Genomic DNA, 144,179 nt, shown 5'->3' with positions numbered 1-144,179 from the left:
AAAAAGTAAATTAATTTATTTTATTGACAAAATATTTTAGTTTGTCGTGTATATTATTTTCATTCGATCATATAACATTTTAAGCTGTCATATGGTCAAGTTACAACGAGTTACAAAAAAAAAAAAACAGTTAGATGCTGTCTTTCTCTCAACTAAACATCAACATATACATACTAGAACCTGAACATTATATAATAGGAACCTACAGTAGTGTTTCATTCAGTTCAGCTCCTCCAACTGACTCATATTCTTCACAACAGCTATAATCTAATGAGACTGGCTTGTTAAATTTTTCTAACTTGATCTTGCTGTTCTCTGTTAGCATCTAGATTTTGATTTTGATAATATAAGATGTAATGCGGCTATCCTGTTGTTCATAATTGCAAAGACTTTTTTTTTTCTTCTTCTTCATTTTCTTCCTATTTTATGGCTAAGTTCATGCACTGGATTTTGTTTACAGCAAAGGAAAAGTAATACTGTCATGTCTTGGCTAACAATCATATGGTGATTTTTGAGAGGCTAACAAGTGAGAGAGAGATGTGCCAATGACCAAATTTAATTTGCAACCAGAGAACGAAAGCTAATGAAAATACTGAACACAATTCTGTGTTTTGCAAAAGTTAAAATCCAGAAGAAGTTTGCAGAAGCTTTAGCAAAATCCTCCAAACTCAGATTAAAAAAAAAAAAAAAAAAAAACAGTGTAACTTTTTAATGGTCCAGGATAAAAGTCTCCACAATGACATTTCTCTTATGAAACTGCCCTGGATGAACAGTCTTCGAAAATGTTATTTTAAAAGTCTTTATATAGAAACTTTATATACAAAATTCTGATGAAATCTGTGATTGAGACGGAAATAAACCCTTTCCCCATCATTTCCTTTCCTTTATTCGTTCTCTCTACCCTTCCCAAAAAATGAAACTCTATGACCTATATGAACCAATCCAGACAGAGGAAAAGCTTTTCCAGCCCCTGGGATTCACACTCTCCCCTCTTGTTTTATCCATAACCAGTAGGTTAATTTAATTACTTTTTGATAGAGAGCAGTCAATTTCACAGTCAGGCACCTAGCAGAGCCTAAAAATTGTGGCCCCATAGGTATGATATATGAGGCAATAACCTATAATGTAATGAAGTCACCTTCAGAGCAGGACCTCTGTCAGTGAAGTAATAATGAATTATAACAAGCATAATAGTATTTGGGTTTGACATGGCAGGCGCTGGATAAAATGAAATAAAAAAGAGTGAGTTACACTCTCTGGAAACCGAAAGTTCACCAGCAAATCCATCAGGTTGGCACTTTCATCGTGGATTGCACAGAAAGACATATGCTAGGGCAATGGATCAGTCGTGATCCTCTGGGTGGTGTTTTTTTGAATGTATAGAACCATTAGCATAATAAGTTTAAGGTTTTTTTTGCGTTATTTCTCCTCACCCAAGTGCTGAGCATGGGGCAAATGGCCCCAAGAGGTCTATAGTGAATTTACAGGTCCTTTTATATAAGCAGTAGTGTGAGGGCAAATTGTCGAAATATGCAAAAATCTTTCATTTAGCAAGATATTTTTTAAGTAACAGTTGAATAAATGTGCTAAATTAATAACTTCAGCAAAGGCTGAACCATTGCTTGTTTATTGCCATTTCATAATGTCTATGTGTAATATAAAATCATGTTCATATATATCTTTTACTTTTTTTATCTCATCTTTCATGGCATGTATTAGTAGTAGTAGTTGTAGTCATAATAGTGTATATTTTAGAGCTATAATTTTAGTATAGCTGTATTTTAGACCTACTTTATCCTACTATTGATTCATAGATTTACTTTTGTGTTACAGTTTGTTGAAGCCTGTGATATTAAGATTAAACTATACAATACACTCAACGCTCTTGTGAGACAAAAGAAACCTTTTATGCGGGTGATATTAGAGGAAAATTTATTTTATATTCATTGGCATGCTGGTAGACAAATTACCCCCACCCATCACTAATGAGTCTCAACAAACATATGTTGAATATTTCTGATGTGTCCAGGCTTCTCTGTCTCTCACTACTTTTCTATCTCTCATGATTGTGCCATATATTCATGTCACATTCTATTCCACCTTGATCTGCTCTTGGCCTGAGCATCACTATCCAATCATTTGTGTGTGAATTATGAATGGTGGTAGGGCCTTTGTATGTTCTGACCGCACTGCTGTGCAAGGAAGCAATTCTCAAATGTGCTGTAAACAGTGAACATTTTTTAACATTATCATATGCTTTTTTTCTCAGTTTACAACATGACAGTCACTGCAAGCAATAAAACTAGTGATTTGTCTTGGTAAAACTGGTTAAACAAATAGCACAAACATCAGTTTTCTAATCTTCAGAGCACTCAAAAGGAAATAGCAAGCAGAATCTAAATGGGTGTTTTTTTTTGTTTGTTTTTTTTTTTTTTTTTTTTTTTTTTTTTTCTGCCATTATACATCTGCCGACTAACCTAATAATGATTCTGCAAATATTTGCGTCGGGTAATGTCTCTCACTTTTCAGCTAACAAATAATGCAATGTATTTACATGTTTTGAAGGCAATTAGTCTGCAGAACTAGAGAGACCTTCATTCAAAACCAGCACAGCAGTAATTACTGTGCTCCGACTACGAATCAAGAAACACTTTTCCTTGTAAAATTAAAAACGAAATGGAAAGCATATTTGTGCGATGGTCATATAACAAATAGAAGAGAGTGTTATTTTGAGCTGAGAGCGCATCAGATGAAGGACCAGTGGCTGCTTGAGTTCATAATGAGTCTCTCAGCTGTCTGAGTCAACCTGAATGTGGCTTTGTTGGGTTCACAGAGACCTATTACAATGTCATCTCAATCTCATCTATGTGGAAGGCAGGTCAGGACATCCGTGTAGCTAGTTAAAGAAAATTTTGTGCCAGTGAGTGGAACGTACAATGTTTTTTATTCAAGATTTTTATTTTCAGATACGATAAATAAGCTTTGAACTGTTGTTAAAAATAATTGGCCTGTTGATGACACCCAGAATCACATACTCACTTTGAGTTACATTAAAGTCAATGAAAAAGAATGTCTTTTAAAAATCTACTTCAAAATCATTTTATTTTGATGGTCCCCTTTAGACATTCTGTTAAGTAACTTGCAACTAAATTCAGCTACCAGTCATTAGAGTATTAGTAGACTGTCCACATAATATCTCCTAAAACATTATTTTGATGGTCTCCCAAAAGATCTTATACTGACTATAAGTAACTTTGCAAGTACAGTACGTCACCTTATTCTACTATCCCTAACACTAACTCTAACCTAACACTCTACTACTCTGCTAATACTCTAATGATAGCTGTGAAGTTACTTATAGTCAACAGATGTCTAAAGGGGACCATCAGAATAAAGTGTAACGCCAAAAAAATTTTTTTGGAAATGTAACCTTTGCGTTAATGTGGATTTCATAGATTTTTTTTAGGGATATAGTGCTACTAAAAGGTATAACCATCATTTAAAATGTTTCAAAATGTTTTACTTTACACCACAAATAAATCTGATTCTAAAATTAATCAATTTATTGCAATCATTATTTAAAAAATGTAAAAAAAAAAAAATATATATATATATATATATATATATATATATATAAAATATCATTATAAATGAATATTGTAAAGTTTTCTTGGGCTGGTAATTTAGATGTTCGAAAATGTGAACTAATCTTGTCATGTTATAAAAAGGGCAAACAATTAAAAAAAAAATGATTATGAGTTACAAGAATCCTCTCGTATAAATAATTTCCTGTTCTATGACTATGACTTAATATTGGTTACATCACGCTGACTTTGATTTGTTGGGTAAAAGTACACATAAATTAATTTTAATTCAGAATTTTAAAAAATGTCATCATAAAAATTACAGAGTGATGCAGGAATGTGTCCTACAATTTGGAAGTGATTTATTTTTCACTTATGGTTTCATTGTCCCAAATGTTTTTTTGTTTTTTGTTTTTTTAATGGGTTTTGGTTAAATTCAAGAAATTATCCAAAAGTCTCTTTTGGAAAAACCCTATTAGATTATTATTGAGGGAAGATTTAATAACTTCCCTAATTAGGGAAGAGAGGATTAATGTTAATTTCATTTTAAAAGGAAATGCGCCCAGCGATCTACATAAATGCATCTATGTTCGCACAAATCATTCGTGATGCAGCTTCACCATTCACAGCGGAAGTGAGTATAAGGGCTTTTATGCATCTTTGCAAATCACCTTTCTTAAAGGGGCCATTGGATGCAAAGTTCACTTTTACATGTTGTTTGAACAAAAATGTGTGTTGGCAGTGTGTGTACACAACCACTCGATAATGATAAAATTCCACCCATTGGTTTTTATTTAATCTGTAAAAATAATTTCCCCTTTTTCAAATCAAGCCATTCTCAGCATCTTGTCTGTTTGACAACACACACACAGAGCCCGCTCCCACGATAGTCGATTGACATGGCCGTCTTACCATATTCCTGCCTTGAATGAGCAGTAACAGTCCGATCACCATTGTTTTGATTCTGGAACAGGGACATAGACAAGAACGGCTCCTAAGCGATTGAGGTGTTCTGTTGTTGGATGTAATAATGAACATGGTGGTTGTCATTTACTCCGGACAGCTGAGCCGCTGAAGATGAGGTGGATTACTTTGTTTGTGAAGGGAATGTGCCTCCCGATCTAAACAAATCTGTCTATGTTCACACAAATCATTTGTCATCCAGCTTTACTTACAGCAGAAGTGAGTATAAGGTTTTTTTTTATGAATCTTTGAAATCTGCATTCCTAATAACGTGCTAGTTAGCAAGTTTTTTGGCTAAATGCGGCTAAAAGCGGCTAAAATAAACAAGCTCACTCCACAGAGAGAGGAGGAGGTGGGGTGAGCAGAGCTCATTAACATTTAAAGCAACATTGACCAGAACAGGATGATTTTTGCAGAGCTGATTTTGGCAAGGTAGTTTTTTTTTTTTTTTTTTTTTTACACTACTATTGAGAAATTTTAACCGAAGCATGTTATAGACTTTTCATTAAGACCCTAAAGAATCATATCAACTTTTGGAAAATGGGCATCCAATGACCCCTTTAATAATGTGCTAGTTAGCAAGTTTCATGGCTAAACACAGCTAAAGTAAACAGACCGACTCATCACCCCACTATAGAGAGGGGAGGGGTGAGCAGAGCTCATTAGCATTTAAAGGAATATGCAATAGAATGGCTCACTCAGAACAGGACTGATTTTGACAAGGTATTTTTTACTCTACCACTGAGAAATTTCAACCAAAGTATGTTATAGACTTCTCATTAAGACCCTATAGAATCATATCAGTTTGTGAAAAATGGGCATCCAATGACCCCTTTAAAAGCTGTTTTTGCCTTGACAAAGTAAACTTTTAACATAACAAGTCTAAAAATATTTATGATGCATATAGGTGATTTACCAACATATAAAACCATGCAAATCATTAGCTAAATATAAGCTAGCTATTTTTTCCCAAAATGCCAGCTACGGGGCAAAGTGAGCCAAATGTTGTTGGGTAAGTTGAGTCAACACTTTAACTTACCCCACCATAAAGCACTAAAATGAAGTTAAATCTCTGAAGTATAAACTGGTATTTTAATGTGATATATGTGAGCCTGGACCACAAAACCAGTGGTAAGGGTCATTTTTTGAAAATGAGATTTATACATCATCTGAAAGCTGAGTAAATAAGCTTTCCACTGATGTATGGTTTTTTAGGATAGGACAATATTTGAGATACAATGATTTGAAAATTTCTGGAATCTGAGGGTGTAACAACATCAAAATATAGAAAATCGCCTTTAAATTTGTCCAAATGAAGTTCTTAGCAATGCATATTACTAATCAAAAATTACATTTTGATATATGTACAGTAGGAAATTTACAAAATATCTTAATGGAACATGATCTATAATTCATATCCTAATTATTTTTGCCATAAAAGAAAAATCAGTCATTTCAACCCATATAGTGTATTTTTGGCTACTGCTAAAATGTACCAGTGCTACTTAAGACTGGTTTTGTGGTCGAGGGTCACATGTATGCATATTATTTGTAGTTTATTTAATAGGGACAATGTACAAGTGCGACAAATCCTTCTCTGAGAACCAGAAAATGCTTTTCACCACATTATATTTATTCCTTCATTCTAATTCAGTTTTTATTTTATTTTACTCAACAAACTCTCTGTTTAGTCTGTTTTTGGAAAGGTGTTCAACATATTGTTTCAGAAATACAAAAAATTAAAGATTGCAAATGAAACTTAATTTGATTGGTTTTATTTGTTAAAGTTAGCTTTATAAAAAGAACTATCATTATTTGTAAAATACATTTATTTTATTTTATTTTATTTTATGTTATGTTATTTTATGTTATTTTAAAGAGGCAAATTTCAGATGGGTTTGAATCAGATTCAGTCAGTTTAAACCAAGACGGTGCATCTTACCCACTGACTCAGGTCAGCTTACCCCTAACCTGGGGCAAACTGAGCCAAAGGAACACTTTTTTATAACAAGCCATATTTTGAGAAACCTTTGTCCCAGATACATTTAGATAATTTAAAATGATAAGAAATATCCTGAAATTACATTTTATTTCATTATTTTCATTGTACTTTTGCCTCATTTTCCCTTATCTTGAGGACCACATAAGAAAAAAAATGGCTCATCTTACCCTCCCCTACCTGCGTACATTTTATTTTAACTTCACATAGACTTAAATGATTTGTCACAAGTCATTGTCTCTTACATACAGTATATTTTGCAAATATTTTCATGTTGGTAAATATATACAGGAGAGATCTAGTGCGTTCTATCTATATTGAGTATAAATTTGCACCCTCAAGTAAATCCCTGTGAGGGACCTATCCCACCCTCCAACTGAACTGAACAACATCATTAAACTCCTGGGATCTGCTATCTCACTCGCCTCTGCGGTTCCTGTGGGCTTAAACCAATTAGCACGTCCTCTTTATCTCAAATGACCAATAAATCAGTTGGCTGGTGGGCTGTGATTTGGCCGCACACCCAAATCTATAGTGCATGTACGAAGGACGCAGACGCTCATGATTAATACCAATCGAGCAGCCTTGATAATGGCACAGGATATATGAATAGGATACGTATGCATATATTCCATTTATAAGATCCCATGGTTCATAAATCACCTGTAATCTGTGGAAATTTGTGGCCAGGATGCACATTATACAGCGCCATTCAATAGTATTGATGTTTTTGTGATTGTATTGTCTACATGCCATATGAAATCTGGTTGTTTTTCATCAGCACAAAAGCTTGTAATTCACAATACTATTATATGTTTGAGTGGCATGCAAACTTCAAGGGGTATTAACGAAAGCCCGTGCATCTTTAATTTTACAACTCAATTAAATGAAACGAGAACTGCGGCGGTGTATGTGATTAACTTTTTAATCTGGCCACAAACTATGAGATGCATTTTTGGAGAGCAAATTAAAGTGACAAGCATTTGCCCCAAGTAATTTCTGTTGATAATCTACAAAGTGTGTGCAACACAATTAGGCGGTTTAACAGTGGTTCATTTTTTCTCATAAAAGGGAGATAAATGAAGCTTTGATGACTGAAAATCATCCTGAATGGGCTATTTCCAGCTGCAAAGATGTGAACTGCATGGATACAGCAAATTTTGAGAAGATATCTATTCATACACCAAAGATAGAATTATTTTTTACGTCACTGTCCAGGTGTCAGGTCTCTAAAATGTAATAAACTGTTCCTTTCAAGAGAAGAGAGGGGATCTGGGCACTTCTCAGAATTGCTGTCATTTAAGAAACTTCTTAAAAACTAACTATATGAAGTAAAGGTTTCATAGCCTCTCAGATCTTTTCTCTTTTCAGTCTGCCACACAGGGCCAGCTTTGCCACACAGGGTCAAACACTTTTACAAGCAGCTGGAGGGAAGGACGTTACTGAGTGGCACTTTTCTTGAGGAGAGATTGTGTAATCGCTCAGATGTTTCCTCTTCATTCATGCCGAACAATAAGGCATCAGCTGCCACTCTACAAAGAGAGACACTTTAATTTTATTGACATGATTTTGAGTATGACAGCTGACCTCTTGATATCGAATCAAGTGGGCAGGGTTTTGCTGCTTCAATTTAAAGCAACAAAGTTGCTTTCATTTTTCAAAGTTGGAAATTTCGACCAAAAAAAAACTACAAGACTGTGTATGTGTTACGGTTGCTGGTGCTGGATGGAAGACAGGATACAACGTACGAAACAAATCTTATTTTAATTACTTTCAAGAGGAACAGGCAGGAACACAGAGCGATATCCACACACACAGAAACTCAATTCAACAATAAAGACCGACAAGGAACTCATGACAAAGACAGATTTATAAAGGCAAACTAATAATGACAGACAGGTGAACCAGATAACGTTAACAAGGACTAAACCAAAGTAGACAGATCGACGGGGGGAGACAATGGGAGAGACCAAGAATACAAACAGACAGAACTGTGACATTACGCCCCCCTCCGAATAGGCGCGTCCTCACGCCGTAGAAAACAAAAAACAAAACAGACAAGAGGGGCGAAAAAACAGCAGAAAGACAGAGTCCATGTGGGAGGAGGCTTCGGCGGAGGACGGAACCCCGGGAGGGGGACAAAAAAGAGAAATAAGGGCAAAAAACAAAGTCCAAGGCGGTGACGATGGTGGGAGGAGCCAGGGAGGAAACAGGAGGGACCCAGAGCAGGAGGAACCTAGCAGGACCCAGAACGCAGCCATGATGACCCACGGTGGAGCCGATGGAGGGAGGAGCCATGGTGGAAGAAGGGCTGACGACTCCATGGGGCCGACCGACGGAGGCGGAGCCGCTGGCGGAGGAGCCCGAGGCGGAGATGGAGAGCCGAAGATCCAGGACGACACCGAGGATCCGGAGGGCCAAGGCGGAGCCCTAGGCTCTGGCGACCAAGGCGTAGGCGGAGATCCGGAGGTCCGCGGTGGAGCCGGAGCGACAGAGGATGGAGGCTGTGCCGGAGGGAGGGAGGAGTCCTTAGGAGCCGGTGGGACGGAGTGACGAGGCGCAGCCGGAGGAACAGAGTCCTGAGGTGACGGAGGGACGACGACCGACCAGGGCGGAGCCGGAAAGACGAGGGAGCCCGGTGGAGCTGGTGGACCGATGGGCGACGATGGAGACGAGGGCGCTGAGAGCCGTGGTGGAGCCACAGGGTCGGAGGGCCGAGGCGGAGTTCTGGACTCTGAAGCTGGAGGCGGAGATGAGGGATCCTCCAGCCCTGACACCGATGGAAGCTGGCAGACCCGCGGCAAGCCCACTGCACAGGTGGTGGGCTGAGGGTGAGCAGAGGGGCTGTCAGGGGACAGCGGTGAGCAGACAGACGTTGACATAGGCAGAAGAGGGAGGGTGGGTGGGGATTCCATACAGGCATGCATAACGTGACAGGTAGATATTTCTGTAAAGAAGTCTATTAAATCCCCAGAGTCATTTTCTAAAACTTCCATAGAAAAATCAATTAAGTCCCCAGAGTTTTCTTCCAGCTCACCCCCAGCGGTGGTGCAGTGGGCAGGGCTCTCCATAGCCCTCTCTTGCTCCACGCAGCACTCCACTGTCACGAATGTAGTGGCCGGCTCTCGCACCTGGTCAGATGTGTCAGGCCCATCTGCGGTGGGCTCGGGCTCAAACTCCGCTTGTCGGGGTGATGGTTGGCTGGGTTCTGGGTCTGGAGTGGGGATGACGTCCTCCTCGATGATGTCGATGGTCCACGACGATCCACAGGACGCCAGCACCCACTCGATGTACTCCGGCAGGCTCTCTTGAGGACCCTCCCCAGATAGCAGCACCTTGGTGGTGGTGTTAAGTCCAATGTAGTAGAACTTGCATAGGCTGCTATCCGGAAAGTGGGAGTGTTCTGCCAGGAAGATGTAATCACGGGTGTGATCCTCAAGAGAGCGTTCCCCCTGCTTCAGGAGGATGAGGAGAACGGTAGGATCCATAAATATAAACAAAAAACAAAAACACTGAGGGAAAAACAGAAAAATAAACGCAGGGGAAGATGCCAGGAAAAACTGTTTAGGTCGGTCTTTCTGTTACGGTTGCTGGCGCTGGATGGAAGACAGGATACAACGTACGAAACAAATCTTATTTTAATTACTTTCAAGAGGAACAGGCAGGAACACAGAGCAATATCCACACACACAGAAACTCAATTCAACAATAAAGACCGACAAGGAACTCATGACAAAGACAGATTTATAAAGGCAAACTAATAATGACAGACAGGTAAACCAGATAACGTTAACAAGGACTAAACCAAAGTAGACAGATCGACGGGGGTAGACAATGGGAGAAACCAAGAATACAAACAGACAGAACTGTGACAGTATGTTACAGCGTTAATGGGGGAAAGGACTACAACCCCTTAAGGCATTGTGAATGACAATCAAATTTAAAATGATCTAGAACTATTAATGTAAAGATGTTGATTATAGCAACATTATATTTTACATTTATTGCAAAATATGCATATCTAATAAAAAAATTAAGTAGTTCACATTATTTGTAGTGCTACATGGGAGTTGCTTATTTCTCTGCTGAAGATTTCTATGCAGAATTCATGGGTAATATAGTTTTTCACCAGGAACGGTGCTGTTAAACATGATTATATAAAAATAAGTTGAAATAATGCAGATTGACAGCGTTAACATAATGTAAGGCAAACAGGTCAATTTAGCTTTCTCTCTACTTCGGCTTGCTCCCTTTCTGTGCACTACAGTGAGTACACTAACTCGTGTAACCCCAGTGCTGAGACACACTCACTCACTCATTATGACCAATTTAGATTGTCCAGTTCACCTACTGCATGTCTTTTGGATTGTAGGGGAAACCAGATCACCTGGAGGAAACCCATGCAGACACAGGGAGAACATGCAAACTCCACACAGAAAGGCATCTTGGCTCAGCCGAGACTCAAACCAGGGATCTTCTTGCTGTAAGGCAACAGTGCCACCCACTGAGACACCGTGCTGTGCAAACAATGCAATTTAGTTCAAAGGGAATTAATTATGATTTTATAGAGATTTTGACGAAAAGAGTAATCCAGGGACAGGCGTGGGTCAAACAGCGAACGCAATCCAAAGGGAAACGGGTAATCCACAGACAGGCAGTAGACCAGACAAAATCCCAAATGACAAGACAAAGGGATAATCCAAGACAGGCACAGGTGTTCAAGGCAGGCAGAGAACAGACAAGATAAGGTAAATCGGGCAAGGATCAAGACACGGGTATAACAAGACTAGACTAGACTTTAAAAACAAGGACTGGGATCTCACTCCGTAATGTAGCTATCACTGATGTAGTGATAAGAGCTAACAATACTTGCCCTGAACAGTGGTTAGAGCCTCGTATTTAAAGTGTGTGTGATTGGCTGCAGGTAAGTGCATAATCAGTGCAATGGAACATGGGAAATGTAGTCCAGAAGATCCACAGCAGAGCAGAAGACCACCAGAGCAGGACAGAAGACCACCACGGTGGAGCATATAGTGCAGAAGACCACCTGGCCGGAGCAGACGGAGCGGAAAACCACCAGGCCGGAGCAGAAGATCAACACGGCCGAGCAGACGGAGCAGAAAACCAACACAACAGAGCAGATGGAGCAAAAGATCACCACGGCGGAGCATATAGAGCAGAAGACCACCACGATGGAGCAGAAGACCACCATAACAGAGCAGACAAGATGGACAATCACAAAAGTGAAGACGACCACGGATTAGGAGATTAGGAGATTAGGCAGACAGACAGTTCACAATCAGCCTCCATGGCTGGTTCAGAACAGGACGAAAGTTCATAAGTGGCTTCTGTAGCTGGTTCGGGACCAGGCAAGAGTTCACAAGCAGCCTCCATGGCTGGGACAGGACAGGCAGAGAGTTCACAGATGGTCTCCTTGACCGTAACAGGACAGACAGAGAGTTCATAAGTGTGGCCGTGACCAGAGCTGAAGTGAATGGCACCGCCTCAGGAGGTTCTGCAGCATACGCCGCCACCTCTGGAGAATCTAAAGCGGGCACCGCTGCCTCTGGAGTTTCTGCAGCCTCAGCCACCACCTCTGGAGGATCTGGAGAGGGCACTGCTACCTCTCGAGGTTCTGTAGCCTTAGCCACCACCTCTGGAGATTCTTCCGTGGGCGTCAATGGCTCTGGACTTTAACGGTTGATTAATGCCCTCGCCTATAATGCTTATAGTCCTCGAGCGATCATGGCCCTGTCCAACGGCTAATAACAGTCTTGCAATGTCCATACCTGGCCAGTATCCTGTAAAAAAGCTGCTGGATCCTTGTGTGACCAAGTACTCTATTACAGAGTGACTGAGGTGAGAGACGTGCGGATCCAAATGCAATGCTTTATTATAAGAAATGATCAAAGCAGGCTTGGGCTGACACCAGCAAACAGATATAAACAGGGCAAGACGAAAGAGTAATCCAGGGACAGGCGTGGGTTAAACAACGGCAAACGTGTATGTATGTAAAGGCAGTCTCTGTGCCATTCTGTGAATGTAAAGATGTGTTCTGTGATGAACAAAAGGTCAAAAGGCCTAGAAGGAGTCTGGTCTTTGACCTTAGTGGGGAGAAACCCGATGAAGTCCTTTCCCTTATGGTTTTACTCATGATTGATCTCCTTCCTGAGTTGGGATTAAGTGTTAATAATAAGTGTTATTTTGTATTAATGTTGCAAGCTGTTCAAAGCTGTGAAAGAGTTGGTTGGTTAGGCTTGCTTCAAGCTGGCTGGTGCTAGGATCTGAATTATGATCATCCATGTTGTCTTGGGCCTCTTTGTGGAAATCGGCTCTTCATGTTTCAACAATGTTCTGATCAAATCTTAAATTGTCTGATTCTCTCTGATATGCTATTCAAGCATATACTGTACCATAGATAATTGTGTTAATATGTTAATTAATTGTAGGTTACAAGCAGATTGTTGTTATATCTTGTTACTTATTAACAGCATACATAAAGAATGTACATCCATTTTACTTTTCCATTGGTGACAATTATGTGCACAAAATAATACTCATCAATAGATGCATAAAATTAGCAAAATGAATGTCTAACAAGCAAGTTAAGACCATTGTATATCAGAGATTAAGTTGATTTAATCATGTTCATCTAACTTTATAATTTAGAAATGATTGTAGTCACATTACATCTCTTTTTCCCTACAAACAAGAACAAGAATTTCCTTCTAACTGTCTTATGCAATTACCCATGACTTCATAGGGTGAAAAATATCATTTTTTAATTGTAGTGTTTTCTCTGGGAAAACAAGTTGAGCATGATGTTGCATATAATAACAACAGTCAAAAACATCTTATGAAATGTTAATGATACTCTTGCAGGAACACTTATCAGGAGGTTAATGAATAATTATTACATGCTTTACATCCACACTCTCATCAAAAATAATTAAATAAACAATACATACATGCATAAAAAAATCCCTTATGAGTTGCATCTAGGTGAATCCTGGTTTACCACTGAAATTATGCTGATTTTGGAATACTGAGAAAAATGTTATTTCATGATTTATCTAAATGCAGCTTTTCATTTATTAAATCAAATACAAATAAGGTAATCCACCAAAAAAATAGAAACATAAAAAAAAAAAAAAAAAAAAAAAAAAAAAAACTTGTGGCATTAAAAAACACAGGTGTCAAATTCAGTTTCTGGAGGGCCACTGTCCTGCATAGCTCCAACACCTGAACCAGCTAATCAAGGGATGCATCTCAATTAGCCCCTTAGTTCAGTAGTCAGAGCATCGATCAGTGAGTCTACCATTTTAAGGGCTGTTTCAATTGCAAAATCCTTTCAGTGCACTGAAACGTTCGGTCCATGTAAAGTCCCACAGTGTGTTGTGAAGTCCAGGGTGCATCAGTGCTCACTGTACTTCCATACCAGAAATTACGTCACATTTTTGAAGCGCTAAAAAAAAAAAAAAAACCTATGAAGCAATGAGCCAAGGGCCAGTAAATACCCTTACATGCGATGGAACATATGGAATTATATGTCAGCACTAACACATTGCTAGACAGATATTGAACTGTTGTGTTTTTACAGATGATGTGGGTGAATGGCTTTGTCAATTAAATAAAATTTAGGGTATAAATTAGAGACGTCTCTTGGCACATCCTTGGTTGATCATCCCCCTGGTTCTTCCTGCCCTCACAAATGCTCCACCCTGGCTCATCCCTTCGTCGGCTCTGCTCCATAATCCAAGTCAATTTTTATTTCACAACCTGACCCTCCATCCTTCCCCTTGTCCTCCACTATTCCTTGTCTTTGTTCCAGCTATCATAAAGGCAGAAAGAAAAGTTTGAGGCAAACACTGAAGAGGTGCAGATAGTTTGAGAAAACATGTAGCATTGCAAAAATGTTACGTCATTCTTTTGGTTTTCAGACCCACATTTATTCACAATCTTAGTGTCTTCCAGTACTGAAGCTAATGCTTAAAAATTGGAATCTTGATACATGAATATGACACTGTGTAAGCATGTTGTGCTTTTAATATTTAAATAACTGTATCTTTAGCCCTTTAGGCCAACTACATATTTCAGGTTTTCCCAAAGTGTTTCCACTGAGTGTTTGTTGTAATTGGTTTAGACCACTTCAAAACATTCATTTTGTTTTAATTCCAATTTTAATGCCATTAATTGATTTTAATTTAAACTGTTGGGTCATTGTTAAATTGCATAGCCCCACACTTCAGCTCAAAAACGCAGCATGTTTAACATTCAGTGACAGTGCAGCATTTGCTGTGTTCTAGATTTCACAAGTCAAAAAGAAATGCTTAAATGTCACTTTTTGTCACCAGAGACTTTCAAGGAATGAGTAGAAACACAACGAGACAGCAGAATGTAGCATGACTCCTTGCCTAGAACCAAGAGTGTTTTCTGCTCCAGCACAACCGTTGTCTGCTATTGTCATTATGAATAATGTTGCATTGATCTCAGTGCGCTCTTGAAGTATGCTCCACACATTAATGAAATTCGCAGCTCCACTTATGACAGGATCTAGTACAAACAGCTTGGAGATGAAAGTCGCAGTATCACTCAAAGCAAATTCTCTTTGGTTTTCAACATGCGTCTACATTTAAAACATCAGCAACAGAGAGAATGGTCATGGAGAAGTATGCAGAAGCATGCAATATCTGCTATCACTTTACAAATTCGTGATAAATAATTTGCAGGATCGCACAAAAATTAGCATTGCATTCATAAATAAATAAATAACAAATAATTCACTTTGAGACCTCACAACAGTGTGATGGAGATTCTTCAACTTTTACATCCCAGGGGTTGATTTTAAAACTAACAACTTTTCAACTTTTTTAAAATTTTTGTCTTGTACCTTTCTGGGCCTGTGAACTTTTCAGTTGCATTGCTATCTATGCAGGGCTAGAAAGCTCTCGGATTTCATCAAAATATCTTTTTGTGTTCCAGAGATGAACAAAGGTCTTACTGGTTTTGGAACGACATGAGGGTGAGTAATTAGTGACAGAATGTTCATTTTTGGGTTCAGCTAACCCTTTCAGAAATATCTATATCAGGGTTGCACATTCCAACACTGCTGCAACTTACCCGTATTTAATCATCAAGTACTTCAGAAGATCTTCATTAGCTGGTTCAGGTGTATTTGATCAGGGCTTCTTTCTCGCTCTCTCTTTTTTTTTATCTTGAGGCCCCCTAGTGGATCCTGGCCCCCTGGTTCAGAGCCGGTGTGTTAAAATGTAATTTACAGTATGTGATTTCCATCACAGCATGTTACAACACACAGTCCATGATTTGATATGTGATTGCAAACTGTGGTTGGAATTTTCAATACGCTTGGGGGTGATTCATGTCCACAGACCCAAACATGCCCATAACTGAACACCCATTTCATGTAAAACCAGGCATCAACATATACAACAACTTATTCCGGAATTACAAAACATATTTTCTTCCAAAATGAAATAGGAAGTGACTTGATATTGTTCGATTGCTGGGATTGTGAAAAGTAGACATTACATACCATAATAGAGCCAAATGGTTGGAGAGGATGGGTAAAGAAGTAAGAAATATTCATGGCATCATCTAAAAAGGAAAGTCAAAGGTGGAACAAGTTACATTTTTAATCATGAGGACTGCTTAATTTTGCACAAACTACACTTTTGGAATCATTTACAGTACAAAAGAGTCGTGCATTACTTATTCACAAAAAGCCCAGTAATTAACATTAAGTAAAAAAAAAAGGTTCATTCTGATTTCATGTTGGCTTTCATGTGGGCTACAGTAGACTTTGGGCCTACCCAAAATGCTAAACCTTCCTATGCCCGTGTAACTTGAGTGTATTCTCACCTGCCACCAAGGGAGGGCTTTCACACCAGCAGCTGTAATATGACATGCTGGAGAGAAGCTCTCCACTACCATCCTTCCCAGGGGGACTGTCTCATTTGCTTGAGACTGCTGCCACTAAGGTTCTCTGATAATAAAGGACAATGTCACAGCCCACATAGCTCCACTCCCCCCCTCACTTTACACTCCTTCTTTGCAACTGGACCCGCCACTCAAATTAATCAGCCTGAAACAGCATCATCCCCGGCAACTCTGTCACTGTGCGAGTCGACAGAGACGTTCCAGACGCTTCTCTGCTGCCCGTCCGGCCCGACTCATCATTAGTCCCAGCAGCCGCAGCTGCGGCCGAGAGCTCCACCTGCCAATTAGGGGCACCTGTCCAAACACCGCTGCCAGTCACTCACCGCTCACCGTGCGAACACACCCCCACAGTTCACATTGAGCCGGGGCACTTTGACATTCTCTGCTTATTTAGTCTGAGATTTTTCAGAGGATGACAAAGTAATGGCTGAATAAATAAATGACTGGAAAGTGACAGATAAAACATTTTGCCTATTTATGAGTAATTTGCATTAAGAGGTTTTAAACACCTTACAGAAAGGTCATTAAATATCATGTAGCTCAATGTCATATGCTTACAGCGTGGCCCCATCTGTGAAGCTTGTTCTGTGCCAATAGGTGTGTCATTTAGATGACACTGAGTGTTTTCAATAATGCTTTTATTTTTTTAACCTTTAATTAAAAAAGAGGAGGAAGGAACGGAATACCTGTAACCGCTTTACATGATCAGAATATAAATAAGGTTACTAGTACAATAACCAATACAAAATAGGATTATTGATAGAAACAGTTGATTTTAGAATAGTGATACAACATGTTGTTTAATATATGATGAAAAAAAGTAAAGGACATTTTAATCAAATTAAAAATAACAACAACAACAACAAAAAACATATCATAACAGTAGGTTACTTGAGATTTACTTTTTTGTGTGATGTCTTGATAATACATGAGTGCAGTGTGTCGTGGCACAACAAAACTAGGGAATACTAATTCAGTATTAACTTTTTCACTATTAATTGATCCTGCTGCTTATAGATACTAAGGTAGATGTTTTGTAATGGTTATGCTTAGGTATGGGGTAGAGTTAAGAGACCTAGAATATGGTCATGCAGAATAAGCCATTAATATGTGCTTTATAAGCATTAATTAACAGCCAATATGCTAATATGTATGCTAATAAGCAACTAGTTATTGTACATTTTAACTGTAGCCCCTAGCTACAGCATCTGCTAACATTACCTTGCTAAACGGCTTCTCTGAAAGCATGATTAAAACAATGCTACACATACCTTTGTTTGTTTTTTTCGCAACACAGGTGTGGGCAGTATAGTAATCACACTTGCAACCAGTTAAAATGGAGAAAAGTTAGAAGAGAGTGATGTTCTCTTGTTGGGGTGGGAAATAATTGTGACGAAATGGAAATGTGTATCTCTGTTACCTGTCTTGCATAATCAAAAACAATAAACACATTGTTCAAAAAAAAAATGGAGAAAAGTTGACTTAACTCTACCTTTGTGTTGTGTGTCACACTGAGCTTGGAGAAAAGAAAGAAGTGTAAAGAGTTGTCTGTGGATTTGAGAGATAAAATTGTGGAAAAACATGGACAATCTCAAGGCTACAAGCCCATCTTCAGAGATTTTAATGTGCAATATCATGAAGAGGTTTACAGCCCATGGCACTATAGCTAAACTGCCTGGAAGTGGACAGAAGACCAAAATTAATGAAAACTTACAACAAAGGATTGTTTGAATGGTAGATAAAGAACCCTGATTAACTTCCAAACAAATTCAAGCTGATCTGCAGACACAGGGTACAACAGTGTCAGCTCGCACTATCCGTCGCCATCTTAATGAAAAGAGACACTATGGTAGGAGACCCAGGAAGACACCACTGCTGACACAAAGGAATAAAAAAAGCAAGACTGGAGTTTGCCAAAACTTATGTGACAAAACCACAGTCCTTCTGGGAGAACGTACTGTGGACAGATGAGACAAAAGTAGAGCTTTTTGGTAAAGGACATCATGGCACTGTTTACAGAAAAAGAAATGAGGCCTGCAAAGAAAATTACACAGTCCCTACAGTCAAACATGGTGGAGGTTCAAAGATGTTTCGGGGTTGCTTTGCTGATTCTAGATGCCTTGACTATGTGAACGGTATCATGAAATCTGATGATTACCAAAGAATTTTGGGGCGCAATGTAGTGGCCAGTGTCAGAAAGCTGCGTCTCCACCAGAGGTCATGGGTCTTCCAGCAGGACAATGACTTGAAACACACTTCAAAAAGCACTCAAACAAAACGCTGGTTACAAACAAAACGCTGGAGGGTTCTGAAATGGCCAGCAATGAGTCCAGATCTGAATCCCATATAACACCTATGGAGAGATCTCAAAACAGTTGGGAGAAGGCATCCTTCAAATCTGAATGACCTGGAGCAGTTTGCAAAAGAAGAGTGGTGTAAGAAACTCATTCATGGTTACAGGAAGTGACTGATTTTAGTTATTGTTTCCAAAGGGGCTGCTACCAAATATTAAGTTAAGGGTGCCAATAATTTTGTGCGATGCATTTTTTGGGTTTTTTGTGGAATTGTATCAGATTTGTCTTTTTTTTTTTTTTTTTTTGTTCTCTGATTTATTAGTATTGTTCCAATGCAAACAAAAAATAAATAAACACGCAAGTACCAAAACATTTGCAACTGCAACAATTTCCTGAGAGAAGGGTTGCATTTTCTGACAGAATTGCAAGGGTGCCGATATTTTTGGCCATGATTGTATGTATACACGATGCCAAACAGTTATGCAGGTTCAAACTCAGGACATGGTGAAATATCCGAAATAAAATTACATTATAGACAACTGAGCTGTCTATTCTTGAACCATGGTACCTTCGCTTGACACCCTTTTTCTATTTTTGAGATATTGCAAAGTTACTCCATCCACTTTCCCCCCATTCATTACAATATATATAAAACACACTGATATTTAAATATGTTTGTGTGTGTGTCTCCATATTCTTCTAAATATTTTCTTTTATGCCGAAGACAGAAACTAATGCAGGTTTGGAACAACTTGAGGGTGAGTAAATGATAAAAGAATTTTCATTTTGGGGTAAACTATCCCTTTAACAGAAAAAGTAACTGATGAAATGTGCATGTTATGGTATGTTATGTTGCTCTAATGTTATGATGTAAATTTATTAAATAACACAGAACTTTACTCATTACTTTAAAAAGTTATCTCATTACATAATGTTACATGTTACTCTTGTATATAACAAAAAACTAAATAAATAAGGTAACACTTCATTTTTATGGCGCCCTTGTTATAGGTCAAATGTACTTACTATTATAAAAACAAGGTAACACTTTATTTTAAGGTGTCCATAATACAGAGTAATTACCTAATTAAGTACTTAGTAGTAGCCTTCGTACTTAAAAATGTACTTTAAGTTATGGAAGAGCCTGTAATTACAGTTTGTAATTATGTAGATGTAATAGGCAGCCACTGTTACACATATGTAACAGGTCTGTTACACAGCTACTTGTACACTTAAGTACAATCTTGATACACTTTATTTTAAGTAGCTTATGCCTGTGTAATATTCTGTAATTTTAATGTATTTACAAAGGTATTACAAGTATTTAAGCTGTGTTCTGGTGGGTTAAATCAAACTAATGTGCAGCTGGATAAGGTGTACAGTATAGATACACATGAAGTACACTTAAGTACAATCTTGATACACTATTTTAAAGAGCTTATGTCTGTGTACTCACAATTTTAATTACATTGTATAAAGTGTGCAACACATATGTAACAGTTGTGGCGGGACGAGCAAACGACAGACACAGTGGGCGTGACGTCAGGCCTCAGAGAGGCTTTTATTAAACGTAAAATAACCAAAAGTGTCCAAAATAAACAGGGGATCTGGTGTCCTCGTCGTGCTGGGGGCTCTGTGAAGGAGGGGCAGTGTTCGGATAGGAAGGGAAGGGTCCAGTTAAGGGGCGGAGTCTGGCGGCCGCACAAGCTCCCCTCCGAGGTCTGCATCTTCATCTAACTGCTTCGTCCACCTTGGCCCACGGCACTTCCTGGGGATTAAACGGCTGCTGACTCCTCACACAGTCTTTTGGTTACATATGTAGCTGTGTAACAGACTCAGTCTGTTACATATGTGTAACAGTGCCTGACTATTACATCTACATAATTACAAACTGTAACTACAGGCTGTTCCATAACTTAGTTACATGGTAAGTACATTTTATTTCATGTAAGTACAACGGCTACTACTAAGTACTTAATTAGGCAATTGCTCTGTAGTATGACACCTTAAAATAAAGTTTTACCAAAAACAATTATGCATAATTACATGCAAGTAACCTTAAAGGTCCCATATTGTCAAAACTGAAATTTCTTGGCTTTTTTCATGATAACTGAGGTCTATGGGCTATGTAACTACCATATAAGTTTCAAAACAGTCAATCCACAGTAAAATGCACACAGCCTGCATAAAGCAGCTGTGCCTTTTCACAAGTCACTGTGACTTCCGTAAAAATGTGACGTCCGAACTACTCAATCCCACCCTCCTTTTGAAAAATACACAGATAATGTGTCCCATGATTTGTTCCGGAATTGTTTAATTTGGTTCACTCACACAGTGATTTTCTGGAATCTGTGCATACTTTACACACAACTCGTAATGATCCCATAAAGATATGTGATGGGTAATTGCACTAAACTGAAACTAAACTGGCGAACAATCTGCGCTTCAGTGCGGTGAGGAACTCCCTGATCGCTGCTTCATTCCAGTTTGCACATATTTTTTCGTCGTGAAGAGTTGCACAAAAACGAGCATAATCACTACATTACAGTCTTTATGGCATTGGTTCTGGCTTTTGTTCATACAGCGCTCGTTCCGGGACTGACCCCAGCAATGTTACTAGATTCCCAATCCGGGATCGTTCCCGGAATCAATCCCAAGACGTGTTTGCATTCACACAGAAGGCATTCTGGCAACTTTCAGGCAATTTTCCGGAATCAATGTGCAGTGTGAAAGGGGCTTTACTAAAGCAATAGTTACGTAGTCCCCCCTTTGAGAGTTCTAATAACTCTCACATTATTCAAATTTAAACCTCCATAAATCCATTCTATAGCCTATGTTTGTTAACATTAAGCCCCATCTTCCATTCATGTAACTTGAAATAGTTACAGGCACATATATCTTATTCCGTGTCTTGTCCTAGATTTAATTAGGTGTAATAGTTCTTTTCAGAACCATAACTGTTGACACACATGACATGGATGGTAACATGTCGTACAAGCTACATGTTGACACAGAAAACCATGTAGCATAAGAGTGGAAGTCCTGACGTCCATGGCGACTGAATAGCTGTGTAGTCTGTAGTTTTCTGTAGTCCATTTCTCACGTAGATTCACTCAGATGACTCTTTATCCTTATGAATCTTGTTCATGGATGTCTGAGGTGATGCTTTACTCCAGGATGCTGCTTTTGAAGACATCATGGCATGTACACATACCTGCAACACAAGAAAACAGAGAAACAGCAGACCAGCAGTATTCATGCATAGACATTTTTAGACTTCTGTTGATCGTATAGTGGTTTTAAATCTAGTGATCGTATAGTGGTTCCCTTTCGATACTACACTCGTACTGCGTCGTTAGACGCTATGGGAAAAAGTCCTTTTTCTCCTTGACTGAAGCCTTTTTCATAAACGCAGTGCAACTGCACGGCCATTGGATCGTGCAGAGAAACGAAACGAGCCAATGACTCGGCAGCGGTGCTGCACGAGCCTATGGCGAAGATGCCCGCCGAAGCCCGCCAGAAGGGGCGGGGTCAATGGCTATATAAGCGGCCGCTTCGCCATAGGGAATCAGATTTCTTCTCCTTCAGCGACGATTCTTCGCTTACGAGAACGAAGCCTACTCGCCGTGACAAGCACCTGCAAGCGGAGTGATTCTGCAGCTGACTCGCCGCCCGCTGACGCCGGCTGCAACGCATCCTCCCCTGCCGCCATCCGGCGATTTTCTCGCGCTAAAAGAGCAAATAGGCGTTGTTTCAAATGCCGCGCCGTTTTTGTCGTGCATGCAAGGCCCCCTTGCATGCTGCCGACAATCACGGTGAGTGCGTCTCCTGCTTGGGGCTTCCCCATGCGGAGGCAGCACTCAAAGAGACGGATTGTCCCCATTGCGGGGATATGAGTCTCTCCTCTCTGCGCTCACGGATAGCGTTCTTTTCAGAACGCGACTCCGCCCCTCGCGCCCTCCCGTTTCCTTCTTCACAGGAGCCTGTGAAGAAGAAACAGCGGGGTAGAGGATCTCAGCGCTCGGAGTTAGGTGAGCTCACGTCGGCTCAGCCCCCGCGTGCCTCGCCTTCTCCACAAAGAGAGGGTTCCCCTGTGCTCTTCACCCGCCCGGATCTGTGTCCCTCTGCGGCTGCGAGCGACATGGTCTCCTTCGGCGGGAGTGAAGATGACATGCTGGACAGCTTCGGATGCTGAGGAGCTGTCGGGCTCGATCAATGACCCCGCCCCCCCTGCCATCCGCCGACACCAGCGATCCCAGGTCCAAAACTGGCATGGACGCCGAGCTCTTCCGCGTTCTGACCAGAGCTGTGGACGAGCTGGGATTGGAGTGGTCTCCTCCGGAGGAGCCCCCACGCAGCCTCCTCGACGAGTGGTTCCTGCCGGGGGCGCCGTCAGGCCCCTCGCCAGCGGGCCTCTCCGTTCCTCCCTGAGGTCCACGAGGAACTCACCAGATCCTGGCGCGCCCCCTACTCAGCGCGCCTGCGTGCCTCGTCTTCCTCCGCCCTCACGTCTGTCGACGGCGCCGAAGACAAGGGTTACGAGAAGCTGCCTCCCCTGGATGAGTCAGTGGCCGCCCACCTTTGCCCGCCCACTGCCATCGGATGGAAAACCAAGGCTTCCCACCCGTCTAAGCCGTGTAGGACGACTTCGGCTCTCGCCGGACGCGCCTACACGTCGGCCGGACAAGCTGCTTCAGCTCTGCACTCGATGGCAATTCTCCAGGTGTTCCAGGCCAAGCTTCTCGCCCAATCAGACAAGTCTGCCTTGGACCCTGCCACTTTGACAGAGTTGCGAAGCGCCACGGACCTGGCTCTGCGTGCTACAAAAGCCACAGCCCAGGCGATTGGCAGATCCATGGCCAGCTTGGTCGTGCTCGAGCGCCACCTTTGGCTCACGTTAACGGAGATCAAGGATGCGGATAAGGTTCCCTTTCTGGATGCCCCGATCTCCCCCACAGGTCTGTTTGGGCCGTCCGTGGAGGGATTCGCTGAGCGTTTCTCTGCGGCACAAAAGTCGTCCCAGGCTATGCGACACTTTCTGCCAAAACGCTCGAGTTCCACAGCTGCTTCCGGGCGCCCCAAGTCTGCACCGCCCCAGCAGCCGGTGAAACCCGCGTCTACGACCCCTTCTGCCGCTGCTGCCGCAGCCCAGCCAGCCAAGGCCGAGCCAAGACTGCGCTCTCGCTCTGCTAGACGTTACCCCTTCCCCAAGCGTCAGGGACCGCGTCCTAAGCTGGCGTTGGATCCGGCGCCTCCGTCGTCGTCCCAATCCAGGCGAAAGGAAGAGGAGGGGGCAAAGTCTCGCGCTGGCCGGACCACCCCCCAAGAGGCCTCTGCTGAACCTCCAAGCACCTCGCTCAATGCCGGGTGCCGAGGGCGGTGTGTTTTGTGTAAAAGCTGTTGTGAATACTGGGTCCATGTGTCTTGCGCCCATACAAACAGTCGCTGTGACAGCAAACAAAATAAAACACAAACATCCTCAAAAAGAGAGCAAATTTCCTCTTCCAATCATAAAGGGTGTCTCGTGCCATTGCGATGGCCAACCGCCCGAACCAATTATACCCTTGGCCACTCGGGCAGAGGCCTGGCAGGCCATCCCCGGAGTGTCAGACTGGGTATTGGGGATAGTAAAAAGAGGCTACTCACTCCAGTTCGCTCGAAGGCCCCCGCGTTTCAGCGGCGTGGTCCCCACCGTGGTGATGAGCAGGGACGCTCACGTCCTGCGCTCAGAGGTGATGATATTGCTGGAAAAGGGCGCCATAGAAGTGGTCCATCCAGCCCAGAGCGACTCGGGGTTTTACAGCCGCTACTTCCTCGTCCCCAAGAAGGATGGGACTCTTCGACCCATTCTCGATTTAAGACGCTTGAATCAGGCCCTCATGAGACGGCCGTTCAAGATGTTAACTCTGAAGCAGATCCTCTCGCACGTTCGCTCAGGGGACTGGTTTCTCTCGCTGGATCTGAAAGACGCATACTTTCACATCCAGATAGCCCCCATCACAGGCGATTCTTGAGATTCGCCTTCGAGGGAGTGGCTTATCAATACACGGTCCTGCCCTTCGGCTTGTCCCTGGCTCCCCGCACGTTTACGAAGTGCATGGACGCGGCTCTCGCCCCCCTGAGACAGAGGGGAATCCGCATCCTCAACTACCTCGACGACTGGCTCGTTCTGGCCCAGTCGGAGGAAGAACTGTTGTCTCACAGGACCCTTCTCCTCAGCCACTTAGAGTGCCTAGGACTCAAGGTCAATTTGCCCAAGAGTATGTTGCACCCCAGCCGGAAAATATCGTTTCTGGGAGCAATTTTCGATTCAACTCAGCTGAGGGCTATGGTTGTGCCAGAGCGAGCTCTGTTAATACAACAATTAGCGGGTTCGTTCAGGGCCGGAGCCCGCTTCCCCCTCAAGCGGTTTCAGAGAATGCTAGGTCTTATGGCCTCGGCATCCCCAGTGCTGGAATTGGGCTTACTACGTATGCGACCCCTTCAGCGTTGGTTGAAACCACGAGTTCCGCCTCATGCATGGCGTCACGGCCGTCTGCATGTCAATGTGGACCGAGCTTGTGTGAAAGCCCTGGCCCCCTGGAAGGACCTGCAATGGTACAAAAGGGGCGTGCCCTTGGGTTTGGTCTGCAGAAGGAAGGTAGTCACAACGGATGCCTCCAACAGGGGTTGGGGGGCGTTGTGCGATGGCAGCCCAGCCTTCGGCCTATGGTCAAAGGCAGAGGAGGGATTTCACATCAACTGCTTGGAAATGCTGGCAGTATGTCACGCCCTCTGCGCCTTCCTGCCAGATCTGAAGGGACACCACGTACTGGTCCGCTCGGACAGCATGACTGTGGTGTCTTACATAAATCGCCAGGGGGGTCTCTCCTCCAGACTCCTCCTCACTCTGGTGAAGGATCTTCTGGAATGGGCTCAGTGCAACCTGGCTTCATTGAGAGCGGTTCACGTGCCGGGCAAACTGAACCAGGGCGCGGATATGCTATCACGAAGCAATGTCCCCTCGGGAGAGTGGATGCTTCACCCGCAGACGGTTCAGAAAATTTGGGAGGTCTTTGGCAAGGCAGAGGTCGACCTCTTCGCCTCAAAAGACAACTCTCATTGCCCAATATATTTTTCGAAAGAGAGAGATGCGTTGGCCCACGATTGGCCCAACCTCCTCCTGTATGCTTTTTTCCCCGACGTCTTTGATTCCTCAAATACTCAAACGAGTCAGGGAACAACGTCACAAGCTCCTCCTGGTGGCCCCGCTTTGGAGGACTCAGCCATGGTTCCCGGAGCTATGTCAGCTGCTTTGCGCAGCCCCTTGGCCGATCCCCTTGAGACGAGACCTTCTCTCTCAGGCGAACGGGGCCATTTGGCATCCCCAGCCCAATCTATGGGCCTTACACCTGTGGTGTTTGAACGGGAACCTGAGAACCTCTCGGAAGGAGTTTTGAACACAATCTCTCAAGCTAGAGCTCCGTCTACTAGGCGCCTCTACGCTTTTAAGTGGTCCGTTTTTTCCACCTGGTGTTCCACCCGTGGAAAAAATCCGGTTTCTTGTGACATATCTGTGATACTGTCTTTTCTCCAAGAGCTGTTGGATAAGGGTCATTCCCCTTCCACACTCAAGGTCTATGTGGCTGCTATAGTGGCCTCTCATGCCCCAATAGCAGGCCAGTCGATTGGCAGGAACAACTTGGTTATTCGTTTTCTGAAGGGGTCTAGAAGGATGAATCCTTCCCGCCCCCACACTATCCCTACTTGGGACCTATCCACGGTTCTGAGGGCGCTAAAGAGTTCCCCCTTCGAACCGTTGTCGGATGCAGACCTTAAGACCCTGACACTTAAGTCCGCCTTGCTGCTAGCCTTAGTGTCAGTCAAACGTATAGGAGATCTGCAAGCGCTCTCTATAAGCCCCTCCTGCCTTGAGTTTGGACCAGGCGACTCTAAGGTCATCCTGAAACCAAGGCATGGTTACGTGCCTAAGGTGCCCTCCACCCCGTTTAGGGCAAAAGTGGTAACGCTCTCTGCTCTTCCCTCTTCGGAAGGTGATCAAGAGTTGAGTCTGCTCTGTCCTGTTAGGGCATTGAGAATGTATGTCGAGCGATCCGCCCCCTTTAGGAAATCGGATCAGCTCTTTGTATGCTTTGGTGGCCGCAATAAGGGACAACCGGTCACAAAGCAGAGACTTTCTAGATGGATAGTTGATGCTATCTCCCTAGCCTATTCCTCCTTGGGTCTAGAATGCCCCGTCGGAGTGCGTGCCCACTCAACAAGAGGTGTGGCCTCTTCCTGGGCGTGGTCTAGTGGTGTATCCATGGCAGAAATCTGTGCGGCGGCCGGCTGGGCCTCGCCGTCCACATTTACTAGGTTCTACAGCCTAGACATCCCCGCCCTACAGGCGGGAATCCTTTCTGCATGAGTAATCACAGGAGAGCGATTCTCGACCAGACCTTGTTCTACTCGTCACTAGGGCCGTTGGGTCTAAGTACGGGTTCGGTCGTTCTCTCCATGGCATGGCGTTTATGGACCGGTTCCCATAGCGTCTAACGACGCAGTACGAGTGTAGTATCGAAAGGGAACGTACTCGGTTACTATCGTAACCTCGGTTACCTGAGATACGGGAACGAGTACTGCGTTACGGGCCATACCATGTCGCTGCACGACATAATCGTCGCTTCAGTCGAAGTAACCTGATTCCCTATGGCGAAGCGGCCGCTTATATAGCCATTGACCCCGCCCCTTCTGGCGGGCTTCGGCGGGCATCTTCGCCATAGGCTCGTGCAGCACCGCTGCCGAGTCATTGGCTCGTTTCGTTTCTCTGCACGATCCAATGGCCGTGCAGTTGCACTGCGTTTATGAAAAAGGCTTCAGTCAAGGAGAAAAAGGACTTTTTCCCATAGCGTCTAACGACGCAGTACTCGTTCCCGTATCTCAGGGAACCGAGGTTACGATAGTAACCGAGTACGTTTTGTTGACCTAGTCTTAAGTCATTTGACACCTATGGACCAGTGAGATGGGGACAAACTGATCAGGGGAAAAACCTATGAGGAAATCTTCACCACAGGGTTGGCCCCCGAGGCCTGTTGCACTTCAGTTCTTCCCTGGGCTCCTCACTGGTCTGTGTGTGTCCTAGTCTGTCCCTGTAGTTGGTGTGCGAACTTAACTGTGCAATCACTCCATCCTCTAATGAAACATCAGTCATAGCAAACATCATAACCCATAGAGGATAGGTGAGTGACTGGAGTGTGCTGTAGTATTGTTTTTGGCTGTGAGTGTACTTAACCAGAGTCCCCCATTGGGAGGAAGTCAGCTTCCTTTTGTTCTGTTTACAAAGAATCTTTTCATCTTTGTTGTAGATTACTGGGGTAATTAAGAACTCACAATCCGGGATCGTTCCCGGAATCAATCCCAAGACGTGTTTGCATTCACACAGAAGGCATTCTGGCAACTTTCAGGCAATTTTCCGGAATCAATGTGCAGTGTGAAAGGGGCTTTACTAAAGCAATAGTTACGTAGTCCCCCCTTTGAGAGTTCTAATAACTCTCACATTATTCAAATTTAAACCTCCATAAATCCATTCTATAGCCTATGTTTGTTAACATTAAGCCCCATCTTCCATTCATGTAACTTGAAATAGTTACAGGCACATATATCTTATTCCGTGTCTTGTCCTAGATTTAATTAGGTGTAATAGTTCTTTTCAGAACCATAACTGTTGACACACATGACATGGATGATAACATGTCGTACAAGCTACATGTTGACACAGAAAACCATGTAGCATAAGAGTGGAAGTCCTGACGTCCATGGCGACTGAATAGCTGTGTAGTCTGTAGTTTTCTGTAGTCCATTTCTCACGTAGATTCACTCAGATGACTCTTTATCCTTATGAATCTTGTTCATGGATGTCTGAGGTGATGCTTTACTCCAGGATGCTGCTTTTGAAGACATCATGGCATGTACACATACCTGCAACACAAGAAAACAGAGAAACAGCAGACCAGCAGTATTCATGCATAGACATTTTTAGACTTCTGTTGATCGTATAGTGGTTTTAAATCTAGTGATCATATAGTGTTTTTTTTGACCTAGTCTTAAGTCATTTGACACCTATGGACCAGTGAGATGGGGACAAACTGATCAGGGGAAAAACCTATGAGGAAATCTTCACCACAGGGTTGGCCCCCGAGGCCTGTTGCACTTCAGTTCTTCCCTGGGCTCCTCACTGGTCTGTGTGTGTCCTAGTCTGTCCCTGTAGTTGGTGTGCGAACTTAACTGTGCAATCACTCCATCCTCTAATGAAACATCAGTCATAGCAAACATCATAACCCATAGAGGATAGGTGAGTGACTGGAGTGTGCTGTAGTATTGTTTTTGGCTGTGAGTGTACTTAACCAGAGTCCCCCATTGGGAGGAAGTCAACTTCCTTTTGTTCTGTTTACAAAGAATCTTTTCATCTTTGTTGTAGATTACTGGGGTAATTAAGAACTCACAGCCTTAACAGTTAGCAGTCTGCTTCAGAGTTGCAAGGAGACTGAGTAGGAGCTGATTTACACTGTTCATTTCTCTTACATACTTTTTGTTTTTCCTACACTCTTTCATCCAGTGTCCAAGTTTACCACATGACAACAGCCCTCCCTCTTAGGACATTTACATTTCTGTTGGTTCTGAAAGGATGCTGCTGCAATCTTTACTCTTGCTTTAACATCAGAGTCTCTTTCCCAAGTGGCTAAGTAGTCTAGGTTACTTCTGAGAGTTTTGTTAGACCAAGTTAGATCTAGGAATGGCAGTGCTTTTCTGTACTCGGCTACAAGGCCATCTGACCAGATGTGGACTAGGAGTCCCTTGTCATCTAGCACACTTTCAGAATCATCAACTATTCCACTGTAAGTTACAGCTGTCTGGCAGAACCTTTCACTGTATTCATTCACAGTTTCTTCTTTCCTTTGCACACAGTTAGTGATTCTGGACCAGTCTATTTTGGGTCCCATGATATTCTTTAGAATTTTCAAAACAACTTCTCTCAAATCTGCTTTACTGGCATGTCGTAGCTCAGAAGTAACAGCAGACTCAAAACTGTTGAATTCAGATTCAGTTAGAATTTGTGACATCAGCTGTGTGACTTCTGCCAACGACATGTCATAGAGACGCATTTTGCTAATCAATGCTCTTCTAAATTCAGAAAAATTTGTGCGTACTGAGGGTATATTCTGGGACAATCTCTCTATATCTTTAGGTCCCAACATTTTTGCAATTGCTTGAACCTGGACAACAGAAGAGTTGGGAGGAACACTTTCAGTTCCCTCAATTCCCTAAGATCTTCTCCTAGCACCACATACCTTCACTGAATCTACAGGCACATCAGTTACTGACTGGATGGCTACATCTGTTTCAAAGAAAGCTTGTAAGTCAGGATAAATGTTATCAGGCTGACTAACTTCCATATCATTTTTTTCTGAAGCTTTGTTGCGGTTCAATTTTTTGTCAAAGCGGATATTCTGTCCCGGAGCTCTTTGCTCTGTTCCTCTAGCTCTGAGTTACGCTGAGACTGTTGTGTAGCTAGCGCTAAACCAAATTCTCTGTGGCAGCAGATAATGCCTTTCACTTTGTTCTTACGAATACATGCTCCAAGTACTTTCTTACACTCATCTACAGACCAAGTCTTGTCTGGATGGATCTCATATTTCTTAGTTAATTCTTGTCTAACCTTTTCAGTTATTATTAGGTTCATTTGCACTCCTAACAGTGATTTGAATTCGCTATCTGACCACAAAGGAGTTGCGAGACCACCTTTTTCAGTTGTGGGGATCAGCCTAGCGTTCTTTCTAACCATTTTGTGAGTTTCTTTGTTACCACACAATCACAACACTAAAACTTCTCTGATCAACAGAGGGTACGCTTGTTAACACAGATCAACTATTGTTAACCTTTCCTGAATTAACAGAAGACAACACAAACTACTAGCCCGTACGCTAATCTTCTCTCCCTGAAGAGAGGATAAACAATTCTTCTCTGCCGAAACAAAGGATAACAGATATTAGCACGTAATGCTAATCTTCCCTGCCCTGAAACAGAGGATAAACAATTTTAGCACGTAATGCTAAACTTCCCTGCTTTGAAACAGAGGATAAACAATTTTAGCACGTAATGCTAAACTTCCCTGCCTGAAACAGAGGATCACTAGTCGGTTAACCAAACCCTGCAGCTGTTTGTTAACACTTCTCTGGCGGCGCAGAGGCTAACCACATGTACTGGCTTCTAATGGTTCTTTTGGATAGAGTGGCACTCACCAACCCTTGGTACAGAAAGATTCAGTCAGGAAGGAAGTCAGATCTTTGTTGAGCTTGAAGTTTCAATCTGGATTCAGGTGAGGAGCTCTATCCGGGTCACGGCACCAAAACTGTTGTGAATTTTTTCTTAGAGACCAGGAGACGTTTTGGATAATCTTGAAGCAGAAGTTTCTCTTTATTCAGATGCTCGCTGCTTGGCACTGCAGTCATCAAAAAGTCGTCTTCTAACTAAGGCAGTGATACATTGTAGTTTATATACATTTAGGGGGCAGTGCTTAGATCTGGAGACAAAGCACCTGGGTGACAACCCCAAACAAACATGCAAATGAAGTATTCAGGTATAGCAGCCTGCACCATTTACACCAGTCCTAATCCAATCGTCATAACTACTCGAAGACTGGGCAGAGGTACCAAGAGCCATTACAAACAAAAGGTGAACATCTCAGTAATCTGGCTCATTTGACTTACAATAAGAGAACAGGAACTGGCAGGAACCTCTTGCTACAAACTTTGCTTGAGAGAATCATTTGTCTGATGTCATTATATTTACCTTAAATGCTAAATACAATGTACTGCTCCTTAGGTTTTCACGTGATGCTATGTCAGAACATAGGATCAGCATATTTTAAACAGTTTCTTAAATTTGTAATCCTTCAGTATCTTACTGCATTCGATGTTTGAAAAAAAATAAATAAATAAATAATTACCATTCTGAAACATCCTGTTGAGTATCACCAAGCCACGGCAGGCTACAGCATACATGACCTTAGTTACCTGTGGTTGGCCTGGCCGTGCGTCACTCAAAAATCAACAGGCCAATCAGAAGAGAGGCTCATGAATATTAATTGAATGGGCCAAAATCGACCTGTTTTTGACAGAGCTCCTAAGAGAGGAGCTGTAAATATATATTGAGATGGTTTTTGGCACTTATACTGCAAATATATTCTTAAGGACATCAACAGCTAAAATAAACCTCCAGAAAGGTGTACAATATGTGACCTTTAAGCCAAACCCTAATCTTAACCCTAACCATATAGTAAGTACATGTAGTTAATTAATATTACTCAGTACTTAAATGTATAATTACACTGTAACAAGGACACCTTAAAATAAACTGTAACCATAAATAAATAAAGACTAAAACTATTCATAAAACAATTTATCAACAACAACGACAAAATCATGTGGTGTGCTGTTTTTATTTTCTTTAATATTTCTTTAAATATGATAAATGATAAAATTATTTCTGTCTGCCAGTGCCAGGACCAACTATTGTAAACACGTTTGGTAGGTTCAAACTCAGGACACTGTGTTTATCATCCTAATCTACAGAAGTATTCTGATAATGAGCCTATGAACACTGTGCTCGATTTATTCCTGGCTCCCCTCAAAGCTCAAGGCTGTCATGAGCTGTTTCTCTGTTTATCTCTCTAAGCAGGGGCTACAAAGCTGCCATTAGAAGGTGACTGAGTGAGACCCCCAGCCTCCCGCCCATCACCTTGTGTATTCATGCTGTAGTGTGCAGAGGTCACCATCCCAACCTGAAATCATCTTTATGGCCTCCTGCATGCTTTGGCTGTCAATAAAGTTCACTCTGAGCCCACTGTATTGGGACACTTTCATGCTCTGTGAGTTTAACCCTTAAAATGGTTCTTGGTGACGACTGATGTAGTGGACAACTTTTACAGCATTATCTAGGAGCCTTTACTAGGTCAGATGCTTTCCTGTGATGCAAAGTATAGATTATAGAAAGGCTTTCCAATCTAGAACCTTTTCTGCAGTTACTTACCTTTTATTTACCTCACTGTCAAATTTTTAATTGGTCCAGTCCCCAATTCCAATTGATCAATTTCAAAATGTTCCTTTTAAACCGGTTCAGGAAAATGAATGAAAGAAAATTCGCTATGACATTCCAGTGTTACATGTGAGAGAGGCTTTTTGAATACTGCTTCAGTTTTATATTTTGTCATTGTCATGTTGTTGGTAGTCAAACACACATAACAAAATTATATTAACACTGTTCAATAACAAAACCAAAATATGAAGGACATTCATAGGAGCCTAATGTTAACCCTAACTAGACAATTCAGAGACAAGAACCAAGAAGGGACTGAACTAAAAGAAGTATAAATAGAATAGGACTAAATGAGGTAACAAGACATAGGTGTAAATCATATAACCATAAATTAATAAATTTATGTGATTTATTGCAAAGCAGTCTGCAACTGATTGCTACAAAATATTATTATTATCTATATATTATCTATCTATTCATAGCACAATATTTAAAAATATAGAAGTGTATTGTAGTGTTCATTTCGTTAATAAAAACTATGGCAAAAAATGTTTGTTGACAAGCTTTTTTTTCCCATGACTCAAACAAGACGAAGATGAGACGACAATAAGGTCAATAAACGATAACTATTACTGTATCAACATGCAATGTCGTTGACCAAAAAAGACGAGACTAAATTGTACTCAAAAATAAAAACTTTACCAAAATATCTTTCTATTTTCATCAAAAAAGGACACAAAATATTATTGTACATGCAAGCTTGCTCTTCGTTGCAGAAGCACCACCGATGATCTGAAAACACAGACGAACAAGCTGGAGTTTTGCAATCTAAATGAAAGTGTCACTCAGGCAGTCTGTCTCCTGTCATGAGATCTCAAATATATTGTTTGCGATTGTGGTTGCTGAATAAATGCACTTTCTCAACTGCTGTTGTTTTAAAAGAGAAAGATATGTTATTGCAGTTTGGAATTACTATTAGGAATTTCATTGTTATAATATTTTTTGTTTGTTTTACCAGTTTTCATAATGTAGATAGAGTATAATATATAATATAATAAATAGCCTATAATAAATCAGTGCATTGTATTGCTTTGCACTTACTGGTAAAAGTGCAATACTTATAATGCAAAAGTAAATTTCTCAAATGCCAACAATAATTATTATTTAAATTTTGGGCAAAAAAAAAAAAAAAAAATATATATATATATATATATATATATATATATATATATATATATGTATATATATACATATATATATAAATATATATATATATATCAGTTTAATTATTATACAGAATGACAAAAAGATTTCATTGACTAAAAACTAGCCTAAAATACTTTAGATTTTCCTTGATTATAAGCGTCTCTTAATTAGGCAGAGGCAGGTGCACGGAATCAATACATGGGTGAACTGGAACGGAGAGGTGGAGCTGTAGGGTCTGACGCTGATGGGTTGGCTTGATCCGTGACAGTACCCCCTCCTCCACGGGCAGCTCCAGAAGACCGATGATGGTGACGATGATGAGGATGGCCTATTCCCCTGGGTGCAGGACGATCTGGGTGGTTGGTATGGAAGTCCTGAAGTAGGGAAGTGTCTAGAACATCGTTACGTGGAATCTAGGACCTCTCTTCTAGGCCGAAACCTTCCCGGTCAATAAGATATTCAAGTCAGCCTCCTCGTCGCCGTGAGTCCAGGATGGTACGTACATGGGATCTCCGTCCAACTTAAGTGGAGAAGGTACCTTAGCCGCATCAGACCCTGTGAGAGAAGAGAGGAGAGAAGGTTGATAAGGTTTTAACAGAGACACATGGAAGGTAGGAGCAATTCTAAAATTTGAGGATAGTTTCAGATGGTAGGTGACTGGATTGATCTGTCTTTGAATGGTGAATGGTCCAATGTATTTGGGACTCAGCTTGCGGCAGGGCAGCCGGAGGCAAATGTTCCTGGTGGAGAGCCAGACCTTTTGACCAGGGAGATAGGTTGGTGTTACTGCTCTGTGAGTGTCAGCCTGGCTCTTGTGCCTCCTGACTGCCCTTTGCAGATGGACGTGTGCAAAGTCCCAGACCCTCTCGCTCTTGTGGAATCAATGGTTGACTGCTGGCACTTCCGAGGCTTCTCCCGACCAGGGGAACAGAGGTGGCTGGAAAGCAAGTAAGCAATGAAAGGATGTTAAACCTGTGGTGGACTGGTGGAAAGAGTTTTGTGCGTACTCGGCCCAGGGAAGATACCGGTTCCAGTTGTGTTGGTGGCCATGGCAATACGACTTCACGAAGCATCCAATCTCCTGTATCTTCCTTTCAGCCTGTCTATTTGATTGCGGGTGGTAGCCGGATGTTAAGCTCACTGAAACACCTAGGAGATTGAAGAAGGCTTTCCAAACTCTGGAAACAAACTGGGGTCCTCGGTCGGAAACAATGTCTTCGGGTAATCCATAGTTTCGGAATACATGATGAAATAGGGCTTCAGGGGTTTCCAAGGCTGATGGTAATCCTTTCAGTGGAATAAGGCGACAGGCCTATGAGAAACGATCTACAACCACGAGAATGCAGGTGTAAGAGTCTGAGGTGGGCAAATCTGAAATGAAGTCCACTCCTAGGTGTGACCAGGGTCGGCGAGGAATAGACAGTGGAAGTAACTTCCCTTCAGGAAGATGGCTTGGTACCGTGGAGATGGCACAGGTGGAGTATCCTTGGACAAAGTAGTGAACTTCCTGAGACCTAGCAGGCCACCAAGAACGGTTATGGATGAGCGAGAGGGTTTGTTGGCTGCCTGGATGTCCTGACCCTAGGGAAGAGTGTACGGAGTCCAAGTGAGGTAGACATAGAGCCGATGGGACATAGGTTAGTCCCTCGGGACAGTTCAGTTAAAGTAGCCTGGGCAATTTGATCATCTAGAACCCATTGGATGGGACTGACGATGATGGCTGGAGGGAGAATGGGTTCCGGTAGATCGGTGGAGTGGTCAGGGGTATGGATACGGGAAAGTGCATCAGCCCTTTGATTATTGGTTCCTGGACGATAAGTCACAATAAAGTGAAATTGGGTGAAGAATAATGCCCATCTGGCTTGGTGTGGGTTTAGGCGTTTGGCTCCTCTGAGGTATTCTAGGTTGCGATGGTATGTGATGACTTCGAATGGGTGGTTGGGTCCCTCCAGCCAATGACACCACTCTTCTAACACACCGCCAAAAGGACGAGCTGCCGGACCCGCGGTCTGGACGTGAACCACACCCGTGAGATGGCTGCGGGCCAGGATGCTGGGCCGTTTAATCTCCAGAGATGCCGTGGTGCTTAGTGGACGACGCCTCCAGAAGAAGTCGCCGCCCCTTGCACCGCGGAACTTAGAGGGGAGCGAGTGCGGCCGCCGGACTCCACCTGGACCCTTTCCTTTCGAACACTGCTCCTCCTTCACAGAATCCCCAGCACGACGAGGACACCAGATCCCCTGTTTATTTTGGACCCTTTTTTTTCCCCCTTTTTGGTCACTTTTGTTTATATTATGTTTAATAATCGTCACACCCACTGTGTCTGTCGTTTGCTCGTCCCGCCACAGCTCGATAATCAATACAATTCACTGTGGTAAATCGCTGTGGCTGCATCTCAAATAACAATGTGCATTATAGGAGAAAGCCACTGCAATTCTCTGCCGCGCCAATAAAACGGCGCAGGTAAGGCCATGGACCGGGCAGGTGGATCAGATGAGGTCCTATTGCTCTTTCTACTGTTTTCTTTTTTCTTTTTTTCTTTTTGAGAACAGTGACCTGTGTTTGGAGGAGAAAAAATTTAATTGTAATTTATTCCTGTAACGAAAAAGCTGAATTTCTATTAGCCATTACTTCAGTCTTCAGTGTCACATGATCCTTCATATATCATTCTAATATGCTGTTTTTAGTGTTCAAGAAAATATTTGTATTATTACAAATGTTGAAAAGGTTTTGAAGACTGTATATAGTGTTACACTGGTACTTTAAGAAAAAGAATTACTTTAGGTAGGTACACTTTCTTGAAAATTCAGCAGTAACCTTTTCAATTGAAATGATTAAAGTGTTTTTACCTGTCACTACTTGTGGCCATCTTGTACAGTATATTTATATACTATATACATAGTATAAATTTTATCTTATTTTGGGTTGATTATGTATTGTAAAAATCTTATACTCTTCATCCATTTTTGTAATACCAGAAAATCAGCACAATATGTTTGCACAGACTGCGTAAGAGCAAAGGGTTTTTATTAATCAGAATCTCAAAGAGAAATCTCCTCTACTTTCCTTTTCCCTTTGTCAGCTAAGACATCCCTCAGCTGAATAATATCTCAACAGTTATGACAGCGAGGGTCATCTTGTGTCAGTATGCTCTGAGAGGACTTTTTGTTTTCATTTCAAACAGACGAACAGCTCAAATTAGTGTATTTCATCTTGCTTGCGCATGAAGCCTTTGATGAATATCTAAGTGGTGTCTGGAGCCACAGGGCTTTTGACCAACCTGCAGCTCCATTGATATCCATCTTGCTGCCAGTCGCAGTACAGGGATGGAAAGAGAAGCGCTCTGCCATGGAGAGCTGGGAAACGGCAGTCACTTATCCCCTCACTTCATTATTCAGTGCAGTGCAAGTTAAGTCTAGTGAGCAAGACACGAACCTCACAGGTGAGGCGCCTTTGTCCTGTTAAAGTACTTCAGAAGAACTGAGCTGGCGAGTAATTACAACTGGAACTGCTGTATTTAACCCAGAAGTCAGTTATCTGTGCTGCTGAGAACACCAAGGAAAATTTAAATGCTCCTGGCTCTTTGTACTCACTCTCCCAAGAAACTGTTTTGCTTTCTGAGATCATGTCCGTCATTGCCCGGGGCAACTGTGGCATCTGGAACCGCCGGAATGTCTTTGCCACAGGCAATGAGACTTTGGCCCTCTCCCGAAAGATGGCGGAAGTGAAAGAGCTCAAAGGCGAGAGTGTGTGTTCTTGTTCTTTAGTCCCACCAGAAGTCACAGCCGAATCTCCCGTGGAAAAACTTAGCGTGATTATGCAATTTTATCAGCTGCCTGCAGTTCCAAATCATTGATTTTCTGATGATCTCCTTCTGGAATAAGAAATTCCCACTTTACTCCTTGCTGGGTGATCAGCAGAGTACTCCATCAAGGTCTTCTCTCAGTGTCTCTCATTACACTTCCGTACCAAATCACAGAAGATTCCGTGTAGGTCACTGGGGTCTCCACATTACAGTCGATGTAATTGAAATGACTCTGACGAGAACCATGTACCCAGTGCAGAACTTTACTCATGCATGGCGGCATCTTTTCTTCAGAAGACGTAAGAAAAGTGTGCTCAGGCCAGTGTCAAGTGTCTTCTACATGTTCACTGTGTATTGAATACCTACAAGCTGGTCCAGAAATTAAAACACTGCTGTGTTCAAACATAGCAATTGCGAACCTCTGACATTCCAAGTTACTTAGGAAAGTGCTAGTCTCTAAGCCTCAGTACCACACAAGATGTATGTTTTATAAAATTTATTAAGCCTTCTTAATGTAGAGATAAATAACTCTTAAAAAAGGTCCACAAGAGTGCTGTCCTTAATGCAGAAAAATAAGATTCAGAAATAAAATAACAGGCTTGTGCATTATTCATAACTGATCTGAGAATGTTTTTGAGAATTTGTACTGATTTGAGAATGTCAGACAGTTGTTTGTTTGTTTTTATTTATTTATTTATTTATTTTTATTTTATTTTATTTGTTTTTTATTCGCGTTGGTACTATTTTCACCAGCAACTGTCTTCTCATTCAGTTAAATACATTTGTCTATTATTTAATATAACTCATCTTAATGGTTAATCAGTGAATCATTTGGTGCATCTATAGATATCTATAGACATCTATAGATATAGTTTCAATAGATATAGTTTCTAAAGAACTTGTTTGTAATTTCGGGACAACCAAATGTAATGAATTATTGCAGAAATACAGAAATAAGAAAAAGGAAAAACAATATTTTTTTACACTTTTTCTCTGCCGATTTGACTTTTCTCCATAGAAATGTAATTGCTCTCGATACAATTAACACAGTTATCTAAACAAACATATCTTAACCAAACAGTTCAACATTAACACCAAATCTATAAGTGTGTGTGTGTGTGTGTGACCAGTCAGGACACAAATTTGTATAATGACATGGGTATGACATAGGTATTACTAGGAGAGGGTAAAATATGAGGACATTCTGAGTGTTCCCATAATTCAAAAGGCTTATAAATCATACAGAATGAGTTTTTTTAAGAAAACAGTCCTCACAGTTTTTCTGTGAGGACTAGGTTTAGGTGTAGGGCGACAGAAAATATGGTTTGTACAGTATAAAAACACTGAGTCCACAGAGTACGTATGCATATCGCAGTGCTAGACAAGATAAGCATTAGTGGTTAAAAAGTATATAAATTGTATACTTTTTTTTTTTTTTTTTTTTTAGAAAATAACCAATTTTTTTGCTAGACCCTTCTTTCTCAGCTGGGATCATTTAGAGCCCTTTGAAGCTGCATTTAAACTGCATTTTGGAAGTTCAAACTCACGGGCACCATAGAAGTCCACTATATGGAGAACATTCCTGAAATGTTTTCCTCAAAAAAACATAATTTCTTTTACGACTGAAGAAAGAAAAACATGAACATCTTGGATGACAAGTGGGTTAGGAAAAGGTCTGTAAATTCTTGTTTTTGTTGAGGTGAACTTTTCCTTTAACCTCCTGTCTGTAAGCAGACTCATCTCCGTTGCATGTGAGGCCGATGATGGTAGTGTCATCTGCAAATTTCAGTAGCTTGACAAAGGGGTCTTTTGCAATGCATTTGTTCGTATACAGGTAGGTGGGGAGAGAACACATCCCTGAGAGGTGCCAGTGCTGATCATGAGAGTCCTGGATGTGAGTTTACCCAATCTCACTAGCTGCTGCCTGTCTGTCAGGAAGCTGGTAATCCACTTACAGATTGGGGTGGGCACGGAGAGCTGGGTCAGTGTGCCTGAGGGAAGGTCAGGCATGATGGTATTGAAGGCCGAACTCTTGAGTAGGTCCTAGGTCTATCAAGATGTTACAGAGTATAATCCAGTCCCATGTTGACTGCATCATCCACAGACCTGTTTGCTCTGTATGCAAACTAAAAAGGACCCAGCAAGGGTCCAGTAATGTCTTTCAGACAGGCAAAAAATAGTCTCTCAAACGACTTCATGACAGACATGAGAGTGACAGGTATGTAGTTGTTAGATGATGTTTTGTATCTTAGATGATAACCAATATTTTGTAATTGTGTGTGTACCTACTTAACTATATTTTGGAGACAAACTGGTACCCAAAACCTGATAAAATCACCAAAAGCCTCCCTTTGAGGTCATCCTCACTTGAAAAATGTGTGTTTTGCAATTTGTGAACATACAGCAGGATACAAGGGAGAGGAACTGATCAAAGGTTGAACAGAGATGTATCACAGATGGCATCAATTTTACATTACATTATGCCATGTGATACTGTATGTAGAACATTACCATGGTAGAGACTGCACTTTACTATAACTCACCTTTCATCTGAAAAGTTAAGCTACAGTAAAGATTCAGTCATGGCATTTATTGCATTGACAGTAAATTCTGTTCTAGCACAAAACCATATGGCCATACCTTCATCACACCTTTTGATAGAGTAACACACTGGTTAAATACTCTTACAAACATTATGGATTTTAGGTGAGTTATGCAAGTTAGGCAATGTAAGTGTATTTTCTAACATGACAATTATTGGTTGTATTACTGTAAATATTTCAGCAACAACAGTGATTTGAAACATGTATCTTGCATTATTTGTTCTTGAATGAACTGATTGTTAAAAGTACTTAATTGAAAGAAGATCATGATGTTGTGGTTTGGTGATTTAAGCAAATGTTCCTTAATATATATTACAATAATCTTATATTTTGAAACAATGATTATTTTGATTGAAAACGTGTAATTTTAATGAAAGCATGAGATCAGTTTTTAAAAGAATGACTAGCGATGTTATAAGTGTGATCAGTTCGGATTTTTGTAACAAGAGTTTTGAAAATATACACCTTGTGAAAATAGTACCAAAGTGCATAAAAAACTGTACCGTAATTATTTCAGCAACAAGGTGCTTTGAAACATTTATTTTTTCTTTTTTAAAGGACGTGACATGAGGCCAAGTATAGTGACCCATACTCAGAATTTGTGCTCTGCATTTAACCCATCCAAGTGCACACACGCACACACACACACGCGCACACACGCACACATGTCTTGTTTATTATCTTTGTGGGGACTCTCCATAGGCGCAATGGTTTTTATACTGTCCACACTGTATTTTCTATCCCCTTACCCTAAATCTAACCCTTACAGAAAACTTTCTGCATTTTTACTTTCTCAAAAAAAAACTCATTCTGTATGATTTATAAGCTTTTGTACCCATGGGGACCTCAAGCCAGTCCCCACAATGTCAAAAATTTCAGGTTTTACTATCCTTGTGGGGACATTTGGTCCCCACAATGTAGCAAAAACAAGCACGTGCGCGCACACACACACACACACACAGTCTGGTTTATTATATTTGTGGGGACTCTCCATAGGCGCAATGGTTTGTATTCTGTCCACACTGTATTTTCTATCCCCTTACCCTAACCCTACCCCTAAACCTAACCCTTACAGAAAACTTTCTGCATTTTCACTTTCGCAAAAAATCTCATTCTGTATGATTTATAAGCTTTTGTACCCATGGGGACCACAAGCCGGTCCCCACAATGTCAAAAATTTCAGGTTTTACTATCCTTGTGGGGACATTTGGTCCCCACAATGTAGCAAAAACAAGTATACACACACACAAACAAACACACACAAACAAACAAACACACACACAGAGCAGTGGGCAGCCATATTGCTATCACTGCACCACCCGGGGAGCAGTTGGGGGTTCAGTGCCTTGCTCAAGGGACTCACCTCAGTCTTGGTATTGAGGGTGGAGAGAGCACTGCTTATTCACTCCCCCCACCTTCAATCCCTGTCAGACCTGGGACTCAAACTCGCAACCTTTTAGTTACAACCCAACTCCCCAACCATTAGGCCACGGCTTCACCAGGCTCCCGACAGGAGTGGGTGTGCGAGAGAGAAGGGGCGCCAAGACAGCCAGGTTTGGCAGCGTGTAAATCTGACGTCAATGAAGCCTCGTCACCGCCGCGGTTGAAATGCTGAGCGAGCCTCTCCTCGAGAGACGGGTCTCTTCCCCATGGATGCACGCTGGTGTCCTTGTTGGTCCAGAAAGGGAGCGTTGAGGGGATCATTGCCGAAGCAATGAACTGCCGGACCCACGGTCTGGACGAGTACCGCACCTGTTAGACTGCTGACGGGCGAGGATGCCAGGCCATAGAATCCTCCAGAAGTCCCGTGAGCCAAGGACGACGAAGGAAGCCGCCGCCCCTAGAGCCGCGGACCTGAGAGGGGAGAGCGTGAGGCCGCTGGACTCCGCCCCTTACCTAGACCCTTCCCTAGACCCTTTCCTTCCGAACACTGCCCCTCCTTCACAGAACCCCCAGCACGACGAGGACACCAGACACCAGTTTATTTTGGACACTTTTGGTTATTTTATGTTCAATAAAAGCCTCTCCGAGGCCTAATGTCACACCCACTGTGTCTGTCGTTTGCTTGTCCCGCCACAATACTTTGATAGATATTGATTGATTGATTGATTGATTGATTGATTGATTGATTGATTGATTGAATGAATGATTCAAAAGCGGTTTTGAGTGTGGTTTCTGTCAAGCTGATTCACCCAGATAGTGGCTAGTTAAGCAGCCTGGCAGGGATACAAGCATCGAAAACACAACATATGCTATTTTTTTAACACAGTATGTCAATATTAATGGTCCAGCTGTCAAAGATTCTGTTAGATCTTAGAAAGCCGAGCTGTAACTCCCTGTGATAGCTGTTAGAGGGTGGTTTCATTGGATGATAGTGTCATCCAACAATCAGTGCATAAGGCATAGTACATCAAAATTATAGAGTGTAACAAATAAGTGACCAAGACAGAGAATTTTCCTCCTAATGGGTCTGCTTAGAATGTGATCCAGATGCACATGGACATTACTGTTTGAAGGGCAATAAAAGAGGGATTCTTGATGGTAGTCTCAGGCAAGGAGAGAACATTATTAGTCTCGGTTCTTTCAGATGTGAAGAGAGTTTGTTCCTTATTTATCTCCTTTCGGCTGCAACTGGATCTCTGGCAAGTCGACTTCTTGAGATAATACATTTCCAACATTCGTAATGCCACCTTAAGTGCCTCTAGAGGAGTACAGTAAATTAATAGGCTGTATACCTCGATCTCAGGCAATTACATTACCCACTGATTTATGAAACAACAGCCACAAATGGGACAGTAACCTTGGGCATGTGAAATGCAAAGTGAATTGAGTTTTCGTGGAACTTGAGTCACAGCAAGAGAAACTTATAGAAAAGCAAACTACTTTTAAGAGTATGGGATATATATCAATACACTCCCATGCCTACTGATGCCGTTGTCAATCTGCACACAAGTGAAAGCTGAAACACGCTACACAACTTTTAAAATTTAGACAGATTTTAAAACACTAAGCATTATACACCTGCCGACTTTAGGAATAGTTACTGGGCATCATATATGGATAAAACTTGGTGTCATACACTAAACAAAATTCTAGTGCTAGGAGATGCATGATAATTGAAACAATATAAGTTTGAAAAAAGGCTAAAATATTATGTTTCATATTCTCCAACTAGATGGATTTAAAGTCTGATGCTAAAAAAAACCTGTGCCCATTCTCACCGTGCCATTTTCTGTGAAATCTGCCAACTCAGAGTGGTTAAAATTACAGTGTAGGTATAACTTTCAGCAACTAACGCTAACTGCACCAGCCCTAAATGATGTAAAGCTTATTTTCTTCCAGATGTATTAGTTTGTTTGTTAAAAAATATATTAAAATTTAATTTAATTCTAACTAAGAAACTTTCTAAGCTACTCAATGAAATATGCTAATCAGGTAACAGATGAAAAGGTAAACAGATGTCTCTTTTAAGTAAAATTTAGAAAATATGCAATTACATGAAGTTCCAAACGTAGGTTCGGGAGGAGCCTAATTATTCAGTCCTGTCAATCATCATTATGAGCAGTGGTCGAATTGTAAAAAAATTTCAAGTGGGATAGTAAATCTGGGGTACTGTGATTACAAAAGATCACTAACTGTGTTTAATTTATAAACATTTTTATTTATCATAAAGTAAGCTTTATTAAATTAACTATGGTTCATGGGCTGTTTTCCTTCTTTCCTAACTTAAAGCTCATTCAAATAATTCTTTCAAAATGGCTGATTCAGTTAGAATTAAGGCAAGTTGACTGTCTTTACAAATAAATCGTTGAATAATTGGCTCACTCGAATCGATCAGAAACAGATTAATTTAGGAAAGACACAGCAGTATTGCTCTGAGACATAATGGCTCGGCTCCTGCTTCGTTTTGAGTTTCATTTGCAAAACAGGAAAAAAAGACAAAATGTGTCTAAAATGTAACTCACTCAATTAACTTCTTGTCTGTTGAACAAAATTAAATTTACAAGATGTTAAATTGGACAATTAACTTCTTGCCTGTGTATAAAATGAACTTGCGATAACACGTCTCATTCTTGTGTGATATTAATTAACTATATCATATAAGATAAAACTCGCACAGGAATTTTTTTTTATTATTCGAATTATAGAGGCATTCTAACTGCATTCCAATAAGCTTCATCATGCAGTGAATGCTTTTGGACTCTAAAGACGTGTTTTTGTTTGTTTTTGCAAAGTCACTGACATGATGTCAGCTAGCATAAATTAGAACAAGGTGATCATTTCTGAATAGAAATCATCCCTCCTCTCTCTCGCTCAATATCGTCCCTAGTCCTAACAGTCACATATACAACACAATAGCATTATGTCAGGGGAATGTCTTTGAACTAATCTAAAAAATATCATACCTTATTATGTTGTGTTATTTTTGTCAAAAATTGTGCTTGAATTTTGTTTTTGTGTGAAAAATGGCAAAAGCATGTGTAAAATTACTATATAATAATATTTAATCTGCACAATAGGTTTCATTATTAATCTAAAGGGGGTGGTAAGGGGGATTGTGGTTTTACAGAGGGGAAGCTTTCTGTCATTTTTTTCAACAAGGGGGATGCCATCCCCCTGCATCCCCCCTCAATTCTAACCCTGATTACGAGCCTACATAAGCTGTACTCATTGCACCACCCCAGCGTCAATTCTTCCAGCATCCCTCCACCTCCTCCTCTATTTCTGTTATTCTCCCTCTATATGTAGTACCACAGTGGAGGGTTTGAACTTAGAGCTCAAGCTGAGCCTCAGGTTCGACCCTCCTTTGAGGACAGCAAGCTTAGTTTGTTTACCATTATCCATCAGGACTGGATGGGCAGGCAAACTAATGAGTTGCACACAGCATATTATGAAGTTTAGTAAATGAACCACAATCTATAATAAGATTAATTTGCATAAAAAGGAGGTGTTTGTGCTGACAAATGACAATGACATAAATGTAAATACTCAAGTGGCAGCATTACAAATTAGATTGCAGGTGGTTTGTGAATAAGAGGCAGGGTTTGGTGCTGAAATACCGACCATTTTGTCCCTGAGCAGTTATGATCATCTTTAAGCCAACAGCAACCCTGTTTATAAATTGCATTGTCAATTCTTTCAGCTCTTGAAAACAAATCCCCCAGATGGTATTCAGAGGCTACTTTCACTGTCGATATTTAATCAGCTATGACTTCTTGTGATCAGCTCACTGGCCTTACGGCTCTGGGGATCTGAAATTGAGGAATAACAAATGCATCTGATGGACACTTTGCATGATTTGCTTGTCTGTTGCATGAATTTGCCACAAGCTGGCGAGCCCCCAGCACAGATTAAAGCAAGGCCTGTTTTTGTTCAAAGCCTAAACAGCTAGTGACAGCTTATTGTCTCGAGAGGCTGAAAAGGACCGCCAGAGTTAGCGCCACTGGACTTGTCACCACGGCGTGTCAAAATTCGGACAAATCAGCCATGCTGCTTTCATCGTAAACATTATCTTTCGCTCTTGTGCGCATTTGTGCGTGGCGGGGCAAGAGGCTGGCAAATCTTGGACTAGCTGGTGCTGTGCCGTTTCTATTACAAAAGGTAATGAGGAGAGGCTGGAGGTGAGAGTTCTCATCCACCCGCAGTAATTCCCTGGAGCGTGTTGTGCTGCATTTGGAATCTCACAGTGGATGACTGCACGCTGCTTGTATTCGGCAGCTGTTAAGTCCTTGCTCTGTTTCAGCGAGTGCTGGGGGAGTATACTGCTAAAACTCATCAGGACAAACAAGCCCGAACGCACTGAGCATATTAATGAATATTACGACGGCAAAGTGCAGGTGAACCATTTTGCCTTTGAGAAACTCAGTCCAGACTTGTGGGGGGGTTGGGAAGGAGAGAAGTCATTTTTGCTAGTCACTTTGGCAACAGGATCCCTGTTGAGTGACAAAACACTTAAATTCTCTGCTGCAGTATACACTAAAAATGCTGTTGCCATTAGACAAGGGCAAGATCAATTTAAGGGTGTCAAAATGGCCCTTTAGAGGTAAAGTGCTATTCTGAAAAGCTTGACACCATTCAATTTGGCAGCTATAAGGTAAGGTCTTGTTTTTATGAGACTTAAAGATTGCTGACTCCATAAAGATTAGTGCTAGAGAGTCAAGACTTCAAGAATCTATTCCCTCATGCTACATACAACACAAAGTATGGCACATGATATGATGCTTCTAGGGACACAACGCATTTGTTCCTATTCAGAAACTTCTGTTCCAAGCAAATCTCATTTATGCTGGCAAAAGCATTTCTCTGTTTTTTCTTTTTTTTCTGCTGTCGTTGAAAAATTTGCCCAGTTGTGACAAGAAATCGTTAGAGTATTTCAGCCAAATCCTGCACAGGCAACAAAATGCAGCATTAATTTGTTGGAGCGTTTACGCGATGTGGCGGGAATGGAAGACAGGCACAGCAGGATTACGAAGACGTGACTTTAACAAGCTTTTATTTCACAAAATAAAACACACATAAAAGGAACTGGAAAGGAGTAAAGAGTCTGGCAGGGGGTCGTGTAAGCCCTTGCTTCAAAGTCATAGTTCACCTAGATATGAAAATTCTGTCATCATTTACTTAACCACATGTCGTTCCAAAGCCGTTCATTGTCAGAAAAAAATGTGCAAAAAATTGTACTTTTAGGGGTACAACAGCTTGTCACCAGGGTGGTACCCTCAAAGGGACAACTTTGTACATTTTAATGGTCACTAAAAGTAAGTTCCTCATTAAATGTAGTACCTAGTCAGGCATTATGCAATTTCAGACCCAGCTCCAGTCTTTGTGATTTCAGCTGCTAGCTTAGCGTAGCATTAACTGGTACACTTCATTACAAGTCATTTTAACTTGACTAAACTTGACTTAACTAAAATGAGTTCTATGTGGAAACAAAAATGGTTCTTCTATGGCATCGCCGTGAAGAACCAATTAAAGCACCTTTGGTTTTAAAAGTGTAACCGGTGTTCCTTCAGTTTTGTACTGCTTCAAAATGCATCTACATTATAATCTACATTTGTTCATCAAATTAGACAATCATGTACAAAAAGAAAAAGTGAGCAAAGAAATACAGTATCAGAAATTACAAAATTTTACAAAATATATAGTGGGTGCAAAATCCTTTTCAAATCAGAGGTTTGGTAATCTGCTTTTGGGTGCTAGTCTAACTCAGATGCACCAAGAAAGCGGCATGCTCAGATATAAACTCATACATCGCCACTTTGACACAAAGCAATTAATATTTTGAAATGTCCTACGATGGATGATGACAAAGAAGGACAAAGACAGCTGGCAAATATCCTGTTGTCCTAGTCACAAAGATTAGCATATGTGCACGAGTAATCTGCAGTCCTCCCAGAGGGCAGAGCTGTTTACAATAAACTTGATAAATGACCATTAGCACATACACAGGGGTCAAGCGTGTGGGGGTCACAGATTAATTATCACAGACAGGCTAAAAGGGGATACAACTGCCTGGCCAAAGGTCCATAAAGATGAATGATACAGCAAGGATAATTGTAGGTTTTCTTACTACATTTATTTGATTTGCAGATTCACTGGATGTAAGATGTAAAAGGCTACATTCATTATTAACTCATTCACTCTAGTACTAGGGAAAGTGTCCTTTGACCCAACCTATGTATTGATTTAGGAAAAAGCATAGGGGCAGTTACATTGAGTGCTTATTTAATTTTCCTGAAGTCATTCTTATATGCATGCAATGAAATTACGTACGTCAGCGATTTAAAGAGATTCACCAAAAATGAAAAATTGAAAGTCATATAGGCTTGGACTGACTAGTAATGATGATGACAAAATTAACATTTTGGGTGAACTATTCATTTAATAGAAGGCTGGACTAAAACTAGCAATTACAATTTATCATAGAAGCAATTTGAAATGAAGAAAAGTCCATTTTTATTCTGCATACAGTCACTTTAACCCAAGGGCACAATGATCCAAAGTCCAGCCGACTAGCTGGGTGAAATCTCTGAGATGATATCTCTATATCTTGCTTGTAAACATTTACGACTAGGCCTCAGCATTTTGAAGAAGCGCTCATCATAAATGTCCTCCTTGTATATAACCGATGTCTGGTGTCTCCCGTGTGTTTGTTCACCCTGCCCCATATGTCATGTTGATCAAAGGGAGAGTGTGTGTCAGAGAGGGGAGTTGGATCAATCTGAGTGTTCTACTCAGGGCTTGCTTCAACCCTGAGCTCTGTAATCACCTGCCTTAATGATACCCAGGAGTCGTCACCGTGCAGCCTTGACTCCGTCCTGGCACTTGGCAAGTCAGCAGCTGTGTCCTTACTGCTTCATGAGCAGTCATGTCCATGAAATTCTCACCTTGCATTGCTTGTTCGTACATAGGGAATAGAAGTGTTTTATATGCAAAGAATTTACAATCAAAACGATAGCAATTTTAGCAACACAGACTAAACTGTGCTTACTTGTACTGAATGTGCACTTGTAATGTACCTCAGATCTTCTTTTTTTTTTTTAGATTTCTTTTTGCCATTTTTGCCTTTATTGTGATAGGACAGATCAGACATGGCAGGAAGCGAAGTCGGGGGAGAGACAGAAAGAGCGGACTGGATCGGGAAAAGTCCTCCAGTTGGGATTCAAACACAGGACCCCCTAAGCGCAATGGCACTGTATTTCAAAAATTAAATAAATAAAAGACAATTATTTGTACTTAAAAAGAGTACACTTTCATGACTATGTTTCTTAACACACTTAAGTACACTTTTATAGGTACACTTCGTAATAATGTCAAATTTTGTTTAATTTTTACTTTATTTTTGATGGGTTGAACACAGTGTTCGAATTGTGTCAAATATTCGCTGAGTTTAGGATCATTTTTGTGAAGCGTTTCCTCCTCAAGAGACGACAGAAAGCACATGTTTGTTTTCTTTTATTTACAAAAGCACGTTTTGTTGATATTGTGAGTGCACACATATAAAAGTAGACCTTTTGCAGTTCTGAATGATGTATTACTTTTAATTCATGAGCAAAATGATGGCGTATTTTAGGTTTCCATTGTTATTAAGAAAAAAAATGCAAGTGATCGCACTGGCGCTTCCATATCAAGCACAAACAATTGAATATGTGTCTAACAGTGCACATATATCTAGGTTGTGAAATGCATCAAGTGTTTTATGTCTATAAATTTTATTTTAGGCAAGTCGTGTTGATTTGAGAAGGCTAAATTGATCAAACATATGTTCAACTCATTGCCTCTGGCTGCTTGGTCATTACTTTAAAAAACAAAAGCTTGAATTTAACAAACATAAAATGTTCCAAATGCATTTCTAAATTAACTTAATAAAGAAACTAAACAAAATCTAGCCACTTTGCCATTAAAAACCAAAACTTAACTATTTTAATGGCTGCAACAGCAGCTGTGTATTAAACATGGTTTGGGCCTGAGCATTTCGGGCCAGGGCTGGGCCCATGCAGAGCTCTATCATTTTAATTAAAAGTTCCCCCTTGGCTCGGCGGGCCCCCATTCTGCCCAGGCCTATATGCATCTGCATACCCTGCATACCCAGATAAAGCCCCTGGTAAATACAAGAAAATCTGAATCTGAATGAGAATAGGATATCACTGGCAAAGTAAAATTGCTCTTAGAAGAAATTTGACTTAGCAGTCAAATGGCATTCAATAAGAAAATATTAAATGGTCTGCAGTTTTCAAATACTTGATACAAGTGAAACAGTATTAATTTGTATTAACGTAAACAAACAAATCAAAGAGTCTCAGAACCTGCTAACTACAAAAGACGTTCTCTGGAAGTTATATGAATTAACATTCAGCAAATGTTGCTTAGTTTCTGGAAGAATGCATTTGAAAAAGAAGAAGAAGAAGAAGAAGAAGAAGAAGAAGAATGCAATAAATTCATTTATCCTATTGGGGCTAAGAGCAATTATGAGGCTTCAGTTTCTTAAGATCCCATTGCCTCCTTTCAAAGTTGTGTGACATTTTCAAAGCGATTATGATTTTAGTCTTTGTGAAGGAACACCTGTAGAGCTGAGCAATCACCGCAGGAGAGTGAGAAATGTCAGCACTGAAATTAATTAAGTAAAAGCCTTTTTGTAATTATTCATGAACAGTCTGTTTGCTTAAGTGATGTGGTATCATTGCATTAGAGTGAGGATCTTAAGGTTCTCAAGACTTAGTTTAGCACACTCAAATGACTTGTGGCCATTGTAGTAAAATTAATGAGCCTGTGTTGATTTAAAGGGAACTGGGTTGGTGACTGAAACATTGCTGGTTAGAAATCAAATGCAACGTAATGTTACTTACAGTTTGTTTTGTTTTGTTTTGTTTTCAGAACTGTTAAAGTTAAGTGTCTTAGCGACTGTTAAAACAACAACAACAACAACAAATGATCACATAATTACTCAGTAATTATAAACTTATAAACACTGTAATTTAACTGTAAACACTCCATATTTTGTCACATTTGGCAGAGTTCCCAGGGATGTTGCATCCAGTTCTTTCTAGGTGTACAGAGTCATCTTAAAAAATCCCAACATTTTTCTTCCACAAAACAGGATATTTTTCTTAGCTAGAATCATACCAACTGTAGATATTTTTACTGAGAGACTCCAGTGAATCTGACCAACCTAGATTTGTTGTCAAAGGGTCGAGTATAAAACACATTTACAGACTTGACTGAACCTGAAAAAAAAAAAAAATGAAAATTCAAAATGTCTGACCAAAATCCCTGTACTTGTGGACAGAACCAAAAAAGATGTCCCAGGGTACCACAGCAACTTCACACGTATCAAATATAGGGGAGACATCATGTTACATTTAGGTTTAGAGTAGTGAAGTCTATGTACTTTATACTGAATAAGTTGTATTCCTGAATTGATAGAACATGAATATACAGATAATAGGCATTTGTCTCAACCAGTCTCAGAAACCTGAATCCCTAAATCATCTTCCCATCCAATTTTCAAGTAAAGGGAGAAAAAAAGTTAGTATCATCTTTAAAAGCATTTAAAAATATGGATGCCAAGCCACAAGCCTTATGACAATTTGAAACTAAATACAATATTTTGCATTCTACAGAAATATTCTCAACATATGAGATGTTTATGTGAACATAGCTCCTTCTTCAATCCATTTAAGATATCTGAAGAACTGAGATGAGGGGAGGTCATATTTCTCAACCTTCAAAGTGTCTGATGTATTTTATGTGTATTGCATTATTATCTTAACAACAAAAACTATTCAATGAAAAGGTCTGCTAACTGAATATAAAAGCATACCTTTACATTAAATATTAAACCTCAACTCTCTCACATCTATCATCAAGTTTAAAACTTTTAAAGTGTCACTTCAGCTAAGAGATCAAACCTAGAACATTATCAATAATGAATCTTTTCAATAGCCTTCTTGTGTTCTTAAAATAGCTGGAGGTTCTGCTAATTACTGTACAATAGCCCCAAAATACCTCCAGCCTTAGGAACATTATCACTCTGGAGTTGGGCAAAGCAGAAAGTAATAGAGGATCAAAAATGGCTCCCAGCTAAAGCACTAACCATTTTAAAAACTTCCATGGCTTACAATACATTCCCAAATCAATATTTCATTAACTGGATAGAGGCGAAATGTTAATATAAAAAGAACTTTTGCAGCACTTATGTTGAAAGTTTAGCTGAAATGAAACATTGAGAGTGATGAAATGTTCATACTTCATTTCTGCAGAGGTTTAATACTGCAATGTACAGTGACACACTGAGGTAACAGCCACGTTATCACTAAGTGTTTTATTAAAACAATGTTTTAAACTGAAACATCTGAAGAAACATTGTAGCTGTCCATGCCTTCAACAGAGAGCAACATGTAACATAGCAAAATATCCTTGCAACAGTTCAAAGCATGGCTTTCAAAAGGGGAAAAACAGTAGAATGATTTAAGAAAAACAACTGACAAGATAAATATACTGGTTAATAAAACAAAATCAAGCACAAACAAAAACTGAAAATAGTATTTTACCTACCAGTCTTCTCTTTACCTAGTTCAGTATGATACTGCAGTGTCATGTATTCAAATATATATAGTGTTATTATTGTTCTGCATTGAAAAAAAAAAAAAAAGAATAGGATAGAATAGAATGGAAAAGATGTCCTTATTTGCTTAAAAATATTGTAGCCAGAATTTTAGCAGATACCAACAGTGACACCTAGAGTCTGACATGAAAAGACAGTGCCCCCGTCAGACTGTTGCTCTGTATGGTTTATTCCTCTAATAGTTTTTTTTTTCACAAGCTATTTTCAAAAGTAAGGTGTATATTTTTAAAACTCTTACTCTGTACAAAAATCTAAACTGATCATACTTGTAACATTACTAGTCATTCTTTTAAAAACTGATCTCATGCTTCCATTACAATTATACATGTTTTAAATCAACATAATCACTGTTTCAAAACATAAGATTATTGTAAAATATATGGAGAACATTTAATTTAATCACTAAAACACAATAATATGGTCTTCTTTCAATTTAGTACTTCAGTAGAACAGTCAGGTTCTTCAAGAGTAAACAATGCAAGATATATGTTTCAAATCACCTTTGTTACTGTAATTACAGTAATACAGGCAATAATTATGTTAGAAAATACACTTACATTACCTAACTTGCATAACTCACGTAAAAGTAATTGTTTGTAACAGATCCAGTGTGTTATTGTATTTAAAGCTGTGATGAATGGGATGTAACGGTATGAAAATTTACTTTTCAATCAGGATTATAGTGACCAAAATTATCACGGTTATCAGTATTATCACGGTATTGTTAAACTGTGCTGAAAATGTTTAGTACTGACACATAAATCTCTTCACCAAGTTTTACAAAAACAATCAACAAAAAACAAATAAAATGACTTTTTGTTTGCCTAATCAGTAAAACAGTACCAATGATGTCCGGATTTTAAATGACAACATGACTGACAACTTATATGGCACGTTCAAATATCTAATGTAAATTATCAAATGAAGCTTTGAAAACATTTCATAAAAGGTAAACCTCACATTTTAGCCTTTACATAAAAAAGGGTTAAGTCAAAATGATAATTGATTAATAAATATTTATATGTATTTTATCTGCTCCAAAAATCTAGATAACTTATTGTTTAAATGTGTAGAATCCACATAAGCTTGTTTTTCATCAACTGGTCAAAATGTTGGCTACAGCAGGGCATGCAAATTCGGTCTGTTTTTTGGCCAGACAAAAACTGCACACAAGCTGAATGTAAATGTAAGTCTCTGTAAAATCCTCTGTATGACACTAGAAGGCGCTTATGGAAAAGCTGAATTACAGCTGTTTCCGTGAACTCCGTGGATAAAGCAGTACTGCGATCAATAACACTGCTTTAGACATTACATGGAGTTACGATGAAAACAAAATAGCATCGAATCTTTTCTGAAGACATTTTTCCTTCAGAGGTATTTGTATAGTTCCCGATTTATGTTTCTGCCGGTGGGTCCAACCCCCAATTGCGAAGTGAAACGCACTGACTGCAAATACGTTAGTTACCAAATACAAACATTCTTTCTTTGAGGGTTCACTAGATAAAATGATTTAATAAATACCTACAATAAGCACTTATTCGCGCGAACACAGGACAAAGATTGAGGGTTCATACATAATATCTGAGGGAGCGCAGCGCCATGATTACAATATATATATATATATATATATATATAGCCCGCTGCAATCCGAGAGATGGCACCCTCTCATATTACAATAATGCACTCTTTGCATTTGCTATTAAAATAACTCCAAAAACTGCTTCAGATGAAGGATGAAATTTGAAAATTGAAATTATGTGTTAAAATGAAAATTAAGTCGTAAAAGCTGCAATCCATTTGTTATTGGTTAAAATGAACGGAGACTATCTAGTGTTTTCTTGAGTCCTCGATTATTTCCGTGGGGATTGGCGCCTATGCCTTTAGCATCCTTTTAAAACACCGAGCTTTTCCGCCGTTTTTTCACACAAAACGAAACTACTGTGTGTGTTGTGTGCAAATGACTGATACTTAAAACTGTGCTTTATGCTGTACAATATTTATTTATCACCAGTTGTATCATGATAATTAAAATATGAAAGGGTAAAACTAACCCTGGGAAATTTTATCATGATTTATCGTCAAACCGGTAATCGTTACATCCCTAGAAAGTGCTGTATTTGATGCCATCTCTCTCCCTTCTTCTGATACATTTTTGATCAATCTCTGATCAGTTCTTTTCCCTTGTATCCTGCTGTATGTTTACAAATTGCAAAACACACAGTTTTCTAAATGAGGACATCCTCAAAGGGAGCTTTTTGGTGACTTTGTCAGGTTCTGCTACCCAGCAGGCACACAACGTCATAAGATGCTGATATTTGGTTAAATTTCAGTTGCGACATCGGCTGACCAAAATTCAGTGTAAATTCAACGTTTAATGTCAACGTTAAATTGATGTCCAATACCAATTGGACATTGATATTTTGTTGTTTTTAGGTTGTGTAACCAAAATCCAACATTAAGTCAGCGTCAGATTGATGTCAAATACTGACGTCAGCACGATTTTCATTCTCAACCAAAATGCAACGTCTGTCCGACATCATGTCCAATGTCAACCTGACGTTATATAGACATCCAGTGCCTGCTGGGTAATTTCTGAGTACCAATTTGTCCCCAAAATATGATTAAGTAGGTATACACACACATACACACAGGTATTCCTATCATTATGGTGACACTCCATAAGAGTAATGGGTTTTATGCTGTACAAATTATATATTCCGTCCCCCCTATAGTAACCCTACTAAACCTACCCTTATGAAAATTATGGTTTTCCTCATTTCCCCCAAAAAAAGGTAAGTTTCAATTCAAATTCAATTCAAATGTATTTGTATAGCGCTTTTCACGATACATATCGTTGCAAAGCAACTTTACAGCAAATTAACCCTTTCACGCGTACGATCACACCAGTGTGATCATTCTTGGCTGGTCCCTGGAGCGTACGATCACACCGGTGTGATTCGAACGTTCAGCGCGTCACGTGATCAGCTGCTGAATTCAAATCTGCTTTGGCGGTTTGGCTGGCGCGGAGCCAGATCGGACGCGCTGAGCGCTTGTCATATTATCGCAACTATTCCGTGTTTTCAACCATATAATGCTTATTTTAGGTTCCAGCCATTTACATACACATAGGTCCTAGTAAAACAATGCATTTATAGTAAGCAAAATACACGCCGATGTCTATGGCAGCGGCAATAATGATCCTTACAAATGTTATCTGACGACATGTTTTATTGATATCATATACACATTGTGTAGGTAACTATAAAGTTTACTCTGCTCTTCTCCAAGCTCACCAGAGACTTACTTTAATGTTTTTCCGGGAGGTGAGGATGAATTTGCGTTTTGTAAATCCCACAGCTTGATTCAGCGCGAACTAACATGGCGGCGCCCATCACTCGGCATGGATCAACTAACACGGTCATTATAAAAGTGTTTAAACCTCCAAATACATTTACTTGCACATATTTCAGAATCGGAATATCAGATATTTCATAATACAGTGAGCACGTTTGTGAATATTAATAATAAAAAGGGAAAAACTATATAAAAGTGATACATGTGTCATACAGCGCTATTGTGGCTGCGTTGTGTCAGGTGACAAACACGACGCGTCGCCATGGAAACAATAAGGCCATACATTCTAAATAACGGTCACCTGAAAAAAACTCACTCTGGGGGATCAGCTAGAATATTTTAAACTCACGTGTGAAAGGGTTAAAGTGTTTACAATATATTTAGTAGTAGCTTACTAGTGGTGACTCTGTCAAGTTGATGTACATATAGCAGACATGTATGGTAAAGATCAATTAATGACGTAATCAAACAGACAAAGGACGCTATAAATTAGTAGCAAAATTCGGTAGTGCTGTATGTTGTTTCAGGGTTGGCATCATCTGAAGTCCTCTGAGGGGTTGGCATCATCTCTTCTTAAGTGTTCTGGATCCAGACTGAAGCTTGTGAATTCGTAGTTACCACAGGATGTCAATCCCATGGCAGAAACAGAGAACAAATAGGAACATAATTAAGTGTAGCTGCTGTTTAAACCAAGCAAAGAAAGATTTGTTCAACCAGAGCTAAATGATATAAAAGCATATTTGAATGCTTGGCTAAAAATATGTGTCTTTAATCTAGATTTAAACAGAGAGAGTATGTCTGAATGTATGAAATGTATGAAACATTTATATAGATCAGTTAGATTGTGTAGTAAATAGAATGCTTTGTGATTGCGTGTATTGTACTAAGACAATATGCTAAAAAAATATGCTAAAATGTTGAAAAAAGTGCACTTTTGATGATCTGTTGTGATATTAGTTTTGAGAAAATGTAATAGTTACTTGTGAAAATAGTTCCAAAGCGAATTAAAAAAAAAAAAAAAAGAGAAGGAGAAACGAGTTTTAAAACATAAATGAAAAATGACCAAGGATCAGGAACTCATGGTATGCAATATGCAATAATAGTATCATTCCCCCTGCATTTGATGCATATTATGCATATCATTATTCATTATTATAACTTGGAATTAAATAAAACTAAATCTAACAGTTGAAAGTTATTTTGCCATATAAGCTGTATGAATATTGTACATACAGTGAGCTAAAACTGTTTTTCTACCAACATTCTTCGAAATATCTTCTTTTGTATTCCATGGAAGAAAGTCATTCATACAGGTTTGAAACTGCATGAAGGGGAGTAAACTGTAATTGCGAGTTAGGATCCATGATGACAATGAATGTTACACAGTCACACTGGAAGTAGTACATAACAATGGGCAAGAAGCATAAGATACACAAAGTCACGGTTCCAGTAAATCTCAGGGCCGCAAAGAGAAGCAGACTTTAAAGCACAAGAAGTCAGTCTAAGGTAATTTGTAAGAGAGAGAGAGAGAGATGAATCCAAGCAGGGGTCCAACAGAGAAACAATCCAAGTATCTAAATAAGACGGTGAGGCAAATAAATTAGGTCCAAGAACAGGCAGCATCAGACACAGGTAAATCCAATCCAATCCAAACCAAACCAAAAAAATGCTCAGAGATGTTTACAAAGCAAAACAGAACTTTTTACTGAGTAAAGTGACCTAAGTAGGTCACCAGTAATTAGTCTGATGTGAAACAGGTGTGGTAGGGTCAGAATTCTGGTGGTGGAGACCTGTGGTGGACGAGCTGTGATGAGACAATCTATGTTGGGGTCTTCCTCTGCCTTTTGGGACTGAACAAGTGTGGTAATTTTGATGGAAGTCTGTGTCCAGGATGTCCTCAAAGACAGTTTCAGTTTCTTACAGGGGTGCCGGAATCTGAGATCCACATGGATAGCCAGACCCATTGACCCAGTTGGTAGGTGAAAGCTGGTCTACAATGACAGACTGCTGTTTGGAGTTGCACATGAGCTTGGTCTTAAATGTTCTCACTTTGGCGCATCCAATTATTGATGGCAGGCACATCAGATGGTTCCCCTGACTATCAGAGGATGGTATCCTAGGATATAAGTGAAGGGAGTGAGACCAGTGGAGAATTTGTAGAGGGAATTCTGAGTTTAGCCCATGGGAGGTAATGATTTCAATGTGACTGGTTAACCTGGCAGTAGGAGCGCAGGAATTGTTCAAGTTCCTGACTTAGTCCTTCAGTTTGACCTTTGGATTAAGGATGATAACCAAAAGATAGGCTAATGTAAACATTCAACTGTTTGCAAAAAGCTGACCAAACTTCAGGGGTGAACTAGGGACACCAGTTAGAGACAGTGTTCTCTGCCAATCCATATGACTGTAAGATGCACTAAAATAGTAGTTTAACCATTTCCAGAGAAGAAGGTAATTTAGGTGATGATATGAAAAAGCAGGCCTTGGAAAACCAGTCTACAACAGTGTGTATGATGATATTGTCCTGAGAATTGAGCAGATCTGTGAAAAAGCCAGTATGAGACCATGGAAGGTATTTAGTTGCCTGAGAGGTATTTAGTCTTTTGCCAGACTAAGTATATTCTAAATTGTGGTGGTCAGTGAGCATTTGGAACAGGTGTCTTGCTCCCTCCAGCTAGTGTCAGCATTCTTTGTGGGTAGCCTTCATAGCTATAGCTTGTGGTTTCCCACATCATAATTACATTTGGCAGATGAAAGATTATGGGAAAAAGAGGCATAAGTAAACAATGTGGCTGGAGAATTATAGTATTGGGACAGAATAGCTTCAACAACAGTGTCAGAAGCCTCAAGGGCCTATTCGGCCACTTGATTCCAATTAAACTTTTTACTTGTTCCTTGCAAAAGGGATATGAGAGGAGAGGTTACAGAGCTAAAATTGATGAAGCATCTGTAAAAGTTAGCAAATCCAAGAAATCTCTGTAACTCCTTAATGGTGGTAGTGTAAGGTCAGGTGAGAATGTCGTTAAACTTGAATTCATCCATGTCTACCACTTCTTGTGATGATAAAACCCAGGAAGGAATGATGGTTTTGTGAAACTCACACTTCTCGAATTTGACATAGAGTTGGTGTTGGATTAAATATAAGAGGACTAGCCAGACTTGACAAATGCGTTCTTCTAATGTACATCAATTTATAAGAACCCACTTGTTGAGAATGTTCCAGAACTCCTCATTCACAAAGACTTGTAAAACGGATGGAATGTTGACTAGGCAGAAAGGGATGACCTAATATTCATAGCGCCCACTATTAGTGGAGAAAGCAGTTTTACATTAATCTCCTTCTCTAGTGCGAATAAGATCCAGCTTGAAAGAAAAGAACTAAGCTGGCCAAATTTGTTCCAAGGCTATGGGTACTAAAGAAATAGCTTTTCAAGGTTGTACAGATCTAGAAGTACAGACAAGAAGTAGACCCTTTGGCAAGTTGTACATCTCTTCAGAAAATTACTGAGTTGTGTAACCATAACCGGTTAAGGCCTAGAAATACATGGTGAATGTGGGAATGGATTGCGAAGACCAATTTGCAAGGTGACAACATGGGAGATTTGTGATATTTTGCCATCTCCCAACTGATGGCCAGAAAAACAGGAATGTTTAAAGAACCAGCATAATCATAACCTTTTAAAATTTTCTGCTGTTCCAGAGTCTAGTGGTCATACCTTAGATTTAGAACAGGTGGGGCAGGCAGCTACACAATGACCTGATTGTCCACAGTATAAGCATTGATTGAGGTGAATGTGTCAGGATCTTTCATCTTCAGAAAAGTGGGTGTGTCCTAATTGCATGGGTCTTGGAGCCTCAAAAGTGAGGGATAAATTAGTGCTGTGAGGGGACAGCAAGCATAAATTAAGTTATCCAGACAAATGGAGAGGTTTATGTATCGTTCAACTGATCTGCCGCCATCACGGCAAGACAATTTGGACTGCAATTCAGGAAAATTCAATGTGTCATCCACTCAGTTGGTTTGGGCTGCGAGAGTACAAAAACACAACACTAAATCAGTAGAACTCTTCTATTGTTTCAGTGAAAATAACACTTCACTGGCCTTCTTGCCCACTTAGAATGTTCAAAGATATTCAAATTGTGACAAGAAATGAAAGAACAAAAAACTAAGACCAGCATTCCTCTCCCAAACAGCAGTGGCCCAGTCAAGTGCTTAACCCAAGATGAAATCATGAATCTTATTTTCACTTCATCTGAGGGGTAAAAATGTGTGCTATTGTGCTAGAAAGCAGAAAGTAAGATGGCAGTTGTAGTAGGTAAACCATTGCATCATGTTGAACTTCAATAAAACTTATTGGGTAGGGATAAGCAAAACTTTAATCCCATAGGACATAGACCTGGAGGGGCTAAGGCTAGCGGTGGGTGAATAATTGTTATTGAAACTAGCCATGCTATGCGACACAGAATGGGATTGCAGCTGAAGTGCTTGCACCTATCTGATAAGTTCTTCCATGAGTGGCATAAGTCTGCACAATTGTTCATTGTTTACTCATAAAGTGAGGGCTCATCCTGGATCTAAAATAAATAGACGTTGTAAGTAGGGGTGTAACGGTACACAGATGTCACAGTTCGGTGCGTACCTCGGTTCAAGGGTCACGGTTCAATACGATTTCGGTACAACAGAAAAAAAAACAAAAAACAAATCTACTATGCTAAGTTTCTTTTCATTTATTTTAAATAGACAGTACAAATAAAAAAAATTTCCACCTACATGTGAAAATACTAAACATGAAATCAAATTAATGTAATATATAGGCTATAAAATCTGCAGTACATATATACATACAAGAAATAAATACATATATATTTTAATATATATATTTTAGTTAACTGATAGACAAAGGAAAAAAACTGTGCGACACGTAACGTAGCCTATATTTGCTGAGTTTCAGTGACAGAAAGGAAACTGAAATGGCAGAAAGTGACATTCTATTTGTTTTTTGTTTAAGTTGATTTTGCTGGTGTGAGGAAAGTTGAAGTAATCGCGCCAACGCACACAAACACAAAACATAACAGTTCCAGGCTTCTAGCATTGCTAACTTGACAGCGCAGTTGGTACTCTATCTAAACAAAACACAGTAAACCAAACATTAGCGCACCCGCCGCGACTGAAGTACAAAGTCTATAATTTACATAATAAATAATAGTTTAGTATTTGGATGCATCGCAAATATGGAAATATTATGGAATATTTGGATGTGTGCCGAATGAGAGAGGTAGGATACAAGAGCAGAAAGCTCCATTTCGCAGACAGTTGAGTGCTCAACTCATTTGTCAGTGAGAGACGCATTCAGAATCAGCACATGATCACTGTCTAGCGGTCTTTGTTTTCATGTGTGCAACTCCTGGCATTCGCTGACAAACAGCGTTGCATTACTGTGGGCGCCCCCTTCTGGACTGAGGGTGAATTGCCTGTATTCATTGTAAGGCCTCATGCAACGAACCGCGATGCCGTACCGTGATGGTTCGGTACGAATACATGTATCGTTACACCCCTAGTTGTAAGGATGAAGTGGGTTAACTCTCCAGTTTTTTAGAGTACTCCTGCTGGCCGTGTTTAGTGCCAGAACTTCCACTGGATTACTGTTGATTGTTTTGTTTTTTTGTTTTAATTTATTATATTTGGAGATACTCCGGGGAAGATATTTATCTCTTGACTGGTATCTTTCTGAAGATTAGGAAGTAATTTATTAAACAGTAATGGCAATGTTTGATTCGAACGACTTAATCAAAGCAACTTTTTAAGTGTTAAAAAATGTAACAAGTAATGGAGCAGGGGGTTATATAAGAGTCTCCTGTATGTCCTGTTACTCCACTAGATGCTTGTGAGGAAGATCTTTGCTGTCTATGACAATTTTTGAGCCTTTGTCACTCTGTACTGATTCACCACAGAGGCTCATTTGAAAGTACGGTTAGCCCGACTACAGTTGGAGGCCTGGGGTAAAGCTCAAGTGCGAAAAGATACGTTGCAGCATCAGTTGGAAAAATATTGCATTGAAGCAGTTGGACAGTTGGAATTACAGGGAAAACAAAAGGAGATTGGGTTAGAAAATAGTCTGTATGTAGATTCCTTTGTATGTAATGCCAACTCTGTTGCTGTTACAACAGATTCAGTTAATCCTGTGTCTGTGTCTACATCTGTATTGAGTGATTCTCCGTCGGCAGTTATATTTAATGTGGCAAAGAATATTGCCCTAGTACTGACTTTTTGAAAGAGAGAGGCTAAAGCATACTTCCAGGCTTTTGAGTGTTAGCTATGGTTTTGAAATGGCCAAGCGAGACCTAGTCTTTGATGCTGCAGTGTAAGTTCACTGGAGAAAGTGCCGGAGGTGTGCGCATTGCTAACTTTGGAGGAGAGCATTCAGTATGATGCAATAAAGAATGCCATCCTTTGTGTGTATGAGTTAGTGTTGAAGCACTATAGACAACATTTTTGATTGACTAAAAAATCAGCTTCTCAAACATACTTTGAATTTGCTCAGAAAAAGAGTATATTATTTGACAGATGGATTAAAGCTTGTAAGGCTACCGACTATAATTCTCTGCACAAACTTTTACTTATTGAGGAGTTTGAAAACTATGTCAGAGCATACAGCTCTCTTTTTAAATGAACAAAAAATTACTACTGTGCAACATGCAACTATTTTGACAGATGAATATGCTTTGATGCATAAAACTGCATTTGTCAGACATCAGTCGGAATCAGGACTTAGTTCTCAAAAACAAAATGTAGTTTGTCAATCTAATTCTAACGTAAAGTTCAGGAGAGAATGCTGTTACTATCATTAAGTAGGGCATACTGCTGCTGACTCTTGCTGTTATAGTCAAAAAAAAAAAAATGGGAGACATGATGTGTTATGTTAGTTTCGGGCACTGGTTTTGCTTAAAACCTTATTTTCTCCATCTTCCTCTGTTCCGACTGAAGGTGCTGAGGATTTTTCAAACCCTTTTTGATGGTTCTGTGTCTCTGATAGGTAAAGTTGAGGATTTGGAAACTGTAAAAATATTACACATTACAGAGGAATCACAGTCCTTTGTGTTAACAGATTATAGTACAGAAACTTGTACTATTGTACAAGGGATTGAAACGGGTTTTGTGTTTTCTGTTCCCTTCCATCAAGTACTGTATAGGTTACCTCTGATTAAGTGTCAGGGTGCTTTAGCATGGCAGTTTGTTTTTCATTTCCTATAAAGGGCGTTAAGTTTATTATGGAAAATGATATCGCTGGTGCCAGTGTTACATGTTATTAATGCACCACAGATGAAGATGTACCCTGCTAAACTTGCATAGAAATTGCCTGATATATTTTCCATCAGTGCAGTGTCATGGGTAAAGGCAACATGTCAGCAGGTTTCTGTCAAAGGTTTTTCAAAAAAATTGAAAGATTTGGACATTTTTCACAGAATCACTGATTTAGTTTTAAAATATTTTTCCATTAATGTTTATTAAATTATTTCCAATAGTCTGTTCTCTTCAATTCATAGCTTTTCTCTTTGTTGCGCTGCTTCCAGTAATGTATGCTTATATTAGAGCTTTTATCCAATCATATTTCAGCAATCGTGTAAATATTTAACAATAAATAAATATTTGTATTTCTTGTTAGTTGTTTTCCATTATGTTAAATGTTTACTTGTTTGGAGTGAGTGAATAAATTACATTGTTTACTCTTTCTTGTTTATGTTATGTAACCTCTCTTTTTCTTGAGTCATTATTATTCTTGGGTTTCAGCACGTGACTGCTGCCAGATTCATTTAGGTGCTACTTAAGTGCTACCTACTGAGGATGTGGACAGCTCCTAATAGAATGTCACGTGTTATCATCTGAATTGATCATATGTATGGAGCGTTCTTTAGAACTTCCGCATAATGATAAGCCAGCTTGTAAATTTATATAGTATAGAAAGTGCAGAAAGTCATTAAAATAAATAAATAAATAGCCTAAATAAGCTCAGACACAAACAGCCTGTAAGGGTGAATTATTTAAATACCTACATATAGTTCACTACAAATTAAATAAGTTAAATATTAATGCTATAAGAATTAAATAATGCATTCAATATAAATCAAGATGAATTTGAAATATTTTATATTTAATTTATTAACTACATCTTTTAAGTTTTATCTTGAACTGTAAAAGCTATTAAATAGCCTATATTCAACCAACACAAACGTGTTACTGCTGTAATTTTGTTACTGTGAATTTAGTCTGATTCATTTAATGCACAGCTTTATTTTTGACATTGGCTTGTCAAATGTTTGGTTCGGTTATTACTGTCAATCATAGCAATGACTCAAGCATATTTAGCAGATTTACTAGCACAATTTTTTACACTCGCGTTTGTCATTCTTGAAACGGTATACATGGACATTTGGTACTCTTATACAAACAAAACTTTTCTTTGAATTGTGAATAGATTATGTAGAGAAAACGAGCAAAGGAAGAAAACAAACCCCTTTAGCGTCATTTTTTGATGCTCAAGGTACCCTTTTTGCATCATTTTTCGGTGTGCAGGGTCCTCCAATGCTTTGAATAAGAAACCCTTGGCGTCAATGTACGCCAGTGACAAAAGGCACTGGAAATTTTAGCATCATGATTAAATTATATATTGGGTAATAATGTTGCTATTATTGCATATATGTTGGGGTGTGATTTTTTTCCCAATGCAAATAGTCACAACAGTTTTATTTATATTCCACTATTTACACATTTAACCCAACCCCTGCCCCTAAACCTAACCATTTGTCAACAAAACACAAGATATAACAGGCAGATACAGCTATATTCATTATTTATTTAAAAGGTATTAATATTCCAAGTATATTCCAAAATGATTGATTTGTGATAATAGATGCGATCCTGACGTCTTCCTGTGTGCTGCTGCAGTCTGTCTGTGCACAAATTTTAAAAATGCCACCAGCCTTTCAACAGCCTTGTTGTGAAATGCTATTGGCTCTTGTGCGTCTTGTGTCCAAATGCGTCAAGCTAATGTTCGGGAGTATCTTTTTCAATGAGATGTGAGCGCATTAATGGAACGGGATCTGCTTGTTTATGGTCAGTTTTTGCAAATAAATACCTGTGACTGTACTTATATTGGTCAGCTATGTATTTTATGTATTTTTATTGTTTAGAAATGGGTAGGTTTAGGGTAGTGGTGGGTTTAGGTGCTCCAGTGAAAGTATACATTTATATAAAAGTATTTCTGTTTTTTACAAATGCATGCAAGATATTAAATTAAGACAAACAATTGAAAACAATGGAGGACGCTGCGCATCGAAAAATGACACAAAAGGGATACCTTGAGCATCAAAAAGTGACACTAAAGGGGTCCTGACCAAACGTCAATATGTGACGAGTTGGGAGAGCAAACGTGTTGCTACAGTCTTTATGTTGGTACAAGAAGAAATATAAATGGGGACAATTTAACTATTCTATATAAAATAAATGTTTAAAAATAAAGTTTGGTGGAGGTTCTAAGAAGGAGCGCTTAGGATGAAAAAGTGAGTTTGTGGTGTTGCTTTTACTTTGAGTCTCAAGGGCAAAACATCCCATAGTGCTTTGCAGTTTGAACCAAGTGGTCTCTGCCACAGATTTTATTAGTAAGCTGAAATCATTTGTTATTTCCCCCCACAGGCTGATAAATGAACTTCTCCAGGCACTCTCTGAAAACAGAGCTCAAAATAAAGTGTTTTCTTTGCAAAGAGCTTCTTTGTCCCTGCATAAACTTTAAATCTGTACATTATGAATAATAAAGACTTTTTCAAAGGAAGTAAAGGCAGGTTATAGCTATGTATTTTTTAATACCCAGCTATGGTTAATTTACACCATAGCCACAATCCATGACTTGCTGCTTGCTATTGACAAGCAAAGGGTATTAGAAAGATTCTAGAGAGCTTTTCATTGGACAGAACTTTTCAGTATTTAGGATAAGTTGTCATTGTTTTTGGTGCAAGACAACAGCTTTTTAAATGTGCTAAAATTTTTGTTAACTTTTAGGACTACAGTAGCACTGACTGCAAACCTAACAGAAATGGACTAAAATCCACGGAACTCCAATTTAACACGGAATTCCAAATCACAAATACAGCTGTCTCAGATGCATGTTTCACATCGAACCATATGCTGTATGTTTTGCACGTAAGTGAAATGCTATGCATATAGCAAATAAATAACTTGGTAAATCTTGGTTTAAATCTAACAAAATGTATCTGCAGCTGAGTGCCATTTGCTCATCTTAAAGCATTTCTTATTTATCATCGTTCCTCATGCAGATAAAAGTTTGCAGATGGATCAGGCTATTCCCTTGTCTTGACATTTAAATTTCATGGTTTGTGATGGGTCGGGCAAGTCTAAATCAATGATGCAATCACTGCAAAACATATTGCTTGAACGAATACAAACATGTTCTTTTTTAATATAAAAAATAAGAAACTCTGAGCTTATAATACATTTTTCATGAAATCTGTTTACAGATTTAATATAGATATTTAGAGTTTTTGATGTAGATTTGCTTATTTTAACCTAAGGTCAACAAAACATTGTTGTGCACCTGGTTATTATGTTTTCTACATTTGCCACTCATTCATTCGTGTTTATGTATATGTGAGAGCAGGAGCCCCGGGGGGTGGGCAGGTGAGAAGGTTAGGACAGAATGCAACTTCTGCTGAGAGCAACAGAGCAGAGCAATTATTACAATTATTATAATTATCTTCTTTTATTCCTTCCTTGGCCATATGACTAAAACGTACTAAAACGACAAATATAAACATTTAAACTGACTAATCAGCAGAACACAGCTTTTTTTCCATCATGCTAAAGGTGTGACAATTAGCTACAGGCTACAGGCCTTTTTTAAACTTTGAGTCTTCAGGAATTCTAAATGGCCCTTTTGTTACCCTTTTGTATGGGACAATAAATTAAAAGTGATTTTCAACCCTACAATAACTTACAAACCTTTAAAGACAAATCTACTGTGAACAATGAGATTGTAAATTCATGTCATATGCTTTGCTGAAGCCATCAGACCACATTATTATTAGTACTAATTTTAAATAATTGACTTAAACAGCAGAAATCCTGGTAAAAAATAATAATAATAACAACATTACCCCTGATTCTGAAAAGAGTCTTGACCAATCAGAGAATTGCAGCAATTAAATTGCGTCCAAAAAGCTGAATCTACTCCCATGAAGCACTGAAAATGACGTAATTGATTATGCAATTTGCAATACTTTATGGTATTGTAGTCTTTTTCTCATTAAAGGTGTTAACTACACAGTCTTATACTGTTTATTTTTGTCTAATTTTCAGATTATTTATTTCATATTAAAGGTTGTACTTGTGATTTACCTCAAAGCTGACTGGTTTGGTTTATGGCTTTTAAAACTTAACATGGTTTTTAACAAAGAAGTTTTCAAACTCCTGTGGGGAAATCATTAGTGATACTAAAATATTATTCCATTTTTATTTGAAACAACACAAATCTCAGTCACATACATTGTATTAAGGCTACAAGGTGCCAATAAGTATTTCGGCTGGGTTTCCAACTATACCTAGAGAAATGTTGAGATTAAAGGTACTTCTAGTGCAATGCATTGAGCAGTGGGACTGAGGGGGAGACCTGGGCTCTAACCTGAAATTGAGGGCACTTGTCTGCTGAAATTGGGGCCAGGAGATAGCATTTTATTTGAGAGCATATTGCAGGCCTCAGGAGCAGAGCTGTATAACAAGAGCCACATGGTACTATGGGGACATTAGTGACAACATTGAGTGCCTCAGCACTGAAATCTTGATCTTATCCAGGTTTGGGTTCCTCTAGTGATGGCTGAGGTTTTAATGGATTAAGGTCAAGAAGTCTAAAACCAGATCAGTGGAAAAGGGCAAGATATGCCTGCAGCAAAAAACCTTAAAGTCCCAGTTGTGGAAATTGAACAACATTTGCAGTAAACATTATCTAGCCAGGACACAACCAGGATAGCTTGAGTATATTTTTCTTCAAGTCCAAAACTGTTTAAAATTCTATGATATCCCTTGTGGAAAAAAACAAAAAACAAACAAACAAAAAAAAAAACACTTTAGCATACTTTTTAAAAAGAGTACTTATTACAGAAACAACATAATTTAAAAGAATAGAAAGTGCAAACTGAATGTAATGGTTTTAGACACTTAACTGCATGTTTACAATTAAATGAAAATGTATTGTTTAAATGTATATTAAATGCAATTAGTTGAACTTTTTCTTTTTGTCTTTGAAATATGGTTAAGTGGACTGCCATACTGATAAGTATTGATGGTAAACAAAAATTTAATGTCATACTTAAATTTAAAATACTTTAATGTCATTTCTGTTGAAATATTTATGTCATGTATTTAAATATATTTGTAATTGCACATTTGTAATTATGAAGTTTTTAAGTTTTCAATTTACTAGTATTTAAAATGTTAACTTTTAGTGCTGTCAAACGATTAATCGCGATTAATCCCATACAAAATAAAAGTTTGGGTTTGCCTAATATATGTGTGTGTACTGTGTGTAATTATTATGTATATATAAAGACAAACACATTCATGTATATATTTAAGAAATATTTACAAGTTATATTTTTTTATATAATTTATATTATATAAAAATAATAATATTTTGTACTTAACATATTTCTCTTAAATATACATTAATTTGTGTGTATTTATATATACATAATAATTACACACAGTACATGCACATATATTAGGCAAACCCAAACTTTTATTTTGTATGTGACTAATCACGATTAATCCTTTGACAGCCATACTTTAAATGCAATATTAAATAATACACTGCAATGTTCGCATGGTATACTGTATAAAGATACAGATACAGGCATTCCTCCTTTCATTTATCAGTATCAGTATCATTTATCAGTTTAACATAACATACACTCACTCACTTTGTTTTGTGGCATCTCTCTGTCGACTCAATCTGACTCCCAGATTCCCTGTACACAGGTATAAACTGTCTACATTACAGTACCTAACCTAAATATTTTGTTCATATTATATTACCTGCAAGTACATTTTTTTATACAATTTTAAAATTTAAAGTACACTACAAAGTGTAGGTTTAATACAATTAAGCACATTCTGATACGTTTCAAACAGCTCATATTCACTCATTTTACGATCAGATTGGAGCCCAGTTGTGATGCTGTTTACTAGGTTTCGGCTGATAGATGGAGGAAAATGTGCAAAGCAACACCATTCCCTCAAATTATAAGCCATTAAGGAGCTGCTTCAATTTCACCCTCCTAATTTAATGAGGGGACTAATGACACTGCAAAACAGGATAAAGGACTGTGTCTGTTTCAGACAGAACAACCGAAGCTGGAAGGGTTTAAGGTAATTTGGCATCAAACATTTTGGGTGAATGAAATCTACTTTCTAAAAAGAAAAAATAATAATAATTGCATTCCCTCCTGTGCAGATGAAACAGTGTTACATATTCAAATAATACAAAGGCCTACCTGATATACAGCAGGATCCAAGAATTTAAACCTCTAGTGAAAGTACTTCTTTGTGTGTTCTCTTGTAATTTTTTCTTTATAAATCTAAACCTAATTGAAAATGTAGATTACAAAATGTCTTTGTATTTGGTTTATTGTTTTTGCCTCTGCTTGAGTAAAACCTGATGATCGTGTTCTACGGCATGATTTGAGAATGTTCCACTGATTTGTTCTGACTAATAATAAATAGAAATAAGAGTCCATTAATCTATATAAGCAAAAGTAAAACAAAGAATGTTCGTTGGGTGTGGGATAATTCAACTCTTGAAACCATATTAATCCAAAGCACTCAAGAATTTAAGGAAGGCTTAATGAAGGCTTGATGAAGGCTCATTAGCCACAACGCGTTGCTGTGTGGTTACTCGTTACCTGTTTTTAAATACCTAAGCCATGATTGAGTGAAAGCATTTTATATTAATGCTTAAATTCTCGAATGCCTTGGATTGATATGGCTTTAAAACAAACGTAAAAGTTAACTCCAGAATGTCAACATTTCGGCAAACAATTTGTACACATTATCAGTTTTTAGAAAGGCAAAGCTAGGGCTGCACGATTATGACAAAAATCATAAATGTCAGTTATTCCCTTGAAATTGTAATTGCGATTATTAATTACAATTATCACAATTTGCATTGAATGATGTTTTGAATAGCTTGATACCATAGTTTCAAATCAAGCCATTCTCAGCTTCTTGTCTGTGTGACGTCACACTAACAGAGGCCACTCCCACGATAGTTGATTGACACTGTCACGTGTCATACCTTAGACACGCCCTGATGAGCTGAGTAAGCTGAGAAAAGACTCTGGTGCAGGAGAAGACAAGAATGTCTCCGATTGAGTGATTGAGGTGTTCTGTTGTTGGATGTAATAATGAACATAACAGTCATAATTTACTCTCAACATTTGAGCCGCTGAAGACGCAGAGGATTAACGTTACTTTTGTTTGTAAAGGGAATGTGCCCCTGATCTACCTAAATGCGTCTATGTTCACGCAAATTATTCATGATCCAGCTTCACCTACAGCAGAAGTGAGTATAAGGTTTTTTTATGCCTCTTTGCAAATCGCCTTTCCTAATAATGTGCTAGTTTTCAAGTTTCACGGCTAAATGCGGCTAAAGTAAACAGCCTTATCAAAGATCGGCTCGTCACTCCACAGAGAGAGTGGGGTGAGCAGAGCTCATTAGCATTTAAAGAAACGTGCAACAGAATTGGCTGATTTCTGCATAGCTGATTTTGACAAGGTATAAAGGGTGTATTTTACACTACCATTGAGAAATTTTAACCAAAGCATGTTATAGACTTTTCATTAAGACCCTAAAGAATCATATTAACTTGTGGAAAATAAGCATCTGATAAACCCTTTAAATCGAAAAATGAGTTTTATTGGCTTGCGCACAGAGCTAATCTCAAGGTCAAACCATTACTGAAAGATAGACTGATGAAAAATTAAGCATGTGAACTACAAACACTAAATGTTTTGTGATTCATTTTACATTGATTTACAAATAAATACATCATAAATTGTTTTCCAGAGGAGATCATTTTCATAAATTGCAGCGTCACAAAATGCATGCAATACATAATAAAGCTAACCGTGAATGAAAAAAAAAATATATATATAAAAATTAATGTGGGGAAAATTAAAATGACTATGAAGCTTAGTCCACAATATATTTAAGCTTCATGCATGTCTTTGTAAATATACCTTCCTCAGTTCAGCAGTAGAGAACAAGATTTTAGGGTGTCTTCAAGTACACTGTAAACAAGAAGCTAGATTTTGTTATATAGGCTAAGTGACAAATGAAAGTTAATTTTTCTTGTCCATGTCAAACCATGTCAATATCTATGAGAAAAAAAAAATCTACTTAGATATTGGTGGGCTTAATGGGCACACTTACCCTACCGTTTTGGAAATGCTCTGATCCGGTCATAGCCGTCACTATTTGCCCCATGTCAAAGTAATTCAGATCTTTTTTAATATACTCCACCACGTTATTTAAAATCTTATTCGCTCCACTTGTCAGTGGTTTAAATGTTGTGTATGTACAGTCTGGGTCAAACGTTTGGACTAATTTGGATTTTTATTGATTTTGAAAGAAGCCTCTTATGCTAACCAAAGCTGCATCTATTTGAAAAAAAAAAAAAAAAAAACAGTAATACAGTACAGTGTTTTTGTTTTTTTACAATGTAAAATAACAGTTTTATATTTAAAAATATATTAAAATTATAGTTTATTATATCAAACATTACTGCTGTTTTTAGTGTGACATGAACCTCCAGAAATTTGTTAAACAATATAAGAATAATTGATCATGCTAAATTTTATTATATTTAAAGTGATTAAAAACAACTTGTTGACATTTAGGTTAGAACCTATTGGGTTGAATGATAGTGGCAAAATTATATATATATATATATATATATATATAAAAGAAATTATAATGCATTAGTTTTTGTGGGCTGCACTGTGATTTCTAAATACACTAATTTAATGTCTAATGATTATTGTTCTAAATATGCTTGACAAGATTTTTTAGTAAATAAACTATTGTTACACTGAATTACATTTGTTTGTTTTTTTCTGTAAAACAGTAAAAAAAAAAGTATAATAGTCAATATTTTACCCTCTAATGTACAGGGGAAAAAATTAAAGCTGTACTCAACTTTAAGCCATATACACATATATCTTTGAGCTTATACACATCAGGGGTGGGAGAAAAAAATCGATGCATTGCATTTCTCTGTTCAATGATTCTGAGCTTGTTTTTTTTCCCTGCTTGTGGCACGTGTGCATGCTAGAGACATGGCGCCTTCATTGCACAGAATTTGCACTGAGAAGCGGCTTTCACGGCGAACGCGGAAAGCTTTGCCCGCCGGGTTCAGCGCAGCCCTTCAGAGCGCAGCGGCAAAAGTTCAACTATTTTGAACTTTAAGCACGGCTTGCGTGCCAGTGGTGTGCTCCTCTGCGCTTTCGTCGATGCAGAAACAGGCCGTCCTTGCGCAGCACAAGCAGTTGAAATGAATGCAGCCCAGCGCTTTCCGCATTCACAACGTGCGCGTTGCTTGACAGTGTGTGCTTCCACCTACTGTGTTTTACTTTAGATATGCTTTCATTAATGTCGTTTGGAGTGCAGTACTATTGGATGCACGAAACTCACGCACTGATGGACTTTGGTAAACGTGATTTCACCAAGTACAACATTTCAATCAACCAATCAGAATTGACGGATAACTTTTCATGAAATGTCAGTTTTAGGCTTAGAATCAGAGTCATATTCTTCTACACCCTTGTTAATCAGCTATCATTTCCCTCTGATATTAGGGATAAGTTATGGTTAGGGTTAGGTTTAGGGGTAGGTATTGGGTTAAGTCTATATTTTTGTACAGTATTGTTGATCCAGGATCAACAAAAGATGTTGATCCAGGAGCATGTCGTGATTGTTTTAAAAAGTAGCCTGTTTATATAATAAAAATAAAGTTTGCACAAAATAAATTTGATATAAAATTTATATGAAAATGTAGCCATGTGCAGTAATATTGAAAACTGAAAATGTGATGCATAGTGATATTGAGTTGATAATGACAATTGTAATTGAATTGAACAATGAAACCAGTGAAGATTCCCACCCCTACTTTTAAGATGGAAGTACTGACGAGTACTTCCAATTATAAACAAAAAGCAAAGAAACTGCACTTTTGGTTAAAATGTAAAGTTGTAAAGATGTATTTGCACAGCAGAAGAATTAACTGGGGAAAAAATTTAGATCAAGAATCATTTTGGAATTGGATCGTGACTCCCAGAATTGGAATCGGATCGGATCGTGAAGTGCCTGAAGATTCCCACCCCTAATACACATACACACAGTGAACAAAAAGATAAAAAAAGAGCTGTGCTTGGTATGATTTCTTTATTCTTCAGTTATTATTTACACAAACACATTAACAAAACATCAAGGGTCTTTTCAAACTATAGCGAGTGAATAATTGTTCGGTTCCTTAGTTGCTCCACATACTCCTTGGCCTGGTCAAATCCTGTCTTCTGCTCGACTTTGGGTGGGACCCCCTCAATGAGCCTTACGAAGTAGTGGCAGTGCACTTTGTCCATGATGCCAAACATTCCACGTCCATGATAACGAATACGCTTCAGGTATTTTCCCTTGGCGGAGAATGATTCAGCTGTTGAAGTCAGACCAAAAAAATATAAATACATTAACCAAAATAAATTTCAAAAGCAGCATACATAACAAATAAAATACCTACTTTTCATACAAAAATATAGATTTATTTTGTGTCTTAGCTTACAAACACATCAAAGTGTTTTTTTTGGTGGTGTCCCAAAAAGCTTGCTTAAAAATTATTTTTGGATTATTGAAAATGTTTAAACCCCACAGACTGTTTAAATCCCAACGGCACCATGAGGGAGACCAGAGATGGCTGATGAAAAAATGATGCTTATGAAAGTAGGTTAATATTTATAGAACTTTTCTAATGTACAAATAAGAAAACATAAATCCACTCCAAAAAAAAAAAAAAAAAAAACTGTTTTCATGTTGATGTTTAGCATGCATGCGACTTACCAATATATAGATTTGATTTGTATTCCACATTGTGATTCCTCACTGCCATATCCTGAGCTTCCAACAGAACCTTTAACACAACCAGAAAAATAAAACTCACTACAGATTTTAAAACACAAGTGTGACACTGAATGATCACTTTTTTTTTCACAGCAAATACATATTTTAATCAGTACTATTTAAGCATCAGATTTTCCTGTCATATATCTATTTGTACTTTTACCTCTTTGATTATTGTAGCTCCCTTCTTGTCGTTGAACTCAAGCTGAGTAAGTGCCTGGTCAATGGTCATACCTCTGATCTGTAAAAAACATTTAGCACTAAAATAATGTAACAAACTATATATCATTGCTTCATACGCTGTGCATGTGCCATATTACCTACTGAGGTGCAACCATCAATAAATGAAAGTCATTACACATATTACTCACCAATTTAGCCAAGTACCACATCTTGTCTTTGCTGTATTTAATCTGACGTCTGCAGTGATAGATCTCCTATTATACATAAACAAAAACAAGTCAAACCCAGAATAATTCAACCCCATTTTGAACTTAATTACATGCAAAAGTAAATGAAATGAATTACTAACAGCAGATCTGCGTGGTTCATCTTTCTGTTGTGGTGGATATACAATCAGATTTTTCCTTTCCCAGTGTTTGCTGTTTAACTCTGTACTTGTGTGAAGACATGACACTTGAGATAACGTAGATGAACATCCAAGCACCCTGAATAAAGCAAGACAGATTGTAAAACAATAAATAGGCTGCGTCTCAAACCTAGAATTAAACAGCACGTTTAATGCAGAGAAATGCTGTTTATCTAGGTAGCCATGTATGTTCTGAGACACGGTCACAATTATTATCTTAGTAGTCGGTGCCCTTATACTTTGCACAGCAACTGCATGTGATTTCCTTACCTAGAACGAATATGTCCACAGACACGACCAATGGCGGTTAAACCTATAAGTAATGTTCATATAATTTCCAGTTAAAACAAAATTAGCTGAAATGCATACATAAATAAAAAAAAAAAATAAAGTATATATTATTTGACTCACCAGCCCATGTCACAACGGAGGCCGCCATATTGATTATCACAGATGTCCGATTCGTGGGCGAATCGTTCTTTTGATTCGGATCTTTTTAGTGAGTCGGTTGAACCGACAGATTCGTTGAAACAAACCCCCCGGTTTGATTTATTCGTTAGATGTAAAAGATGAGACTGCATTTTCTTATTTTTCAGGGTCAATGCAAATATGTATTTATGCTCCTTAGTACTGCGTTGTGTTTTATGCGCTAAATTGTGGCTGCAACAACTGAACAGGGACACATGAATTTACAAAATAACTTATTCCCATATAAATAAAAAATAAATAAATAAAAATAAAAACACGTCACTAAGTGCCTTCATTGATTTACTCGTTTTTTTACGAGTTTTTTTTTTCGTTTTAGAGCACGCTGCGATATCACAGACTGATTCAACAATATGTAAAATACATACTCGAATGAATCGCTGAAGTTATATTTTGAAATGAACTATCTGAATGAACAGACTCGGAAATGAGAATCGGTTTAATATGTTACGACGCTTTGCTTTACGGCAAATGTCATTGCCGAGTGAGTTTAAAGTTATACGTTTTATTATCGTTGGTAGAACTGTTTCAAACAAAAATATTCTAATTACAAATAAGGCATATGATATATATTTCTACCAACATATTTACTGAATATGTCAGTCTTAAACAAAGATTTGACTGTTTCTATGGCAACAGTGTCCCTTCTCGCGTTCCGTATAACTTTTACAGCCCACGTTGTCGACATTCGGCAGCCGGTGTGTTTTCGGCAGCATGAGTAGATGTGTGAAGTACCTTCACTGCCACTATCCGTGAATTTATTCTCTGATCTTGATGCGGCAGTCATTTTTTCTTTACAATGCATCAAAGACATCTGCCAGCCTCTCCAAACTGGTACTGTTCACGCTGCAGTGACTTAAATAAAAAGGGAGTACTGGGTTTTGGAGCAAAAAATACAATCTATCTGGTAAAAGTGACTGCAGCATCTCCAGCAGTAACAGGTAAGAGGTCAGGATGCTTTAATTCAGTGCTTTGCTCTTCCAAATTCACATCGATCCGATCTTCTTTCTGCAGGTGAACTCACTGGGCACACTGAAAGAGTTTCTGGTTTTGCATTTTGCTCCCATGATGGACAAGAACACATCTGTGCAAGCACTTCAGATGATAAAACAGTCAAAATCTGGGATGCTGAGCAAAAAGTTCTGTTGAAAGAGCACAATGTCCACCAAGTGAGTGAATAATCTACCTGTCATGCTTAAAGTGTTGTGACTGTCTCACAGGTTTGTTCCCATAGCAAGGTTTGTACTGTATTACAACTTTCTGTCTGCCGTTTTTTACAGTGGTAAATGTGTAACTTCATGACTCAACAGTAACATCTTTACTTTACTTTACCCTGACAGCGTTTTCATTGCCTCTAAATTAAATAAATGTTATTTTTGTCAGCATGTTTTTTTCTTTTCTTTTTTAATTTACTTTTTTAGTTTGCAGTTAACATCAGGCAATTTTTATCTATATGTTCTGACAACCTCTACTGTCATTCTGCTAGAATATGAGTGGAACAGCTTCCTGAATGAGAAACATTTTCTCTCCCCACAAACTCCATTTCAGCCATAAACTCATAACTGCTTTTGCTGCATATTTAATTAAGCAGAGTTTGCAACAACAGTGTTAAAATCAGCATTAAACAAAAATTGTTATCATCTTTCTTGCTTTATTATTGTGACTAATATCCAAGTAAACTGTTTCTTATATAAGAAACTGTGTAGGACAGGGTTTGATTTTTTTTTTTTCCCCATTTTGATTTAAGATTATGATGACACATGATATATATATATATATATATATATATATATATATATATATGATCATCAAATGTAAGTTATGGTGACTGACATACCATTTGTGGTCTTGTTTGAACAGAGCACCATCTCTGCAGTCCACTGGTCTCCGTTGCAGAAACTTCTGCTGGTCACTGGAGATGAAAAGGGCATTGTAGTGTGCTATTGGTTTAGCAGTAATGACACCCAGAGCTTCTTTCCCGAACCCCGAACAATCTTCTGCATTTCCTGCTCTCCACATGAGGAAAACTACATCGCAGTGGGGTAAATATCATTATAATATTTTTTAAAATGAGTTGGTTGTGATCATAGAGTGCTCTAGTCTCATCTAGAGCTCAGAGTTGCTTGCTAATTGTTTATGTTTTCTCTTAAAGGTATAAAGATGGAATGATAGTAGTGATAGACATCAGTAAGAAAGGGGAGGTGGTCCATCGGCTGAGGGGGCATGATGATGAGATTCACGCATTGGCATGGAGCCCTCAACCCAGAGAAGAGCCTCTTTATGGGCGATCAGAAGACAACACTGGTAATCAAGAGACGCTTAAAAATCCATTTATGCCTCCGTCACTTATTACCATTAAGTTTTTGGGAGTGACATCACATGACATTTCACAATCTAAACTAACCTTGCCTTTTTTTTTTAGCAATATGCTATTAACACTAAGTGCAAATAGCTATAGATTCTGTTTACGCTATATGTTAAAATAGAAGGATTTTCTGCTATTTATACTGTTTATTAGAAAAAGTGGCAATTATCTGCACCTCAGTATTGTAGTACATTATGAAACAGTATGCAATAATAATATATTGCGTGTAAATTCTAATTCAAATTATTAAATGAATGCCACCTTATTGGAACAATAAAGCCCTCCCTACACCTACCCTAAGCTTACCCAATACTTTATTTTCTACTTTTTGATTATTTCCTGAACTTTTGGCAAAAGCGCTTCGTTTTGTCTTAAGTAAACCTGAAGAGTTGGGAGAAATACTGATGCGTCAAAATATTTGAAATGTGCATCAGATCTTAAAGTGACAGCAACGTAAGCCTGCAGCCGCTATCCATGTCATAAATATTAATCAAACAACAAAAGAAAAAGAGAAAATCACTAATTTTTCCTCACTGAATTACTTATTAACTTTAATAAGAATCACCTTTAATGTATACAGTGAAGATTTTGCAGTGTTTTATTTTAACATTTATTACTTCATGAAATATATGTAGCAGTCTGCCTTAAAAAAAAACAAACATTTTTCTAACATCTTTGCAGCAGTAGTTTTTATGGGTCCAAAACCACCTTGGGTGTGCATGATTTTCTAACAATTCAATGGCCCATCATCAATTATTCCTTATATAATGTAATTTATTGTAATTAATGTAACTATAAATGCATTCAAAAATAAAACAGGTTTGCAGTGACTTATGGAACGTATATGTAGGGCTTTATACAGGGCTTTATATAGTGTGTGCCATTGTAAATACTTTTATCCCTCACAGCCTCATTTTCATCCAAGAAAAAAAAAATCATATGAAACCCACAATGAAAAGCCACAATCAGAAATAAAAGAGGTGCATTTTCTGCTCTTAAGGTCCAATTCATCAAGATACCTACTCCTTTACCCCCACCCTTGAATTTATACATTTACTATAATGATCAATGAAGTCAAGTCCCGCCCTATAATTTTTCACATTCTAAAACCTGTTCATTCTAAAATATGTCACATTACATAGGTCAGCCATAACTTCTGTTACATGATTTTAAGTTTGCTAAGCAGAGCAGGACATTAATTATGAGATGTTGTGAAATCAAAAATCAAAATGGCAAGATCCACTAGAGGTTTGCTTTTCTTACATTTCAACTGACATTACGTTTTCTAGTTGTAAAGTTTAAAAACGGGTGCCCAAACTCGGTCCTGGTCCTTGGTTTAGCTCCAACTTGCCTCAACACACCTGCCAGGGGGTTTCTAGTATGCCAGGTAAGAGCTTGATTAGCAGGTTCAGGTTTGTCTAATTGGGGCTGGAGCTAAAATCTGTAGGACCCCTCCCTCCAGGACCGAGTTGTGGCAGCCCTGGGTTAAACAATGTTAAGATACTGACAAACAGTAGTGTTTCCTTGGACTCAGACTCGACTCGGACTCGAATAACAAACACACAACAAATTTACTAAAATTAAACTGAAAACAGAGAAAATATAAAAATTAGGTCTGTCGGTTTAAAGCGTTAACTTAATTAGTAATGAAATTGAATGTGATAAGCGATATTACACCAGCAGTAAGAGCAATAAGACACGCGTGCTGATTTTCTCCCAATCTATATCACGTGTTTAAATGTGATTTTATACAACAGTTCAGTAAATAAGAAGCTGGTATGGTGTTGTATTTTAAACACAATATTATGTGTTTTTGCCACTGATGTTTTTGCTCAATTTTGCAGAAAACATATTACATTTAAAGCCAGAATGGTTGTGCGTCTCCGAGCACAACGTGAATCCGCGTTTTGAACAAATGAACCAATGATTCAAAAGCCCATTCATAAAGAGAGCCATTTATTCTTTCCTGAAGGAATCAGCCCTTTGAATGAATAATAAGTATTTATCACCACTTGCTGGCAGATTTAGTTTCCTATTTAGAGTATAAAATAATACAAATAAAAACTAATAATAAAAATGAAAACATTAAAGGGATGGTTCGTGATTCTGTCATTTACTCACCCTCATGTCGTTTCAAAACTTTCGTGGGGAAACGTAAAAGAATTTTGAAGACTGTGGGTAACAAAGCTGTTTTGGTTATCAGTGACTTTCATTGTATGAACAAAAAATCCTGAGATGTTTCTCAATTTATCATCTTTTATGTTCCATAGGTTGTGTTAGGCCGTTATAGCCTAAATGTTTGTGTAATTAATTTTATGTTGAATCAAATTAAATATTTCTTTCTAAAGCTACAATTTGTAATCTTGTAATCTTGTAATCTTGATACTTTTAAAAATAGCTTTAAATAATCTTTTGTGGGCATTTTCACAGTCAAATTTATTTAGCGATTAATTTGATTAATCGAAACATCATGTAATTAATTACATTAAAGTTTTTCATTGACTGACAGCCCTAATAAAAATAAAAACATATTCAACATATTAATAAAAACTAATAGATATTTAATGTAAAATCAAAATAAAACACTTACTAGATATTTTATGTTTGCTTGCATTTCATGTGGCCCTTAACCAACATCAGAGAACTGTGAACAAAGGAAGGAATGTGTCAAATCTGTAATTTTTTTTAAATATTAGTTTAAAATCTCAGGTGGACTTCAGGTATATTTTATTTTTAAAGGATTCAGCTGACAAAAAAGATTAGGAGCGCCTGAAATGATAGAGAGGACAAAGTGATAAGTGACAAGTCATTGACTCTTTTCATAGATGGAGGCAATGGGGTGACAGAAGGAGCAGAAATTGGATGTTACCTGGCATCGGGTAGTCGAGATCAAACCGTGCGGATATGGAGCACAGCCAGAGGAAAAGGTGACAGAGGAAGACTCATTACCCGAAGCTTGCACAAACACAAACATTATAGTAGCTTTTAGCTGCAGGGTCATTTAGGTTACAATGTGTGTCCTTTCAGGTGTAATGACCCTGAAGCTTCCCTTCCTGAAGAGACGAGGAACAGGAGTTGATCCAACGGTGAAGGAAAGACTCTGGCTGACTGTCCACTGGCCTAAGGGGAGACCTTCACAGATTGTGTCCAGCTGTTTCGGGTATGGTTGTATAGATGAGTTGGTTGTTTTGTGTCGGAAGATGTTTTCTTGTAAATGAACATGAGTTGACTCATTGTGAATGCTGGCGTGCAGCGGTGAGATCATAATGTGGGATCTCATGAAGTCAGGCAAGCAGAAGTGGAGTCTGCTGGGCAGTTCCTCAGATGGACAGAATCACAGCCGTATCGTCTTCAACATGAGCTCGTTTTGCTCAGGGGAGAGGGAACTTCTGCTTAGTACCTCGATGGACAGAGAGGTGAGACCTTCCCTCTAGTATATGCTTGTTTTTACCAACCTCTGACACCACCAGTGTGGCATCAAACTGAGTGTGTTTTGAGGGTGAAAGAGGGTGGTGGCAGTGTTAAATAAGTAAAGAAAAGTAAAGAAGTTAAGAAAATAAAAGAGCAAGGTACTTAACCCCCAACTGCTTCCTGGGAGCCGCATCAAATGGCTGCCCACCACTCCTGGTGTGTGTTCACAGTGTTTGTGTGTGTGTGTGTGTGTGTGTGTGTGTGCTTTGGAGATTGCAGACCAGAATATGAGGTAGCATACTTGGCCTGCATATCGAATCATCACCTAAAAAAGAAAATAAATATAAATAAATAATTATCCAACAGTGCTAGTGTTAATATGTATGATTATTTGCAACTATGTAACAATAGGGAACTATAAAATAACTATATTAGTGTCACAATAACGGACGATAACATTGCGCTTATTGTAAGTGTAAATTGCAGGCATATTGTCTGCCAGTGTTTTTAAATTGTCTATCAGCTGGAAAAAATTGTTCTGAAAAAAAAATTCTAACAATATCATTCCTCTGTGTTGCTACTGTTATAGTTGTGATGCAGACTTTAGTAATCTCATAAAATTAAAATGATTATTTAAACTTTTATATATACAGTTGAGGTCAAAAGTTTGCAATCCCCCTTTCAGAATCATTGAAAATGTTAATTATTTCACCAAAATAAGAGGGATCAAATAAAATGCATGTTATTGTTTATTTAGTACTGATCTGAAGTAGATATTTCATATAAAAGATGTTTACATATAGTCCACAAAAGGAAATAATAGTCGAATAAAAAATGACATTCAAAAGTTTACATCCCCTTGATTCTTAATATTGTGTTGTTACCTGAATGATCCACAGCTCCGTTTTTTTTTTTTTAAGTGATAGTTGTTCATGAGTCCCTTGTTTGTCCTGAGCAGTTAAACTGCCTGCTGTTCTTCAGAAAAATCCTTCAGGTCCCACAAATTCTTTGGTTTCCCATCATTTTTGTGTATTTAAACCCTTTCCAACACTGACTCCATGATATTGAGGTCCATCTTTTCGCATTGGGGACAACTGAGGGACTCATATGCAACTATTACAGAAAGTTCAAACACTCACCGATGCTCCAGAAGGAAACACAATGCATTAAGAGCTGGGGGATGAAAACTTTTTGATTTTAAAGATCAAGGTAAATTTAACTTCTGGAAAACATGTAACTAGCTCATGTAGCCTTTGAAGGGCAGTACTACATTAGGAAAAATATGATATTTAGGCAAAATAAGAAAAATGTACACATCTCTATTCTGTTCAAAAGTTTTTACACCCCGGCTCTTAAGGCATGTTTTTTTTTTTTTTTTCTTCTGGAGCATCACATTAAGAATCAAAGGGATGTAAACTTTTTATAAATTCAACTATTATTTTTTTTCTTGTGGACTATATATAAATATCTTTTATGTGAAATATCATATTCAGATCAGTACTAAATATACAATAACATGCATTTTGGTAAAATAACATTTTTAATGGTTGTAAAAGGGGGATGCAAACTTTTGACCTCAACTGTTTTGAACTCAATCATTTACACATATAGCAATAATTAGCATATAACTTATAATTGATTATTTTTATTTTTAATGACTTGAAAAAAATCATTATTATTCCAAACTAATTAAAATAGGGTAGCCCTCATCTATTTTTATTTTTGCCTGTTTATTTGTTGTTATTCTTAAACTTTCTTCATTCAAATCATTTAATCCATTGTCATTTTAGATTAAGTGTTGGGACCTGGCATCTCTGGAGTGCTGTTGGACTCTGCCCACTCTGGGTGGGTTTGTGTACTGTCTCAGCTTTTCTCCAGTGGGCACTGGCTGCCTGGCTCTAGGTGTCGGAGACAGCATGATCCGGGTGTGGAGCACCCTGTCAATTCAAAACCAATACGACATCAAGACATTCTGGCAAGGGATCAAATCTAAAGTCACAGCTGTGAGTCAGATGTCTAATTTTACAGTTATATTTTCCTCAGTGCGATTCAGTTAGTTTGAAATCAAGGCCTTAAATGCCTTTTTTTGCTCCCATCTCTGTTCCAGTTGGCATGGCATCCACTAAAAGAGGGCTCTCTGGCGTTTGGTACAGATGACGGTAAAGTGGGCATCTATGAGGTTTACTCTAACAAGTAAGAACAGATAAACAGTCAGCGTACATTAAGTTTTGATCTGCATGTATGCATATTAAATGTTGCAGTTTCTCAGGTTCATCTGGATGCGAGATTCAATATTAGGTTTAATATGCAAGATATTCGTCTGAGTTTTAGTATGAACAAAAAGTTTTAATTGAATTGTATTTTGTTGAATTTTATTATTTGTTTTCACACACAGACCTCCTCAAATCTCAAGCACTTACCACCGCAGAACCGTCTACTCCCTCTCATGGGGCGCTCCTGTTCCGCCCATGTCTTTTGGTAACTTAATTCATAAAACACACACACACACACACCTCCACATGGGCCAGTAAACATTGAACTTGGAGTGGCACCAAGAACAATCCATCAGCAATAAGCGATGCCCAGCTCCTCTTTAACGCACTCCGCAATTGAGTGTGGACAAATTGCTTACTTTCCCTCCATAGAGTTTGTTGGATAATCAAGCAATGAAAACTTAATTTCACCTTACCGCTGAGAAATGACACATTCATCACTGTATTCATCACCACTGCTCAAGGGAGAGGAGATAATTGCTTTTGTTTGTTCAGAGGGGTATGAACAATAGTAATAGTGATGTTGGCGCTAATAATATGTTTGTGTATGGCTCAGGGGGATCAGGAGACAAGCCGTCCTACAGCTTATACAGCTGTGCTGGAGAGGGGGTCATCTTCCAGCACGACCCTTGGAAACTCTCAGGGGAGGCCAGTAACATTGACAAACTCATCCGAGACACCAACAACATCAAAGTAAGATGAGAACTCATTTATTCATATTTGTCTTTTTGTATGTTTATCTAAATAAAATAATAATCTTGTTCAGCACAAGATCCCACCCCACACAGACCTCAGCTGGAAGCCGGACGGCAGTGTTTTGGCCATTGGAAATGAAGATGGGTAAACTATTTCCAAAATATTATTTCCCTTCCTCAAGTTATAAATTGATTAATTATATTTATCAATCTCTAAATCATGTATTACTCTAGATCAGTGATTCTCAACCACCTTTCTGGAGTCCCCCAGCATTGCACAATTTATATTGTCTTTAAATGTGTACTGTATCTTATGCAATAGTTTAGGGTATTATATATCAAGAAAATCTCATTATCATAGTACATCATGTGTCTCACTCCATAAGGGTTTTTGTTTTAGGTCCATAGAGGTATTGAAGGCTCCCACACTGAAGCTCTTGTGCACAGTGCAGCAGCATCATAAGATTATTAATTCACTGCGCTGGCACCATGAACACTCATCTCAGAATGAGCTGCAGTATCTCCTGGCGTCTGGCTCCAGTAATGCCACAGTCTACGTCCATGACCTAAAGAGCGCGATAGGTCAGAATCGCCTCTTCGTGTTTGTTTGATTGCTTTTGTATCTATTCTTGTTGGTTATTCTATGCATACAGAAAATTCAAATAGTCCATAATATACATTAGTATACATGCACATGAACATAATATAAAATGCTGGTATAGTATAGTCCTATAATATTTCGGGCATAGCCGATGAATGTTTTTTTCTTTGGGTTTTTTCTGTAACAGAAACTCCATCAGAGAGTCCGGTGCTGATGACTGAACCTTTCAGAGCTCTCTCTGGTCACACCAACAAAATCACCAGCCTAGCGTGGAGCCCTCATCATGATGGCCGTCTGGTGACAGTGTGTTATGATGGAACTGCTCAGGCAAGTTGCACTTTTTTGCTAAAGTGGTTAAAAAAAATATGTAAATTTTGTGAAAAATATAATGAAGAATATTTTGTTTTAGATTATACCATTTTAAATTTGATTTGTGTGGACTGTCCTAATAATTCTTAATAATATTCACAGGTGTGGGATGTGCTGAAAGAGGAGCCGGTGTGTAACTACAGGGGTCACTCAGGCAGACTACTGTGTGTGCAGTGGTCCACTGTTCACCCAGACCTGGTCTGGACTGGTGGAGATGACTTCACCCTCCATGAATGGGCTGTATCCAAGCAGGAACATGTGACACCTCCCAAAAGTATGTATATCATATTTTACATCATTATGAATGCATGTGGAGCTGATACTGAATTAAATGTCTACTAAAAATAATTTGCAGTAAAATTGAACATTTTTATCATCATTTACTAGAGCTGGGCGGTAGGATAATATACATTGTGACGATAGTATAAAGTATACTATATAGTAGATGATACATCCAGTGATATGAATGTGTATCACTGGATATGCTGTTTATTTGACAGTGTGTAAATATGGCAGCATAGCACATTACACAGTAAGATTACTGATACCCAAGAGTGATATAAAAGCAAGCATTAATGAGAAAATAAAGATTAGAGTTATTACTCTTTAGAGTTATTAAGTGCAATAAGCTGTAGCTCAATGCAGTGTTCATGCTGACAGGCACACAGCTGAATCATCCACAGAAAGCTGCTTGCCATAAGCCTTTACCAGCTTTTAATTGCAAATTCAGTTCTCTTTTGGGTCTTTTAATAAAATAAAATAACACAAATATCTATGTCAAGATATATATACATATATACAGTATTGTGAAATAAATATTCTCATACAGTGACATAAGATTTTGGTCATATCTCCCACCCTTGTCATTACCCCAGTATTGTTTTGACCTTGTTTTTTTGTTTTTTGTTTTTTTTTTGTCTCTTTAGTGCAACACAAAAGAACATTTTATGTGATTTTAAAATTAAAATTATTGGTTGAGGGATGTGGTACAGTGGTTAAGTGCTCATATGGGAGCCACAGTTTCAAGTGCCGTTTTCCAATTTTTAATTGCGCAGTTTCATGCTAATACAGCCAAAATCTCTAAACTATATAAATGACACTACCAGTCAAAAGTTTTTGAACAGTACATTTTTTTTATGTTTTTCAAAGAAATCTCTTCTGCTCACCAAGCCTACATTTATCTGATCCAAAGTACAGCAAAAACAGTAAATGTTTGAAATATTTTTACCATTTAAAATAACTAATATTTTACAATTGACAATATTTTTAATTAAATTTTTAAATTACAATTTAAAATAACTAATATTTTACTATTTTTTTTATAATTTTCCATTTGAATATATTTTAAAATGTACATTTATTCCTGTGATTTCAAAGCTGATTTTTTTTTTGCATCATTACTCCAGTCACACGATCCTTCAGAAATCATTCTTATATTCTGATTTCCTGTTTTAAAAAACATTAATATTATGTTGAAAATAGCTGAGTAGAATTTTTTTCAGGTTTCTTTGAATAGAAAGTTTAGAAGAACAGCATTTATCTGACATTGAAATCTTTTGTAACATTATAAATGTCTTTATCATCACTTTTGGTCAGCATTAAGCATCCTTGCTAAATAAAAGTATTAATTTCTATAACTTCTTTCCCCCCCCCAAAAAAATTATACTGACTCCAAGTTTTTGAATGGTATAGTGTATAATGTTACGAAAGCTTTTTATTTCAGATAAATGCTGATCATTGGGTTTTTCTATTCATCAAAAAATCCTGAAAAAATTTACTCAACTGTTTTAAATATTGATAATAATCAGCAAATCAATGATCCGCAAATCAGCATATTAGAATGATTTTTGAATTATCATGTGACACTGAAGACTGGATTAATGATGCTGAAAATTTAGCTTTGATCAATAAATTACATTTTAAAATATATTCAGTTAGAAATCTGTTATTTTAAATAGTAAATATGTTCCATTTCGTTCCGTTTTCATCAACAGGTAAGAAACGTGTTGAGATGGAGAAAAAGAGAGGACCGCAGAAAAAGTCCAAGAAGAAAAAGAAGGCACCAGAAAAAGGAGGGATGAAGGTGGAAGAAAGGGAATTGCCTTTAGGTGACGAAATTAAAGGAGCAGCGGGCAGCGGAGCAGAAGAAGGCCAATCAGACAATGACGAGGAGGGAGAGGAGAGGGCGAACACAGACGCTCCATCCGTCACGGGTAACAGCCCATCTTTCTTGCTTTCATCTCTCGCTGTCTCTTCTGCTTCCTCTCGCTTTTGTGCTTCCAACGCAGTCTTTGAAATGTCACTCCGGTTGTCTGGGTGTCGTGTGATGAATAACCTTTATCATTGGGGTCACAGGCTGGTCCAGAGAGAGTAGTGTGGACACACGTGGCACTGAGAGGGTTCAGAATGGAGAAAAGTTCAGCCATGCAGTTAAAAGGGAGGTCAAAGAGGAGAAGAAAAGAGAGAAACCAGGTCAGTCTCTGTGTTTTCTGTGTGTAGTCAATATGTTTTTCTTAGTACCGCAACATACTCATACTTTTTGTTTTTTAAACGTATTATGCAAAAAAAAAAAAAACATTATAATGCTAATAGTATTATTGTTATTATGAGTATTATTAGTTCATTATTTTGTAGTAATTTAAAATGTTTTAGATAATTAAGTTAATCACTTAATACTAAATAAATATAAATAAATTTAATTAACGAAAACATAAATAAATAACTTGGGTGTCTTTAAACAGCTATGGTGTTTCATTTCATTAACATCAAACTTGTTTTGAGAAATCAAAAACAATGGAAAGGCTGCTATTTCCTTTACTATATTTTTTATTTTAGATTTGTCTTTAAAAAAAGAGAAAGCCACGCTCCATTCTCCCGCTGAGTACTTCTATGGATCACCGACCTAAAGAGGAACTTCAACAGGACTGCCTGACACTCGCAGCTGTGAGATACTCACATGGTAAGTCAGGAGCCCAACATCAGTCCTAAGAACCTATATATAAACCACTGACACATTTTTGGAATATAAGCATTATTATAAGTTATTAAATTTAAATTAGCAAATTTCTGAGATGTTTACTGTTATAATACTGGGCGATATTTAATCGAGGCAGTTTATAAGCAATGCTTAAAATAAAATGCTAAAAAGGTTAGTTAAATGCGATTTACACATAATTAACAAAAATGTGTAAAATGTTGTTTTGGCCTAAGCAATATCGTAGGATTCTATGATTTGTCATGTATTGTGAATTTTTTTTTTTTATAAATTTAAATTCTCTTATGCTTTCCAATGTCTATTTCTTGTAAAATGCAATAATGTAAAATATTATTACAATTTATACAGTGGGGGAATTTTTTTTTGGATCCACTGCTGATTTTGCATTTTCCCACTGACAAAAAAATTATCAGTCTATAATTTTAAAGGTAGGTTTCTTTGAACAGTGAGAAAAACGGATTTCAAAAACGTTATAAATTGATTTGCATTTTAATGAATGAATGATTTGATCCCTTTGCAAAACATGACTTAGTACTTGGTGGCAAAACCCTTGTTGGCAATCACAGAGCTCAGAAGTTTCTTGTAGTTGGCAACCAGGCTTGCACACATCTCAGTAGGGATTTTGTCCCACTCCTCTTTGCAGATCCTCTCCAAGTCATTAAGGTTTCGAGGCTGACATTTGGCAACTCAAACCTTCTGCTGCCTCCACAGATTTTCTGTGGGATTAAGGTATGGAGTTAGACCACTCCAGGACCTTAATGTGCTGCTTCTTGAGCCACTCCTTTGTTGCCGTGGCTGTGTGTTTTGGGTCATTGTCATGCTCTTTGGTCTTGGCCATGGTGGAGAGTTTGGAATCTGATTTATTGATTGCTTCTGTGGACAGGTGTATTTTATACAGGTAACAAGCTGAGATTTAGAGAGAGTGCTCCTAATCTCAGCTCGGTACCTGTATAAAAAAACACCTGGGAGCCAGAAATCTTGCTGATTGATAGGGGATCAAATACTTATTTCACTTATTAAAATGCAAATCAATTTAGAACTTTTTTTAAATGCATTTTTCTGGATTTTTATTTTTATTTTTTGGTTGTTATTCTGTCTCTGCGTTCATAATGTATAAAAGTATTCATTTCCTTTAAAAAAAAATCTTACTGACACCAGACATTTGAACAGTGGTGTAAATGGTTAATATGAAAATCACTCATTTCTTTATAGAAATGACCATATTAACACAATCAGATATCATAGGTGTATCATTTAAAAATAAATAAATAAATAAATAAATAAAATTAGCTTGCCCTCTCATGTAGAGCTCAGTTTGAACTGCTGCAATGACAAAATGAGAGGAAACAAGTAGTTACAATGTACATAGCGCATTTCCTTTCCCTTCTGCTCCTCAGGGCAAAGCGAAACATGTGTTCCAGGATCTGGAGATCATATTCAGCTTGGCCTGTTCACAGACAGGGATGCCCTCTACAGGATGTTTCAGGAGGAAGGTAAGTCGGGCACGGAAACAGCTGAACCCAGTGTGGTGTCAATATCTGCTAGTATGCTGAAGATATGAAGTGAATCATGGAGTCACTGATTTTATATCAGTATTAAGTTTATTCTGGTGTTTTGAACAGAGGAGAGCCATGTGGAGGCTGGTCATTATGACTCAGTGTTGTATCTGAGGCTGTGGAAAGGAGATCTGATCGGAGCAATAAATCTTGCTGTGGAGAAAGGAGAACTGACTGACCATCTTGTCAGTTTAGCTCCAATGGGTAAGATCTCTGGCAGTATTATGGCTAAATTAAACTTTTACTTTTAGCTAAAAATATTTTCCAAAAATTACACAAGCATAGATGCAAAGGTTACATTTCTAAAATTTGGAACATACAGATGCTTCCTTTCTTCTTTTTATCTTTCTGGACATTCTGGACATTTGTCTTCTCTCAGCTGGCTATCAAGTGTGGGCTAGGACCGTAGAGGCGTATGCAAAGCAGCTCTGCCACCACGAGCAGTTCCTCAAAGCAGCATCACATCTCGTCTCCATCCATAAACCCTATGAGGCCATCAGCCTTCTGAAAAGCCACCAGTTCTTCCGGTTAGAAAAATCATCTTAGACAATTGTGTGCCGTGTCAGTGGTGTTTGGCCTGAGCAGAAGGTAACATTTGTGTTTACATTAAATACTCAGGGAGGCCATAGCTTTAGCAAAAGCTAGACTGCAGCCAGAGGACCCTGTGCTAAAAGATCTCTACATGAGCTGGGCTGCAGTGCTTGAGAAGGATGGGCATTATGCTACTGCAGCAAAATGGTAAGTGAAGCCCTGCACAGTCACATATGCACAAATAAATAGGAAAAAAGAAGCGAACATGTACAGAGGTATACTAGGAAGGGTACAGTTGACAGCAGTAAATTTCATTACTTCCCTAATGTATGATATAAAGTTAAGTAATGTAATTTAAAAACTACTTAAACTGACTAAAGAAGTATTTTCTTTCTTCACCTGCCAGTTACCTTGCGGCAGACTCAAGCTTTGATGCGGCTAAAGTGACTGCCAAGAAGGGGGACGTGATATCGCTAAGGACTGCGGCTAATCTGGCGCAGATATCAGGAGAAAGTGAGCTTGCACATTCTCTCTCTCTGAGGTGCGCCAAAGACTTGATGCTTTCCCAGGATTGGGCTGCAGCACAGGAAGTCCTAAGGACACAAGACTCACTTTTGGTTTGTTTTCAGCTATCTTCGCTATCTATGCTGTTGGTTTTTAGATACACAAGTATGTTCGGGTCAGTATCACCATAGAGTGCCTTTCAACCCTCGCAATACTCACAAATTTTGGTCTTAATTTCCTGTTCGCTTTATGTTATGTCATAAATAGTAGACACTGAAGTACTATAGAAACATATTGACTGAGCTCCCACACATTTTTTAGATAATTATGGGCCATTATTCAAAGCATAAACCATAAGATATGTCCACCCTGTCATGGACATGTACATTACTGTTAAATACGTTTTCATTGTAATATTAAGATGCAAATTATATTTTCTGAAAGGTATAATGTCCCTTTCCTAAACAGGGTTATTAGTTTGCTTTTATAAATACATAAAAGGTTTTATGTAAACCATGCGTTTTTAAAGAAACTCATACAATTGACACGTTTTTTTTTTTTTTCTTCTTATTTGGAGAAAACTGTGATGTTTGGATGCAGTTTTTTGTTTGCATGTTATTGCCTCCACAGCTATCTAATGAACACACTGGATTATACAGAAATGATTGAATTATTATTTAAAATATTATTTTAAAATAAAATTTCAAGATGACAGGGTGGAACAGCACATGACGGGGTAGACACATAAAGCAGAACGCACAAAGCATGACAAAATGAAACATTTAAAAAAGTATAATAATAATAAAAAATTATATAATTACATTCTCAATCACACTGATATACCAACCTCCGCCTCACATTCATTTTAGTTTTTAGCAGTATTAACTACAAATGAATGCTATGTCCACCCTGTCATGTGTATGTCCACTGAATCTAAGTGGCCAGCAGGGTGGATGTTTTGAAACAATGACAGGGTGGACATTTTGAAATTCAATTAGCATATTAGCCTACAACAAACTGTGACTAGCTAAATAGTTAGTCTGGTTGATGAAGAGAATTTTATATATTTAAAGTTACATATTGTGAAAAAACTGTATTCTAATCACTTCTGGCATATTTTATGCTGACAGGGTGGACATGTTAAGCAAAGCAAGTAAGCAAACTCATATGATTAACACGCATCGCCCTACACAAAACTAAACAAAATCTAAAAAAAAAAAAAATGTTTCTAAAGAGCCAAGTAATACTTTTGTTATGAATATAAAAAATAATAAACCTTTTCATAGCCATTTTTATGTTACATTATTATGGAAAATTAGTTGTTTATGTACAGGACACCAAAAAGCACCCTACAGAGATAATGACCCATTCAATAAATTAATATGCTAAACTGACACTGATATGAATGTTATTTTTATTTATGTAGGTTTTCTGTAAGAATTTTTTTTGTATGAAGCAATAAAAATGTTGCTTTAATAATATTTGTTACCAAATTAGAAAAGAAAAAAATTGTTGCCATTATAGTCTTTATATTAGAAAATAAATATTTTTTCATCTTTCTCTCCTGTTCTTCACAGGGTCACAGGCTGGTGTTCAGTGTTAATGAGATCCTAACTCAAAGACTGGCAGATACAGATGTGGCCACCTGGAGTGTGGCTTCTTCACACACCTGGTCTAAGCCCTGTGAGGAGAACTTCCTCTCTACAGTGCACAGTGTGTGGCAGAGCGAGTTTGGAGTGGCAGCTGCTGACCTGGTCAAAGTGAAAACGCTCCATCAACAGCTGAGAGCCATTGAGAATCCTCCTGCCACCACTAGTGTTCCTATGAAGCAAGTATGTGTGAAAATAAGATGCCAACAGACACACTTTTCAGATTGCAGACTGAAAGATCTAATATATGATTTATAATAATTAAATATTTTATTCAATGAATTAAACAGACTAAAATGGATATTGAACTTAGTAATGTAATGTAATGTAATATAATATAATATAATATAATATAAAAGGTGATATAATAATTAGGGCTGTCAGTTTAACACATTAACTTAATTAATTAGTTATGAAAAAAATATTTTAACGCAGTTAACGTGCTGGCCCTGCCCTCAGACCTGTACATCGTTCTACATTTTATACAGTTGACTGCTGAAAAAACTTGATGCAGGACAACAACTTCATCAATGCAGTTATGCCCTAAAATTCAAGATTTTGGGGCAAAAAATACCCCTTGTATGAGCTTTTTGTTTCATATTTATCACATGATAAGTGATATCACACAAGCAGTAAGATCAATATCACACAAGTGCTGTTTGTCCTGAATATAACGAGTGCAAATGTGAATTTATACAACAGTTCAGTAAATAAGAAATTAATATTGTGTTATATTTTAAACACAATATTGTCTGTTTTAGCTCAGTTTTGGCATCAAAAATATTACCTTTTTGATAAAGCCAGCCACAGCAGAATTGTTGTGTGTCTCAGAGGAACACAGCTGTGTTTAGTTTCTGAATGAATCGACGTTTCGAATGAATCAGGTGAATCAATGATTCAAAGGCCCATTTATACCTTTTACTGAGTTGCTGAATGAATCAGCTGTTTAAACAAATTACAAATCCATTGTAACTTAAGTGAATGCAACATTTTCACTGTGTGTTATGAATCATCATTCTTAAGCTATAACTACAAATAAGTAAATATTATAATACATTAAAACTGTTCTTATGAATATTCATAAGGTGCTATAACATATGATTTTTTTGGGGTTTTTTTTATAATGCGTTATTCATTCATTAAGAATACCCTTATAATGTATTACAGATGTGGGCTTCATAGAAAGTGTTACCCATATTTTCAATTATATAACATTATATTCTATTTAATGAATTAAACATTTTGTAAATAATAACATATTTAGGTAACACTTTCTATGAAGTCCATATTTATAATACATTGTAAGCGTATTCTTAAGGAATGAATGCATAATGCATTATAAAAAAACCTTATAATATGTTATATCATCTTATAAATAATTATAACAACAATTAAGATACAATTATAATGCTTACGCATTTGTGGTTGTAACTTTTAAGATTATGATTATTTATAACACACAATGAACACCTTATTAGATCTTATTTTACATTTATAATGGGCTATATATCTTGACATTGTTTATTTAAGATCTGCACAGTATCTTGCTACATCTTTTAAGTGGTTAGGTGTGGAGTGTTATTTGAGTGTTCCCTGTGAGACTAATATTAATTTTGATGTGAGCTAGTTAATAATTTCAACTGAAGAATTGCAATGTTTATATGTTAGGTTACATTTTATTTTAAAGCTCCTCTTAGATTACTGACTATAGTCGACTATAAGCAACTTTGCAAATACATGTCAGCTAACTGTCAGAGTGTTAGTAGGCTTATGTTAAGGTTAGGGTAGGTAAAATGTTGATGTACTTGCAAAGTTACTTATAGTCAGTTTGTCTTTTGGGGAACCATCGAAATAAAGTGTTAGCAGATATTTAGCAGACATACTACTAATACTCCTATGACTGCTAGTTAACATAGTTGCAGAATTACTAATAAACAGGTGACTAAAGGGTAAAAATAATCAAACTGATATTACAGTAAAAATAGTTCAAGGCAAATGTGTCATATTACACATTCATCTGATCTAATATCTGATCTTATGGCTGCTTTGGCTGTGAATTTAAAACTATACTTATAATTGGTCATTGATTGCTTTAAGTAAAGTAGCATATGAAAGATGGCAAGATATGAGACTTATTATACATATAACTATGAGAAATATAATCCATTGTAACTTAAGTGAATGCAACATGTTCATTGTGTGTTATAAATCATCATACTCTTAAGCTATAACTACAAATAAGTAAATATTATAATACATTAAAACTGTTCTTATGAATATTCATAAGGTGATATAACATATGATAAGGTTTTTTATAAAGCATTATTCATTCATTAAGAATACCCTTATAATGTATTACAGATGTGGGCTTCATAGAAAGTGTTACCCATATTTTCAGTTATATAACATTATATTCTATTTAATGAATTAAACACCCAGAATATCGATACTATTGAACTGAGCAGCATCTTTACAATATTTGAATACAAAAATAGTTTTAATAACCACATGTATATAATTTATAGCTATTGTATATTTTTAAATATAGTATTATTCTGTTTGTATTTTTTTTGTCCATATTGTGTAAAAAAAAAAAAAAAAAAAAAAAAAAAAAGTCACTATAAGTGTCTTTGCAAGCTCATGTCAACTTATTCCTCAACCCTAACCCTGCCTGTCTACTAATACTCTACTAACACTCTAACAAGAGCTAGTAGACCTGTAGGTACAGCGATAGAGTCAAGAGAATGTGCAAAAATAAAGTGAAACCCAACATTCTTTACTATAGATTACTGTATATTGTATATACATATATTATGTATACAGTTATATAATACAGTTATGTCCACTTGTCTCTAGATAAGTTTTGACCAGAATGAGTTTTTCAGAGACTATACCAGTTTATTAAAAAAAAAACATTGTAAGATATCTCTCTGATGTCATCATCTTCAGATTTACCAATCTTTAATTTATCTTTTATTCCTCAGCTCTTATTTCACATCTCATTGGACGTGACACTGTGTGCTTTAAGTCAGCTGTTGTGTGATTGGCCATCTGTTCTAGAGGAGCTACTGCGAGCTCTGACTCGAGGTTCTGAGGCGGGACACTTCACTCTAATGACAGAGATGTGCCAGCTGCTTGTAACACAAGGTTAGAGATGTCAATATGATTGTGTTTGAGATACACCACATTTACATTGTACAACAAATTGAAATCACTCCAAATGAATTTTAAAGTGAACGGTTAAAAATTAGGTGTGGTTCAAATTACACAGTGAGGACTATGCAGCATAACATACAAGTAGTAGCTCTTCTAGTGCTTGGTTTTTTGTTTTGTTTTTTTCATGTGTGTCTGTTTCATTTGTGTCTTACTTGTATTGAAGTTTTTAATCATTGGTTGTCTACTTGTTGTTGGAGTTTTTTTTTTTTTTTTTTTTTTTTTTTTTTTTAACACTTTTAGTTAGGCTAGTTTAGTTTTTGTGATATTGAACTTGGTTACCAGAATTATGAAGTTTCAATAATATCAAACATTTTTATATGAAGACCTTACTTAAAGCAAAAATAAATATATCATTATCGTGAAATAATGTTACACTAGTTCTAATCCTTTTTGTAATTTTTCATTTAATGCAGGTTTGGAGTCTGTGACCTTCTACAAACAGAAACTAGACCCAACTGATGAAAGAAGCTTGGTGATTTCTCAAAGTGTGGAGGCTTTTGTTTGTTATCAGCTTATGTATAAGAAATGGTGGAACTACAGTGCTGTAACATCAACTTTGACCAATAACGCCATCAGCAATGGTCATTGTTTAACAGAGAAGAACCACAGTGAAGTTGAAGCAAACTGTAATGGAGAAGCTCAATCTGATGTCATTTTCTCTGAGTGCTTTTGGAACTTTCTTCTCTCTGAACCTCATGCCAATCTTCAGGCCACTCAAAGAGCCATATCAGAGATTCAAGGGAGAGTGACTAGCCTGATTCAGCAGCACAGCCAGTGTAAAGACTCTCATGTGAGTCCACAAGCACTTATTACCTCTCAATCTGAAACTTCAGAGGAACATGAAGGATCTTTGAGTGGGAAAAGGTATTTCTAAGACTGTACCTTTTGAATCATTTGTGCTTTGATTCGGGTGCTTCAAAGAAATGTCTAACAGCTCCTTTTGTCTCTCTTAAGCACTGAATCTCTCTCTACACTGACTGCCCTGGTAGCTGAACACCACAAAGCACTCTCTGCCATTCCTGAGCTTGTCAGAGTAAGTAGCTGTGTCTGTTTCCTTAAATTAAAAATGTTACCCTACATACTGCTGTAGGATTTTTATTATTGTTCAGACAACTGGTTCAGCATTTGGCTGGTTAGTTTCACCCCTGCTAACTACATTATGTATTGTACATATGTTTTCTGACAAAATTAAAAAAAAAAAAAAAAAAACTGCAAATATGTGACCCTTCACTGCAGAACCAGTCATAAGGGTCAATTTTTTGAAATTGAGGGAAAAAAAAAAAAAAAATATATATATATATATATATATATATATATATGTATATATGTATATGTATACGTATATGTATGTATATTTGAAAATCTGGAATCTAAAAAAAAAAAATCTAAATATTGAGAAAATTGCCTTCAAAGTTGTCTAAATGAAGTTCTTAGCAATGCATATTACTAATCAAAAACTTTTTATATATTTACAGTAGGAAATTTACAAAATATCTTAATGAAACATGATCTTTACTTCATATCCTAATGATTTTTGGCATAAAAGAAAAAAATATCATTTTGACCTATACAATGTTTTGTTTGCTATTGCTACAAATATATCCGTGCTACGTGTGACTGCTTTTGTGGTCCAGGGTCACATATTTCATGTTCTACCATGATCTATTTTTTGTAAAGCAAACATAATTTATGGTTTTATTAAAAAAATATATATTTAGAGCAGCTTTGTGTTTTATCATCAATATAGAATTGCACATGAGATGTATATTATTTTAATGATTTCCCCCCCCGTATTTTAGAAATACCCATTTCCGGACGTCATGGAATGTTGTATTGTCCTTCTGCACATGGAAAAACACTTCACTCTGTTTCCACAGCACATCTGCTCCAAAGCAACAACTTTGTTGTGCAAATATGGTACAGAAACACTTGGCAAAGCCTGGAAAAGACTGACACAATAACACTTACAGCACTTAGTGTTTTTGATATGCAATTACTGTTGTTTGATATGTAAAATTCACATGACTAATAAAAAAAAAATCCCCCACAATTTATTGTTGTTGCTGAAACAGTAGATCCTGTAATTCAAGGATTACCAAACGCTTTTTGTCAGCCACACGTCTTTGACTTTAAATGTTTACTTGAAGTGCACCAAGATTTTGAAGTAATATTTCAGTAGTTTTATATGTTTGCATGTTCACGGTTATCTGTAGGTTGTCACATCACCAAGTGTTTTAATATTTTTATTGTATTTGTTGCTGTTCATATTATTCTTCTTCCGCTCGAGTCTATGGCAGCACATAGAACTGCTCGCGGGAAGGTTGTGTAATTTGGCACACAGATAGAGGTCAGTCTCAACATCAACCACAGCAAGTTTGGAGTCTCTAACTCAAACGCTGTAGCACCACCACTTGTCCAATGTGTTAATGATTCAGAAACCTACTTTTTCAAACTCGTCCTAGATAGTTTGTCTGATTTTGACCAAAATTGGCTCAAATCATCTTCAGACCATGCTGTCAAAAAAGTTATGGAATTCAAGTTGATTAGTCAAACCGTTCTCGAATAATGCGTGAATGAATTTAACGAAAAGCGCACAAAAATGGATGTGAGGCTATATCTCTGCAACAGTTTAGCTTATTGAGACCAAACTTGGTGTGTGTTATAACAACCATGACCTGAGGTTGCACAGTTTTGGCACAGCGCCACCTGGTGGTCAGGAGATGTGAAAATGGCTATTTATGCTTGTAACTTCTCAATGACTTGAAAAAAAATCACAAAACTGATCTCTTTAGATTCGGTAGAGCATGCCGAGTTGAACCATACCCACACCCATATCCATGTCAGCCAATTTGGGTGTCGGCAATTTGGGACAAAATATCTTGAAACTCAGTATCTGTTTTTGCCACCACGCTCAGACATTCTCTGGAACAGCAAAAGTTATAAAGACATTTTTAAAAATGCTAATAACTTTTAATTAAATTGGCATATTGAAATGAAACTGGTCTCAGTATTCTTGGGGTCATGCTGAGAACATGGATACCAATTTAGCCATAGCCAAACTTCCTGTCCGCCATATTGATTTATGTTGAAAAACTACTTTTTGAACTTTCTTAGACCATTTGTCTGATTTTCACCACAATCGAGTCAGATCATCTTCAGACTGAAACGAAGTTATGGAGTTTGTCAATAAAAAGAGTTTTGCAAAACAAATTTGAGGCATGATGTCAAATTGAGGCTTTATCTATGGAAATCTTTAACATATTGGCACCAAACTTTGTGTGAGCAATTGTCACCTCACACAGAAAATGCCATATCGATTTGATAACAACGACAACTATTGGTCAAAAGTGATAACCTATTAAATAAAATTACCAGAGGTTGTATTTATGATTTCACAGCCATTTTGACCAAAATCATCCTAAAATGGTGGAGATTACTCGTTGCAGTTGATTTTTATCAACACACAAACCAGAGTTTTATATATAGTATTTTATTTTAGTATTAAGATTCAAAAATTGAACATGTAATTTTTTGTGTGATGCTTAACTTCACCATAAAACAAGCAGCGACAGATCATTTTTCTCCATACTGTGTACGTTTGAATGAAAAAGTTAAAAAAACGTTTTTAATTGGCAGATCTGAATGTGAGCTTAGGTTTTTACAAGAAAATGGTGGGGTTTAATTAGACTAAATTTAAGAAGTCCAGCATATGTTTTATGAAAAATGATGTGCTCAAAAAAAAATAAAAAAAAAATAAAATAAAATAAAAAATCCCAAAAGAACTGTTCACAATAAGATGGCAAGAAAGGTGAATTTCCACTTCATGTTGACTTTAAAAGCTGGAACAGGTCAGTTTTTAAGAACACATACCTTTAAGTAGTCTTGAGACTATTGTGGCAATAGAAAACATTTTAATACATAACTGCCTCGACAACAGATACAATAAAAACGCGTACCACAAACAGTCAAGATTGTGAGACGAACACATTTAAAACTGTTACACAGGACCAGTGGACTCGTGTTCCCAAAGATACCCCAAACCTGAATCTAAAATGTATTCCTTACAGAAAAATGCTTAAATATAGCAGTTTCTTTTGAAAGTTCAGATTTTAATATACATACATGCTGGCATTTTTTAAAAACAGAACCCCACAGTCATGTGTATCAATGGTGAGAGGGTGTTTCCTCTGATCTCAATAACGAATAATTCTTGAGCCTTTCTAGAAAATATCAAAACATTTCTAAAAAGGACTGAGCATATTAAAATGCTTGAGTCTTGTAAGCCATAAGATACACAAGCGCTGGTCCCATGCTTAAAACAATGGAGTTTTTAATACTGTAAAACAAGGTAAAATTTTCAATTTTCAGCTGATGGGAGGAATATAATCACATCTGGAGTCCTGGAACGTTGCAATGTCATGGACTACAGAGCAGAACAGAATCTGAGATTAGCTTGTTTGTAGTTCCCAATGTCCCTTTAGAATGCATGAATCATTTGAAATCATCGTTGTAAAGAACAGGAAAGAACAATATCTGCTGGGTGGGGTTAAAACAAGTGCGTCAGCCACTAGATTTTGGTCAGTGCTTGTTGTTGGTTTCCTCCTGCGAGGAGTTAGAGATTCCATTCTGACTTTGAGAGGAACCGGATCCCAGGCCATAGAGCCGCCCGCAGTACTTGGCATCGTCAATGTTGTCTTCAAAAAACAACTGAAGAAAAAAAACAGGACAGCAAAATAAAAGACTGATCAGGTAAAATCCTTTTATTTACCAATGGTCTCATTTGGTCAATAATAACCTCTTTCATGCGGAAGAAAGCCATTCCAGTGAGCAGTGAGTCTGAGCCAGCCTGATGCTGCCTGCCGATCCTTTTTAGCTCCAGCTGGTCCGCCACCTCCTGAAGTCCACCCTAAACACAGCCAAAATAATCGGAGTTTTTTCCTTCTTTAACAATAACAGTAGATAACATCTGTACCACATGGGCTACAGCATCTTTCATACCTTAAGGTTTTTGCAGCTCTTCATAAGATATTTGACGTCATAAATGGCTGGGAAAAAAAGGTTTAAAATCTGAAAGAATTCATGTTCCTCTTCTGGCAGCCGGGAATCTGTGAGCAGCTTCACCAGGTAACCAAAATCATACCCACTAGAAAGGACAAAGAAAGTGCATGAAAAACCTTTTTGGAACGCAGTAGATGTGCCAATTCAACATACCATAACTTCAGTAATACAAGTCATGTTTATTATCTGAAATATGCTGTAACTTATATTAAAAAGTAACTGTCAAAACATTTGGATTTGTGCAGAATGAGAAGGGTACATGAGCCCAAGTTTATTTGTATAGTGTACTTCTTCCAACAAAGTGATAGCTTTAGTTTTCCTTTAAAAGAATTTGTTTAGACTTTGTTTAGAGCATATATAATTAATACATTTGGAACACAATTTGGATTTCCCCACACAGATTTTGCATCAGGTTTAAGTTGGTCAAGCAAATTCACTGCACAGACCAGCAGGAAAACCTCCTGGTTTGTAATTTACCTAACGGTAGGCCCCTCCCCTTGAACGCAGATGAGCCAATGGCAGTTGCCCATCAACTGCACCAAGACCGGAACTCGGACATCTTTAGGTTTCACAGCCATAGAGAAACATCAATATGATGGCGTTTATGCTACAAAAATTGTGGCTTGGGTACTTGTAACATTGACTCCAGGTATCCTGAGAGGATAGGCAATGGATTTTATTTTATTCCATTTCCTAAACCCAACCCAAACAGAGCAAAATATCCCTAAGCATTCAACCCCAATCCCATTTCAAAAATTTATCTGGGATGTTGTCATTGCGATCATGACAATCGTAACACGAGGCTTCTCCTGTTAGCATTTTTACATATTTATTTTGAAATCTTTTATATATCCCTCCATGGCATATTTAAGTCCCACTTGAATAATTTCCTTCCGTGTCCAAAATTGATCAAAAGCATCTTGGGACAAGGTTTTTACACCGACAGCTGTCATTGTAAGACAGTTAGCAACTCTGTTCGTTTTACCAAGTGAATGACAGAAAGTAAATGGGGGGGGGTGCTTACCGATAGGGCAATTATGCAAAATTTTGGTAAACATAACTGCCTAAACAGTGCAAAAACAAACAAAAAAAAAAAAAACACGTCAGCACATCTTCAACTTAACCGTGACCAAAACTGTTCAGCCAAAATATTGAGGTAGATTATTAATAAAGTATTAATTCCCTCCTGAATTAAAAAAAATCCTGATAATTTATTAACCCCCATGTCAACCCCTGTTCATGCCTTTTTCTTCCCTCAGTTGAAAAGAAATTAATTTTTTTCTCCATATAGTAGACTTATAAGGGAGCAGTTGATTTAACCACAAATCTGCTACTATGACTTCACGCATTATGTAATAACGTTGGAAAGATCACACGTGGTTAGTTCTTCGTCTGTGTACCTCAATTCAAAAAGGTAGGGTGGGATGAAGAACACCATCTCATTTCGTCCGACGCTTTTAAAAGGTTGTTCACTGCATGTTCGCTTTGTAAGCACTGGGTCAGTACTTCCGCCTACAACACACGTGACCTTTCCAATGTGACTGTGATGCGTGAAGTTGTGGGCACAGAGTTGAGGTCTTCACGGATCCACTTGGATCCGAAAACCCAAGGTCCGACCCGAGAGGGTTCAGGTCCAAAAATTCTATGAGAATGAACCCGATAAGACCCAAATTCTTTTAAACTATCCCGGGTGCATAGCTTATTTTTGTGTTCATTTTTGAGAAATGCACATAGAAAAGGAAAAACCACTTGCTTTATTAGGATGCGTGTTCCTTTCCTTTTTTGTGTGCAGAAGCCTTTCACTAGAGATCATTGGTCGTTGCAGACAACACAAGAAAATCCATTATTTATTAGGCTGTGGGTTCAATTTTTAATCAAACTAATAACGTTTATTTTTCAAATCCACTGGTCACAAATGAAAGCTGAACTCAGAAATAACACGCATCTATCAGGCAGGCAAAAATATTATAGGAGAAGTCCACTTCCAGAACAACAATTCACAAATAATTTACTCACCCCCTTTTCATCCAAGATGTTCATTTCTTTCTGTCTTCAGTCGTAAAGAAATTATGGTTTTTGAGGAAAGCATTTCAGGATTTTTCTTCATATAATTGACATCAATTATGCCCCCCGATTTTAAACTTCCAAAATGTAGTTTAAATGCAGTTTCAAAGAGCTCTAAACGATCCCAGCCGTGGAAGAAGGGTCTTATCTTTAGTGAGCTGTCTTTTTGGAAAATAAAAATCAGTATACTTTTTAAACACAAAAGCTGCTGCAGCACAGGCTCTGGGACGCATGGTCACGACACTACATACTATTGAATCACGTCGAAAGGTCACATGGAACTACAGACCCAGTGTTTACAAAGCGAACACGCAAAGACTAAGAAAGTGCAAGCAAGTCAAACGCCGTTTACAAACAAAAAGGTACAACGATGTTGTGATGGGAAGTTTGGATCATTTTACCAACTCAGACCTTTAAGTCTCGTTCAGCAAAATGAACAAATCTTTTTTCGAATCATTTCGTTCATTTTGGCTAAATATAATTAAAATGTTACGTGTAACTTCCCTAACACATCTACTGCTTACACAAACGCTGATCACACTACAAACAAGCTATAAGAAACAGAAATACAGAACCTAATAGGATGTTGCGCATGTGCGACTGAACGAATCACTCCACAAGATGACTCGTTTTTCCCAAGTCACGTTAAAGATTCGTTCAAAATAAACAAATCGTTCAAGAAAGCGCATCCCAGAGCCTGAGCTACATGAGCTTTTGTGCTTAAAAAGTAAACAATTTTTTTTTTTTTTTTTGGAGAAAAAAAATAAAAAAATAATGCCCGATCGTTTCGCTAGATAAGACCCTTCTTCCTCAGCTGGGATCATTTTGAGCCCTTTGAAGCTACATTTAAACTACATTTTGGAAGTTTAAAATCGAGGCACCAATGAAGTCTGTTATTTTTTTTTTTTTTTTTTGGCATTTTGTCTTAATTATGACAGAACAGATCATAGCTGACAGGAAGCGAAGTGGGAGAGAGAGAAGGGGATGGGGTCAGGAAAAAGTCAAAACAAGTAAATAAATAAATGAAAGTAATGGAGCAGCAGCCAAATCAATCAACAGGACGCTGGGATTTTTCCTGACTGACTGTGGAGCTAAAGGCTGCGAATGCGTCAATGCCGTTTACATTCAGGTCCAATCGGGTTCAAAAATAGCCTAAATGCCGTTGTGTCGGGTCGCACTCAGGTCTAATTTCATTGGGTCTGTTTCGGGTGGGATTTTTCCATTTAAAAAATTAATTGATGCATGTTGGGTTTGGGTAAGAAGTTAATCCAGGTCGGGTATGGATTTTAGGACCTGAGAAGACCTTTAATGCAGAGCTAGTGCAAGACGAGCGTTTGCGGTTAAAAGTATAATTTTTATTTTATTTTATTTTTGAGAAAATGACTGATTGCTAGATATTCCTCAGCTGGGATTGTGTAGAGCCCTTCAAAGCTGCACTGAAACTTCAAACCACTGATTCCCATTCCACTATATCGAGTAAAATCCTGGAATGCTTTCCTCAAAAACCTTTCTTTTTGACAAAAAGACATGAACATCTTGGCATAAACTAATCCTTTAAAGAACATTTCTATGATTGGTTTATCATCTGTGAACACAACACCCTGAACATCACACAAAGTTTAATTGTTCAAATTTAATGACAGAAATTGTAGTTTTGATTGAAGACTAAATAAAAAAAAAAGGTAATTTCAGTTTCAGTGTTTCTTTAAAAAAAATAATTTTGGCACACCTCTACTATTATTTTGGCACACCTCTATTATAAAAGGGACTTTGTGTCAGCTGAGTTTCATACATGACTACACTACAGACAATGGACCTTTTTGCTAAAAGGTGACTGCACCTTAAAATTGACTTATTAAAATGACCTTAATATTTTATTTTATTATCTTAAGACTTAAGCTTGACACCCATGAGTCTACAGGGTTTTCTCTGTGAAATCATCTTTTATTTTTCTACATGTTGCTTATACCACATGACTTCAAAGTTGACTGCAAGTTTTTTTTTTAAATATTAAAAAAAAAACAGTAAGGGATTTTAAAATAATAAATAAGCAATAAAAAACATTTTCTTTTTAACAAAATCTTAATGACGCCATTACTATTAGCAATGATTCATTGATTTGAAAAAATAAACAAAGAAAGAAAGAAAGAAAGAACTATTTGTTACCTGTGAAATGAGAGCCACTTGACATTTTCACAAAGCACAAGACCTGATGTCATCAGGAGCTCTGCAAAGTAGAGTGTGTCGATGCCCTCCTCTTCATGCTTTTTAAACTGTAGCCCAGAGTTCTGAAGGAGATCTATGGAATCCTGTGAGTACATATCCTCTCTGCAAAACACAGGGCCAAACAACACCCACCATTACTACTAGTAGCATTACTGTCTAAGGTTAAATCTAAAAATACTGGGATAAGCAAAGGATAAGCAAGTATTGCTGGACACCTACGTTAGATTAAACTTAAAGTTAAACTGCCATGTTGTGGTTCCAGGCGGGTAGTCTCCATCTTCATTCATAAATGTCAAGCCCAGCTGGATGATTTTTAAAAGGTCCACATTACACCTCAGAAGCTGGTACTGGTAGTCAACAGTACTACGGAACTCTCCAATGGGACGAACCACCACACCGGGAAACTCTGTGTCCTGATGTACCAAAAAAAACATCAAGTATAAATCAACAAACTTACAATGCTTAATTATGCAGCTAATATTTTTGTTAAATCACTTATACAGGACTTGTGATTGTGGTTTTTTATGTTTTTTTAAGAGGGCTCACCAAAGCTGCATTTATTTAATCAAATATACAGTAAAATCAGTAATACTGTAAAATATTACAATTTGAAAAAAAATGTTTTGTATTTTAATGGATTTTAACATAATTTATTCCTATGACGGCAAAAACTTTTTAGCAACCTTTACTTCAGTGTCACATTATCATTATTCTACAAGGACACATTAAACCGATCAAAAGTGATGGTAAGTGCATTTTTAATGTAACAAAAGATTTCCCATTTTTAATAAATGCTCTTTCAAACTTTCTATTCATTAAAAAAAAAAAGGATCAGTTTTCACAAATATTAACACTGAAACGTGTTAAATGTTTTGCTGCTTAAATATATATATATATATATATATAAAAAAAGGTTTGTGTGTTTTAAAATGATTTTTAAAAAACGTGCAAAGGCTGCTGAAAAGCTTTGCCATCACAGGATATATTGTAAGATGCAATTCATTCCTGTGATGGCAAAGCTGATGCTGCAGTCTTCAATGTCACTGTCATTCAAAAATTAAATATTTTAAAAATTAAATATTTCACACAGCATTTCTGATCAAATAAATGCAGCTTTGGTGAGCATAAAAGACTTATTTCAAAAATGTTTTAAAAACTTTAATTATTCTAAACTTTTGACCAGCAGTGTAGATTAACAAAAATAATGCTGTTTAAACAATTATTTCAACATTATTATAGGGCATTTTTGTTATTAGCAGACTATAATGAAACACACACCATGGCAATGTAGTTGTAATTTTGAATTATCTGTCTTATCTTCCTCATCTCTTCCTCCACATTGCTGGCCCAGACCTCACAGATAATCTGACTGGTATCTGCAAGTGCGGCTGGCATGATGATGATGAAGGTTAAGGAACTGATCAAGTATCCCAGCAATCCTGAAGCTCTCACAGGCAAAATAAATTCTGAAGGAAGACCAATTAGGTTAATGAGGTTTGAATCAGGGAAAGAATATTTAATTCACTTTCGTAGTGGAAATACGACCAAAAGTAGGTGAAAATTAATGAAATACTGCTAAATATTAATTTAATATTAACACGGACAACGCTTCCAGGCGCAAACAAATAACCACTATTATAAATGTAACACTCATGGCCGTGGAAATACTAAAATAACCATAAATATTAACTAAACTTATGAATATGAATTCACTTAAGGATAATATTCACAACTCTAACAACTAAGTATATTCTAATGAATTTCCAATATAAACGATCATTAACTAATTTGATAAAACATTTTAACTGTTCACAAAAGACGTCGGTCATATGATATAAAAGCATATTAACCATGATTTTGTTAGATGGATTTGTTATTAGCTTAAAAATTTAGCATCTGTTTCTCTGCTGTCGCCAAACATATTAACAGACAACATTTGCATTACAGCGAGACTATGAAATGCTACTAAACAAATATAATATAGCAAAAAGCAAAGATTCAGATGACTAGTTACCTGACAGAAGTATAGTTGTTAAATGTAGATGTAAAGCCACTGTGCAGCTGAAAAGCTAGCAGCGACTCTAAACACATACAGCGCGCTGCTTCCGGTGCTGCGGGATTGTGGGAAAACAGCCGCCAAAACTAAAGCCTTTCAATGATTGGAGCAGAATGTAGAAAAAACCAACGCACAAGGCAGTGTCATTAAAGGTATAAACTGATTACATGTAATCTGGATTACGTAATCAGATTCCAAAAATCAAGTACTTATAATTGCATTAAATAGCATTTAAAATACTCATAATCACACTACAGTTACTTTTTTATGGATTACATATTATTTACACAATAGCAATAATTTACTCATAATTTACTGATTCTCCCTAACTCATCTTTTTAATCTTTTAAATGTTCCTTTCTAAAAAAAGCCTACTGCTTATAAACATTCAGAAAGTCTTCCAGTTTTGTGGACAGCCACACAAAGACTAGTCACTAGTCAGGTGGCGACACAACCTTTGACTTCTGGATTTACAAAAAACATTTCAGATTTAAGAAGTGTTTCAATATTGCATCAACTACTGATGAGCACATTATTTTTTTATTTACATTATCACTCTGTGGGTCTTTCAAACACATTAAAATTCACAAATTCAGAAACATTTTTCCTCATCTGATCCTATTTCACCTAATATATTTACTTGAAGTACCCCTGAGATTTTAAAATAAATATTTTAATAATCACATTTGCACATTTATGGTTCTTTGACACTGGTTATGGCCACATGACAATGCATTCTGATTGATTTTATATTTTAACATTTTCATGATTTCATTAATTATTAGCATTTCATTAAACTCACAAATCCCAGTTTGGGAAACCTTGACATAACATAATGTTGTTTATAACAATGAATAGAAATTATTTTTTCATTTTTGTATTTTTATACCAATATGGTACAAGATTAACCTATTTAAATCAATGCAATGAATGACATAGGTCAAAGTAATCTAAAAGTAGTTTGATTGCATTACCTAAAATGTGCAATGTATTATGTTACTAACTACAATTTTTGTCACATAATTTGGAATCAGTAATGAATTACAATTTCTAAGTAATCTACCCAGCTCTGATTACTTTGATATTTGACACTAGATAGATGGATAGATAGATAGATAGATAGATAGATAGATAGATAGATAGATAGATAGATAGATAGATAGATTTTATAGCATAAATTGAATAATTTGCTGAAAATGTCCCATATTTTGCCTTTTTTTGGTATTTTACTTTAAGTAACTAATAGTTGGAAGAAAATGTCACTGTTTTCAAATATTTCAGTACAGATAAATCTAACAGGAATATGACAGTACAAATACAAACACAAAACAGTATAAAGATTAGAAGAGGATTTTTTTTTTTATATTTGTTGTGAAACTACAAAACATACTATTGTGCTGGTGATATATTTACAATTCTGGTTGACAGTACAGTGTCGATGATAAAATTCACAGCTTTCAGAAGTCTCACAAGAAAAAAGAAAGACAGCACACCCAAATCACAAAAGTGCAATAAATACAAGCTGTACTTCTCAAACCATCTCTGTGATCAGATCAGGTTGTTTTCCATCATTAATACAAGATTAAAAAAAAAAAAAATTAAATGCACTGGAGTTTTCTAAATAAAAATCCTACTGTGAACAATAAACAATCATTCATAACTACCAGCATCAGATACTGACAGCATTTCATGTTTCCTTGTGATTATTTTGAGCAAGTATTACATGATTTATGCATGACTGGACAGAGCGTCCAAACAAAAAATAAAATAGCCAAATATAAAGTCCTTATGAACCTCAGAATTGATAGTTGAAGAGCACCTAAACAATCAAGACAACTCTCTCCAACACATACTGTGAACGGTAGATACTGTACGACCAGTGAAAATATAAGACATTGTTCGAGTACTCTCAGAATGAGACAAACTATAGTGTTTCCAGGTAAACAATACAAATTTAAAGGGGACCTATTGTTTCTCTTACATTCAAATAAGCATAAATTTATAAAAACTGTAAATCTGAAAAGCTCTGGTTAAAATAATAAAAAAGTACCTTAATTAAAAATGCCAATTTGAGAAAATGCACATCACACAGCAGCTGGGATGTAGTCTGTTTGGCAGTGTACTGTCTTAACTGGGTCTAATCTGCTAAATAATACATTTAAGAAAAGAAACAAAGACAGAGAAATGTTTGCATTCTAATAAACCGAGTTAAACAACCAAGTACAATGGCTTTAAAGTGAAAGCTATATTATGCTCCTATTCGAATTAGATATTTGGCTAAAAGCTTCGGGAAAGCATTTCGGTTGGGTCTTATATGTTGTTTATAATGCGCCACCATCAAAATAAATATGCAATCTCCATCTCCTAAACCAATTTTAGGCAAATTTACAATGGAGAAAAAAAAAAATAGGTTTTTTTAACAAGAGTGCTAGTACAAATTCAGTTCTGTCTGTATGCCACTAGGTGGAGCAAAAGACTTGGCTATATGCATATGTGCATTGCAGATGAAGATGGGCTTGTGGACCATCCGTACCAGACTTCACATTAGTTTCAGACATTGTGGTATCATTTTGGAGCATATCATAGTCCATATAATGAGTGCAGAAATTTCGTTCCTACAATTCCAATGACAGTTGATTTGAGGTTGAGCCAAGGACAGTACATTCAATATTTCCTTGAGGAACAAAGACATAATGAAGCACAGGAGGAACTCATTAAGAACATAATTGTACATGGGAAAGCGTACCAGTGGGGAACTGAGCGAATGCAAAACAAAGACGTCGAGAGCACGTCTCATGAGCTACACCTTAGCCTAATACGATGTAGATCAAATGGAGATTTCACGTAACATTTAAACATGAGCAAAATCAATGAAATTGGGCTGGTAATACCAATCATAACTGGTTAAATTAGGCCAACATTATGTACAATCCATATCAAATAAAGCGTCGCAACAATTGGGGATTTTTTTTTAAAGTGCTACATTCAGACTAACATCTTGGCCTGTGATGCAAAGCTATTGTTCCAAAGGGGTTTTAATGACATGCTAGTAACATTCATAGTCATCCATTATCAAGATACTTAAAAAATTAGACGTAACTGAACATTTTCCATGTAGATTAAGAGTTTAGTGAAAATTAATATTAGATTAGCATAGAGGGAGTGCTCATTTACATAATGCAAATCACCAGTGAGTCCCTGCGTATGAGGAGTCTCCAAATGTTACACAAACGGATCTCTGCAGTGGCGTGCGATACATTATTAAGTGTTTACAGGGAGAGATGGGAATTATAAACTGCGTGCCTTCACAGCTTTCAGTGCCTTAGATGTGTTGACGTTTTTCTGCCGCAGGAATTATACAGTTCCAAATTTCAACACCGTTCTTCATAAATAGGTCAATCTCACAAAAACTGTCCAGGTCATATTTTTCTCCAAATTCAAAAGATAAAAAAAATAAGAAATTACAAAAATTAGATTGATTTTTTATGTCCATTAAGGATGTCAAAATAATTTCTGTTGCATTACTTATGTATTGTATTTTCAGTCTATATATAAATGATAATATATATTATTACAGTTTATGTATTTTCTTAAGAAATTTTATAAATTGCAGTTATACATTATGATAGTATTTACTGTACTGAATTTCGCTTTTTTTTTTTTTTTTTTTTTACAAAAATAGTAATGAGAGAGAAAAAAAAAAAAATCTCATTACAGTAATGCAGAGGACATTGTGTAACAGTAATGAGTTTTCCTTCACATTACAGAAAATGTGGTTAAGTATCATCAAAATAATTTTACATTACAAATAATTTTATTTATTTTATGCAAATCCTAAGCGAAATATAATTTCCGATTTTTCTTTTGTTTATAGGGTGAAATATACGTTTTGTGAGATTCAACACACCAAAGACTCCTCTAGTACTGGTAGGTAGCAATTAAAATACAATAAGCTTTGAGAAATGTTAAGATGTTGGCTTTGATGTAAATGAAATGACTACCATTTGTTTTCAGTAGCATCCAAAGCCTTGTTTGTAGTCTGGAGCTAAAATGTTAAGCGATGTGAAGGGTGTTTCTAGATTAGAAGAGATTCAAACCAGTAGAACTGAGACACTATTAGAGCATGCCACTGTAGGAACAAGAATGGGAAGTTAATTAAAACCTAAAAAGACGCTTAAAGTTTTCCAAAGATTCAACAAGAGCTAGTATATGGGAAAGTACGATCTTAGCGTTCACAATGTGCTTTTTTTTTTGCTTTATTCTCTATATTGATGCCTTTTTCTATTAAAGTGCATGAACTATCTGATATTCTACCTGAGAGTCTGTGGAACTAAGTGCAGTTTCTACATCATTTTACGAACATTTGCACTAACAAGTGTCTTATTTGCATGTGCAATTAACAAAACGAACATGGAGAACTGTTAGCAATCAATTTAATCTACTAACCGGTCTAGTTAACTCATGCTTTAGATTCATGCTTGCTAACATCTGTAACCGTTTACACAATTGCTTAAAAAAAAACAAAAAAAACACTCCTGTTGAACATAAATGTGGACAGATGTGCTTGTTTTAGAGGGACGTGACTGGAATAGCAGGATTTATGCCCGTTCGTTTTGTCCTGAACCTTTGTGCTATGAACAGAAGTAGTACCGTAAGTATCTGTATTCACATCTTCAAAAGTTACAGTAAGCAGTTCTGCCCAATTAGCAGAGCAGCATGTTTCACACTCGTTTCAAAGACGAACTGGTGTTTTTGAATGACCAGTAAAATACCTAGTACAGATACCGACATACTCTTATTAGTAACAGAACATGGTGAAATTAAAAAATAAATCTAACTAAAAAACAAACAAAAACACGGATCTATACAATTTCAGTTTTGAGAGTTAAAACCCAGTGTTTTAAAATGACATTTTTCCTGCCCAACATACATCTTCCTGTCACACCAATCTTCATTCTTCATAATACCGCCAGATGTCAGTTTTGTCTCCATGGAAACAGCAGTTAAGGTGGATATCTTCTACACGTCGTCAGCTGGTAGGTCAGGAATGTTTATCTTTGCCCTGGTGAAGAAGGCCATCTTCTCTCTATGAGAGATTACAGCAGACAATAAGTACAGCTTGAAATTGAATAGTGTCAGATGTAAAACCATGGAAGGGTTATGACTTGACATTAGCTCTGTCAAATCGTAGTGAGCTGCCTACCCAGAAAGCATTTTAAAAATGCATTCCAGATGAATTACAGCTCTGCTCCTAACGAGTTTCCATTTGAGTTTCCATTTCCAGAACAAGAATTTACAGATAATTTACTCACCCTCTTGTCATCCAAGATTTTCATGTCTTTCTTTCTTCAGTTGATAAGAAATTACATTTCTTGAGGAAAACATTTCAGAAATCATCCCCATGTGGTGGACTTCAATGGTGCCCTCAAGTTTGAACTTCCAAAATGCAGTTAAAATGCAGCTTCAAATGGCTCTAAACAGCCGAGAAAGCAGGGTATTATCTAGCGAAACAATCAGTCATTTTTGAAACAAATTGAAAATTTATATACTTTTTAACCTCAAACGCTCGTCTGGTCTATTCTGCGTAAACTCTTGTTTTTTCAGGGTCAATACAGAATACGGTATGTCAAAAAACTCCCATCTCGTTTTCTTCCCCAACTTCATAATCGTCCTACATCACTGCAGAAGTACCGACCCAGTGTTTACAAAGTGAACATGCAAATAAGATCAAACGGGCTTTATACAAAAAAGGTAAAACAGCGAAGTAGGACGACTTTGAAGTTGAAGAAGAAAACAAGATTGGAGTTTTTCGACATACCCTAACTGTATTGACCCAGATTACACAGACTACACATGCGCATTGCAGAGACGAGACAAGACGAGCATTTGTGTATAAATTGTGAATTTGTTTTGAAAATGACAGATCGTTTCACTAGATAAGACCCTTCTTCCTCGGCTGGGATCGTTTAAAGCCATTTAAGGCTGCATTTAAACTGCATTTTGGAAGTTCAAACTTGAGGGCACCTTTGAAGTCCACTATATAGAGAACACTGCTGACATGTTTTCCTCAAGAAACACAATTTCTTATCGACTGAAGAAAGACAGACATGAACATCCTGGATGACGAGGGGGGTGAATAAAATATCTGTAAATTTTTGTTCTGGAAGTGAACTTGTCCTTTAAGATGATGACTGAAGGTAGCTGCCTATGTAACCAGTAGATAGCATTGCAGCTCAGTAGATTTTGGAACTAAGCTATTATTTCTCCTCCAATAACCTATGCCCAAGATAATGTTTAGGATCAGTTCAAAAGCAATAGTTTGGATGGGTAGCAACAGGTGCCCACCTAAAGGACTGGACTCCAGGAACCTCTTTGAGGCTCTGTCCACGAATCTTGTGCACATCCTTAGCTGCTGCTCGCATCATCTTCTCTACCCTCTTTTCCTGTAGCTGCTCTTCATGGGTCTAAAGAGAGAGTGGTGAGACAAAATCAGATGCTAAACTGTCATTTAAGAGCCCAGTTTGTGGATTTGTTAGTTTTAGAAATCTAACTGACTCACCTGTCTCTCTGTATGTTTGAGTAGCAGACGGAAGCGCTCGTCTTCCTGTACCCATGTGGGAAGGACGTGCTGGCCCTGCTGCCGGGCGCTTTCTAACTGCTCCTTTAGCTCCCGAAGCACATGCAGCTCCTCGTTCAGTCGGCTGTGCCGTGTACGACTGACCTGCAAGTCCAGCTCCAGATCTAGAGAGGTGCGCAGGAGCCCGTCCAGACCTTTGATCTGCATCTGCGGCTGTGTGTGAGATAGAGGAACAAAGGGGTGAAAACTCACTGCAAAATTCTGCAAAAATGACTACTACTCCCTCCACAGTATTTTACATTCTTTAAAATGTTTTAGTAAAAATATTTGGAAATAATAAGGATGTAACAATATTATCAATATCATGGTATCGCCATAGCAAAACTGTCTCAATATTATTGTGGTCATATGACGATATGAAACAATATAGGCCTTGCGAGCAAAAAGTGTAGATTTTTAAAATATTCTAACATAAAAGGTCTTTAAAGTTGTATTTTGGGCCATTATGCTTTGGCACAGTATCTGTCAAATGAACTAAAACAGCAAGCACAATATTGCTCAATCCCTTCATCAAGTTTTCACTGCACGTCTCAAAGCAAAGCGTGCACGTTGTTCATGCAATCAGCTCATGATCCAATGTTTTCGTGCTTCAGAAAGGCTCATTTCACAGTGAATGCATATTTATTGCATGTACTGTGAGTTTAATGTGCATCTGGGAGTTCAACGGCCAGCAGTTATGCTTTATTTTTGCAGCAGATGATTACAGCATTTCACTAGATTTGTAGTACGATGTGTTTTTGTAAGCTTATTTTCAATGAAGCTAAAGATTTCTTTCAAAATTAAAGCTTTACTGTCGTTTCCATCAAGATAAAAGCTTAAAAGTGCAGTAAGTATTGCTGACAGCTACTGGTTTAAACGGGTAATTTTACTGCAGTCCAAATTCAAAACATCTCTTTCAAGTGTAGAAATTAAGAAAGTAGTATTGTAATTTTCCTACTGTAGTGTAAAGCAAAAATAATATACCTATGAAATATTCATTTTCATTTATTTTACAGTGCAACTGTTTTACAATATATGGTTACTACTGTCATAGGAATAACAATAAAATAAAAATATTATTATTATATTCTAAATTGTTTGGCTTCTAAAACACCAGTGTGAATGTAATTTAGACTAAAAGAGGGTTGAGTCCCCTTTAAGGTTCAGGTACAAGTCAATTTGACTTTTTTCTGACTTAAAGGTGTAGTTCACTTCCAGAACAAAAACTCACGTTTCCCTCTTGTCTTCCAAGATGTTCATGTCTTTATTTTTTTCAGTCATTAAGAAATTACGTTTTTTTTTTAAGAAAAAGATTTCAGGATTTCTCTCCATATAGTGGATATGTATGGTGTCCCCAAGTTTGAACTTCCAAAATGCAGTTTAAACTGCAAACGCTCGTCTTCGTCTAGCTCTGCATTAACTGCGTGTATATTTCTGTTTATGACAGTTAGGGTATGTCAAAAAACTCCCATCTCATTTTCTCCTCCAACTTCAAAATCATCCAACATCACTGTTTTACCTTTTTTTGTAAAGAGTGTTTGACCTTTTTTGCATGTTTACTTTGTAAACAGTGGGTCGGTACTTCTGCAGCGATGTAGGGCGAATCTGACGTTTAAGGAGAAAATAAGATGGGAGTTTTGAGACCTAACTTTTGAGACTTAACTACCCTAACTGTCGTAAACAGGAATACACACAGTTCACGCAGAGCTAGACCAAGAAAGACGAGCGTTTGCAGTTAAAATTATATCAATTGTAATTTTTTTTTTTTTTTTTTTAAGAAAATAGTCGATCGTTTTGCTAGATAAGACCCTTCTTCCTTGGCTGGGATCGTTTAGAGCCATTTGAAGCTGCATTTAAACTGCATTTTGGAAGTTCACACTCGGGATCACCATGGATTTCCACTATATGGAGAGAAATCCTGAAATGTTTACCTCAAAAAAAAAACTATTTTTTTTTTTACAACTGAAGAAAGAAAAACATGAACATCTTGGATGACAAGGGGGTAAGTACATTATCTGTAAATTTTTGTTCTGGAAGTGAACTACTCCTTTAAGTTTTCTTAGGAACATGGGTTTGGGCTCTTAATTTTAAACTCTCAAAGTGCATTATACAGAAGAATTTAACTTTAAAGTGTACAAAAATTTCATTTTTTTTTTTTTTAATATTGCAATAAATCATGGTATCGTGGACATATTGCTATATTATCATATTCTATTGTGAGATTCTGATATCGTTACATCCCTAGTAAATAAACATTGCTGTTTATTGCTGTATTGTATTATGGGGAACGTTTGTGACCAGTAATGAAAATTTCAGAATTCAGAATCTTTCTATTCACTTCCAGGATAGATTCGATTTTTTCCAGACTTTCCAGACTACTGTATTGGTATTGTTATATTGGCACATATAAATTCAAAGTATTCTGTATCATTCTTCTTTGTGTTCATTTAGTGAAAATGAAGAATCTGAAACTGCTTGGACACAACAGCTGGGCTAAAATAATGGCTCATATAACTAAAAACCAAACCAAAAGACAAAAACCATAACAACAAAAAAATAAATCAATCAATAAAAATACACAACACAACGGTACAAAAATGATTGGTCTGTAGCACTGCGTGCATTTTCTACATCATTTCACATAGATTTGCACTTACATGTTTTGTTTGTGTTTGACATTAACAAATCAGAAATAAAAGGCTGTTAGAAATCTATGTAATTTACTAACCGGTCTAGTTAAGTCCTCATGTTCATCATAGTTTTATGCTTGCTAACATGCTAACTTGTTTTCATTATTTCTTTCTATTATAATTGTTATTTTTTAACTATATCATCCAAGCTTAGTTAGTAGCCTATATCTTTAATCACTACACCATTCACCTTACATTTGTACACTTGGATATGTGATCTTCATTTTTAAATAACTTTAAAGCCTATACTATAAATCACTGAAGCTCTCTGTATAGTCCTCATTAAGCAAATGAACTCAAACTTTCAACATAATGTCTTTAAAAGACCCAATGTAGTATATCTCCTAAGGCACACTGAGAGCAAACCTGACCTTTCTAGGCTATTTAAGTGTGACTGTGCTTCATTAACACTGACCTCAGGTCAGTACAGAAATGTAGGTATTAAATATTAAACTCCAGCTAAAAAGCTTAAACTCGCCTTTCTAAGGAAAACGTTTGGCTTTAGGGTTGGTGAAAAGTAATTCAGTTTCCTAAGAAAAATCCAGCAGATTCCTGAGTGGAATTTGATTTTAATGGCACAGTTTTTATGTTTGGAGTCTGAGACATGCTGTATTTGAGCCCCCAGATGTTTTTGGTTTTTTTTTTGTTTTTTTTTAACGAAGGGTGGTGTGTTTGAGTTGTAATTTAGTTTATATTGCGTTTTCAAGAGGTTAACAAAAACCATGAAGCATCAAACTGAATGTGCAGCTTTTTTTTTTTGTTTTTTTTAAGCTTATAACACTGTGAGGTCTTTCAGACACCAAGCTGAAGAAACAAAATGTAAATTTGCATGCCAACACATGGCAACTTTCAAAGAGTAGATGTCAATGTGTACAAATTTTATGCTACCTTCTTCATTCGAACACTGCGTCTCTCTGAGGCGTTCCGGACGAAAGGAGATTTCTTAGACAGGGTGGAGCTGTCACTGTCGCTGCGGTTGATCTGGTGATTTAATGAATGTAAATAAATCAGTCACAGAAATTCTGAGAAATTCTCTATTACTAGTATTAATATGTACATCTATTTGTGTGTGTGTGTTTGTGTATCTGTGTTCTCACCCTGCAGATATACTGGCTCTGAGGTCCAGGGGAAAATGTCTTCGACCGGATGATGGTGTTTCCTCGCATAAAAGGGTTTTGCTGATGGACATCATGTCGCCGCTCCTTGGGCCGAACTACAGAGGCAGAATGCGGAAGACCATCCACACTTGTCTCTTTATTCACCTAAAAAGGCAAAGACAGGATGTCAGTAAGTTTCACTGAAAAGGTACAAAAAAAAAAAAAAAAAAAAAAAAAAAAAAAAAGGCAATGAGAAAGTCTTTTGTAAATAAACCATCACTGTCACCTTTTCCGTTATGACAGCTGTTGGCCCAGGTTTAACTGGCTCTTCCTCCTGTTCCCACTGGCAGTCATCAGGGTAAAACTCCTCATCCTCCTCACCATCACTACCTTCTTCATCCAAAAACACATCACCCTCCAAAGCCTCTGTGGGGCTATTATATCACACATACACCATTTAACACCAGGGTTATTATTATGGCTCAAAAATATAAATATTCCTATCCATGTTGTTTCTTAATTCAGCTTTGCTTCAGTCAGTTTTAATGGAACATAAATACTTTTTATTTTGCTTAAGTGGTTTCATTTTTATCATATGCAAATTTCTATTTTTAGTTTTGCTTTCATTTTAATTTCCATGATACTTTTAGTCTCTATCCATTTCAGTACCCACAAATGTTTATTATGAATTGTATCCATATATTTATGATTGCAACCAAAATTAAAAGTTCAAGTTTGTTTTGTATAAGTAATTAAGGTAAATTCATTTAGTTTTCACATTAGTAAAACTTCTGAGGTCAAGGATAGTGTCGCAATGTTGAAGCCACTTACTCAGAGGTCACTTCCAAACTAAGCACATTTATATTAGTCGGCACAGTTTAACAAATCTGAATTCACATTGAGAATATTTTGCCTCAGACGAAACTCCAAACTGCATGGATTCCTGCATGTAGTAGCTGCAATTAAACCTTTATTATTTTTTTTTATTTCAGTTAATGAAGAAAATCTTACAGAGATTTTTGGTAGTTATTGTTAAGGTAGTAATTAATTTATAATAAAAATATAAATAAAATATGCAGTAATCATTTGAAATTAGCACTTAATTTTAATAGTACCAATAATGCAAGTTAAATACTTAATATATATTTTGTTTGACATCATTCAGACCATCGGTACTGGAAGTCACAGTGTTCCAAATTAAACCGAAAGTTATTGCTGTGACATGGTTGAGTCAAACCGTAAAGTTCCTAAAAGAGCAACGCTTTTACTTATCTAGTCTGCAGCCTTTCAAAACCAAGTGTGAGGGTGGAAATGCTTTCGAAAAATGCAGCCATGCCACATTCCTGTCCTTGTTTTTAAGTTCTATGACAGGTGGTTGTGGTTGAATCATTGTCTGAAACAATCAAGTCTTGTAATGCAGTTTTGGTTATCATCATGAGACTGCCCTTCAGCCAATCAACATGTGGCACGGTGAGCTAATTTACCGAGAAGTGAGCTCAAAACAGAAAATTCAGAAAATGGCATGAGAGAAAAATGCCGCTCAGTATTGCTCATGCGCTGCACTTGGGTTAGTTGTTCATCCTGTTTACGTTACTAATGTAATTTTGGCAGAGCAGATCAAACATCAGGAAAAGTGAGTCATCGTGTGCCATCACGCTGTGATGAATTCCCGCGAGACAGCAGAAAGGAGGTCATTCAATAGGAAAATTGGGGTTGGAAAAGAAAAAGATGGAATATGAGATCCAAACAGCTTGTTAATTGTTCGTGTGGATGCTGGGTGGGATACTGGATGAGATATGAAACCCAGACTCACACTGACATATTGTTAAGTTGACAGCTGTGCTTAGAGTAAACCTTATTATACAAGTTGTGGCAGGTAACGTACCAGTCCTCCAGAGAAGCGTTCTCCAGGCGTGCAACAGTGCTCTCTGAGGTGCTGGGAGCTGAAATCTAAAAATAAATAAAGAGATGAAGATTATGGCTTTTCTGTAATTTACCAGACATTTACTAGACCTTTTTATCTAATTGTAAGTTATTTTGGAACACAGCATTTGCTAAATGAAAAAATGTAAATGAGGCATTTTTTCAGGATACTTTAAAGGTGAAGTTCATTTCCAGAACAAACATTTACAGAAAATTTAGTCACCCCCTTGTCATCCAAGATGTTCATGTCTTTCTTTTTTCAGTCGATAAGAAATTGTTTCTTGAGGAAAACATTCCAGAATTTTTCTCCATATAGCGGACTTCAATGGTGCCCCAGAGTTTGAACTTCTAAAATGCAGTTTAAATGCAGCTTCGAATGGGTCTTACCTAGCCAAACAATCGGTCATTTTCAAAACAAATCGACAATTTATATACTTTTTAACCTCAAATGCTCATCTTGTCTCGTCTCTGCAATGTGCATGCGTAGTCTGTGTAATCTGGGTCAATACAGTTAGGGTATGTCGAAAAACTCCCATCTCGTTTTCTTCTTCAATGTCAAAATCGTCCTACATCGCTGTTTTAACTTTTCTTTGCATGTTCACTTTATAAACACTGGGTCAGTACTTCTGCAGTGATGTAGGGCGATTGAGGAAAAAATGGGAGTTTTTGACATACCCTAACTGTATTGACCGCATTGAACCCGGGGGGGGGGAGAAATTTCACGCAGTTCACGCAGACTTAGACAAGACAAGCGTTTGAGGTTAAACAGTGTATAAATCGTCAGTTTGTATCTAAATTGACCGATCATTTTGCTAGGTAAGACTCTTCCTCGGCTGGGATTGTTTGGAGCCATCTGAAGCTGCATTTAAACTGCATTTTGGAAGTTCAAACTTTCAAACCACTGAAGTCCACTATAAGGAGATACTTCCTGAAAAGGAGATTTTTTTTCCTCAAGAAGAATAATTTCTTATTTAAGAAAGAAAGACACAAACATCTTGGATGACAAGGGGGTGAGTAAATTATCTGTAAATTTTTGTTCTGGAAGAGAACTTCTCCTTTAATAGGGTTAAATTTCATGTCTCATTTTTGTTTTAAAAGGATTAGAATAAAAGGTGGATAAAATATATTAAAAATGCTGAGTTTAGTCTGTTCCAACTCTGAGATCGTGAGATCTCTTCTCCACTGCATCCAACAAAAGGAGTAGTTCACTTCCAGAACAAAAATTTTGAGATAATGTACTCACCTTGTTGTCATCCAAGATGTTCATGCCTTTCTTTCTTCAGTCATTAAGAAATTATGTTTTTTGAGGAAAACATTTCAGGAATTATCTCCATATAGTGGACTTCAATGGTGCCCACGAGTTTGAATGTCCAAAATGCAGCTTCAAAGGACTCTAAACGATCCCAGCCGAGGAAGAAGGGTCTTATCTAGCAAAACGATCTGTCATTTTATTAAAAAATGAATAAATAAATAAAATTATATACTTTTTAACCTCAAATGCTCGTCTCGTCTAACTCTGCCACTGGCAAGCATCTCTGCTAGCCAGTGCATACTTTGTGTAATCCAGGTCAACACCGTTAGGGTATGTCAAAAAGCTTCCATTTCATTTTCTCCTCCAACTCTTGTCCTACATCGCTGCAGAAGTACTGACCCAGTGTTTACAAACTGGTCAAACAACCTTTACAACAAAGGTAAAACAGCGATGTAGAATGATTTTGAAGTTGGAGGAGAACATGAGATGGGAGTTTTTCGACATATTGTATTGACCCGGATTACACAGAGTACGCATGCGCATCACCATATCTAGACAAGATGAGCATTTGAGGTTAAAAAGTATATAATTTTTTGTTTGTTTGTTTTTCTTTAATTGATCCTCGGCTGGGATCGTTTAGAGCCTTTTGAGGCTACATCGAAACTGCATTCTGGACGTTCAAACTCGCGGCAATACATTATTTGTAAAATTTTGTTCTGGAAGTGAACTACTTCTATAAAACCAAACAAAATACTCATTTTGAGAAAGTAACACAAATCATGAGAGTCTTAGTCCTGTTTTTGTACATCATTTGTGGAAAGTGACAGTAAAATACAGATACATTTCCTTAGTCCATCTTAACAGAACAGACTGTTTGTAAATTCGAAACAGCTGATAAGAAGCAAAGCAACTAATTCTACGTAATTTGATCACTAACAGCATTAGAGACCAAAAAGGACCATTTGGGCAAGAAAGAATTCATTTCTTCATCTGAATGATGAAAGAAACTAATGTAATATTAATGAAGGCTCCTTGTTCCTCAATAAGCTTAGCTGTTTGACAAGACTGATTCTAAGAAATATTAGTACGGAATTTGGCTGTGATGATGTAAAATGAGTTGAGGATTGTTTGTGTGTGTTTGTTTTACCAGCTCTTGCTGAACAGAGCCTTCTGTTTCCTTGTGCTTTCCATCCATTTCTGGCAAGTATGTGCAGTTGAGGAGGTTGTACCACTTTGTGCACCATTCCTCTGAATACTCCTCATCAGCCAAACTGATTTGCGCACTAGCCTTTGAAGAGAAAAAACACGAGGACTGAATAACTCAGGGCTATATTCACATAACACTATATGACTGCATTTATAATCAATCAGTCTTTCTTAAATCAGACACTCACTAGACAGTCCTCTCGACCAGACTTTCGTGTGCTACAGACATCCACGCGTAAGGTCTTCTGTCTGAGAGCAGCGGAGGACATCTGCAGGCTAAACGCTTCCTTAAACTCTAAGGGTTCCTGCGGCAGAGCCCCGTGGGTGCGGAACAGGCAGCGAACGGGCTCTGAGCACGGCAATACCACTACACGGATATATCTGCAATAGATAAAATCCAACAGAATTCAAACTTCAATCAGAGATGGCCTTTCATATCAGAGATCAGTATTAGAGATCATACATCAGTGGCTCTCAACTAGAAGGGTTTTAATGGGGTCGCTGTAGTATTGTTTTGCCGTCACTATGTCTTGGAGACGCTGTGTGTTTCATTGTGAAAGCGAAACTACTTTGTTTGGCCTTCCAAATGATTACACAATTTTACAGAGTATTTTGCTTCCTGAACCTGGGAGAGTAGCCTACAATGATGGCTGTGCACAAAAGGCTGTTTCTATAAAGTGGGGCAATTTCAACTTTGCAAGGACAGTCTGGTCTGGTGCTTCTGACTCACAGCCTGTAAGAACATTTTCATATTTAAAGAATTTGCTACTTATTATTCAAACGTGAGTTTTAAGCAGTGCTTGTTTGTCGTTTCTATGATCACAAATGCAGACATGGTTTTATGTTTACATGGTGCGACACAATGCAATCCATAAAAAGACAGTACGAGTTATTATAATCAGTAATTATGTCCTCACTGGATGCAACAAATGCCTTATTTATAAAGGGTTTTATTGTTTTTGCCTCATCGCGCTGGGACACGGCATCACAACATGGTAAGGGGCATAACATTTGAGGTAATCGGACAATCACAATGAACTAGATAGCTGGCCAATCAGAGAACTTTGTAAAAATCGATGCGTTTCAAAAAGGTGGGGCAAAGAGGAGCAACAATAAATGTACAGTATGTGGGAAATAATGTTTTTTGAACCTTAAACCGTGTAAACACATTGCATTACACCAAATACCCAAAATAATGTTCTTTTTAGCAACTTCATATGACCACTTTAACATTTGTGGGGGAAAAACAACCTTGGGTTTAGGAATCAAATGATTTAAAATGCCAAGTCAAGGAGTTGAGATTCAATTCCAAAATGATAATCAAGATATCTCAAATTTTCAGCAAAAGTGCAGAGGCAATATAGTTGCTAAATTGTAAATATTACACATAAACACCATAATAAAATGTCTGTGTGGTATGTACACAAGAATCATTAACTCTCAATCACATTTAATTATTTTTATGGATTGATCTAAAATCATTTCAGAAAGACTGCAAACTACTGAATGGGTTAAATCCATTTGTAAAAACCCAGCACATTTCCCTAGCAGAGATGCTTCATCAAAATTACATCCTGCTGATTAAAATTAATGTCTCCATCAACTTTAAATGAAGCTGGCTGAGAGAATGCAATCCTCACATGTTCTGGTTGGCTGGCAGGGAGAGTGCGCTACAGTTGGAGAGCTGCATTACGAACACTGTGAATCTCTTGTCTTTCGCTTCATACTTCAGGCCGAGTTTGATCTGAGAACTGCTTGCTGAGCTCCCGTCATCATAACCCAGCTGTTGCTCGACAGGAAGCCCCGATCTGTGAGAATAAACATTGCAATTTTACTATACAAATCAGGGTCTGTGATAAAAAGTCACTTATAACAAAACTCTAGGTGCCTACCTTTTTTCAGAGGGCTCGTATACCCCGCTATCGCCTGCTACTGATTCGTCAGACACTGCAGACGTTACTCCTGCCTTCTTCGAACCAGGCCCAGACATTCTTGTTTGCGTAACAGCATCTGCAAGCACAGAAAAGGGGTGAGTAGAAATGTGACACCACGTCACTCTGGATGGGTGTTAGATTCCTGATCTCGAGTGAGTTCACCTGCTGGCTAGTTGGGAGTGAGCTGTAAATCTACCCTATCATACTAGACATTCAGAGGGTTTCTCTAGTTTCAGATGGAATTCTGGATTGCAGGCGGCAAATAAAGTTACTACGATAAAGAAAAGGGAAAATCTATTCATTTGGGTTTCATGTGATTTTTTTTTTCTTTTATACCATTTTCGAAAAAAGTTCAAATTTAATAGAAATTTTCATTTTTGCAATTAATCTACTGATTATATTCTTACGAGTCACATAATCTTCTAGTTAGCATACCAATAAACAATAGCATAACTTCTGCTATTAATCTAAATGGATTTTTCTCCATATAGTGGACTTCAATGGTGCCCCGCCAGTATGAACTTCCAAAATGCAGTTTAAATGCAGCTTCAAAGGGCTCTAAATGATCCTAACCGAGGTAGAATGGTCTTATCTAGCTTATCTTATCTAAAAAATTTTTACAATTTATAGAATTTTTAACCTCAAATGTTTGTCTTGTCTAGCTCTGCGTGAACTCTGTGCATTCCTGTTCAATACAGTTAGGGTATGTTGAAAAACTCCCATCTTATTTTTTTCTCCAACTTCAAAATCGTCCTACATCTCAAGATCCAGTGTTTACAAAGTGAACACGCAAAAAGGGGCAAACACCCTTTACAAAAAATGTAAAACAGTGATGTAAGTCAGCGCCAATAGCCTTGTGGACAGTGCGCCGACATATGGTGCAGTTGCGCCTCGGGTGTCCCGAGTTTGAATCCTGCCTCGTAGACCTTTCCCGATCTCCCACTCACTTCCTGTCTCATCTCCACTGTCCTATCAAAGAAAAATGGAAAAAAGGCCAAAAAACAAAAAAACAAAAAAAAAAAAAAAAAAAAAACAGTGATGTAAGCGAGATAAAACAGCAATTTTGATGTTGGAAGAGAAAATGAGATGGGAGTTTTTCAACATACCCTAACTGTATTGAATCGGAATGGCACAGAGCTTGCGCAGAGCTAGACAAGTCGAGCATTTGAGGTGAAAAAGTGTATAAATTGTCATTTTTTTTTTTTTTTTTTTTTTAAATAACTGGTAATTTCACTAGATAAGACCGTTCATCATTGGCTGGGATCATTCAGAGCCCTTTAAAGCTGTATTTAAACTGCATTTTGGAAGTTCAAACTCACGGGCACCATAGAAGTCCACTATATGGAGAACATTCCTGAAATGTTTTCCTCAAAAAACATAATTTCTTTATGACTGAAGAAAGAAAGACATGAACATCTTGGATGATAAAAGGGAGTGAGTAAATTCTCTGTAAAAAAAAATTCTGGACGTGAACTTCTTTAATAATGAAAAGTTGACTTACTTGATTATTTTTACGATTAATCTGTCTATTTTTTGATCAGTCATTTAATCTGTTAACATACCTATAAAAAATAACCTTTACCGTGGCAAGAATTAAAAGGCATTTATCAGCAATACAAATGTCCATCATGGCCTAATGAGTTAAGCTACGAAGCTCAAGGAAAGAGCCATGTACCTTTCAAAGACTCTACTGCACCTTGTTGGTGGTCCTCTTCTAACCGTAGCTCCATCAGCCTAGTTTGCAGATCTAAATCCAACTGTGAGGCCGGACCAGAGAAGGCCTCTCCCGACAGGAAGGAAGCATCGGTAACAAGGGGCGAACAAGGAGGAGAGAGGGAAGACAGCGAGGAACGTGGGGACAAGGAGCTCATGGAGAGAGGTGTCTCCGATAGCCGCAGTACTTGGGTTCTCTGGCCCATCCCCGGCCCACTGCCGACCTGCCTGGAGGAGGATGACACCTCGTTCTCATGGATTGTGGTGATGGAGCTGGAGGGCCTGTAGCCAGAGGAGCTTCCCTCCTGCAAAATTGAGTCCAGTTTGTTCTGGAAGTCAGGGTCGCCCAGTTCGGGCTGCTCCAGGTAGATGTCTGTAAAGCTGAGAGAGGAAGTGGACCCCAAGCTGGAGTTGGCAAGGGATCCTCGACTGGAAGTCAACGATCCACGGCTGCTGCCTGAGGAACATGACAGCGTGCTGGCTGACAGACTGGAATTTTGACGTCGATGGAAAGAGACAGCAGGAGGGACAGAAGGAGAGCAGGGAAGTTAATCAGAAAGCAGCTCCGGTTCATGCTTCTTTCTCCCCTCCCCATATCATCTCTCTGTACCCTATTTCAAGTCTTAACATCAAATGCATTCTGCTTTAAAGCAAACATGCTAATTAAGGCATGGCAGGCTCATTAGACACACAAGGGACTGTGTTCCTCCATGCAACATGCCTTTGATGTGCCTTAACTAGATGCTGAAGATGAATTAGACATTAGTCAAAATAAAAAGTAAACAGAAAGCTATTGTTACTAAGTTACCAAGAGCATTCGGTTGCGTCGTTTTATAACTTCAGAAGTCTGATTCTTTGGATTAAGTTTAAGCATTCTTATTGCAAAGTCATTACATCATACAGGGGTTGGACAGTGAAACTGAAACACCTGGGTTTAGACCACAATTAGTATGCCGTTTGGCCTCCTTTTGCAGCCAATACAGCATTATTTCATCTTGGGAATGACAAATACAAGTCCTGCACAGTAGCCAGAAGGATTTTGAGCCATTCCTTTCGCAGAACAGTGGCCAGGTCACTATGTGATGTTGGTGTATGAAAACATTTCCTGACTCGCTCCTCCAAAACACCCCAAAGTGGCTCAATAATATTCAGATCTGGTGACTGTGCAGGCCATGGGAGATGTTTAACTTTACTTTCATGTTCATCAAATCACTCTTGTCACCAGTCTTGCTGTGTGTATTGGTGCATTATCATCCTAATACACGGCACCACCTTCAGGGTACAATGTTTGAGCTATTGGGTGCACAAAGTCAACCTTCACACTCTGCTTATTGGTGGAATGTGCGATCAGTAAAGACTGGCCACCAGGCTGCATAAATATAGCCATGAAACCTCCAACACTATATTGGCCAGTGTTTCAGTTTCATTGTCCAACCCCTGTATATAGTCATGAAAAGTTCTTACGACATGCTGTTCCCTTCCTGCTGATATTAACAACTGTACAATAAATTAGTTACATTTAAAATTACATTTTTGTCTCTTTGAAGCCTAACAATATTGCTTGCGTGTACCTTTAATGGATGAACAAAAATGTGCTTTTTTGTCTTCTTTTTGTGTGTGTGTGTGTGTGTATATAGGAATATTAAAAAAAATGAGAATATTACAAATACAAAGTCTTATGGGTTTAAAATGACATGAAAGTAAGTAAATTAAATTAATGTCATTATATATACTACCACTCAGAACTTTGGGATAAGTAAGTCTTGTAATGTTTTTTTTTTTTTTAAAGAAGTCTCTTATGCTCATCAAGACTGCATTTATTTGTTCAAAAAGAAAAAAAAAAACATTAATACTGCAAAATGTTATTACAATAAAAAAAAATTATGGTTTTAATTTTGATATACTTTAAAATATAATTTATTCCTGTGATGCAAAGCTGAATTTTCATCAGCTGTTACTCCAGTCTTGATTTACTCCAGAATGATTTCTGAAGGATGTGACACTTAAGACTGGAGTAACAGCTGATGAAAATTCAGCTTTGCATCACAGGAGTAAATTATATTTTAAAGTATATTAAAATACAAACCATAATTTTATATTGTAATAACATCTTGCAATATTATAGTTTTTTTTCCTGTATTTTTGATCAAATAAATGCAGCCTTGATGAGCATAAGAAACGTCTTTAAAAACTATTAAAAATCGTACTGATCCCATCGTACTGTCTATAAACTATAATATCCGATTTCACTTGTAGCATTTAAAATTACAATTTTTCAATTTTTAATGTTGCATTTTTATTTCTACAAAATAGTATGGAATTTTAATATTATTTTAATAACATTTTGATAACAGCTATGTATTACTGATTGACAATAGTGGCATTAATATGAATGTAATTACCAGTTTATCGTATAGAATAACTAACATTAGACAACAGACAGAAAAAGTAAGCATGTTGTTGATATTACGAATGTCATTTGTAATGTCTGTTTTATTTAAATGTCAAGGTTGGAGAATACCTTTTCAGCTGGGTGTGCAGGGAAGACGCCAACCTCACCGTCTCTTCCAGCTCCTTCACTAGTTTGTTTCTTCTATAGTGCAGCTTTAACCTGAACAAAGCAACAGAAGAAACTTTGTGACAATTGCTCATTATAGTGGTTAGAAATTGGAATAGACCAATCATCTTTTTACCTAGAAAAGTGGGCATGCACTTTTCAAGCAGTTAACAGTTTTCACATGGAAAATAATTTTTAAAAAAGTTAAAGGACAATATTAAAAAGACAATGGGAGGGCCTTTTTTGGCCCATCAACATGTCTTTTTTAAATATTAAATAATATTTTAATGTTATACATTATTCATACAATAAATAAATAATAAACAATCACTTCGCTTTATCATAACTTAAGACAAAATGGAATTAAAATGGACTCAATTTACTTCATTAATCAATGTCTCTATAGTCTTCCTGTGGGTCTAATAAAATGATGTTGGTTTGTTATTAAACGGCAGCGCTGAAGAAGGCACCCATTGTGTTCAACCCAGCTCCAGCGTTTGTGCAGCTCAGGTTACAGGAAGAGTGCAGAACGCCAAGCTAAACGGGGATACAGTATCAGGAGTAGAGAACAAGGACCCTGTTCAAATAACTGAGAGAGAATGAGTGAGAATAAGACCAACAGAAAGAGAGAGAGACTGAAACATAGTGAGACAAGCAAAAAAAAAAAGCCTAATTGGTTCTCTCACCTAGGCAACCTGATCTCAAAACACAGGTGCTTTTTCTAAGAGTGCAAGACTCACTACAAACCACAAGCAGTAACTAGTAGACTTTTATGAATCATTTGCATACATGACGTTCAACATCTGCCATTTTAGCTGTAGATTTACAAAAACAAATTGCGCAGTTATGATGACCTGCGGTAAAGTAAATGAGGTACAAAGTGACTGCTGTGCTGCTTGTTTTGCATAATGCAAAATATCCTTGTGAGCATGGTCTCTGCACATCATGTCTTCAGTGAACATTCTTTAAGTTTGTTAAAGAAGAAGTCCGCTTCCAAAACAAAGATTCACATATAATGTACTCACCCCTTGTCATCCAAGATGTTCATGTCTTTCTTTCTTCAGTCGTAAAGAAACTGTTTTTTTGAGGAAAACATTTCAGCATTTTTCTCCATATAATGGACTGATATGGTGCCCCGATTTTGGACTTCCAAAATGCAGTTTAAATGCGGCATCAAGCAATCTCAAATGCGGCTGTAAATGATCCCAGCCGAGGAAGAAGGGTCTTATCTAGCAAAACGATCGTTTGTTTTCATTAAAAAAAAAAAAAAAACACAATTTAAATACTTTTTAATCTCAAAGCTCGTCTTGCCTTGCTCTTCCTGAACTCTGTGTATTCTGGCTCAAGACAGTTAGGGTATGTTGAAAAACTGCAATCGTATTTTCTTCCTCAACTTCAAAAATCATTTCAAAATCATCCTACATCACTGCAGAAGTACCAACCCAGTTTTTGCAAAGTGAACATTCAAAGAAGATCAAACACCCTTAACAAAAAAGGTAAAAGAGCGATATAGGATGATTTTGAAGTTGAGGGAGAACATGACATGGGAGATTTTTGACATACTCTAGCTTTCATGAACCGCATTTGGGATCGATTGAAGCCGCATTTAAACTGCATTTTGGAAGTTGAAATCGGGGCACCATATCAGTCTATTATATGGAGAAAAATGCTGAAATGTTTTCCTCAAAAAACAGTTTCTTTACGACTGAAGAACCTTGAACATCTTGGATGACAAGGGGGCGAATACATTATATGTGAATCTTTGTTTTGGAAGTGGATTTCTCCTTTAAGTTTTAAGTTGATAGATTTTCCTTGATGCCTTTATTGTTCACATCAGAACAGATTTCTAAGCTTCTGATAAATTGCTCTAAAATGCTGTCAGGGAAAGGGAAAAAACATTGGGTCAGAGATTTATTTCTGGAGTATATTAAGTGGATTGTGTAGCCTAGTGGTTAAAGATCAAAAGATCAAAACTGAAAGACTGTAGTATTGAATTCAGCCATAAGCGATCCTCGTTCTGGCTAATAAATTTACAAGAATTTTCCATGACTTACACAATAATTTGCAATGGCTAGATAAGGATTTTATTTAATTGTGTGTTTATTTATTTATAGCTGAAGAAATATTTTAAAACAGAATAAATGGAAAAGAAATTTCCAAGATCGTAGGAACCTTAAAAGACCTGCAGAAATGTCCTATTCTGATTCTATGGTTCCATCAGACAACCGAAAAAAAAAAAAAACACTACCAGAACCATATGCATTGAACCATATACTGGCCTGAATATCCATCTTACCTCTCGGTCAGTGCTTTGCTCTGGTTGTCCCGTGCAGCTTGCAGGTCCTTCTCGAGTCTTTTCTTTTCTGTCTCAATCTTCTCTGCCTCACTGGGTGCACGCTTGCACGGCGTTACGTACTGCAGTTCCTTTAGCAGCTCTTCCTTCTCGTTGATGAGGATCAAGCGATCTCTCTCTGGATCCAGAAGGCCTGGCCATGCTTCGCTATCCAGCTTGGCAATCTGGACCTCAATATTTGCAATCCTGATTGCATCAAAATGAATAAGGCAACGTAAAGAAAGTTAGGCATTTATACACTTATACAAGAAAACAGTATTGTTTTCTATTTAATATATTTTAAAATGCAATGTATTTTTGTGATGGCAAAGCTGAACTTTCAGCAACAGTCTGTACTTTCACATGATCCTTCACAAAGCATTCTAATATTGTGATTTGGTGCTCAATTATTAGTTGTCATTATTATCAATGCTAAGGCTATTATTAAAGCAGCTTTTGCTGCTTAGTATTTTTGTAGAAACCCTGATACTTTTTTCACATAACTCTATAATAAAAAGAAAGTCCAAAAGAACAGATTTTTTTGGGTTATAAATGTCTATACTGTCACTTTTTATTTAGCAATGCTCATGCTAAATAGAAGTAATTAATTATTGTTTACTTACAATCATTCACAGATTGTGAATCATTTACAAACTTTTGAATGGTAGCAAAATCATGGTTTCAACAAAAATACAAAGCAACAAAAACTTTCAACGCTGATAATAATGGGAAACGTTGCACATAATTTCTGAAGAACCAAATAACACTGAAGGCTTTTTTTTTTTTTTTTTTTTTTACTGATTTTGCTGTATTTTTGATCAAACAAATGCAGCCTTGGTGAGCATAAGAGACTTTTTCCTGTTGGCCCTGACAGCAGTACGCCAACATGCAGCACCTTTGCACTTCGGGCGTCCCGAGTTCAAGTCCTCGCTCGTGGACCTTTCCCGATCCCACCCCCCCTCTCTCTCCCACTTCGCTTCCTGTCAATTAACTGTCCTATCTAAGTAAAGGCTAAGAACGGCAAAAATAAATCTTTAAAAAAAAAAAGAGGGAGAGAGAGAGAGACTTCTTTTTTAGAATTTGGAATGTTGCCCTTTTGCTTATTTGCTTATTTCTTTGTTTTACAATTTTCTAAAACTTTCACTTTATGTCCAGATTTATATTACATTTTCGATCCCTGATTTTCAGTATCAAACCTCTGTGTGATACATACACATTTTTTTCCACATTATATTGACCATTAGTCCTCCTCCTCTTTAAATACTGGCATCACTGACCAAAAAAAACCTTACTGACCACTAGTTAAAAAATAAAATTTAGGAGGAAATTTAGAAGGAAAACACATACCTTCTTTTTGCCTCCTCATATTTCAGGCTCAGTCGTACCTTCTCAGCCAGTTTATTTGAGTTTGATACAAACTAAATAAAAAAGAATAACAATTGTCAAAAAATACAATTCTATGAAATTATAAAAGACATTTTACCCAACAAATGACTTGCACATTCTGAAACCACTAAAAGACACCATTGTCATTCATCATTTATAACCATGTAAAACCCAGCGCTGAAGGCAGTCTCTCACCTCAGCAGGTACGTCTGTTTGAGACTCGGCATCTGAGTAGAGACGGGGCAGAGAGAGATTCGAGTTGGCCAAGGATGGATTGCTGGCCCACAGGTCAGACTGAGAGCCATATTCTAACTGGAAACCATCCTTCAGCACAGCCAGTTTCTGAAAGAAACACACAATTATCAGACGTCAGACTGTGATTTAGTCCCTTTGTGCAGTATTTCACCTTTAGGTAAGGTCAGAAAATCTTTGACCTCTATTTTTCGCTTTCTCACAGATATTGATTGCAGATAACACATTCTAAGATGACAACTGCCGACAGAGGCTTCAGCACATTTCAGTCGTCTGACACCTTTTGTGTTAGAACTGAAGTTACCTGTGTGATTATTAAGTGATGAGCAAACAGAGGCTGTGAGACTACAGGGACGAGAGTTTATTTGCAAGAAAGCAACACAAAGCTATGAGTGTGCACGTAACGGGCAAGCACACGCATGATTGAAGAAGTCTGCCAGCTGCAGCGGGGGGGCATGCATTATTTAGCACCACCTGCCTCTCCATATGCTTGTGGAACAGTGTGAGGAAAAAGTTGGAAATAGATAAATAAATAAAAGACGACAAAGGAAAGGAAAAACAAGAGGGAATAATACCCAATGAAAAATGAGGTCAGCTTAGGCTCACTTGAGAAGAGAAAGGCCGCTCTCTGAAAGCTTAAACACTACAGTGACATTTGGGAAGACTCCATCTGTCAAACATACACTACCATTCAAAAGTTTGGGGTCTGTAAGTATTTTGTTTTTTTTTGTTTTTTGGTAAGAGATTAAGGGCTAGACTTACTAAACAGGGCAAATTAGCACAAGAGCGCAATTTCAAAACAGCGCCGATGGGTGTGGAAATTTATGTGCATCATTTACTGACAATGTGCAAATTATATATACCATATACAATATACCAGGACAGCGCAAATTAGCATAGTCGCAAGAGCCAATGCTCATCTGGGGCCGGTTTGCACCAGCTGGACGTACAGCCGGTTGTAAGACTAGGCTGGACGTAAAATGCGCTTTAAGTCGTGTGTAGAATTTATACCCGTTGCACCATCTTGGCGTAGTGCTACGTCTGAGACTAAGCAGGGGAAAGGTTTTAAAACTTTTGTTTTAAGCAACAGGGGCATCCCGGTTCTTGAAATTTGCAGGGTAGGAGGGGGTAGTGAAGCTGGATGTAACTAAAAAAAGTTCCAATTTTCTGGTGAGGTCCGGATGGGGAGTTAGAAAATGGCCCAACGATCTCATATCGCATAATCTTATTAACTGTTTATCTGCCATGCTATTCAGCGCCAATCCCACCGTGCAGTCAATTTCACTGGTTAAGGTTAGGGTAAGGTGTGGGGTAGGTTTAAGGGTTAGCATTTGTGTAGCATAGTGTAGGTAATCAACACCGCGATTGACACAACCAATAAAATCTTTAAAGTCAGCTGTGGGGCGGAGTTTGCACTGAAGTAGATTGGGGGGAAAATTGCGCATGCGTGTCATGTGCCTGTCTGTCAAAGGGAGGAAGCCACGCCCTATGTTGGAGCGCCCACCCTGTTTTGGAGTTCCCGCCCCCATTTGGAGATCTCCAAGCTGTAGTTATATACCCCTCCAACTGTAACGTTCTTTTCGGGCAGGATAATGTGGCCTATAAACAATTGATATTATGGGGGAGAGGTCAAGCAACACAAGGAAGCAACACGCAAACTTTGCGCAAGAGTTATGAAAGTGAAAGTAAAAAAAAAACAATGGCTAAAGCTGCATTAACGGCGCATATTCTCTCAGAGATAACGAGAGACAAATCTACTTTACCATATCCTGATAATGGTATATAACTGTCTTAAATTATTTCCTTAATATTTCTATTCGACATCTTGCTTGGACAGTATAAATGCTTGGAAATACTTAACATAAGTACTTAGCGAAAGACTAAAGGCTTTTTAGTTGGCTAAAACGCACATTTGTCACGTAAAGTCATATTTACCTCAGGAAAGACATTCATTGTACACAAACTCGATAGTCAGCTAGAAAAAAAAATAACTCTAGAGAGAAGCATTGTATTACATTCATTTTATTTTACTTAATCTGTCGCCTTTATTCTTAGTGTTAGTCTGAAGAAATCTATCATGTGAAAACACAGACTTGTTAGGAAATATTTACTCAATGAAATTATTTCACGGTGGCTTTACTTGTTACGATGTCTTGAGCAATTCAGTTCTATATTAGTAGTTGTAGCCACTGCAGCATGGATGTCGTCTTAGCTGTCACTGGGGAAGAATGTGTCAGCGTGGATGTGCATTGTCTACGCCGGGCGTAGTTGTGCCTGATCGTAGTTTTAGCTGGTGCAACAGATATAAATAGTTATCGTAAAGTTGGACGTTGCAAAGCCCAGTGTAAGGATTACACCCAGCTTTTTTACGTCTAGCTGGTGCAACCAGCCCCGGAGGACAAAAAAAATGAAGGGTTGCAAGAAGTTTTGATAGACCCGGTATTGCGTGACTCCTCCTAGTTGTCTTTTCTTTCCTGAAGCAAATTAAAAATAACATGGCTTGGCAAATATATGTTTGCATAATGTGTTTTTCTGGCATTCCAAATAAATTAATACGTACGGAAAAAATCCTCTCCCTTCTACCATGTGCTCTCTGTTCTCAGCAGCCATTTAGAGTGCTAAATAGTTTAAAAAGTCCTTTTTTTGGGTGTTAAATAATGGCGCAAATACCAGTAATTTGACGAGCACAAATGTTAGTAAATCGCATTGCGTGATTCATTTTAATATTCTCCTTCCATAACTTTTGCAAGGGAAACTCCTACAAATACATATTCAATAAGGTCAGGTAAAAAAAAAAAAAAAAAAAAAAAAAAAAAAGGTGTCCACACCTTTTCAGCGCTAATTCTTCAAGGTACTGTTTTTAGTAAATCCTGACAGTACTATTTTAATGCCAAAAGACAGTTTGCGCTGGCGCAATCAATTACCCATTCATAAAGATAGATCACTTTATTCCTGAATGAATCAGCTGTTCTAATAAATCAAATGAATGAATGATTCAGTCATAAAATCAGTGACTTGCCACCATCTACTGGCAGTTTTAGTTTCATTTTAAAGTATCTTTTCAGTTATTTAAATCATTTAATATTTCTATATTCTAATTTTTATATTTAAAACATTAACGTCAACATGAATTTATGAATTTGATTGCACTCACGACACCTCTGAGCCTCATTAAATATATGAAAATACACCTACAAGCCACTTTTGTGTTCCTCTGTACCACCTCTGCAGTACAAATTAATTTTGTCAATACTGATTTCATTTGATTGGTAACTTATTTTTATTCCTAAAATTTCTAATTTAATTAGAAATTGCAAAAAGCTTATAAAAATAAGTTTTTAAAAATTTGACATAAAAGATGGCATTCTTTTAATAAAGTTAGAAAAATGCCATTACAAAGGCAAAAACAAAATTCCCCTCTAAATCACTTTAAGGAGTCAAATATCTCGTAATGGGAAGGCTAATTTTTGATCAGATTTTTAGATTATTGATTAGAAGGTGCTCCTGAAATTTTGACTGTGCTCCTAAATTTTTTAGGGTAGGAGCACAAGTGCTCCTAAAAAGAAAAGTAAGCGTACAGCCCTGAAGTCTATAATAAATTTTTGAAAGGAGGTTGGATTTTGATAGGGCCTCAATACAGAAGGCCAAAGGGAGACAAAAAAAAACCTGGTTTATTTAAATTATCGTTACTACAAGCAATGAGTCCAATTACATAAACAGCACACAAGCAAACTTGACAGAATTTAAGCTTCCAGTAAAACCTGATTCGTATATTATGGTAAGGACGCAAACAGTACATAACCAAATATTGTCTTTAGGCCTACATTCAAAAGTAGTAGGTTAACAAAACATTATGCAAACAAGGAAACTTCACACTCTGCAATGCTAATGCAAACACTCGGATCGCGCGAAAACAAATGGATCCTCACATTCACCCCTGTCACATTACATGAATTATCATTGCAACCAAATAACTTGCTCATGTTTTTCTCAGTTTTGTTACTAAAACAAATAATGTGGTGTACATTTTGAATTTGAACTGTATTCTATCCTCTTAATTTTTCGAGGATAAATTCTTGGATAAATATAGTGCATTATATATAGGGATTAAATATGTGCATTTTTATTATTTTATGAATTTGACTGTTGTGATGCCACGAAAAAAAATTCTGTGACAAGTAGTACAACCAGTACATATGTACACTATGTTCAGAAGTTTGGGTCAGCGAGATGTTTTTAATGTTTCTTATGCACAACAAGTCACACATATCAACAACAAAAGTCTGATATAAATGGGTGCCATTGAAAATAATTAATCTGTGAGAAGCATGAAAAAGTGCTATGGTTCACAAAGTTTGAATGTCCTGCTTCTATATGCATATAAACAACTGTATTATGTCAAATATTTATACACATTTTTGTGGAGGTAAGAGACAAACAATGCCGGTAAAAGTATGTGTTTGTGATTGTTGTCTTTAGTGAAAAACCCCACCTCTCTCAGCCACTCCTATCTGCTCAAACACATTAGCTTATTATGACAATCAGACTGGATATAATTACGCAGTGAGTAGAGCACTTCACTGCGGTTTTTATTTGGATAAATTAGTTTGCCTACTTCTCTAGTGTGTACTTAGCCATTATGGAGTATTACTGGCCTGACTATGTGTATATGTACACCTGGAACTGAGACAAAAATGTCTCCACAATGTCCTAATGATGAAAGAATGCAGGAATGCGTTCCCATAACACTGTCAAGGTGTAACGCTTTGACCTTTTGTGACCTAGGCGATGTTTAAATGCTTCATTCAGGGTGTCATTGCTCAGGGAGCATACTGAGAACTGAATTAAGGTTCAAAGAGATCAAGCTTAATTTTTACCTGCATGAGCTCCTGTTTCTCCTTCTCCCCAGAGCTGATGGCATCTTTAATAGTCTTCACCTCCTTCAGGATGGCCTGGGCTTCATGGAGTTTGTAGCCATGCGAGGCACTGGATACTTTGTGATCAATTCTGATGAAAGTAAAACAAAAAAGTCAATCTGCAATAATTGTGAATCAATCCAATTATGCTTTTGAGCCTGTTTCTTTAATGAATTAGTTGAATAATTTGCATCATATCTGGAATTTGCTTAACTCTGAGGGACACTTTGTTTGGAATCAGTGATTCATTTTTTGTACTGTAAAATAAAAACATTATTTTTATTACTACATAAAAACATAAAACAAACTAATATTTCACTGTAAAATAAAAATTAAAGGAGAAGTCCACGTCCAGAACAAAAATTTAAAGATAATGTACTCACCCCCTTGTCATCCAAGATGTTCATGTCTTTCTTTCTTCAGCCGTAAAGAAATTATGTTTTTTGAGAAAAACATTTCAGGATTCATGCAGCTTCAAATGATCCCAAATGCGGTTGTAAACAATCCCAGCCAAGGAAGAAGGATTGGTTATTTTCATTAAAATAATACAATTTATATACTTTTTAAAGTCAAACGCTCGTCTTGTCTTGCTCTGCCTGAACTCTGTTTTTTTCCAGTTCATGACAGTTAGGGTATGTCGAAAAACTCCCATCTCATGTTCTCCCTCAACTTCAAAATCGTCCTATATCGCTGTTTTACCTTTTTTGTTAAGGGTGTTTGATCTTCTTTACGTGTTGACTTTGCAAAGACTGGGTTGGTACTTCTGCAGCGATGTAGGATGATTTTGAAATGATTTTTGAAGTTGAGGGAGAAAATACGTTAGTTTTTCGACATACCTTAATTGTCTTGAACCAGAACACACAGAGTTCAGGCAGAGCAAGACGAGCGTTTGAGATTAAAAAGTATTTAAATTTTATTTTTTTAATGAAAATAACTGTTTCGCTAGTTAAGACCCTTCTTCCTCAGCTGGGATCATTTACAATCGCATTTGGGATCATTTGAATCCGAATTTAAACTGCATTTTGGAAGTTCAAAATCGGGGCACCATAGCAGTCCACTATATGGAGAAAAATTATGAAATGTTTTCCTTAAAAAACAATTTCTTTATGACTGAAGAAAGAAAGACATGAACATTTTTGACAAGGGAGGGGGAGTACATCTGTAAATTTTTGTTCTGGAAGTGGGCTTCCCATTAAGCACTTAAAATACTACTACTTATGATTCCAGTTTTATTTTGATTATTTGTTCTGCCCTAGAATTGGTTCATTAGAACAAGCCATATGAATGAACCAATTCACAAAAACAAATCAGACTCCCAACAAACTTCCCCCTGGAACTGGCTGTCAGTCATATGCATGACTACCAAAGTATCTCAGTTCACTCTGAGTGAAAGTTTGTCTACAAGATGTTTGCTAACCCGCAAGCTGGGCGCCCGGCACCCAGTCACCTGAGCAAGGCATGAGATCCCATAGAATGCATTAACAGAGAACCTTTCCTATACACCTATGTTAAATGCTTTGTTTGTGATTTCCTGGAATGACAAGCTCCACTAGAGGCAAGAATATGGGAGGAGGGGGGGCTCTGTTTAGCAGAAGTGGGCATGTAAAACGAGTCATCGGTAAGTCATGTGCAGACCTGAGTAACAGGTTAGTCCACATTCCTCTGGGCAAGAGAACGAGAGAGAGGCAGTCAACAGGAATCAGCCCAGCATCTCAACGCCCTTTCACATACAAAAAGAGCCCAATCCAAAGCTTTATGTCAACGGCTTCCTAAAACAGCCCCGCGGGGAAAAATATCTTGAGCAATTACAGGTGGAACAAACAAAGACTGCACATTTTTGAGCTCCTGATATGAAGCAGGGGTGGTCAGAATGGTTGACTAGTGATTCAGTAACAGACCGGGCTATTATTGAGGTTTGACACATTTATTTAGATGTTTTTTTCTGGATTTCTAGGCTGAAATCCAGTAATTTCTATAGGAATCCATGCAATCAGCAACTTTGTGTGAGGTGAACGATTTCCGAAATAAAAAGCCAAGCCAAGATAGTTTTAAGATAGCCAAGATGCGTGCTCTGAACTTATTTACACAGCGCATTTCTTTTTGGTGGTCGCGCATGCGGACCTGCATACCACTTATGTGCACCCCTGTTTATTAATATATTACCAATATACTGTATCGTAATATACTGAATTAAGTAATCATGATTCATTTTGTGATTCCCGAAGTTTCAAGAACTGTAATTTCTTGCTTTTATGTTTGTTTTCTTTTAAGTTAGGCTAAGGCCCTCTTGGGAGTTTACATACTGAACATTGGAAGTAACACTGGGAGTTTTCTAACTGAAATGAATCCTAATGAAACAAATTTAAATAAAAATCAGAAACAAATGTAAGAATCACCAGTTAAGATTCACAGGACTAGTCAACTAGCTGTTAAGACAATCCATTGACCTTGATATGATATAATATGAAATACGAATAGCTTCACACTGAGGTACATGGCGTTCTAAAAAAAAAAAAAGAAAAAAAAAAAAAAAAAAAAAATATTAACTTTTACAACAACGGACAAACCAAATGTGAAATTGCTCCATCATAATAAAGTGCCAACGGGCTCATAAAATGCTAACAGATAAGATGATACATTTTTGTCTTGCACAAAGACGAGGTGGTTTTAGATTGGAATAAGTTTAAACAAGGAAGCGATCAGTTGTCTGGAACGTGATCATGCAGTGAGGTCAGGTTACACTTACTCTTTCAATGTCTCAAAGCCTTGCTCCTTATAAAGAAGTTCTTGCCTCATACAGGCCAAATCTCTCTTCAGCTTATTTACCTGAACAAAAGACAGCAACAGAGAGAAAGTGAGCAGGTGTATGAATGAAATACTTGTGTAATTACAAAACACTTTTTGTCATCACATGGATCCGAAATCCATGATAACACAAAGATCACACCCAATTTGTGTCTTACATAAATAAGAAAGCATTCACTGCAAATAATCAAGAGCTCCATGTTAAGTGGAAGATCCCTTCTTACCCGGCTTTTTGCTGTAACAATCTCCGCTTTGAGGATTTCAGGGTCATATTTACTGCTTGATGAGGATCTGGAATTTACTGTAAGAAAGATAAAAGTTCAAAAGCTTTATCTTATCTGTAAAACCACTCAGCATGGCTCTAGAATTCCACAGTGATTTATAATAATGCTACAGACTGTGTCATAAATCTGCATTCATTATAATAGGGTTTTATTTAAAATAAAAAAAAAAATGCTTGCAAAAGATGTCTGAAGAGTGAGGTCATTGCCAGGTCATTGGCTGCACAAATATTTCAAAATGAATTCAAGATTATAACCTCATCAATTAAGCATGCAGCTTTTGCCCTATTATCTCTGCAGATGATTTGGTGGTTTTAACTATGACTGTTCTTTGATTCTTCAGACTTGGGACAAAACATGTTTTAATCTTCACATTTAATTTTCTCTTTATATTATCAAAATGATCAAAAAAAAAAAAAAAAAAACATTACTACTATGAAATATCTAAAATATTGACTGTAGATCAAATAATAAAGAAAACATGCATTTTTGTTGACAACTCCTTAAGATTTGTCAACATTTATAATAAATATTTATTCATTTTATTTCTCACACTGTTGACTTGTCTACCGCGGGCGGCAGATCTTTTTCTTATTTAGCACCCAAACTCTGGAACAATCTACCCTATAATGTTCGGGACGCAGACACACTCTGTCAGTTTAAATCTAGATTAAAGACCCATCTCTTTAACCTTGCTTACACATAACAAATCCACATTCTTATAATTCAAATCCGTTAAAGGATTGTTAGGCTGCACTAATTAGGTCAACCGGAACCGGGAACACTTCCCATAACACCCAATGTACTCGGTGCATCGTCAGAAGAATGGCATCTACGCTAATATTAGTCTGTTTCTCTCTTATTCCGAGGTCACATTAACCACCAGATCCAGTCCGTATCCAGATCAGATGGTCACTGCAGTCCCCCGGATCCAGTCCGAACCCAGCCCAGACGGTGGATCAGCACCTAGAGACGACCTCTACAGCCCTGAATGTCAGCGGAGTCCACATCAACTACATGAGCCCCAGAGACGGATCCACATTAAAGACCACATCACCTAGACGGCTGTCGGCACAAGACCACGGGAACTTTGGCCAGAGGAGAACTGGCCCCCCGACTGAGCCTGGTTTCTCCCAAGGTTTTTTTCTCCATTTGTCACCGATGGAGTTTTGGTTCCTTGCCACTGTCGCCTCTGGCTTGCTTAGTTGGGGACACTTTCTCTTAACACAATATTGCATTTTATTTTATTGTTTTTGATTAACTACCTTTACCTATAATGTGAGTGTTTAATGTTGCCTTTGGCATTGTTGATGTACTGTTTCCTATTTAATACTGTACAGCCGCCTTGTCACAATTCTGTATTGTTAAAGGCGGTATATAAATAAAGGTGACTTGACTTGACTTGACTTGTAGTGCATGACAAATTTTGTAACAATGTGACAGGAGAATAATTCTAAACATGTTGAACAGATTAATCCAAACTAAGTCCTTAATACGCAAACTTGTACTTATAGCCTGTTTTATCCCATGTTTCAAGAATCACTGTCAAGTAGCTCATAAATAAGAATCAGTGTTGCCAAATCCGCGGTTTTCCCATGGAATTGGGCTACTTTAACACTGTTGCCGAGGGTTGTTTTTCATGTCCGCGGGTTGAAGCGACCCCTGTAACACCATATTTTTGCCCCTGGAATGCGAATTTACCAAAAAACGTAACACACTTTTTAATGGGGGACCCCTCTTGAAAAACAATTGGGCTAGTTTTGGGCTAGTTTTGAGAAGCGGGTTTTGTTGTGAAAACTTGGCAACCCTGATAAGAATGTTCTTTAAGTGACATACACAGGTATAGAGTCACAAGTCTTACAGCTTGTCTGTGAGGACGACTTGTCCCGCCAAGCATCATTTAGCTGCCGATATTCCTGCTGGGCCAGGTGAAGTCGCTGTTCTTTGACCTGGTAGATCTCCTTTTGGGCACTCAACGCTTCCTGAACCACGTTCAGATAATCCCGCAACATGAGCTCCTGCTCCCGTTGCCACTGGGCCCGCGGATCCTCCAACTGGGTGCTCTCTATGGGAAGGAGAGATGAAAATATTTTGAAAATTTGTGGAACACATACATTTTTTAATGTCATTCAACATAAACACACTACTATTCAAAAGTTTGTGAATGTAATGTTTTTGAAAGAAGCCACTTGTGCTCACTAAGTCTGCATTTATTTGACTGATCAAAAATATAGTAATAACAGTAATGCAATGAAAGCAATGCTTCCTGTTGTTTTATTTTGTTTTTTAAGTGTAATTTATTCCTGTGAAAGCTGAATTTTCAGCAGCCATTACTCCAGCCTTCAGTGTCACATGATCATTCCAATATGCTGCTTTGATCCTCAAGAAACATTTCTTAAAGGGGTCATCGGATGCCCATTTTCCACAAGTTGATATGATTCTCTTAGGGTCTTAATGAAAAGTCTATAATATACTTTGGTTAAAAATTCTCAACGGTAGTGTAAAACAACACCCTTTTTGCCTTGCCAAAATCAGCTCTGCAAAAATCATCCCATTCTGGTCAAGGCTGCTTTAAATGCAAATGAGCTCTGCTTGCCCCGCCCCTCTCTTCTCTCTGTGGAGTGACAAGCCTGTTTACTTTAGCCACATTTAGCCACGTTTAGCCGCTAAACTTGCTAACTAGCACATTATTAGGAAAGGCGATCGCAAAGATTCATAAAAAAAAAAAAAACCCCTTATACTCACATTGCTGTAAGTGAAGCTGGATCACGAATGATTCGCACAAACACAGACGGATATATGTAGATCGGGAGGCGCATTTCACTTCACAAACAAACGTAATCCACTGCATCTTCAGCAGCTCAGATGTCGGGAGTAAATGACAACCACTACGTTCATTATTACATTCAGCAACACAACACCTCAATCGCTCAATTCTTGTCTAACTTACATCCCTGCTCTGGCAAAACATGGAGGTTGGACTGTTACAACTGATCTGAGGTAAGACGCTCATGTCAATCAACTATCGTGGGAGTGGCCTCTGTAGGTGTGACGGCTCGATTTGAAAAAGGGAATATTATTTTTACAGATTAATTAAAAACGACTGCATGGATTTTTATCATTCTATCATTATCATTATATAATTTATCAATCATTATCATTATAGGGTATATATTTACAATATGTAAGTGTGAACTTAGCATCCGATGACCCCTTTAATAAGTTAAAAACAGTATTTTGCTGCTTAGATTCCTATTGCAAATAAATGCTGTTCTTTTTAACTTTCTTTTCATTAAACAATCCTGAAAAAAAAAAACAAAAAAAAACAGTATTACAGTTTGCACAAAACTATTAAGCAGCAAAAAGCTGTTCATCAGTTGCATTATTGTTAACTAAAACCATTAACAATCATTTTCAATAAACAAAGCTGAAATAAACAAAAAATATTAGCTGAAAAACTTGAATAATTAGAATTCTCCTCTTGGGAACCAACTATAAAATAAAATAAATATAAAATAAACTGAGGTTAAATTACTAAAACTGTAACTAAAATAAAGCTAAACAGAAAATCGTAAAAAAAAAAAAAAAAAAAAAAATTATAATAATAAATAAATGAGTAAAGTCACATAAATGATTAAAACTTCAACAAACAATAAAACTGAAAATATATAAAAAAAGACAATTACATCTCTTAGTAAATTCTATAATTATGTATACATAGCACTAAAACAACATTTTTAGATAGATGTGTCCAAATTTTTCAGTTAAAATGGTTAGAATAGCAAAAAACATATTAGTCATTTGCAACAAATTGTTGACAGTTTCATAAACAAGGGCCGCTGAATAAACTCTATTTTGCCTCCCAAAGCCTTGTTTTCATTTGTGTCAAATTAAATATGACACTTAATCTGTTTAAACCCACAGAATCACATATCAGACACTCTATACCCCTGTGCAGGCGTGAGGTAGGCTGAATCTTGCTCAACTTACTGGTATTGTGGTCGACATAATAGGCTCCAATGTGGGGGTCGGCTACTAGCCTACGCTGTTGCAGGTGGAATAAAATGAAAGGGGCTAGTTAGATCCATCCCATCCCACAGGCAGCTCATCTCTGCATGACCTACATTTTCAGGTTCCTACAGTAGTTCTTCCTGCTCGGAATCTTGTCAGAGGCTTAGTCTGCCTGCAAAATCAAATAAGAAATCCAACTGTCAGTCAATGGATGGAACAATCATAAGACAGACAATGTGATGTGGGACCTCCACCCTTCATGCCTAATTTCTGTGGGATGTCACTTCAGTACATCACTGAGAGTTTGAGCGTGGCACAAGCATGTGTGCGGGGGGGAGGGGCATCAGAGGAATGTCGGGCTATTCACCTCCAGTG

At 37.6% G+C, this 144,179-nt stretch overlaps 4 protein-coding genes across 4 annotated transcripts; 1 reads left to right on the top strand and 3 right to left on the bottom strand.

Moving 5' to 3' along the window:
- Positions 1 to 73,448: 73,448 nt before the first annotated feature.
- Positions 73,449 to 75,289, bottom strand: mrpl22 (mitochondrial ribosomal protein L22). Its single transcript, XM_051093439.1, has 7 exons — positions 75,190 to 75,289; positions 75,049 to 75,091; positions 74,722 to 74,857; positions 74,561 to 74,626; positions 74,353 to 74,430; positions 74,130 to 74,199; positions 73,449 to 73,728 (listed from the first exon to the last, which is right to left on the bottom strand). The coding sequence occupies exons 1-7, from the start codon at positions 75,215 to 75,217 to the stop codon at positions 73,520 to 73,522; spliced, it is 630 nt and encodes a 209-aa protein (XP_050949396.1). The 5' UTR covers positions 75,218 to 75,289; the 3' UTR covers positions 73,449 to 73,519.
- A 676-nt stretch (positions 75,290 to 75,965) lies between these two features.
- gemin5 (gem (nuclear organelle) associated protein 5) lies at positions 75,966 to 98,578 on the top strand. The gene is given in 29 exon segments (XM_051093866.1): positions 75,966 to 76,205; positions 76,279 to 76,433; positions 77,125 to 77,306; positions 77,417 to 77,568; positions 80,455 to 80,556; positions 80,657 to 80,789; positions 80,883 to 81,045; positions 82,831 to 83,043; positions 83,148 to 83,233; positions 83,436 to 83,518; positions 83,870 to 84,006; positions 84,080 to 84,153; positions 84,409 to 84,590; positions 84,797 to 84,936; positions 85,081 to 85,252; positions 86,973 to 87,191; positions 87,334 to 87,450; positions 87,814 to 87,824; positions 87,826 to 87,937; positions 89,371 to 89,466; positions 89,596 to 89,733; positions 89,909 to 90,056; positions 90,148 to 90,267; positions 90,467 to 90,677; positions 92,142 to 92,396; positions 95,198 to 95,360; positions 95,843 to 96,293; positions 96,384 to 96,462; positions 97,229 to 98,578. Coding segments are annotated over 29 exon segments (4,398 nt in total). The 5' UTR covers positions 75,966 to 76,063; the 3' UTR covers positions 97,391 to 98,578.
- A 355-nt stretch (positions 98,579 to 98,933) lies between these two features.
- Positions 98,934 to 106,930, bottom strand: cnot8 (CCR4-NOT transcription complex, subunit 8). The gene is made up of 7 exons (XM_051093873.1): positions 106,792 to 106,930; positions 106,056 to 106,243; positions 104,997 to 105,190; positions 104,718 to 104,879; positions 100,428 to 100,572; positions 100,225 to 100,335; positions 98,934 to 100,136 (listed from the first exon to the last, which is right to left on the bottom strand). The coding sequence occupies exons 2-7, from the start codon at positions 106,170 to 106,172 to the stop codon at positions 100,008 to 100,010; spliced, it is 858 nt and encodes a 285-aa protein (XP_050949830.1). The 5' UTR covers positions 106,173 to 106,243; positions 106,792 to 106,930; the 3' UTR covers positions 98,934 to 100,007.
- A 1,237-nt stretch (positions 106,931 to 108,167) lies between these two features.
- On the bottom strand, positions 108,168 to 143,818 carry wwc1 (WW and C2 domain containing 1). The gene is made up of 21 exons (XM_051092615.1): positions 143,784 to 143,818; positions 141,655 to 141,858; positions 139,737 to 139,813; positions 139,454 to 139,533; positions 136,669 to 136,798; positions 131,735 to 131,881; positions 131,501 to 131,571; positions 130,118 to 130,360; positions 127,786 to 127,875; positions 125,248 to 125,753; positions 123,510 to 123,627; positions 123,258 to 123,425; positions 121,806 to 121,998; positions 121,559 to 121,699; positions 119,122 to 119,186; positions 117,523 to 117,670; positions 117,237 to 117,401; positions 117,028 to 117,120; positions 113,393 to 113,623; positions 113,179 to 113,297; positions 108,168 to 111,919 (listed from the first exon to the last, which is right to left on the bottom strand). Exons 2-21 carry the CDS (start codon positions 141,803 to 141,805, stop codon positions 111,853 to 111,855), a joined length of 3,003 nt encoding a protein of 1,000 aa, XP_050948572.1. The 5' UTR covers positions 141,806 to 141,858; positions 143,784 to 143,818; the 3' UTR covers positions 108,168 to 111,852.
- Positions 143,819 to 144,179: the final 361 nt, after the last annotated feature.

The sequence above is a fragment of the Labeo rohita genome, chromosome 21, assembly GCF_022985175.1.
Source record: "Labeo rohita strain BAU-BD-2019 chromosome 21, IGBB_LRoh.1.0, whole genome shotgun sequence".
Classification (NCBI taxonomy): Eukaryota; Metazoa; Chordata; class Actinopteri; order Cypriniformes; family Cyprinidae; genus Labeo; species Labeo rohita.
The sequence above is the reverse complement of the archived record's forward strand: the minus strand, read 5'-3'. Positions and strand labels throughout refer to the sequence as shown.

What these genes read in the sequence shown, in the direction of transcription:
- mrpl22 (XM_051093439.1), bottom strand. Translation starts at nt 75,217, where the DNA reads ATGGCGGCCTCCGTTGTGACATGGGCTG. An exon ending in TGTGGACATATTCGTTCTAG is followed by an intron (nt 74,858 to 75,048) that starts GTAAGGAAATCA and finishes TGCTTTATTCAG; the next exon opens with GGTGCTTGGATGTTCATCTA. An exon ending in TGTGGTACTTGGCTAAATTG is followed by an intron (nt 74,431 to 74,560) that starts GTGAGTAATATG and finishes TGTTTTTTACAG; the next exon opens with ATCAGAGGTATGACCATTGA.
- cnot8 (XM_051093873.1), bottom strand. Translation starts at nt 106,172, where the DNA reads ATGCCAGCCGCACTTGCAGATACCAGTCAGATTATCTGTGAGGTCTGG. An exon ending in ATTACAACTACATTGCCATG is followed by an intron (nt 105,191 to 106,055) that starts GTGTGTGTTTCA and finishes TTGGTACATCAG; the next exon opens with GACACAGAGTTTCCCGGTGT. An exon ending in CTTTCTTCCGCATGAAAGAG is followed by an intron (nt 100,137 to 100,224) that starts GTTATTATTGAC and finishes TTTTTTCTTCAG; the next exon opens with TTGTTTTTTGAAGACAACAT.
- wwc1 (XM_051092615.1), bottom strand. Translation starts at nt 141,805, where the DNA reads ATGTTGCGGGATTATCTGAACGTGGTTCAGGAAGCGTTGAGTGCCCAA. An exon ending in GGCTTTGAGACATTGAAAGA is followed by an intron (nt 136,799 to 139,453) that starts GTAAGTGTAACC and finishes TACTTTCATCAG; the next exon opens with AATTGATCACAAAGTATCCA. An exon ending in AGAGCCAGTATATCTGCAGG is followed by an intron (nt 117,121 to 117,236) that starts GTGAGAACACAG and finishes TTAAATCACCAG; the next exon opens with ATCAACCGCAGCGACAGTGA.